This window comes from Pygocentrus nattereri, chromosome 23 (assembly GCF_015220715.1).
Source record: "Pygocentrus nattereri isolate fPygNat1 chromosome 23, fPygNat1.pri, whole genome shotgun sequence".
Taxonomy (NCBI): Eukaryota; Metazoa; Chordata; class Actinopteri; order Characiformes; family Serrasalmidae; genus Pygocentrus; species Pygocentrus nattereri.
In genome coordinates, this window is record NC_051233.1 from 16,207,982 (window position 1) to 16,317,344 (window position 109,363).

At 40.3% G+C, this 109,363-nt stretch overlaps 3 protein-coding genes and 1 long non-coding RNA gene across 8 annotated transcripts in view; 3 read left to right on the forward strand and 1 right to left on the reverse strand.

Annotated features, from left to right (window-relative positions):
• The first annotated feature begins 11,549 nt into the window (after window positions 1-11,549).
• wu:fi75a02 lies at window positions 11,550-19,751 on the forward strand. 2 transcript variants are annotated; one of them, XM_017724730.1, is made up of 9 exons: window positions 11,550-11,916; window positions 12,726-13,049; window positions 14,692-15,027; window positions 15,689-17,627; window positions 17,973-18,029; window positions 18,415-18,628; window positions 18,828-18,961; window positions 19,058-19,129; window positions 19,335-19,751. In XM_017724730.1, exons 2-9 carry the CDS (start codon window positions 12,737-12,739, stop codon window positions 19,603-19,605), a joined length of 3,336 nt encoding a protein of 1,111 aa, XP_017580219.1. In that variant the 5' UTR covers window positions 11,550-11,916; window positions 12,726-12,736; the 3' UTR covers window positions 19,606-19,751. The 2 variants fall into 2 exon arrangements, with proteins under 2 accessions (XP_017580219.1, XP_017580220.1); XM_017724731.1 differs by having other exon boundaries at window positions 12,729-13,049.
• Window positions 19,752-32,331: 12,580 nt separating this feature from the next.
• pisd (phosphatidylserine decarboxylase) lies at window positions 32,332-75,713 on the forward strand. Of its 4 annotated transcripts, none has more exons than XM_017724727.2 (8): window positions 32,332-32,419; window positions 35,121-35,191; window positions 35,970-36,124; window positions 56,117-56,353; window positions 67,091-67,229; window positions 67,421-67,570; window positions 68,885-69,045; window positions 74,210-75,713. In XM_017724727.2, the coding sequence occupies exons 1-8, from the start codon at window positions 32,343-32,345 to the stop codon at window positions 74,432-74,434; spliced, it is 1,215 nt and encodes a 404-aa protein (XP_017580216.1). In that variant the 5' UTR covers window positions 32,332-32,342; the 3' UTR covers window positions 74,435-75,713. The 4 variants fall into 4 exon arrangements, with proteins under 4 accessions (XP_017580216.1, XP_017580217.1, XP_017580215.1 ...); XM_017724728.2 differs by having other exon boundaries at window positions 32,386-32,437; XM_017724726.2 differs by lacking the exons at window positions 32,332-32,419; window positions 35,121-35,191; window positions 35,970-36,124 and adding exons at window positions 46,913-47,450; window positions 51,843-52,008.
• A 1,474-nt stretch (window positions 75,714-77,187) lies between these two features.
• LOC108443851 lies at window positions 77,188-79,674 on the reverse strand. Its single transcript, XR_001859184.2, has 2 exons — window positions 79,369-79,674; window positions 77,188-78,814 (listed from the first exon to the last, which is right to left on the reverse strand). It is a non-coding gene; the product is annotated as an uncharacterized LOC108443851 (long non-coding RNA).
• A 21,531-nt stretch (window positions 79,675-101,205) lies between these two features.
• The window catches only part of si:ch211-202f5.2 (uncharacterized protein LOC795181 homolog), a 13,364-nt gene continuing 5,206 nt past the window's right edge, over window positions 101,206-109,363 (forward strand). Inside the window, exon 1 of the mRNA XM_017682858.2 lies at window positions 101,206-101,419. The gene's annotated coding sequence lies outside the window, so the exon portion shown is untranslated. The remainder of the gene's footprint in view (window positions 101,420-109,363) is intronic.

Genomic DNA, 109,363 nt, shown 5'->3' on the forward strand with positions numbered 1-109,363 from the left:
GTTCCAAAAGAAAGCCTTTGATGTCACAGGACCATATTCTGTGGTCAGATGAGATTTAAATAGAACTTTTTGTCAACAAATATCAGACATAATTAAGGTTTGGTGTATGGACAAAGATAGCCATGTAGAAAACACCTCATCCCCACTGTGAAGTATGGTGTTGGGTCTGTGATGACCTGGGGCTGTTTTTCTTGGATACCTTGTTCACATATCATGGACTCCATCAAGTACCAGCAGATATTGCTTCAGCCAGGAAGCTTAAACTGGGTCATGGTCGGATCATCCTGCAGGGTAGTCATCCAAAACAAATCTCAAAATCAAAACAACAGTGGTTTGCTCACTATATAATCAAGGTTTTTCCTGGGCATCCCAATCCCCTGAACTAATCCCCGAAGAAAACCTGGGCATTTGAGCTGAAGAGGAGAGTCCACAAGAGTGGACCTCAGAGTTTTTGTTCATGCTCACCAGGGGTGCCAGTACTTGTAGCATTTGATGCTACATGCTTGTAGCATTCAATCACATAAAAGATGTTGAGACATGTTAGGCCATTGGTTAAAAATGGGTCATTGATGGAAGATGAAAGGAGGCTGACACATTTTTTCAGATCAACAGGTGGTCAGCAATTAGCCAAACGATAGTCCAATACTGGCACATCATCGTCACAGAAAGACTTCAAAAAAGAATGTACAGCTTTTTATCTTTTTTAAGCAGTAGTTGTTTTTTTACCTTTGTTTATTTGTAAACTTTGTAATGACTTTTGATCTTAACAATGTAATTCTGCAGAAATCTTGAAAGATTTGTGGAATTCCCAGATTATATCCTGAAAGCTATGTAATGAATTCTTTTTGTTTCCGGTTGCCTTAACATTGGTTAATCATATGCATATTTAATTTTCCTTTTCTTTATTAATTCATGCAGACTTCACATTCAAAGCTATGGCACATAATTTAATGAGTCGTTTTTTTTTTTTAATTCAGCACAATGCAGTCAGGCAAGTAACGTTTTCCTGGCATTTGCCAGACCCAGACTTGTCCATCAGTGTGCCTGTTTGAGAAGCGTGATACGTCACTTCGCAGAATATGTTCAAACTGCTCCATCGGAGGAGAGTCCAGTACACCTCTCCTGAATCTTGGCATTTCTTGGCATTGTGCATTTTGATCTTAGGCTTGTGTGTAGCTGCTCAGCCATGGAAACCCATTTCCTGAAGTTCCTGTGGGCAGTTCTTTTACTCATTCTGCTTCTGGAGGCAATTTGGAACTCTTTAGTAAGTTATACAACAGAGGACAGGCATTGTGCGCTTCAGCACTTGGCGGGCCCACTTTGTGAGTTTGCATGGTCTACTGCTTCATGGCTAAGCTGTTGTTGCTTCTAGGTGCTTCCATTTTACAATAATAACACTTACAGTTGATAGGGACAGACCTAGCAGGACAGACATTTCATAAACTGACTTTTGACATAGGTGGCATCCTATGATAGTGTCCTGTTTAAAAACACTAAGCTCATCAGTGTGACCCATTCTGTTGCCAGTGTTAGTTTATTGACACTGCAAGGCTATGTGCCTAATTTTATCTGCATGTTAGAAATGGATGTAGCTAAAACACCTGAATGTAATAATAAATAATAAAAAATAATAAAAGTATCACAATACAGTGTATGTCTCTATATTGTGTGAATACTCACTATGAGTTTTATTCATGTTATTTGTGTCAAACAACTAAATTTAACGTGAAAATGCTACATAAATTGTTGGTCTACAAAAGTGGCCACCAAGCCTGATCTTGGAGATCTGCCTTCATTATGTATTTGTGCATTAAAGAATATGCAGCATGTACACTATATTGCCAAAAGTATTCACTCACTATCCACATCATTGAATTCAGGTGTTCCAATCACTTCCATGGCCACAGGTGTATAAAACCAAGCACCTAGGCCTGCAGACTGCTTCTACAAACATTAAGTGAAAGAATGGGTCGCTCTCAGGAGCTCAGTGAATTCCAGCGTGGTACCATGATAGGATGCCACCTGTGCAGCAAGTCAAGTCATGAAATTTCCTCACTACTAAATATTCCACAGTCAACTGTCAGTGGTATTATAACAAAGTATAAGCAATTGGGAACGACAGCAACTCAGCCACCAAGTGGTAGGCCATGTAAAATGATAGCATGGGGTCAGCAGATGCTGAGGCGCATAGTGCTCAGAGGTCTCCAACTTTCTGCAGAGTCAATTGCTACAGACCAACCACTGCTACCTCCAAACTTCATATGGCCTTTGTATTAGCTCAAGAACAGTGTGTAGAGAGCTATGTGGAATGGGTTTCCATGGCTGAGCAGCTGCATCCAAGTCTTACATCACCAAGTGCAATGCAAAGCGTCGAATGCAGGGGTGTGAAGCGCCACGCAGTGAAGATGTGTTATCTGGAGTGACCAATCACGCTTCTCCATCTGGAATCTCCACAGATGACCCTGGTTTTAGCGATTGCCAGGAGAACAATAATTGTCTGACTGCATTGTGCCAAGTGTAAAGTTTGGTGGCAGGGGATTATGGTGTGGGGTTGTTTTTCAGGATTTGGGCTCGGCCCCTTAGTTCCAGTGAAAGGAATTCTTAATGCTTCAGCACCAAGAGATTTTGGATAATTTCATGCTCCCAACTTTATGGGAACAGTTTGGGCATGGCCCCTTTCTGTTCCAACATGACTTCGCACCAGTGCACAAAGCAAGGTCCATAAAGACATGGATGAGAGAGTCTGGTGTGGAAGAACTTGACTGGCTGGTACAGAGTCCTGACCTTAACCAGACAGAACACCTTTGGGATGAATTAGATCGGAGACTGCAAGCCAGGCCTTCTCGTCAGTGTCTGACTTCATAAATGTGCTTCTGGATGAATGGCCAAAAATGGCCATAAACACACTCCTAAACCTTGTGGAAAGGCTCCCCAGAAGAGTTGAAGCTGTTATAGCTGCAGAGGGTGGGCCAACATCATTTTAAACCCTGTGGATTAAGAATGGGATCTCACTCAATTTCATATGCATGTGAAGGCAGACGAGCAAATACTTTTGGCAATATAATGTATGTGTGTATCTTTGATCTATAACTTGATCTGTAGGAAACAAGCAGCATAGAGAATTTTATGGGTTAACTTTATTACTAAAAAAATAGCATTTTTTGTCTGTTTAATTTTCTCAGTAACAGCTGTTAAACAGTTACACATATTTTTACACTTCAAAGATGGACAGAAACACCTGTGGAGTTTTTCAGATCTGAGGCAAGAGTGGAGCTGTCCTTTAATAATTTTTGAACTCATGTTTTGGAAACTGTTTTTTCCCCTTGACTATTCTTTCCCACATGCAACTGGATTATTTTCAGAATTTTCTCTATCATGAAATTTTCTCTATCATGAAAAATGAATAACTTGTACTGAATGTCCTTTGAAACTGGACATATGTATAAATAAACAAAGGGTCGTCTCTGACTTTTGCACTCTTACTGGTCAGACTCTACCTTTATTAATCTTTATACCTTTATCAAACTCTAATCTTATTGATAAATGTTATAGATGTACAGTTAGAGATTTTTTTGTTTGTCGCATCCTTTCACTAATTTCCAACGTTGTTGGCTAAATATTTTTTTCAGCCAATTTCACTACATTTTGGTGCCATTGCCCTTCAAATAATATCTTATCAGTAGTGGTCCTATAAAACTCTCGTATTTATCTAACACAGAGGTATCCAAACTTTTTTCAAAGGGATCCAGATTGGACCTGAGGGCCAGCCATTCTGTGCCCAAACACTGTTAATAAAATTCTAAATATTAAGTATTTATGTTACAAAAAAAAAATCTATATACATAAGCTGTTGAATTTCCTCTGATATGTTGCTGCTGCGAGACAGGGTAACTCCCAGCTGCTTTATTTTAATTAGGGTTGAATTGCTGCATGGTCAGTGTATTGGCCATCTGTGTACTACCTATTGAATCCTCCCAACATGGGTGCATAATTACAAATTCCATCCTTTCCCATTAACCCAGAAACTACACAGAATTCAAAACTGCAACCACCATGTCTATGTCTGATGTCTGTGCAGCAGGTACTTGGTCATCTTACATATTCAACTGGTTCTGCAGAGTCAGGGTAGCCTCAGCAATATTACCTAGTCTTTCTCAGCTTTAATCTTGGCAGGTCTCATTCCTTGCAACTCATTGGTATTCATCTGTTGTGCTTCTCGCTATCTCTGGCATTAGTAGAAACCAGATAGAATGCTAGTTATAATTGTAGCAATGTTTTTGTGAGTTCTGGATGACTGCCAGAGTCACTCTAAACCTGCACAAAGATTCTTGGAGGATAACATTTATATGAGCAAGGCACAAGGCACTTGTATTTCTGGCTGGATCACACACCATGTCACAGAATGACTTTGTGCATCATTATCTGTGAAGTTTACACAGTTTTAAAAGTTTATCACCTGTTTCTCCTCCTGTTTCTCTTTGAAACCAGGTATTGGTAATGGGCTGATAACAACAGAAAACAGCAAACAGATTATTTGTGGTGTTTTGTTAGCGGCCATCTGCAACCTCACCGACAGATACCACTAAATTTTACACACTATTCTATAAAGCTAGAAGTTTTTAATAAAGAAATATCAGCTCATTCACAATATTAGTAGTATATTTGTTCTGACAAAAAAACTGCACTACAGTTAACATTTTATTGAAAGGCATTTTTCTAATTGCAACCATGCAACAGTTGCTACAAAAAAAACACATTTGCTGGCAGAGCATGGATGGGACAGTTAAACCACTTCACAACATCTTGATGAACAATGAGTACCAAACCCAAACACTGTCGTACAGTCCTATTCTGAAACTCCATCTGAACCATAACCATTGTCAGAAGGAGCTTTTTTTGTCCTTTATAAATTCCTCCAGTGCTGAGTGCTATGGTTGTCCGGGTATGTGTGGTTTGGGGGTAACAGCAGCCTTGTGACTGTGTGTGTCACTGGAACTACTGCTGCTAAGCATGATAGCCACGACAGTGATGATCACCAGTGCCAGTAATGTCACCAGAGCTATTAGTACCGCCTTGCTTTTCAGATACTCCTTCCGTTTCTTCTGTTTCACCCGCTTCGTAGACTTTTGGAATGAGTGTGCCTAAAGTTAAAAAGTAATTGCATAACCAGGTTTATTCTGTATTTTTAGCTCAAATGTTCACATTTATGTTCTTCAAATTAAACCAATAAATGGAAAAATGTATCCATACATTTTTATGAATGAGAAATTAAATGCATTTTTTATATTTTATGTAGATTTTAATATATAACTGAGATGAAGGTATAAGTTGAGATGAACATAAATAGTGTTCTAAACACATTACAGATTTCATGTGTTACTCCTGGATACATCTGTTTGTTCAGGAGAACACAATTAAAATCAGCATGCTCACTTTATTCAGTAACTGTTCAGCCCGCTGATCAAGATCCTCCAGTTTTTCTTTTCGTTCCTCTGCTTTATTCAGATTGTCCAGCATGATGTCCTTCACCTCCCCCACCTCCCTCTGAGCAGCCATCAGCTTGCTGTCCTGATAGATGACAGATTATGATAGGTGCAAGCAATGACTGGAAGGCATATGATGTAAAATATGAATTAACTGTACTGCTAATATGCTTCTATGAAGTTTCACTTTTCCGTTAAAGTTTCATACATTGAGGATAAATCTACTGTTAATAACAGCATAACAGCTTACATTTGGGCCTGTAGTCTCTGCAGTCAAAACCTGTATATTTACAGTCAACAAAGGATTTTGACCCCAGAGGGAAATCACAGGTAGTTAATTTAAGATTTCTGCACTACAAAATGTTCGATTCCTAATACAGTATATTTGGTGTTACATAAACTATTCATATTTATCCTATAATACATTTAATGGATGATCAAATACTGGCTAATAATAGGTTTCCCAAAAGTTTTTTGTATACACGACCGTCGAAAAACTCCCAACGCGACGTTAATGACCTTCAGAAGTCATTAACGTCAGATTCTAACATAAAAAACATTAGTTTATGCGTGACTCACGTGGTTTGAGAGATCTATTTACTATGTTCAACCTAATTTTTGTAAAACCTAGATCAGGTTGCAACTGTCAACGTTTAGAAGAAACCAAAGTACCGTACACAATTCAGTATAACAAAACTACTCGACGAATAGGCTGAACGCCACAAATAAACTTACCATCGCTGCTCAGTGTTGAAAATATGGGTCAGATCAAAAAGAGAAAGTTTGTAGAAATCAGCCGGACAAAGTCCGTGTCCCACGCTCAGAGCTGATCAAGATTGCGCTTCCTTGTTTGCGCTTTCGTTCCCTAGAGGGTGTTTAATGACGCACGATTAAACTACAGACAGCTGGGATTTGGAAATGAGTTCCTTTCGCTTTAAACACTGCCGTCTTATTTACCTCATGCATTTCTTTACAAGTTAAATTACAGACTACATCTGTAAAATAAGATCATGGAATAGAACTATAATGCGAGTTTAAGTCCAAGTCTCGGCGAGGCTAATGTAAATGTATTTCTCGCACGCACTTTGACTGACTTTCTTGTCTGCATGACAATGATAGGTTTACAGTTCAAATTCTGTTTAATTCACCTCTAATTCTACGTTAATTTTACGAATTTGTGGGTTTTGCTTTCCACCATCTGCTCACAGGATACAAATGTGGTCTAAAGTGAAATATAAAAGATTTAGTGAATTTAGACGACCAGATAAAAAACAATGTCAGACATGTGGTCTAAATGCACCAGATTCATATTGTATTTCATAAAATATCTATACCTTCACTGTTTAGAAATAAAAAATCTTGGTATAATATGTAAACATTGTTTGCATACATTAGATTCAAAATACCCTTCATTCCACATTTTATATGATCAATTATATATCAAGTCAAGTCAAGTCAAAGTTTATTTATATAGCACATTTTATAACAGGTGTTGCCACAAAGCAGCTTTACAGAAAAATCTGGGTCCAAGCCCCCATGAGCAACCCGGTGGCAACAGTGGCAAAGAAAAAAAACCCTAAAAGTAAGAGGAAGAAACCTTGAGAGGAACCAAGACTCAAAAGGGTAACCCATCCTCCTCTGGTCGACCCTCGATAGCAAACAGTATTAATATAATTATTAAAATACAGAAATGGGGAAATACGGGTGAAGCAATGGTTATAATTAGATAGATTGAGTCTGTGCTATAGCAGCAGTATAATCAGAAGGGTTTAGTTCATGCAGGTGAGGTTGTACAGCGAGAAGCTCCATGGTGGTCAGACTGGTCCAGAAGGCTCATGAGCAATGGGCACCTGATCAAGGCAGAAGAAGTAACAGCATCAGACCATGCAGTATGGGTAGCGGTTCAACTTGGCAAAGAAAAGAAAACAGGGTTACAGTGTTATCAGAGTGCAGCAGAGACTCCAGCAGATCAAGCTGTTACAGCCTAACTAAAAGGGAGAGCCAGAAGGTAACAGAGACATAAGGCTCCCTGAGATGTCAGCGCTTCTCCCCTTCACTGTCAGCAAACCTGAGAGAATGCGTGAGAGCAGTGGGATGACAGCACCACCACTCCAAGTTTATCATAATGCTCTATGTCCATGAACCCCCTAGATCTGCATCTTTTATCTACAATCTGTGATGTTAGTTGTGATGCTGTGCAAAACGTAAATAAAACCAAAATGCAATGATGTGCAAATCATTTAAACCCTATATTTAATTGAGAATAGCACTACAAATTAAAAGTTGAAACTGAGAAATCTTGGTTTTTGAAAAATATATGCCCATTCTGAATTTGATGCCAGCAACACATTCTAAAAAAGTTGGAACAGGGGCAAAAAAAGCCTGGCAAAGTTGTGTAATACTAAAATAATACCTGGTAGTTAATTGGCAACAGGTCGGTAACATGATTGGGTATAAAAAGAGCATCTCAGAGAGGCTGAGTCTTTCAGAAGTAAAGATGAGGAGGCATCCAAAAATGCAAGTTAAAACTCCAAAACGCAAAGAAGAAACAGTATATAAACAGCATCCAGAAATGCTGCCACCTTCTCTGGGCCCAAGCTCATTCAAAATGGACTGAGGTGCAGTGGAAATGTGTTCTGTTTTCCAACAAATCAACATTTGAAATTCTTTTTGGAAATCATGGACGCTGTGTCCTCTGCGATAAAAACCACTTGGCTTGTTATCAGTGTACAGTTTAAAAGCCAGTATTCATGATGGTATAGGGGTGAATTAGTGCACATGGCATGGATAATATGCACATTTGTAAAGGCACCATTAATGCCAAATATATATATTCTGGCAACATATGCTGCCATCCAGATGACGTCTTTTTCAGGGAAGGCGTTGATTATTGCAACAAAACAGAGTGTCAAACCACATTTTGCACATATTACAACAGCATTGCTCCATTTTCAATGAGTCTGGGTGCTAAACTGGCTTTTCTGCGGTCCAGACCTGCCATCACTGAAAACATTTGGTGCATTATGAAATGAAAAATATAACAAAGGAGACCCTGAACTGTTGAGCAGCTGAAATCATGTGTCAAACAAGAAGGACAACGATTTCACTTTCAAAACTACAGCAGCCTGTTGTTTACAGGCTGTTGACATTAAATTCAAAATGGGCATACATTTAAAAAAAAAACAACAAAAAAACATTTTTCAGTTTCAACATTTTTTTGTTGTCTTTGTAGTATTTTCCTTTAAAAATATAGTTTACATGATTTGCACATCATTGCATGCAACTTTAATTTACATTTTACACAACATCCCAACTTTTTTGGAAATAGGGTTGTAACAGGAAAAAGTGATTATCAAAAGCTCGACTAAACAAGTGGGTTTTTAGCCTAGACTTAATGACTGAGGCTGTGTCTATGTCCCAAACATCGACTGGAAGATTATTCCAAAGTTGTGGGGCTTTGTATGAGAAGGCTCTACTCCCTGATGTACCTTGTGATCTAAGTAGGCGTGATAGCCAGACAGCAGGGCATTACAATCATCCAGCTGTGAGGTAATACATGCATGAACTGGCTTTTCTGCATGCTGTAGAGACTTTTCTTTATATAGCAATGTTGCAGAGATGCAGGAAAGCTATTCTAGTAATATTTGCTATATGTGCATTGAAGGACAGATCAGGATCAGTCGTGGCACCAAGATTTTTTACAGATGTACATGATGCAACTGAGAAACTATTAAGTGTTAAATTAGATGTTTCTGGCCACTTTTGGATCAAGAAGAAGAACCTCTGTTTTATCTGAGTTGAGTAGGAGAAAGTTACTCAACATACAGTCTTTTACGTCTTTTATACAGTTCTCAATCAATCAAGTTGATGTTTATCATGTGGTTTGGCTAATATATATGTATATAACTATGTGTCATCGGTGTAGCAATGGAAACTGATGCCTTGTTTACTGATAATGGTACCCAGTGGTAGCATATAATGTGAATAATATAGGTCCTAAAGGCTTGTGGAACACTTGTGGAATACTTTACGTTTGCAAGGAACAGATTATTTACCGTTGACATTTACAAACTGACAGCAATCAGTCAGGTAAGATCTGAACCAGGAAAGAGCTTTTCCTGTTACTTCTACAAGGTTTTCTAGTCCATCTAGTAAGGTAGATTGGTCTTTTGTATCAAATGCTACATTAAAATCAAGGAGGACTAGCAAAGATATATTTCCTTGGTCAGAGAATAATAGGAGATTGTTTATCATTTTCACTGGTGCTGTCTCTGTACTATGATGTGTCATGTGTGTGATTCTTATATAAATAGGAACTTCAATATATGGAAATGAAGCTGCAAAAACTTCCCATTTTGTGATGTCATGAAAAGCAAAACAATTACATATATCCTTCTTTTCAACAGTTTAGCTCACATAAGGAGTATTGCCTATGCTGCTAATTACTATTGTTTTGGTACACAAGTTGCACAAATGTTATGAATAGAGCTTATGAGAAAAAATATATAACACAAAAATATAGTATTAACCAAACAAAACCACATTCTCTCTCTTGACATCACCCTGCAAACACAGTTGGGTCATTCTACAGAAGCATTCACTTTTCTATTTATCCATAGGTGTCATTGGTGTTACTGATCCTCATTGGTGTTACACATAAGAAAAGTAGCATCAGAGACAGTAACACCAGTGACATTTTTAATGAAAAATGCATTTTACAGAATGGCTGCTACAGAACATCAAACCACAATCATGGAATGTCCACTAAAATACATAATTTAATCCATTTGCATTCTACTTTTTCACAATTACTTAAGAATAAAGTAGGTCATACCAGTGACTTAAACTAAAAGCTTCATATGAAATCATGAGCTAAATGAGCTAAAATATTTCTGAAAAGTGAAAGATTTTTTCATAGATCTTCAAAGAATATGTAAAAAGAAGTAGAAGTGACCTCATCAATGTGATTTTTATTTCAAAATAAGAGATTTTTTATTACGCAGTAACACCAGTGACATGACTCCTGGGGACCACAACTTTCATTAAATATTTTATAATATTTATTTGACATTTGTTTTCTTTGTGTCATTTAATTCATATATTCCATAGTCATGTGTAAAGTTTGGTGGAGGGGGGATTATGGTCTGGTGTTGTTTTTCAGGAGTTGGGCTCAGCCCTTTAGTTCCAATGAAAGGAAGTCCCTTCCTGTTCCAACATGACTGCCATGTGCACAAAGCAAGGTCCATAAAGACATGGATGAGCGAGTTTGGTGTGGAAGAACTTGACTGACCTGTACAGAGTCCTGACCTCAACCCGATAGAACACCTTTGGGATGAATTAGAGTGGACACTGCAAGCCAGGCCTTCTCATCCAACATCAGTGTCTGACCTCACAAATTCCCATAAACACACTCATAAAGTGTAAAATGTTCAGAGAAGAGTTGAAGCTGCTACAGTGTGGGCCGACATCACGTTAAACACTATGGATTAAGAATGGAATCTCACTCAAGTTCATATGCCTGTGAAGGCAGACGAGCGAATACTTTTGGCAATATAGTGTGTGTGTAAATGGGACACAAAAATAGACGTGTCTGTAGAGTGAACCAGTTACATTGTGATATCGTTGACAACCTACTGTTTTGATGCCCACAACGTCGTCACAGAAAGTTGTTCCTCAGAACGTTCTACGAGAATGTTGTGACAATGTTATCTGACAACATTGTCAGTACATTGTCACAACCTCCTAGATTGCTAGTTGCGGAATTTTGCTAAGTTGCCAACATGTAGTCATGACGCTATACGGCAACATTACTGAATAATGAAGTTGTGACAACCTTGTTCAGACAACGTAAATAGCACCACCTTTGAAAACTTTTTTTTACAATATATCTGTTCCCTATCTTGTTTTGTGCACTTTCCTTTTAATAAAAAAATATCCTGCCGCGCTAGGTCTTTGTGAAAACGTGGAAATAGTAAAGCCTCTTTTACTGAAACCATAAACACTGAGCATCCAATAAACTGCGATTAACCATCCACCTCCAACCAATGGCGCGCAGCTACACGCAGACAGGACGCTGGACGGAAGTAGATGCAACATACTATCCCGCGTCACTCATATGTGCAGCGGCCTAACCTTGGATGAAAATTAAAATACATTCTAGTCACATGTGGCTAAATAATGAACGGTGTAAAGATAAGTAGTAATATCGTTACGGGACCAAGCAAGAATTTGTGATTTTCCGTGTGGTAAAAGACCCATTCATCGCTCGCGAATCCTTTAGTTCACCGGAAACTATTATTGGAAGCTTTTAGGATTCGTATCCAGCAGCCGCACACAGCGATGGAACGAGAAGTACCGAAAATAAGAAAACTCTCTGTTTGTTGTTGCTAGACTTCTCGTTAGTACGGAAACTCGTTTACGTGCTGGAACCACGGTAAGCGATTTATTACTCAATTACATTTGTTTTGCTGCCCTTCATGAGGGCAGCCATGTCTTAGCCCACTATCGTTACAATCATATCTATTTATCTCATGTTTTAGCTGTACAGGACTACTTTCAAGTACCGTTCATGTTGAAGTTCTTTTGAGAAAAAATGGCTTGATAACAGGGCACTTAGCCTATCGTCAAAAACTCTGCCCTTTTATGTTATCTCGGAATCGACTTCATTTCGATATCAATTAATTACTTTGAAAAGCGCGTTTTAAAGGTTGAGCTGACGTCCATCCTACAATGCACGTATAGACGCTCACTGACATTTGTAGTACTTGTAGCCTTTCACAGAACTCATGCAACTCATAGAAAGGCCAGAAAAGGCTATGTATAAAATATCTATTAATGCCCTGTTGCATCATGGCTCTGAAGTTTAAAGAGGCTGCCTTTCTTTGCTTTCCTCATCAGTTCCGCTTTTTGTGTGGAAAGACCAGGGTACTGTTAAAAAAACACATGGAATTGAGATGTATACAAAGGTGAGGTATGAGAATAGCACCGATATAGCAAAAAAAGGTTGAATCGTCGTTGATTCATCGTTACTTCGCTGTCTGCCCAGCTGCTTTTCTAGTCCCACTGGTTAGCATTTATTATATGTACCCAACTTAAGATGGTGTTTATCTGTTTTGATTCAGCAATGCTGCTTTACTGTATTCTAGACAGTTGTTTTATGAGTGGTGATTAACCAAAACACAAACAAACAGAAAACGAAGTTTTATTTTATTTTTTTCCTCAACCCTACTGTTCCTTATCCAGCAGTTCTTGTGATGATGCTGTCCAATCCTCTGACTGACCCAAAAGGCACACAGCAGGTGCCTACATCTGGAACTGGTCCACACCTGCAGCCCACACTCCATCAAGACCTATTACTTAGGAGTTGCAGAGAAACTAGAAGGAGAGACTGTGGATCAGATGAGAAAATGCTGTGCTCAGTTTCAGGAGACCAAAGACGAGATAAGGACCCTCTTTTCCTGGACACTGATGGAGAACTTACACAGATGTCTTCAGAGCTGAAAGGAAGTGCCTTAGGAATCAGTCCTGGACAGAGCAACACCTATTTCCAAACTGCCCCAGAGGAAGGTAAAGTATGCAGATCATTTGCTTACAGTGTAATTGCTCTGGCTTTTTATCCAATTGAAAACTGAGTCATATCCATATTAACTCACCTCACTTCACTCTCACATCATGTAATGGATTTTCTTGGAAAAAAAAAATAAAATGAAAACTTAAAAAAAATCCTATAACTCCACTCCAATTAAAGTTTGGCCCTTTTCATCATTTTTTTTGTGATTCTTTGTGTGTGTGCACTCTAAGCTTCATCAATTGCTTATTTTTTTACAGGATTGGGTTGAAACTTGTACCAAACATCCAAGAAACACTAAGAATAGTTTGCAACATGTATTCATATAAATAGTTTCTGCTGAATGTTTCACAGTAATCAGTAATAAGTTATACAAATAAACATTTGTTTTACCAGAAAGAATTATTAATTTTCAAAAATATATCCACTATTTTTCACTTTCTAGCAACCAGATGATTCAGTGTACTATTATTATAGTCCTATCAAATCTAGAAGTCATTTGGTCCTGCATAAAACAAAAATTAAATGAAAGATATTAGTAAGTATAGCATCAAGGCTGGAAACCCACACTTTTTAAGATAATTTGACTGTTTATTTTCTCAAGACAGGTTATTTGAATTTGCTTGAAACCTTTTTTTAATCAGAAAGTGTTTTATATTAATTTTGGTTATTTAAAAAATAGAAATGTTATAGGATTCCTTAACCATTTAATCATTAGTTGAAAATGGCTAATTTGTCATGCTTTCACAGCCTGTAATATTCTATTCAGTGATTTTATTTCATAGCTAGATATTGGTACCATGTTGACTTCAAAGTTTTGTATTAGAGGGTTCCTCAAAGGTGTTTCAGTAAAGAAAATGGTTCTATATAGAACCATATACACTCAAAGAACTCTTTGCATGATTAAAGGATTCTTTGCATTGTGAAAGGGTTCTTCAGATGGATGGAGAATGTTGTATATAATTTTTTAAATGGTTCTATATAGCACCAAAAAGGGTTGTGATGCTGTCCACCTTGTAACAATAGTAGAACCCTTTTTTTTGTTCCAGCTCTGTGTCCTGTAACAGACACTGTAAAACATAATATTTTAATAACATACAATTCTTGCATAATCCTTAGTTACTAAGGTAAATATAGTTAAGATCAGTAAAATCGGCTAACTGCTGAAGAGTGACTGAAGAGTTTTGTGTCCAAAAGATTTCCAGCATTCTTAGTAGTTTTGTTGATTTCTCTTCATTCTTTTTTTCTAATTTATACATATAATTCTCTTTGCAAAGTGTTATTTTTGTGTCATGGCATACCCTCCAGTTAAATGTGAAGTGATGATTGTGTTTTGTGTTCGGGTTTTTTTCAATTCAGCCTATCACCACGAACACTAACAGAATGGAAAATAAGCCATTTATTTGTTATTGTACACAATGGTCCGTTTAAGATTATGGCGTTTTAATTGTTGGCAGTACATTACACAATGAAGAATATTTGTTAACCTAATTAATTCAGTAGTAAGCAGGACTTCAAACGGTAGAGTATTGTTATGTTTTTAGTCAAAATATTCTATAGTCATAAGATTTTGGTTTTATTATGGTAAATAATCTATATCCCTTCACAATAATTATCTATTTTTAACTCTCTAAATTACAGTGGGCATTTTCAAAGCTAGAGGATGGGAACCACCTCCCACCTTCCCACCTGCTCCCCCTGCAGGCCCAACAGGAGAACAATTGGGTGCTCTGGAGAGGTTCCTTGTGGCCCATCAAACAGAGATGAAGCGCTTGTTGGCAGGTGCCATGGGTTCCCTGACCCAAAGGTTAGAAGGAGTTGAGCGGAGGATGGAGCAGCTGCATGCTCAGAGCAGTGCACATGGGAACAGCCTAGCTGTGCTTCACAGCAAAGTTAACCATCTCAGAAAAGAAATCTCTATTGGATATACAAGTACACTGTCAACACACAATGTGGTCCCTCCTGCCTATGCTTATGGTGAGTTTATTTATTTATTTAATTTTTTTTGGGGGGGGGGGTGTTGAAAAGGCTCAGAAATGTTCAGAAAGGTAATAGTCTTCACTTTAAGAAGTGTGTCTGCATAACATCTGCATCTAAATATGTAAATGTAACTGTAGATCACATGACTCAAGCTCCAGTCCTTATGGCCCAAAACACTGCAGATTTCAGCATGTTGCCTCACATCTGACTCAGCTCATCACATAATTAAGGCCTTAATGAACTGAATTTAGAGTGTTAGACAAAGGTAAACGTTAATCTCCACCGCACTTTGGCCCGGAAGGTCCCCAGGTTGACATGATTGCTGTAGATCATGGATGGGAAACCAAACAGTGTAGGACTCTTCTTTCAGGACTCAAATAGCTCCAGCAGTGCTCACAAAAGAAAAGATTTTAAAAAAGCATTATTATTTTGTAATTGCAAATTTGGAACACTGAGTTCATTTAAACAGAAACGGCTTGAGCGCTGCACCAGTTGCAAAACATTGAAATAGTGCCAGTGGGTACAGGAGATCACAGAACATATTAGAACAGTACTCAAAAAGAACAAGCAGTGAGTGTGTCTATTGACAATGTTTCAGCACATTTGTTACATCTCAGCATCAAGGATATTACTTATGATAGTGTTTATGTGCTTGCAGAAAAGGGCTCAGATAAGTCAAAGGAAGACAATGAAATGTCTACAATCTTCACACAGAGATTCAACTGTGTTACCTGTACAACTGCTCCTAAAGGAAGCAAGAACATTGTGCGTTCACGGACAGCAACGGTCTCATCTACATACAGCTCTGATCCTGATTATAACACTCAGGAGCTGAACTCCTTAGTCCTCAATGGAAGCTCCTCACAACAGCAGAAAACATCTTCAAATCAGAGTGAGCCTTTGCAGGGTAACTACTTTCCTGTTTCAGATTTTCAGGACCTGGAGATGGAATTGGAAAACAAGTGCTCAGGAGAGAGAAAGAAAGAAAGTGAAATTTCTACACTCTCCTCACAGAAGTCAAGGTCTGTTACCTGTACAGGAAATAAGGATGTTGTGTCATATAGTCCTGATCATACAACCCAGTGTTTGAGCTCCTTAGGGCTCAGTGGAACCTCACCTGGACAGATGGAAACATCTTCAGGACAGAGTGGAAGCTTCCAGGAGAACTATTCACTTACATCAGATTTTCAAGACCTGCAAGATGATAAGAGACAGGTTACTTTGACATTAAAAAATTCTGTGCCAAGTAAGTCAAACGAAAGTGTGCCAGTGTGTTCTCTAAAGCTTCACTTCCCTGAGGGCTCAGAGCCAGGGCCACCATGTCAGTGTGATGAACAGTATGTTGCTTCCAGTCGTTGTTCATGGGCAGTGGCCCAACCTGAGTTACCTTCTTTGACTGCTGTGGTTGCATGTTCAAAATGTGAGCCAGCCAGTCAGCTTGTCCTGTTGACACGTTCCATGAGAAAGCTGGATGAAAATTGGTCCCATTACATTGCCAGGCCTACTATCTCCCTGGCAGAGCAGCTAGTGGCACATCCTACTACTGATGAACCCAAGGTGTGTTCTCTTCCCCTGGTCACTTCTCTGCCTATCGGAGAAGAGGATACAAGATCAGGTCCATCCTTGTTCTTGAACAGCCTGTCAGTCTTACAAGACATGTCAATATCAGGTGAGGGATTGCTTGCTAGTGTTGAATATAAACCAACAAGAGACACTAAAAAACATAAGAGACTGGGAGAACAATCTAAGGACATGAGTTTTCAGAACTCCTCAAAGAATGGTACAGTGCCCTGTGTAAGGTTGAAATTCCCAGTCCACAGTAAATTACCAGCTCCTCTGTCAATATCTCATTGCATGGTAGTCAACTCATTGTTGCCACATGTGAACTCTTATAGGGCTTGCTATGTATTACCTGATTTAAAACTGGCTGCTCCAAAAAATGGACTGTCAAAGCTACATCAACTGGAATTATCTAAGTGCAATACGAGTGAACGTTTGAATCAACTCTCTGACACTGCCTGCCACGTGATGCCCCTTAGCCTCTCTGCCAACGTTGTCTTATCACAAAGTGATTACAGGATAACTAGTTCCAAGCTCAAGCACCACCCCTGTCAGGACAGTTCCACTTGTAGCTGGCCTTTACTGAAAGCTGGCAAAGTCCTGTCTCTTGTCTTTCCAAACCTAGAAACCGACATCTTTAACCCCTGGCAGCCGCTGGTGATGCTTGGAGATCATCATCACTCTGTTTTGTCAGAGAGTACAGCTCTGGTCCAGACTTCTCACACTCCTTCTCTCCATAAGCTGTTGAATAGAGGCACTCGTTTGACACAACTGCTTCGGACTGCTGCACGTTTCCCCATGTTCGTTTTAAGTAAAGGCAACTTCTCTGGAGCTGGCCTCGGCACAGTGTTGGCTATGTCCTCTCCTACCTCCTTCAGATACTGGTTTCGCCACAGACGCCTCAGCTGCCCCCTCCCATTCTTGTCATCAACTTCTGTCAATAAAATCATGAGACAGTTAGTAGAGCAGAGCAGATTTCATCCTTTTCGACCCTTGGTTGACTACACTGGCCCACCAGGTCTTGATAATGATCACTGGTGAGTAATGAGTTTTGATGTGTCCTCAATTCTGTGTTTTATATGAAAGATATACATTTATGATGTGAAATAAGATGCAATATTATGTTAGCTAATGCATTCTTCTTGCTATATTGTCCCGATGTTATATGAAAGAGTTCCTAGAACTGAAATCATGCTTGGCTAAATGACTTGCTGCTAAAATTAAAATGATTGACTTGAGCTTAACTGAATCTTCTAAAACGAGGGTTTATATATTTAAAACTGCGAGTTCTTTGACTCATCATAGCATAGTGCATGCATGCTGCTTGGGCTCTGAAATCAAAATATGAGCTGTTCTGATCCTCGTTTCTGTTGCATTGGTAGCTATGCTCGGCGATCCAGGCAAGAGGCTTCTCCCAGAAGGAAAAGGGCTTCAGCACGGTGGGCAAATGAATATCTGGGCTTGTTTGTACCGTGGTTTTTGAAAAGTACAAATTTTCAATATAGATGGGCTTTGCTGTGTTTCGGTCTAATAATCATTTGTGCTTTAGTGCAAGTGCAGGGAGCAGTGATTAACATATGTGCTAACCATGTTACACTTAAAATTTAAATCCTGCCTACAGTGTTAAATTAATTTTCATTTTTTTCAGGACACACAGATTTTATTAATTCAACTTAATAATTCAGCATTAACATGTATATTATGTGGAGATATTAAATAACACACAGCCATGATGAAACTGCATTCTTTAGATAAACAGTTTGTATGGTTTGTCTTTTGTCATTTTCTCAATGCTCAATTTGTTTTTTGTTTCAATCGGTACAGGAAGATGTCCTTACCTCCATTGCCACATCGGCTCACACAGATTCATCTCGCCTCAGAGAGGGAATCTGTTTACCCTGCACAGCATAGCTCCAGTCCCAAATGTGTGGGGTTGGATAGGTGCTCAGCTGAACCACTGCAGAACTTTGCCATCATTGGTGCAAATGTTAAGTATCCCTGCCTCCACAACCATGGTTCCTCCAGGGACAGCAGCCAGGTATTTTCTCTTTTAGCAATAACCTTTACTGTCCAGCAGTCATGTTTAGTATAAGTTAATTTGCCTTACAGATCAATTATAGCTCTCGGACAGTAAATAGCATAATTTACTAATCTATAAAAACCTCACAGTTATTTACTTGTCACTTTTAATTTAAGAGGTTAATTTCCAGTTAGGCACACCTGTCATGTGTCTTTAGGTGGGGCTTTATGATTCAGATTCTTCTACACAGCCAGGACAGCGGTCTAAAAGAGTTTCCCAGATTCGCATCCGCAAAACTGTGCCCAAAGCAGATAACAACCTTACACCAATGGGGCTCCCCAAACCAAAGAGGTCAGTAACTGGCAGGCCTGACTCCTGCTTCCTTTGTATGGTATCTAATTTATTTGTAAATTAGGCATTGAATAATAGTTTAATAATATTATTCAGATTAAAGAAGAAAGTGTTTAGTCTGGAGGAAATTTACACCAACAAGAACTACAAATCTCCAACACCAAACAGGTTAGAACTCTCCTTCTTGATTTAGACCTTTGCTTGTTTCTTTCAAGTGTTACTCTATATCATCTGAATATATTTTGAAAAAGAAAATTAGCTTTTTAGGGTTTTTTTTTAATAATCAAATTTTATTTATTTGCAAAGGGATTTGCATGTGGCTTTTTAAATTTATTTATTTTACTATTAATGGGTCTTGTTTACTTTCTCACAGAAGCCTGGAAACAATCTTTGAAGAACCAAAGGAGAAGAATGGGTCATTGGTGTGTATTGGCCATCAGAAAAGAAAGCGTGTTTTAGATTTCCCAGATTTCACATTGCCACGAAAACGCAAAGCAAAAACCAACCTGGGTTCTCTGCGCATGAAAGTCCCTCGGGGACGGGCTCGTAGGGGTAAAAATGAAGATGCAGACCTTGACATCATGCTAATTGAACGACTTAGCGAACTGGAGGACTTCTTCTCCCGCCAAGGACTGGAGGCCTAATGCCAGTCCTTTCAGTCTTCACAAATCAACACAAATGGCCTGGTGAATTCAGATTTTGATTTCATTTTGTTTATCACTTCATTGATTTTGTCTGACATTAAACAAGTAGTGCTTGTTAAGCACTACTAGATATAGTTGGTTAAGTACAATTTGTGCGAATCTCATTTGGGAAAAGACAGGATATTATCGTTCTGAAGAAAAGCTTCAGTGCAGCTTTTTTGGTCATGTATTCAAGATATAACAAAAAATAACACTGCATCACCAATCCCTATACATATCCATTATTATAGCTTCTTATTTGCTTTCTGTGTCCCTTATGCGTGAAATGTTAGAAATAGTCAAACCACTACTCAACAGTTTGGTCCTGTTATAAATGACGAAAAAAAAAAATAATTTACTTAATGCCAGATTGATCCTTAGAAAACACAATGACAGCTCCTTGGATTCAGAATGTTTTTTGTCTGGCGACCACAAATATTCTTCATTTCCTATTGTGAAAATATTACTTGTGGCTATTAATTACATGATATATATATATATATATATATATATATATATATATATATATATATATATATATATATATATATATATATATATATGTATGTATGTATGTATGTGTATATATATATATGTATGTATGTATAATCACACACACACACAGCGGGTGAAATAGGTATTGAACAATTTTCTAAGGACATATATTTCTAAAGGTGCTATTCACATGAAATTTTCACCAGATGTCGTAAACAACCCATCTGATCCACACATGCAAAGAAATCAAACCATAGATGTCCGTAAATTATGAATAATAATGACAACTGTCAGGGTAAAAGTATTGAACACACTTACTGAAATTTATTTAATACTTCTTACAAAAGCCTTTGTTGGTGATGACAGCTTCAAGATGCCTCCTGTATGGAGAAACATGCATTGCTCTGGTGTGATTTTGGCCCATTCTTCCACACAGACACTTTTCAAATCCTCAAGGTTCTGTCGACTCCTTCTATGAACTCTGAGCTTTAGTTCCTTCCATAGATTTCCAGTTGGATTCAGGTCAGGTGATTAGCTGGACCATTCTAGCAGCTTTCTTTTCTTTCTCTGAAACCAATTGAGAGTTTCCTTGGCTGTGTGTTTGGGATCGTTGTCTTGCTGAAATGTCCACCCTCGTTTCGTCTTCATCATGCTTGTACATGGCAGCAGATTTTTATCAAGAATGTCTCGGGACATTTGTCCATTCATCCTTCCTTCAGTTATATGAAGCGTGCCAGTGCTGTATCCTGAAAAACAGCCTCACACCATGATGTTCACACCTCCAAACTTCACTACTGGTGTGATGTTTTTGGGGTGATATACAGTGCTTTTTGACCTCCAAGCATGGTGTGTATAATGGCATCAAAACATTTAAATGTTGGTCTCATCTGACCGACTATGTTCTCCCAGTATTTTACAGGCTTGTCTAAATGTTGTTGAGCAAACCTTAAACGCACTTCAACATACTTTTTCTTTAGCAATGGAGTCTTGCATGGTGAGCGTGCATGCAGGCCTTGGCGGCTGAGAACATTACTTACTGTTTTCTTTGAAACAATAATACCTGCTGATTCCAGGTCTTGCTGTAGCTCTCCACAAGTGGTCCTTGGCTCTTGGACAACTCTTCTGATAATTCTTTTCACTCCTCCGTCTGAAATCTTGCGGGGAGGACCTGGTCGTGGCCGGTTTATGGTGAAATGTTCTTTCCACTTCCTGATTATGGCCCCAACAGTGCTAACTGGAACCTTTAGTAGTTTAGAAATTCTTTTGTAACCAAAATGGATGGGTTGTTACCAACATCTGGTGAGAATTTCATGTCAATGTTACCTTTAGAAACGTTTTACGTAGAAAATTGGTGACGTGTTCAATACTTATTTCACCCGCTGTGTATAAGCTCGCCGGACAAAAAATGTCACCTTTGACTGAGAAGTACCTAATAGATTGTATTCCCTCCATTAGCATGAATGATGGCTGCGATTCGATTTGGCATGGACTGTACAATTTCTGGATGTAGGCAACATCAGTGTTCAGCCACTCTTTCATCAAAGAATTGTGTGGATGCCTTCCCTGGTGTCTTACTTGTTGTTCTAGGGAGTCCCACAGATTTTCAAGAGGAATTCTGATGGATTTTTTTCTGGCTTTGCAAGCCAGTGCAGATGTGTGAATGCTCCTGAATGTTCATCATGCCAGTCAGTCACATTTGTAGCCTTGTGAAAGCTAGAATTGTCATCTGGCAATACAGCGATAGGAATGTTGTTTTCCTTCGTAAGATGATGAGCAAAAGGTGTAAAACCTGGTTGTCCAGCAGCTCAGTGTAGGCACCGTGGGTCAAATTTACCATCATCTCAACCAAAGGACCAATTTCAGTGTAACTAAAACACCCATGAAACATCAGAGAGCCTCCCCCACTTTGAACCACACCTTGCACGCAGTTCTCATTGAAGGCTTCCAGAGGTCTACGATGGACACAACACCTAGCATCATTTACATGCAGGTAGAAAAAGATTCATCTGGCCAGATAACATGTTTGCAGTCATAAACCTGGCCCCTCTTTCATGCTACTCTGTTCCATAATGTTCATGGTATGCATTTTAATGCCATGTTCTTTCAGAAAATGATTGTGAAGGATCTGTGTCGACTTCTAGAAGCAATTCTTGGCTGGAATCGAAGCGATTTCTATTCACAAGCCACGAAACATGAAGGCATGACTAATTGTTTGTCCAAAAAGTTTATACATATATACACACACACACACACACACACACACACACACACACACACACACACATGTAGCCGCATGTGGCAATCAAGCTAGAATTGGCACAATGAGGCATTTTGCCATTCTGTCCAGTGAGGCTTAACAAAGGCCTAATGCAATTTGGGCCTTATTTACAGAGAGAGGATTAAAAAAATGCAGTTAAGTCAGAGTTCAGCAAAAGGTCTTTATTGCCATAATTGTTGAGCAGTGGTCTTTAAACATGATACATGCTTAATTTCATATATACTGATGCATGCCATAATGAGGCTATTGCACCCATAAGGGGCCTTTTTGACATAGAGAAGCTAAGTGAAAGTAAGTCAGGATTTGTCAAACAGTCTCCATATATTATGATCATTGATCAGGGTCCTTCAACAAAGATGTTCACTGAGTTTTAACCTTTTGACCTTAGTATAATAAGCTGCAGTCTTTCAGTGAATAAGCCAGAATACCACAGAACGGGTCCATTGTCTGACATTCAATGTAATTGCAGAGTTATTCATATCAGAGCACCCAATCAAATGGCACAAATAGTTTATATGTAGAGTGTATAATTTCATTGTAATGGGGTTTTTAATGATTTGGTGTTTTTGTGCACTACAGTGCCCCCTTTAAGGCCAATCTGGAATAACTTTGCACACCTCATCAGAGTCTCAGTTGTGGTTCAATTTGGAGATGAGAAGGCCAATTGCTGATGAGTTACAGCAATTTAAGCTAACAGTGCCATGGCTGCAACGATTAATTGATAGAGGGAGATGATAAATAAAAAAGTAAAAATTATTAGCTTTTTTTTTTTTTTAAACCTAAAGAGGCCATGGAGTATTTCAAGACCAGTTTTGAAAAGTTAGGATCAAAATTCTGGGACTAGTTTGAAATGTATAATTTTTAAACAGTTGACAGTTGCAACATTATGTATTTTTTATTATACACAGGTAATTGCTAAGTTATTTGGTGCACTGATAGATAATCTCAAGTCACTTATCTGACAGTAAGTAGAAATTTGTATAAAATACACTTAAATTTTATGAAAAGCACACTCTAGTGGTCAAATCTTTGGAAAATTCTCTGGAAACAGTTATTTAGCAGTTTAACAGTACAGTCTGTCAATTGTGGTGCAGGTACATGAGCAGGGGGCCTCATGTACATGCACCACAATTGACAGACTATATCAGAATTGATGCTTGAATAAATATCTGAAGTTGCAAATGTTTCGCATAAAGCATGCTTAACTTTTTTTTTAAATTATTAATTAGCATATGGTAGCCATATTTCTTACATGTTTTTGATGATTATTGAGTTTCAGACTGTATGTGAAGAAATCTGTGAAATCTCTAAATATTTTGGGTTAAGAGGTAGATTGCATTTTGCTGTGCTATTTTAGGCACCTTTTCCGCGGTTGGTTTAGCTTTTGTTGTCTGGCTGATGCACGTAAACTTCACCTGCACTCCAAGTTTGCTGTCTGTATGACGTATGGTATATTCTGCATAACATGTTTTAGGTGAAAAAAAAAAATAATAAAAGGAAGAAGAAGAAAAATCTCAACAATACCAATAGGATTCTGTGCCCTGGGTGCTTGAAACCAAAAAAAGGAATCTGGTCAGAGAATGTCCTTTGAGAGTTTACCCAATAACAAACACAAAAGAATAACTGTTATAAACAGTACTAATGTTTACTGCAAGTAGGTACTAGAACTTGCTTTTGTTTGTATTTAGCAAGTGTTGATTTTCATCTTGTATTTTGGTTGTTTGTGGGTTTTTTACTATAAGAAATTAAGCCATTTATTTTAGCTTCTTGAACAGGGATGTCAAATTAAACAGCCATGTTTAATGTTTAGTGTTTCCCCCTCGTCTAACACAAATTAACTTATCAGATAGTTACAATTATCTTTTATAAGTTGAATCTGTTTTTTTTTTATGAAGTAAAATGCTAAGCTCAGTGCTATTCCCCGACTGGATTTTGACACCCTTGTTCTGGAACAGAAGGCTCAAACTGTATTCTTTCCAGGTAACAGTTCTGCAGTGTTTTCCATCTTCTAACGGTCTGAAGTCTGTTTAGAGTGCAGTGCTGTAGAATGTGAAATAGTTTCCCTGTTTTGATCCACTTGCAGACCAAATTTAGTTATCAGCTGTGATGTGACTGAACATTTTTGGGTGGGTACTACAGTTTTTCCTTGTTTAAGACTTTTTATGATTCTTCCTGCTATAGAGTAGGTATATGGGTAAAATATGCAGCATTTTTTCCCCCCTTTTTATTTACTGAGGGGGGGGGGCTATTGTTTCTTCTCTGGATTTGTAAGTCTGTCTGGGAGCTAAAGCTGCTAAATTCTATGATGTTTAATTATAGACATTCATTTCACAGGGTCTGAGACCTGTAAGTAGTATGCACTGCTAAGCAATGCTGTTGCCACCTGAACACTCAGCTACAGTATAAATAAGAAGTAATTGTTTGTACTTGGGAAAAGGTTTTTTTTTCTTTTTCTTTTTCTAAATTTAAGCTGTATTTTTCCCATGTCTGGTTAACCATCAGCCATTCCATCTTTCCTTCAACACTTTTATGGTACTTGCTGTGAAGTGGCAACAACACAGCATACACAGAAAATCCTTGCTAGGTATTGCAACCAAGTTCTAATTTCAATGTTGTTTTAAAATTCTATTGTGCATCATACAGCATATGCTTCCATACTGTATTTCTCTTGATAACTAGTACATACATATTAAAAAGAAACAGGCCTTGATTACAGTATTAAAATGTCTGTTTTATTACAAAAATTCACAGTATATATCAATCAAATTTTCCTTGCAATATAATATTTGTTATTTAAGGAAGAACATTGTACCTGTGCTTTATGTAGCCTTTAAGCTATTACATGTAGCTTTGGCCATTTAGCACTAGAACCCCAAAATGGTGAGCCGTTGTGAAGAGGAGATTTTGGACCGTGAAGCTATTGAGAGGGTTACTGTATCCAATCGTATGTTTGAACACTCTTGCTGATTTTATAAATCAGGTATTAAAGGTATTAAATTAGTGCATCATCTCGAGAGAACATCTTAAAAAGAGTTGTTTTTTAATGCAAATTTCAGTGCCTTGTTTGCAGAATTGGAAAAAATTAAGCATAAAATGTGTTTTTTACACAGGACACAATTTTATTTTTCCAACATGTCAAAGTCAACAAATAGTAATTGCATTGAAAGGTGCAGAAGTGCGTTCTCTGTAGATGATGTACTAATTTTCATTTTGAAAATTAACAAAATGTGATTTGACCAGGGGTGTGCAAACTTTTGCATATGATCATACAATGGTATGATAAAAGTCATATCTGGGATCCCTTATTTTATGATTGTGCACTTTTTATTTGACATTTTATCCCCCCACTTTCTTAATATACCCATTCAGTGTTAGAGATTTGAAAGTTTATTTTGGAAAGGCACAGAACCACACAAAATATATAGCCTAATTATGACTGACTATTGTAAATTTCTGTTCTGATATGTTTTATGAATAAAAATGATGACACGAGTATTTTTCAGTTCACACATTTTTGATGACAGAGAGAGCATGTTTATGCTTAAACGATTGCTACAGCAGCAAAGCTTATCCAGAATGCATAAACACAGATCACATAAATACTCCGATACAGTAGATGGCGTCACAAGCTTTAGTGAACTCTTCCTGTGTTCAAGCCAAACGAATAGGCATGTTTGAGAGCTCACAGAACTTGTAGAGAGGAGAACTACCACTCTACAATGTCTTGCGGTTTTCTCAAACGCTAGAAGGCGATGAGTGGGTCCAGAATGAAAGGGTTGATGTGCATTTGACCAAAATCATAGTTTATAAATGCTTAAACTTGTTGAACAATGAGTAACATAAAACATTTTAACACCGCTTTTATATTTTAAGAGCTTTTAAACTCAAGCTATAGGCGTTTAAAAAGACGCCTCATGTATGTCCATGACGTCAGTGAGCGCGAACAGCCAATGAGCTGCTCTACTCGCCATTCAATCATCACTGTCTAACAGTAAAGCCCGCCTCCTGCTGCCCGAAACCCGTTTGCTGTAGAAAAAAGGAAACGTATAGGTGAGTTTTCTTTGCTTTTTTAATGAAATACATCTTTATACTTTCAAGAATTAAAGAAACATTCTGGGCTAGTGAACGTGAATTAATGTGATTGAATTGAATAGTTCCACCCCCCAAGATGTACCTGGCAGTATGGCACAATGAGTAAATGCGCATAAAAGGAAATGGACAAGAAACAAGAAATTTCAGAGGGGTGTATTTGCATGGAATAAAACCAATAACAGATTCCAAACACAGAAAAAACACTCTCAGTTTTTAGCCTGGTCCAAGCTGATTTAATTTATTAAAATTACTGGCAACATGGCTCATAGAGCAGTAATGCACACAATGAAAGGAATAGGAAGCTGAAGATGCTTCCTGCTCATTTCATTGTGTGCACTACTACTCTATGAGCCATGTTGCCAGTCATTTTAATGTATTAAATCAGCTTGGTCCAGGCAAAAACCAGGTTTTCTTTACAGGGATAGACTTTATCCCTGTCTGCCATATGTAATTATTCTTCCCCCTCTTTAGGTTTGTTCCAAAAATACATAATTTTATAGTGAATGTTGTCCCTCTCTATAGTCTCTCAGAATGTAGAGGTCATTTCAGACACTGCAAAGGACACGTAGAGGCGTGTAGAATATGTGGAAGCCACATAACATCCAAACCATCCATTTTAATGTTATTATAATAACCTTTTTCTCTTGCTTTCTATTTAGGGTCTGATTAACACCCTTGGCCCTGTTTATATGAATCCACAGCAGACAAAATTGCCACTGGCCACAGTCATATAGGGAAATAGCAGACTAATTCAAAATCCAAACTGACTGTCCCAAAATCCACACTTGTCAAACATCTTCTTGAGTTTTGTAATCTAGTAAATACACACATGGCACATCACATTTCCTGACCAGCAGGACAAACCCTGCATAATTAGCTGTTAGGTTTTCAAGCTGGATTTTCAAATACTGTCAGAGCAGTAGGTGGATACCACATTTGTACTCAGAAGCCACACTGCGACAGCCCCCTGTAACTCCTCATGGAAACTTTGTTCTGTTTTTTTTTTTGTTATTGTTTTTATAATGCTTATAATCAGATACTGTACTGTACCTTGCTAAGACTCTTGGCTTACCAACAGTCAACAGTTTAGATGTGGATAGCAGCTGCTCTGAGCCTAGTCTGGCTGAAGTTGATGGCTGGAAGGTGTCTCCCAGTGAAAGACTGGGTGAAGGTTGCTGGGGTTTGACCACTGAACTGAAGGTAAAGGGGATGGAGGGGGACTGGTTGCAGGTGTAGAGCTCTGGGTGAAAATTGATTCCTGTAGTAGAGGCTATAGAGGCAGTCAACAGGGCCACCTTTATAAAAATACTACAAAAAAGCCTTTAAAAGCTTGGATGTAAATCATGTAGTATGAATACAAGTACTTTTATCTGGAAAAGTACATCAAAATGAATAAAGTATTCCCAAAACCATTGCAGTCGCATTGCTAGTTTTATTGTTCACCCACCATTCTTCCCCTTTTCTGCACCAGTTTTTGGTACATATAAGGTAATATTTCCTTGGCTGTCCTTCAAATTGATAAGGATGTTGTCCATGTGATGTTATGGCACATGTAACATGAAGCTTTATATACCAAAAGGTATCATAGTGAAATAGTACACATCTATTCCAAATGTGTAGATTGGTATTCTTAATTTGTAACAATATGCCAAACTGCCACTCTACAATACAACGAGAACAGAATATGTATTCTATTCTAGAATACAACGAGCAGTGATTGGCTTTTAGATTTAGTGAAGAGTCTACACAAATTGAACACATTTCAATTAGCAGTTACACCATTGTGTGTCCCATTTAGGTCCTACTCCTAAGTGGTGTGTATACAACTGCGGTCTGTAAATGTTCAGCATCAGTGATAACATTAATGTGATTAAATTATTGGGGGATAAAATTAACCTATTATAGCTAATGATATAACATGCAATACTGGATGTTATTTTATGGATATATTGTGTAACAGGACCTCAGTAGGAACACCAATGAAGGATGTGCCCAATATGACTCACTAATTAATAATGGGGTTAATATGTACACTGTATGATTATGTAGAATCTGTGCTTTTTCAGGCACAAAGTAATTATTCAGGAATTGAAGATGAATATTGGCTGTGGTTAATTGAAGATGAATTTCTAAACACAGTCGTCTTCTGAACACCTCATTGTCTTGTTCTAATGTTCCAAATTAGCTTTCCTTCTGGCGTTGGTTCATGTAAAGAAACATAACACCGTGCTCATACAGACAGCTTTATTTATACAGCAATTATACAGAGTCGAAAGAAAAATAAACTGCAATAGTATAGCGCCATCTAGCGTCTGAGAAAACCCGGGAAACATTGCAGAGTGGTAATTCGGTAATTCTTATCTCTCCATGTTCTTTGAGAATGTGGCGCAGAGCAATCATCCAGACTTAATGAATTGTAGGTAACAGCAGAGAACTTCTAGAGAGGAGCACTTCCAATCTGCAATGTCTTCCGAGTTTTCTCAAACACTAGAGGGCGCTCCCGAGCGAGCAAAATTAATGGGTTGATATGGAGCATTTGACCAAATCATAGTTTATAAATGCTTAAACATTTTTAATGGAGAATAATACAATGACTTCCTGAGCACCGAAGAGCAGAAAACTTTTTATCACTGCTGTTATATTTTAAAAGCTTTTAAACTCGAGGGTTTAAACTCGAACTCAAATCAAATCAAATTTATTTGTATGACGCAAATACAAAGTTTTAACATGAATTTAAAAACCCCCAGGTGAGCAAGCCAGGGGCGACAGTGGCAAGGAAAATCTCCCTCAGAGCTGAGGAAGAAACTTTGGGAGGAACCAAGGCTCACAAGGGGGGACCCATCCTCCTCTGGTCAAGCTACGTACAAAGGATTAAACTACTAATATTAATAGCAGTAGTATTAGTAGTAGTAATAGCAAGGAGTCGATGAAAACTTCATTGTAGGGTGGGCAGCTAGTCCAAAGCAGGATAAGGTAAGGAAAGTCGCTATTGGCTGTCCGAAAAGTCGCTAAATGACGCCATCACCTAATTTGCATAATATATGTTTTTGAAGCTGTAAAGGAATAACGATGTGGGAGAGAAAAAACACCCGAGATATGTTAGAACTACAAATGAACTCATAACAAATGAACAACTTCTGTTGCCTTTGAAATAGGCAGTCACTTCTCAAAACACGCTCATGACTGTAATGCTGTGTATAAATCATTTTTACGTAAATTACATAAATCAGTTTTTTGCTGTGTTGTTAAATGTTAGCATAACAGTAGCAGTTAGCAGGAACTGCTGTTCTACGTTCAACCCTCCTCCCTTATCCGGGCTTGGGATGGCAAAGTGACCTTAAAAGAGACACTTTGGCAGAGTTAGTTTTTTTTCTGTTTTTTTAATTTATTTTTAGTTTTTTTTATTTTTATCTTAGTTTTTTTAAGTTTTCTTTAGTGTTAAACCTATTATTCACAAACTGTTCTGGCTCACTGAAAGAGTAGGTCATCTTCATTTTGGTCTTCTATGGCAGGTTCAGCTGAGGGAGCCGACTTATATGAATAAGCAGCTGATGTGCCAAAAAGCTGCAAAACATCATCAGGCAGCTTGTGGTCATAGCAAGCCTCACCAGACAACCTGAGACCATATCGGATATACAGGATTGAGTTAAGGGTCTCCAAGGACATTCGATTTCTATGTACATCCCGCTCTGTAAATACGGGGCGGGGTCAGTCAGCGGGGGTCTGCTCTGACTGCTGTGGGACGAGGACAGTCACTGAAGAGCATGAGGGTTCATCTCAGAGTCTCCAAAAGTCTCCAACACCACAAAAAGTCGCTAGATTTGTCGCTAGTCGCTTTTAAAAAAATAAAGTCGCTAGAGGCTCTGAAAAGTCGCTAAATCTAGCGACAAAGTCGCTAAGTTGGCAACAGTGGTAGCAGGAGAGTTCAACAGTCAGTCGTCCTTCAGTGCCCGGCCCGACATGTGGGCGGTCGTATACTCGGAAAAAGGCAGTTTGTTTGGACGTAAAACAGGGGAATGTGGACATTATGCCCGCCTTCTGCTGTGTTTGACCGGTGTAGATCCCAATCTCACATCCCCGTCCTGATTTCACTTAGCCTCGGAGTCAGCAAGTTAGCACCTTGTCATTTTTATGAAAGCCATTAGTGTTAACTGTAAAACGTGTCACAGCTTAGTTGTGTTTGTTTACGAATATATTTAAGTTTACAAAAAGTCGTGCACATACACGACTACCTGTGCCTTTTGAGGTTCCGCCCAGAATTGTTGCTTGACGGCTAAGATTCTGAGAATACCGTGACCGGAAACCGGGGGAAGCAAGATTAGAACGGGGGTGAGAGATTTGCCACCACACCGGAAACGTGATCAGGACTACGCAACGCATCATACAAAACATAATTTTTTTCAGATCTGTACACCTATACACACACCTTGGTAAATTTTCGACGGATGAAAAATAAGATGTCATAAATCCATTGATACTTTGATACTTTGACTATATATATATATATAAAACAAAATAATAATAAACTAAAACATAATACAAAGCAAACAACTATATATATATATATATATATATATATATATATATATATATATATATATATATATATATATATATTCCTATTTTCCTATTTTCCTATGTCCTCGTTATATCAAAAACAGGACTGCTGAACAGCAGAGGGCTCCCGCAAGTTAGTCCTCAATGAATGGGAGTGAATGGAGCTCAACGGCTAAAAACGAACAGTTAAAATAGTTTCTAATCACTCGCCCAGAACGTTTCCTCAATGTTAGAAAGTAGAAATATGTATTTCACTAAAAAAGCAAAGAAAACTCACCTATAAGTTTCCTTTTTTCTATAGCAAACGAGTTTTGGGCAACAGGAGGCGGGCTTTACTGCTGGAGAGTGATGATTGATGGGCGAGCGGAGCAGCTCATTGGCTGTTCTCGCTCACTGACGTCATGGACATACATGAGACGTCGTTTTAAACGCCTGTAGCTCTCGAGTTTAAAAGCTCTTTAAAATGTAACAGCGGTGTTAAAATGTTTTATGATAATCCATGTTCAGGAAGTGGTCGCATTCTTTTACATTAAAAATCCGGAAGACATTGCAGAGCGGTAATTCTCCACTCTACAGGTTCTCTGCGCAGGATGCAATTTCTGAAATCGTTTTTTTTTTCCTCGAAATCCCTGCGCATGCGTAGTCCAAATCGAGGTGGACGACACAGAGTCGGTGTATGAGGAGTCTGGCCACTCACTATTCCCCCGTTATAACAAAACAGGACTGCTGAACAGCAGAGGGCGCCCGCGAGTGAGTCCTCAATAAATTGGAGTGAATGGAGCTCAACGGCTAAAAACGAACAGTTTAAATTGGTTTTAATCACTCGCCCAGAACGTTTCTTTAATGTTAGAAAGTAGAAGGATGTATTTCACTAAAAACAGCAGAGAAAACTCACCTATAAGTTTAATTTTTTGTACAGTAAATGGGTTTGGCGAGCGAAGCAGCTCATTGGTTGTTCGCGCTCACTGACGTCATGGACATACATGCGCCGTTTTCAACTCCTATAGCTCGAGTTTTAAAGCTCTTAAAAATATAACAACGGTGTTAGTGTGTCATAAAACTAATTATTCAGGGAATGATCACATTCTTTTCCATTAAAAATGTTTCAGCATTTATAAACTGTGATTTTGGTCAAATGCTCCATATCAACCCATTCATTCTGGACTCACTCAGGCGCGCCCTCTAGCGTTTGAGGAACCAGAAGACCTTGCAGAGTGGGAACTCTCCTCTCTTCAGGTTCTCTGGTCCTTCTCTTGTAGTGTCGCTCCCCACGTTCATGCATACAACAAAAATGGCAGCTTCCTTGCGCAAGGTGTGTTCTTCCCGATTTCCAGGGACGCCAGGAGGGTTTAGGTGAATGACTGTTTATGTGTTAGTATTATTATTGTTCTCAGTCATCTAGCAGTTTGTGGTTTCACTTTAGAAATATAGTTACAGCTCAACTGAAACTGACAGTCTGCCAACGCTAGCTGGTTAAAGTCGTTGCATGCCAAAGGAAGTGTAGAAGGAAACTAACTTTAAGGGTTCTAACTAACTAAAGAGGGTTAATAAAGTGGTTCTACAAAGAACTTTGAACACTCAAGGACCATTTGCATGATTAAAGGTTTCTTTACATCACGAAAGAGTTCTGCAGGATGTTCTGTAGCTAGATGGTTCTAACCTATATTAATTGCGTGGTGCCGCGAAAATGTAGGTGATTAGTGGTTAACATAACATTTATCCTTATTTACTTTAAAGGGTTAACATTTCTAGCCCAACAGTCCTGGACTCAATTCTACAAAATGTATGTACAACCCCAATTCCAATGAAGTTGGGACATTGTGCAAAACATAAGTAAAAACAGAATACGATGATTTGCAAATCCTTTTCAACCTATATTCAATTGAATACACTACAAAGACAAGATATTTAATGTTCAAACAGATAAACTTTTTTTTGCAAATGTTCACTCATTTTGAATTTGATGCCTGCAACATGTTCCAAAGAAGTTGGGACAGGGGCAACAAAAGACTGGGAAAGTTGAGGAATGCTCAAAAAACACCTGTTTGGAACATTGCAAAATTCTGAACAGGTTAATTGGAAATTAATTGGAGCATCCCTGAAAGGCTCCGTCGTTCACAAGCAAGGGTGGGGCGAGATTCACCACTTTGTGAACAACTGCGTGAGCAAATAGTCCAACAGTTTAAGTACAACATTTCTCAACGTGTAATTACAAGGAATTTTGGGATTTCATCATCTACAGACCATAATATCATCAAAAGATTCAGAGAATCTACAGAAATCTCTGCAAGTAAGCGCCAAGGCAAAAAACCGACATTGAATGCCCGTGACCTTTGATGGTATCAACCTTCAATATCAACAACACCCAGAAACGTTGCCGGCTTCTCTGGGCCCAAGCTCATCTGAGATGGACTGACGCAAAGTGGAAAAGTGTCCTGTGGTCTGACGAGTCCACATTTCAAATTGTTTTTGGAAATCATGGACGTCATGTCCTCCGGGCCAAAGAGGAAAAGGACTGTCCGGATTGTTATCAGTGCAAGGTTCAAAAGCCAGCATCTCTGATGGTATGGGGGTGTGTTAGTGCCCATGGCATGGGTAACTTACACATCTCTGAAGGCACCATTAATGCTGAAAGGTACATACAGGTTTTGGAGCAACATATGCTGCCATCCAAGCAACGACTTTTTCAGGGACATCCCTGCTTATTTCAGCAAGACAATGCCAAGCCACATTCTGCATGTGTTACAACAGCATGTCTTCGCAGTAAAAGGGTATGGGTACTAGACTGGCCTGTCTGCAGTCCAGACCTGTCTCCAGTTGAAAATGTGTGGTGCATTATGAAGCGCAAAATACGACAACGGAGACCCCAGACTGTTGAGCAACTGAAGTTGTACATCAAGCAAGAATGGGAAAGAATTCCACCTAAAAAGCTTCAACAGTTATTGTCCTCAGTTCCCAAACGCTTATTGAGTGTTGTTAAAAGGAAAGGTGATGTAACACAGTGGTAAACATGCCTTTGTCCCAACTTCTTTGGAACGTGTTGCAGGCATCAAATTCAAAATGAGTGAATATTTGCAAAAAACAATAAAGTTTATCCATTTAAACATTAAATGTCTTGTCTTTGTAGTGTATTTAATTTAATATAGGTTGTAAAAGGATTTGCAAATCATCGTATGGACTTTCTGAACATTGCTTTGTGGGGGGAAAAAAAAATCCAACAAAAAATGTCAGCAAGGATTTAAATTTTCGTCTCCTCTCCCAGTAAAGGTACAGTATGATACACTTGCCAGCTTTATAAGTATATTTCATTTATGTATCCCATCTTTGCTTTGATGATGTCAGAAAGTGTAATGTCTGAAAGGGTAATTTCACAACAAGCCTTTCAAATGCCAGTGTTATTTGTTTTGACCCGGCGGGGTTTGTTCAGCTCTGCTTTAGAAAACTGACTTTTTTAGGTGTGCAGTACCCCAGGTAGGAAATTTTCCAATTGGCATTTAGTAATTTTCACATGTCACAGTACCATAAATTGGCACAGTGCATAAATATTAGTTTGTGCTTGACAATAAAGGGCAGGTTACTGAGTGCAGCACTCATGCTTTAAATATTTTGCCCTGTTAAAAGATGAAATGGAGATTTTAACTTTGCTGCTAAGTTTTGAGTATCTGTCTGTTTGGGCGTACAGGTCAGTGATCTATGTGGTTTGGAAGAGTTCCCCACAAATTAGCAGCCTGAACTCAATCAAAAAAGTGTAAACGCCAGCTAGCCCCTATTGTGTTCTGTATTTATCAGACTAGATGCACCAAATTTATCTGAAGTGAAATTGCATTTTCTGAGAGATACTGAAACAATGCACCACCAACCATTATGTTTTAAGTAGTTATAGATTTTTCCAAAAGTCCATATGGAGAGATCTTAATAAAAAAAATAATGTAAAAACTGAACTTCATCTGTATTTAACTGGAGCCCCAAAACACTGAAATTAATCTTACTTAAAGAAGTTTTAAAACTTTTTTCTTTGTATGATTTCAAATGTAAATTGTTTTCTCTGGTGCAGTGGTTTCCTATTTTTCCGTTCCCATGGCCTCCGATGGAATCAGCAGATATCACTATGCTCACACGCAAAAGGTAGGTATCATTATTTTCATCTGTGTACATGTCTCCTATCTGTGTCAGGATATCTGTGGGACTCTTCCTTTTTGTGTTTGTGTGTTTTTTTTGTTTTTTTGTTGTTGTTGTTGCTTTGAATGAAAAGTATGTGTCTACGCATCGAAATACTGTTCCTTAACTGTTCCAGTGGGTGGCAGTGTCATCTCTTTATGCATATTTTCAGTCTACGTTTTTTTCTTTCTGGTGTACACCTGCCAGGCTGCCACACACCAATAAAGCAAGACTGCCAGTTCTCATATACTCTTTTTTGTTTCGCATATCATGAATGTAACATGTTCTCATTGCATATTGCGGTGGAAACGCAATATTTATACTTCTTTCTAGCCAGGTCATGCACAATGTTTTTAAGTGAATCATTTTAATGACTTTGAATGATGTGTAGAACCGACCATCAATCACTCTTTAATTAAATGGTTAAGAACTAAATAGAGTCATGGTGATAGGAACCTGACATCTAAAGCATTCAAAGAATTATTACAAAAATAATTACAAATATGTTGGCTGATTCCTGAGACGTGATTTATGATGGGTTTCAGAAGTTACTTCAGGCTAAAATGTATAGATTTATAATCTATTCATGTTGGGTGCATGCGGAGTGTCACAACCATTGTAAAGAAATCTGATACTGCTAGTTTCTCTAGAATTAATTTGTTTAAATCTCCCCAACTGAATTTAACAGGCAGTAGTTTTGTTTAGGCCTGTTTATGCTGATATCCTTGTGTTTACTGTTCTTCAGGTTCTCCATGCCTTCAAGCCCGTGTACGACCTCTTCCTCTTTTAATTGCAACCGGAAGTGGCTACTTTGGATACAACCAGTATGAACAATATAAAGCCAGAGAATTAGAAAAGCTAGGCATTGCGGTACCTCCTCGCCTCGCCAGTGAGCTACAGGTAGGGCCTGAGCTCTGCTGATCATTATGTGCTTCATTTGCAGTTGTTACTGTTTCGATTTCAGCTTTATTATAATTATAATTATAATTTTTTTAGTTGTACGCAGTCTGCCAGCTTTGGGCAGACAGTGTTGCAGCAGCCATGGCTTATTCTCAACACTCAGAAACACATTCTTAACATGTGTCCTCAGTCTGTCTGATATTTTGGCTGACCGTGTGTGCAATACTCTTGTAGCACTAAAACAGCATCATGACAGTTTGAAATGGAAATTTTATTGAGTTAGCCAATGTCTCTGGATACTGAGATGTTGTATGTGCAGTGCAGAAGTTCAGTGTGTGTGTCTGTGTGTGAGAGAGACATTCAGGGCATGTATCGTGGAAAATGTTTGGATATTCATATCTGCTTGACTAGCTCCTTCAGTGTGAGTTAAGCTAGGTTTGTACTTGAAGCACTGTAAGTATGTCAGTAGTGGCACAATGGGTCGGATTTCGATATATGAAATGTGTTCTGGGTCCATGCTAATATCCAGTATTTTTCATGTATGAATGTCAGTGCTGATGCCGGCATGCACACCTTTATACACTGTAAAATAGGCCTGTCACAGTTATGACAATCATCTAATTGCAATTATTTAAGATGATTACATTTATTTAAGTTGGTGTGAAAGTAGAGGAGGCAATGGATAGGGCAAGATGGAGGCAGATGATCCGCTGTGGCGACCCCTAAAGGGAGCAGCCGAAAGAAGAAGAAGACATTTATTTAAGTTGACTTTTTATGCAGTATTTATATTTCACAGCTATACTACAACCACAATTCCAGTGAAGTTGGGATGTTGTGTAAAACAGAAATATAAACAGAATACAATGATTTGCAAGTCCTTTTCAACCTATATTCAATTAAATACACTACAAAGACAAGATATTTAATGTTCAAATGAATAAACTTAATTTTTTTTGCAAATATTCACTCATTTTGAATTTGATACCTGCAACACGTTCCAAAGATGTTGGGACAGGGGCATGTTTACAATTGTGTTACATCACCTTTCCTTTTAACACTCAATAAGCGTTTGGGAACTGAGGACACTAAGTGTTGAATCTTTGAAGATGGAATTCTTTCCCATTCTTGCTTGATGTACAACTTCAGTTGCTCAACAGTCTGGGCTCTCCATTGTCGTATTTTGCGCATCATAATGCACCACAAATTTCCAATGGGAGACAGGTCTGGACTGCAGACAGGCCAGTGTAGTACCCGCACTCTTTTACTACGAAGGCACGCTGTTGTAACATGTGCAGAATGTGGCTTGGCATTGTCTTGCTGTAATAAGCAGGACGTCCCTGAAAAAGACGTTACTTGGATTCCAGCATATGTTGCTCCAAAACCTGTATGTACCTATCAGCATTAATGGTGCCTTCACAGATGTGCAAGTTACCCATGCCATCGGCACTAACACACCCCCATACCATCAGAGATGCTGGCTTTTGAACTTTGCGCTGATAACAATCCGGACAGTCCTTTTCCTCTTTGGTCCAGAGGACACAATGTGCATGATTTCCAAAAACAATTTGAAATGTGGAATCATCAGACCACAGGACACTTTTTCCACTTTGCATCAGTCCATCTCAGATGAGCTCGGGCCCAGAGAAGCCAGCGGTGTTTCTGGGTGTTGTTGATATATGGCTTTCGCTTTGCATGGCAGAGTTTTAACTTGCACTTGTAGATGGAGCGACGAACTGTGTTCACTGACAGTGGTTTTCTGAAGTGTTCCTCAGCCCATGTGGTAATATCCATTACAGAATCATGTTGGTTTTTAATACAGTGCCGCCTGAGGCATCGAAGGTCATGGGCACTCAATGTTGGTTTTCTGCCTTGCCACTTACTTGCAGAGATTTCTGTAGATTCTCTGAATCTTTTGATGATATTATGGACTGTAGATGATGAAACCCCTAAATTCCTTGCAATTGCACATTGTTCTCAACAATGTTGTTCAAAAAGTGGTGAACCTCGCCCCATCCTTGCTTGTGAATGACTGAGCCTTTCAGGGATGCTCCCTTAATACCCAATCATGACACTCACCTGTTTCCAATTAACCTGCTCACCTGTGGAATGTTCCAAACAGGTGTTTTTTGAGCATTCCTCAACTTTCCCAGTCTTTTGTCTTTTGTTGCCCATGTCCCAACTTCTTTGGAACTTGTTGCAGGCATCAAATTCAAAATGAGTGAATATTTGCAAAAAACAATAAAGTGTATCTGTTTGAACATTAAATATCTTGTCTTTGTAGTGTATTCAATTGAAAATAGGTTGAAAAGGATTTGCAAATCATCGTATTCTATTTTTATTTATGTTTTACACAACGTCCAAACTTCATTGGAATTGGGGTTGTAGACTGCAACAAACAAAATGTGAATTGTTGTGTAAGATTGAGGCAAATAAATGTAAATAAAAGCAGTAAATGCATTCATTTTAGGATTGTGGGGCTTATGAAAACATACAAAAAAGTTCTAAGTTGCTGCTCTTATATTTTTAGAGAGCAATAATGTTTGTGTATTTGTTAGCTGTACAGTTAATTCTTGCATTTTTAACATGTAATCTCAGAACAAGTGTTTTTATGCTTACATCTTCATTCTCATGAAGAAGGGTGTAGCTTTATTAACTTTGAAATTGAGACTAAAACCATTTGGATTAGTATTTCTATTACATAGAAATTTCTTGCATAGAAATGTAAGATTTATTTGTAAAGGATTACAAATTGTAATGTGCATTCTGGCTATTTGCGATACAATACAACACTTTGATTTTCTGCAGACACCGATATAATTACAGTATCTTTGTGCCTCCTGACTGAATATGCTGCACAGTTTTATCCATATTGATGCTTATTCCATATAAAGTGCTTTCAGACTAACGGAATACAGAGTTTGCTTTGTCATTTTACAGACGTTAGTGTTTGCTGCAACAAATTTATGCATCATACTATGACAACATATACACTGGCAGAATCAAAAATTTTTCATCATATATCCATAAATTAAATGAGACACCTAATATTAAATGGTGTCATTGATGAGAATGAGTTAATTCTGTGAAAGCAGGGGTGATGTAGCAGTTTAACTGGTACACAGAATGTAAACATTAATTTGGAGCATTTTGAGCTTGGAAGGGTCAACATGGCCTTTTTTAGAAGGTTATATCACTGACTTACACTTCAGGTCTTAGGCCTTCTGTTCCTGTCTTTCTTAGATAAGCCCTATTTATTTTTTATTATTTTGTTTCATCATGCTTCTAATCTTAAGTTATCTTTTTTTCATTTAGTTTCATTTAATTGTCTTAAAAGACAGTAAAACAGTATTTCCATTAATTGCCAATTTATGGAACTCATTTTTGACATTGAGCATAAATCTCTGCTTTGCATTACAGCGACTTCAACATCTGAGGCAAAAGCTCTCCAAAGAAGTGTATCAGTGCTCAAGATTGGGAAACAAAATCCACCAGTCTGACTGTAACATCTAAGTTAAGCAATACTGCCATGCAGACATAAGAAGTTAGGCAGTTGATTGAAATTTTAATATCTTAAATGCCAGCAGGTCTAGGCTTCACTTGAATCATACATATATCTTAAGAATAACAAAACTGTCTTGCAGTGTGTTCCATGCAGTCACTAAATAATAAGCTTTATAATTCACAACCCCAATTCCAATGAAGTTGGGACGTTGTGTAAATCATAAATAAAAACAAATACAATGATTCACTCATTTTGAATTTGATGCCTGCAACACATTCCAAAGAAGTTGGGACAGGGGCATGTTTACAATTGTGTTACATCATCTTTCCTTTTAACAACACTCAATAAGCATTTGGAAACTGAGTACACTAATTGTTGAAGCTTTGTAGGTGGAATTCTTTCCCATTTTTGCTTGATGTACAACTTCAGTTGCTCAACAGTCTGGGGTCTCCATTGTCATATTTTGCACTTCATAATGTGCAGGCAGGCCAGTGTAGTACCCGCACTCTTTTACTACGAAGCCACGCTGTTGTAACACATGCAGAATGTGGCTTGGCATTGTCTTGCTGAAATAAGCAGGCTGTCCCTGAAAAAGACGTTGCTTGGATGGCAGCATATGTTGCTCCAAAACCTGTATGTACCTTTCAGCATTAATGGTGCCTTCACAGATGTGCAAGTTACCCATGCCATGGGCACTAACACACCCCCATACCATGAGAGATGCTGGCTTTTGAACTTTGCGCTGATAACAGTCCGGACAGTCCTTTTCCTCTTTGGCCCCGAGGACACAACATCCATCTTTTCCAAAAACAATTTTAAATGTGGACTCGTCAGACCACAGGACACTTTTCCACTTTGCCGTCAGTCCATCTCAGATGAGCTCGGGCCCAGAGAAGCTGGCGGCGTTTCTGGATTTTGTTGATTTATGGCTTTCGCTTTGCATGGCAGAGTTTTAACTTGCACTTGTAGATGGAGCGACGAACTGTGTTCACTGACAATGGTTTTCTGAAGTGTTCCTCAGCCCATGTGGTAATATCCATTACAGAATGATGTCGGTTTCTAATGCAGTGCCGCCTGAGGGATCGAAGGTCACGGGCATTGAATGTTGGTTTTCTGCCTTGCTGCTTACTTGCAGAGATTTCTACAGATTTTCTGAATCTTTTGATGATATTATGGACTGTTGATGATGAAATCCCTAAATTCCTTGCAAATCGTGGGGATTTACACCTGTTACACCTGATCTTATTGCTTATTGTGACCAGAGATTCATTCTGTGTCTCTGTGCTGTGTTGCTTTGCTGTAGTATTGCCATGTGCTCACAAACAGAGATAGTGCTACAAACTCTCTGTTTGTGGATTGTTAGTATTTAATCAGATTGCAACTATGATGTTTGTATGGTTAGTATCTAAGCGTTTATTTGTTAGAGTTGTTTCAGACATTTTTGGGCAGCAGGCCAGTCATATTTGCTGTAGTAGTTTATGGAATGACCTGAGAGTGGGGTGAGCTTCTGTCATCCTGTTAATGGTGTCTGATAGGCTGGCTTTATTTGAAGAATTTCCCTGGTTCATTTTAGGTCTTATCAGCCTTTTCTGTCCTACCTTATCTGTTTTAGGGAACAGTAATTACAGCAGATAGACATCGTACCTCCAGCGTGGATTTGTTGACTGTCACTCATTGTGACCCATTGACCCATGTCACAGTGGAAGGTTGCTGGACTGAGATTTTTGGTTCTCTATATTCCTTGTTGTAGGATTGTAAGAAAAGTGATATATTGACAGATAGCACAGCATAAAATGGAGGTAAAAAAATGGTAAAAAAGCAAAAACAAAAAAATTATATATATATATATATATATATATATATATATATATATATACATATATTGGTTTTTTTTACAAGTTTTTACCTCCATATATATATATATATATATATATATATATATATATATAAATTTACACACACCTAGTTAAGGAGAATAAAAGGACAGTTGTAATTTATTTTTAGAAATTAAGATTAGTCTACAAAGAGATGGTGAGCAAAGTTCTCCATGTATAGTTTCCACTGCCAAACACAGAATAGGGAGTGCCATGCTGGTAGAGTTGCCTTGCTGGCAAGTCACGAAAGCTGTCATAACATGGGCAGAGTTATGTCATTTCATTCATCAGGATTACATCCTTCATTGAATAAGAAACCTGAACACATCTTAGTAGTGCAAGTAGTATGTTACAAAGCAAAAAAAAAATTTATGAGTCAGTTTTCTAACCAACAGAACTCCATAGAGGTCGAAGCATAACAGACCATAAACGCCATAGATGTCTGAGAATGAAGGCTTACAACGAAATTTGGTCCAGAAAAGAAACGTTAATATATGAAGTATGCTATCTTACTGATCAGTAATATATATTTTTTTGTTCTGTGTTGCCCAGTAGTGTATTATTCATGTTTTAACCTCAAAACCTCCAAATGTTTCTGGATCAATGCTCAGGGTTAGATAGGTATAAAAAAAAAATCATGTTTTAGCATGAAGAACAGAATCAATGATGGATCATAAGTATAGCCATAGTAGTGCTTCCAAGAGACCAGATCCTGTCTCTGGTCTGTAACTGGTGCTATAGTCTAAACCTAGTTTGACTTTGACTGTGATGTGAAAGCATGAAATTTTCTGTCACAGTGACACAACCAAAGTCAGACCTTCAGCAACATTTTGCAACACAGTGCCTTCTCAATAATGTGCACACACACATACCCCAACCAAAATCTGCCTCAACCCTTTGACTGTTGTATACCAGCACAGTCAAATGTAGATAGACTTCCAGCTCCCAGAAGCACACAGCACCAAGACAAACTTGAAGTCCTAAGGACAATAGTCAGATTTCTTCTGTGAGGAAAAAGTGGGTTGAGTCCAGTACAGAATTATAATGAGTTGTCAGCTCAGTCTCACACTGTTCTCTGAGACAGAGGACAGGCTGACGGAGTTAAAGCGCCGACCACTGCTGCCACAGTCAGGCCCTTACTCAGTACTTAAGCAACCAAAGGTGCTGGACTAAATGTTTGTTTATCTGCCTGGTGTTATCTCAAAAAATTGTATGTGTTTTCAGTTTTTATGTTATTTATTTATGTAGTGTACACACTATAAAAAAATACTATGAATATAATCTGAACTAAAACATTTTATGCATAGCTGAGCCTATTGTGTTTCACATGTACATTTTAGAAATTGTATATCTGTGGTTGGACTTCACTCATGGAAGGCCACAGTACTGTTCAGTTTAACATTTTGAATAAGTACATTTTAAAAGCTTCAATCAGTTATTTGTGAAGCCATTTTTGGTTATTTTATATAGGGGTGTAATACACCATCCATGATTCGATGCGTTATACCGGATCCACGATTCAGTATTTTCACAATATTTTGCACACAATTCACGTAAAGGAAAAATTATGACTATAATAATGTTATTGCACAGCTTATTAATGAAAGTAGAGCTGGAAGGTAGGAGTAGTGTTAGCGTGAGTTGGTCATTGTTTTTTATCGGTTGTAAACTTTGGTGTTTATAAAGTGCAGTTGCTTTAGGTGACATAACTAATAAAGTGTGTGTTCTCCAAGATGCACGTTGGCACAGTTTTGCATTGCAATATCATATTGATTCATTGTTGCAACCTCAAAATTTGTGTTGTACTTTCGTGGACCCTCAAGAATAACACTAGTGTTTTTTTAGTGGAATTCTGCAGACTGCTTCTACAAACATTTGTGAAAGAATGGGTCGCTCTCAGGAGGTCAGTGAATTCCACTGTGGTACCGTGATAGGATGCCACCTGTGCAACAAGTCCAGTTGTGAAATTTCCTCACTACTAAATATTCCACAGTCAACCACGTATTATACCATGTCAGTGGTATAATAACAAAGTAGAAGTGATTGGGAATCACAGCAACTCAGCCACGAAGTGGTCGGTCACGTAAAAAAAATGACAGAGTGGGGTCAGGCGCATAGTGCTTAGAGGTGGGCAACTTTCTGTAGAGTCAATTGCTACAGACCTCCAAACTTCATGTGGCCTTCAGATCATCTCAAGAACAGCTTAGAGAGCTCCATGGAATAGGTTTCCATGGCCAAGCAGCTGTATCCAAGCCTTACATCACCTAGCGCAATGCAAAGTGTGGAATGCAGTGGTGTAAAATGTCACCACTGGACTATAGAGCAGTGGAAACATCTCTGGGAAACATCTCTCATCATCTTCTCTGGAGTGACCAATCACGCTTCTCTGTCTGGCAATCCAATAAATAAGTCTGGGTTTGGTGGTTGCCGGGAGAACGGTACTTGTCTGACTGCATTGTGCCAAGTGTAAAGTTTGGTGGAGGAGGAATTATGGTGTGAGGTTGTTTTTCAGGAGTTGGGTTCAGCCCCTTAGTTCCAGTGACAGGAACTCTTAATGCTTCAGCACCAAGAGATTTCACAATTTCATGCTCCCAACTTTGTGGGAACAGTTTGGGGACGGCCCCTTCCTGTTCCAACATGACTGTGCACCAGTGCACAAAGTCCATAAAGACATAGATGAGCCAGTTTAGTGTGGAAGAACTTGACTGACCTGCATCCTGACCTCAACCCGACAGAACACCTTTGGGATGAATTAGAGCGGAGATTGAGAGCTAGGCCTTCTTGTCCAACGTCAGTGTCTGACCTCACAAATGTGCTTCTGGAAGAACTGTCAAAAATTCCCATAAACATACTCCTAAGCCTTGTGGAATGCCTTCCCAGAAAAGTTTAAGCTGTTATAGATGCAAAGGGTGGGCCGACATCATATTAAACCCCTATGGATTAAGGATGGGATGTCGCTCAATTTCATATGCATGAAGGCAGACAAGCGAATACTTTTAGCAATAGAATGTGTGTGTGTGTGTGTGTGTATATATATATATACTGTGTGTGTGTATGTATGTATGTGTATATATATATATATATATATATATATATATATATATATATATATATATATATATATATAATTTTATCAGCTCCGCTTACTGTATAGGTGAACTTTGTAGTTCTACAGTTACAGACTGTAGTCCATTTGTTTCTCTAATACTTTTTAAACTCCCTTTTACCCTATTCATCAGTGGTGAGGACCCACATGGACCTTCACAAAGCAGGTACCATTTGGGTGGTGGATCATTCTCAGCACTGCTGTAAGACTGATGTAGTGGTGTTGGTGGTGTGTTGGTGTGTGTTGTACTTTTACAAGTGGATCAGACACAGCAGTGATGCTGGAGTTTTTAAACACTGTGTCCACTCACTGTCCGCTCTATTAGACACTGCTATCTTGTCAGTCCACCTTGTAGATGTAAAGGCAGAGACAGTAGCTCATCTGCTGCCGCAGTTTGTGTTGGTCATCCTGTAGTCCTGCATCAGTGGTCACAGGATGCTGTCCACACGATGCTGTTGGCTGGATATTTTTGGTTGGTGGACTGTTCTCAGTCCAGCAGTGACACTGAGGTGACACTGAGGAGAAAATCCAGCAGCACTGCTGTGTCTGATACACTCAAACCAGCACAACACACACTAACACACCACCACCACGTCAGTGTAACTGCAGTGCAAATGGAGCTGATAAAATCGACAATGAGTATAGAAACGAGATGGTCATAATGTTATGCCTGATCGGTGCGTGTGTGTGTGTGTGTGTGTATATGTATATGTATGTGTGTGTATATAATATAGTCAGTTATTGGCTTGTGAAGAACACAGTGTTTACTGTTTAATAACTTAATTCCCCTTCTGTCTTACAGAATATATTTTAGCCATGTGGCCCCAGTGATTAATCATTCACTGCTCTTATAATCTAAGGGTAAGGTATGGGTTACTGAAAATTGACAGGGAGTCTCTTCTCCAAACTGAGGTTAAACAGGAAGTGAGACCGTTCAGTCATTGGTCAGTCTAATATATGATGATGTCACCCTTAGAGAGAGTCAAAGGGCGTTCACGTGTGTACAGAGCCACAGTGTACAAAAACTGACGCTCAAGTTGGCTCTTCAGACAGGAAGAAGGAAATGAACTTCCTGTAAATCGGTTTTCTACCTAAGTTAAAAGATTGCTCGTGGAAGTGAGTATAATTTAACTATTTAAAGAAGAACAGGCTTTTAATTCAGAGTCAGAAATACTTAGCTATTCTTAGAATTCTTGTTCTTTTACATGTTAAATATGGTGCTAAATGTATAAATATGTGTGCTGTCTTAATGTGTTATGGACATTATTCAAATAATTTAATGTAGTGTATTTGCTAATTTTATCAAAAGGCAGTTGAGTAGATATGCTAGTCAGCGTTATTTACTCCAAGCTTTGATTCAAATGATTGTTTTTTCTGGAGAGGAGCGAAACAATAAGCCACTTTCATTATCATGTAATGTTCTTGTTTAACTTATTTTGCATATATCATATAGTTAGTATTAAACCCTGTAATTTTTCACAAGACATGGTATTAGACTATTTCTCTGATTGCCTGTAAGAATGATCAGTGAATCCACCTTGTAGAGTGTATTTTTGTTAGTCCCATGATGAGAACCGTAAATGCACATTATACACTGTGCTGACGAACATAGACAGCTAAGAAGCACTTATACTCTGCTGGGAAATGCAGTGTTATGCATTTTAACTCTTGTTATGTCTGTATACGTGTATATGTTTCAAATATATCAGTAAACATTTTTAGTTTAATAAGGTGTATAGTTTAAGGTGCAACTTCATCTGAATATTTTAGGTAATTAAAAATTATTTGTTTTATGTTTTTTTTGTTTTACGTTGTTTTGTTTTATGTGTTTGTTTAACCAACTACGGTAACTTTACTGGAACCAGTTTTTACAAAGAAGCCCTATAAAAGACAATGCAATAATAACTAGTAACTAATGAAATAGGCAACAAGGAATAAATAAATGTAAATAGCACGATCATTCAAACGAAACAGGCTACTTAGCGTTGTTTGTAGCTGAGGGCATGCATGTGAATTATATGTTACTGTGTGAGTGCGCAGTTAACAGTTAAAGAAGGTGCTTCAGCTACAGAAAGGGCTGCTGAAAGAGCACGCTCTTGCAGTTTCTGAACGAAGATATTTGTAGCCAGGCATTAGGCTGTTCCACCACCATCTATTAGTGAATGCAAGAGGAAGAAAGGGATGAGGAATAGAAAGAAAAAAGAAAAGGGGTGAGGGAGTGCAGGGTCCAGTGAGCACATGCTTGATCGTATTGTCTTTTTCTAGAAAAAAAATCATCAGCCCACCCCCCCACCCCTGTGTCACGCCTCAAGACGAATTTTCAAATTGCGATCCTCTTGGCCACACTGGGAGCTCAGCCACTTGCCTCTGTTGGGAGGTTACCAGAGGAGTCAGATCTGCCAGTGAACCAGCCAATCGCAACCACGTAGCATAACCGCTGACCAACTGGGGGGCTGGGCTTGGAGCTTTGCATCGGAGAAGCACCGGCAGAATCAAGCAAGGAACACACTAGAGGTGGAGAGGCAGCGCTATAGCTGGTGCAGCACACTAATCTCTCCACAGTGATCATGTGTCAGCGGAGCCTGAAGCAGCGGCAGCAGCACTGGAGCGGGGTGGGGAAATGGTGAGATGTTGCAGGGCTTTGCACAGACCATCCTCTTGCTACAATCTCCACAGAGTCAGGGTTGATGCACGGCGCCTCCGGACGCTCGGCTCCTCCTCCTCCTCTTCCTCTTTCTCGCCGAGAACGGCAGGGGGGTCTGCAGGCGGCGTCAGCAACGCCAGCAGTGGAGGCCCTGGAGCCCTGGGGGCCGCCGTTCGGCTCAGCCACCAGAACCGCTTCAGGTACCGAGAGGGAGATGGAGAGAGTGTGATGCTAGAATAGAGCCCAGGCTTATAGTGTGTCTGATACAAGGACATGCCATGTTAGCTTGGCAGAGGGACTTTGGAATGATTATTCATATGATGGATAACAGGAGTATGCAGGCGAAAACTGAAAAGAGGGTTGGATATACGGTGGTTGTATTAACATCAGGATATTTTAATAACAGGTTATCAGATGTAATGTTTTCTTAATAAACGTGTTAAAAGGCAAAGGTATGGTTGCACCTATCCTAGTGTTACTTTATCAGAGCTTTGAATAGGGTGTGTCGGGCAGTTATGCTGACAATTATACTTAGGTAGTAGCTTGTGGAATGAAATGGATTGCTGGACAAGTACATGGAGTGTGTTTGGCGCACAGTGACATTCTGTACACAGGCCAGAGCACTGAATGTAGCACAAGCATGTGGCCTGGCTCTCTTAAAGTCCTCTCTCCCCACAAAGCTATGGCACTGCATTTGGCCTAATTGCAGCATAATGCCCCTAAGCTTCTGCCAGAAAGCTTGTGAACAATGTGGGCCAGCGGAGCCAGTGATAGCCAGCCTTAAACTGTTCTTCACACCAGCTCTTATCCTTGAACTGTGCTTCATACAAGCCTTTAGTCTTTAAAAATGCATTGCAATACCGAGCCAACAGCTCTCCTTCACTCTGAGCGAAATGCAGCAAGGGAATTAAGGGAAGCCAGGATTCAGCTAGTGATTGGCTAATGTTTCTACAACAAACAAGACAGGGTGGATGTATTGAAATGTGTGAGCGAGCATGGCTGCTTCAGCTTAGAATGTGTGTACAATTTTGTCAAAAATGGATATACAATTTTGCTTGGTTTGTCTTTCTTTTCAGTTGCCTCATTTGTTAGATTCACTGTTAATTCTGGGCTCCTAGTCTCAAGCCAACCAAAGCATTTAAATTTGTGGAGAAAATAGCAAGTGAGCTGCAGTGCTCTTCACGCCTCTTCAGCTGTGCTGGACAGGCTGGGGGGAAGGGCAGGAAAGCCTTTAACACACTAATGAACCTCAGCTCTGTGTGACTGCTCAGGGTCTGTGCCAAACAAAGTGTTTCTAGCTGTAGTCGTTTAGAGCCATTTATGATTGATACAGGGGGTTTTAAGACAGCTGAACTGCATGCAGTTAAGAGTGAGCGAGGTTGCGTAATGTAGCAAATGCGAGTGGTATGGTTTGAAAATGGCTGCAACCTCTGTGTGCTGCAGTGCAGTTTTAAAGCAACAACATGCAGTGTAAACTATCTTTGCTTAAATACTTATGACATTATATTAACTGACAAGCTAAAAAATGTAACTCTTCTTACCACATATATACTGCGTAAGTACTTTATGTTAAGTGTGCTGATCAGCATAAACTTTTACCCACATGAGGTAGTAAAGACTTTCTAGTCCAGTAGTTCCAGTAGATTTACTGCTTTCATGATGGTACTGGGCAATAATCTTTTTTTTATTTCAGATGTAGGATTGATTAGTGCTATGATGATAGTCTTATTCTAGTGCAATGTATAAAATTATTGATCAAGTAATATAAAAAATTATAAAAAAGAAAAATCATTTAATCAAATTTATATCTTATCATATACATTTTGCGGGTACTGTATTCTCAAACATAGACCACCTTTCCTCCAGTCAAAATGGCTAAACTTTTTTTATTTTCCATTTATTGAATTAATGTAGGATAAGATAGCACAAAAGTGACATAAATGTTGAAATAATTCACAGGTGACACTAAAAGGTGAAAAATCCACAGGTGTTTCTGTTCATCTGAGAGAAAAACAATGCAGTAACCTTGCAAGAATGTGTAGCTGTCAAGAAGCCAATAAAAGAACATTTGCACTAGAACACCAAAACTGGTAGGGGGTTTTAAGGACTGATGAGTATACATTTGTAATTGGGGTTACTTGGATCATGAGGGGCAGAAAGTGCAACCAGCTTCAGATTTCTTTGAAAAACTCACAGCATGTCTCCTGAAAAGAATGGAAGTCATAATCAAAGCAAAGAGTGGACATGCTAAAAACTAAAAAAAAGTTGATATTTTGTTGTTGAGGTGTCTCTGTAATTTTCTGTTAAATATGTTTTTTTTCCCTTATGCTGGAAAAGGAATAAATTAATGGCTTTTTAAATTGGAAATAACAGCTTCACTACATTAGTTTTGGGGATTTGGACACCTCTCTGTGCTGGAAATGTGTTAAAACTCCTGACAGAACACGTTGTTTGTGCTTGAGACCCTTCCCAAGTGAAATAATCTGATTGTGAGCCTGTTGAAAGAGAATTTAAGAGAACTCAGTCAAAACTTGGTGAACGACTAATGGTCATCAGAGAATGTAAGTGAATTACATACCATTGTCATATCCTCATCTATATAATGTTGATTTTGCATTTGAGACTTAAATGTCAAGATAAACTCAAAGTAGCACATGGACACCATATTTTAGCATGTTTTTTTTTCTTTCTCATTCTGTAGTGCTATTTCTTTCCATTTCAACCACAAAAATGTTTCACAGTGCAGCTTTTAATTAGTGAAAGCCTTTTGCATAATTCTGTAGATGGAAATACAAACCTCATTTCTAGAAAAGTTGGGACATTTTGTAAAATACACAATAAGAATCAGTGATTTTGTTGATTCTCTTAAACCTTTTGTTAACTGACAAAAGTACAAAGACTTTCCTCTTAATGGTTTGACTGTCCACCTTGTGGCACAGGGGCACAATAAGATAGAGACATTTAAAGAATATTCAAGTTACACTGTTTTGGAACATTCCATACTAAGCAGGTGTATTCGTATCAGTTGAGATCATGATTGGGTATAAAACGGCATCCACCAAAGGCTCAGTCTTTGCGAGCAAAAATGTGTCATTGCTAACCATTTTGTGAGAGAATTGACAAACAGTTCAAGAAGAACATTTCTCAATGCAAGATTTCAAGGCATTTAGGTGTTTCACCTTCTAGTGTGCATAATTTGTTGAAAACAAGTGTTTTAAAAAGTGTAATTAAAAAGAAAGATGATGCAACACAGCTTTTTTGAGTGTGTTGAAAGTTGATCAGTTATAAACACTGGAAATCATTTTTGTTTTTATTGCATTTTACAAAATGTTGCATGTTTTTCAGAAATGGAGTTTGTAAAATATCAACAAAGATCTTGGATAATTTAACAACATTAATTCAGGGTCCAGCTGTTTTTTTATTCATTCCTTTGTTTATTTATTCATTACTGTAGAAATGGCATCCTCTTGTACTTCATCAGAATGAACTTTGTGTATGAGAGAGAGGAAAAAAGAGAAACTGAGAAAGCGTGTCAGTGTCTAAGCCGTCACTATCCTGCTAAGTGCTAGGTCTTATCCTGATTAGAGTAGATAGTGTATTAGCACCTATAGATAGCAGTCTTGACTGCTGTCCAACACAGTCTCTATCAACCCCCCTTGTGCTGGTTCATCATTTTCAGGGCCAAATATGACCCACTTCACTGACATACTAAAGCTGATCTGGCTTTAGCCAGCTACTTTTCTCATTTCATATGTGCTTTTCTATCTGCAAAGTAAGATGCTGTTCGCTCCAGACATGACAAATCATCTTACGCTTTGCCCCAGTCTCTGGCCTACAGTTGTGATCCAGTGGCGCCTCCTTCCTGCACTGGAGCTGGAGCTAAAAATAGTGTACAGATCTACCATGCAAAGCTGAGTGCTGGTGGACTGCTGTCACAGCTCTGCTGGCTCCTTTAAGCCAGCACTAATGCCCTACTTGTTCTGAATTGTGAGGAGGTTGAAAGATTGGTGCATTTCATGTTTCAAGTGAATTTAAATTAATCCTTAGAAATTACTTTTGACATAGACATTCTATAGTACTGGTAAATTTGTCAGATTTCTGTTAAATGTTCAGGATATGGCAGGTAGCATTCCTTTTCTTCAGATTATTATAAGCAAAGACCGGTTCAGAATCATGATGAGCAGCTGTAGATTTTTTTAGGCAGTAAACACTAAGGGATTAAAGGGAGGTGAGGTGCCTGAGGTCTTGGAAAACATTTTCAGGAGGATGGTATGGGGTTATGAATGTAATAGCATTGATTTATTATAAAACTACTGTGGAGATTTGCTACTGCTTCCATTTTCTCAGTTTTTTTCTGGCTGCTAGTTTGCTATACTTCTCTCTTCGATCAGTCAGCTTGTCAGTCTTGCTGTTCTAACCCTTTTTTCGGAATTTATTTGGTTTACGGGGTGGAGGGGTGTGCGTGTGGGTCTGCTTTTCTTTTCATGTCTTGGGCCTCTTTCAAATATTTTTATCACTGTGTCATGTCAGTGTTCTGTTGTGATATTGCTTGCACTCTGGGCCTCACAGGCTATGTTGTGCATGTTGTGCAGGTTGCAGTTCCCACAGCTGGCCTTGCGGCGGCGCCTTGGCCAGCTGAACTGCATGTCCCGGCCTACTGCCCGCCTGCGCTCATGGCCGCTCTCCTTCCTCTACTACATCTTGCCATTTGGAGTGCTCAAGCCCCTCGCCAAGGTGGGCTGGCGGCCCACCAGCAGAGTAAGTCCAAAAGAATGGGACGATGCCCAGAACAGCAAAATTACGTGACGTGTTTGCATGTATGTGAGCTGACCCGTACAAAATCTCAGTATCCAGAGACCTTTTCTGTGTACAAATCTGAAAGAAATAATCTTTGTGTCATTTTTCTATGTTACTGGTTTAATGAAAGTAATTGATGTACACATGTTCCTTTCACCAAGCAATGAGCTCTAATTTATCAACCTTATTATGTTTAACAGATATTTCAAATGGACATTTTTGTTCTGGAACACTTGAGCATCACATGTCTTTGGATTTGTTTTTCTTATTCACAAAATACCGGTTATTTGCAGTTTTTATTCCTCAAATCACTTTAAAGCCCTGCATGGCTCATGACTCAGAATTGCGCAACTTTGGGATGAAACCTATGATGTTGACTTTCACCCCAAAAACAAGCCCAGAATGTATATCAGGTGCATACTCTGGAATAAATGTAAAAACATGCTTATTGCCAAAAGTGGTTTACCTGTCCTGCTGTTTTATGTAGCTTGTGATTAGAGTCAGATCAGGACTAGTTTCCCTCACCTAATTTCAGTTATTTACTATTAAAAGAAACCTTTACCAAACTGATTTCAGACGTTTGTGGAACAAAGGAGGCATTGAGGACAAGAGTGGTCAGAGCCAATGGCTGCTTGTATATGCCCTCTCCCCAGCCTGGTGTAAAAAGACCCATTGTTCTGTTCCAAGTGAGGAATGCTTTGTCTGCTTGGTCACTGCATCTTCCGAGTAGGTTCAGTGCTCTGTGCACGCTCTGATTTTTTACGGTGTGCAAAATTGCCAGACAGGCCTCAGATACTATATCTTTAGATGTGTGATCTTGATTGTTATTCCGTGGTTTTCTCAAGCACAATGTCTTATGTAATTTGAGACTTTTGCATTAAAACAGTTTTTTTCTTCTCCAGAATGGAGTAGAAAGGTGATTTAAGTGACTTTGAACGTGGCATGGTTGTTGGTGCCAGACGTGCTTGTCTGAGTATTTCAGAAACTGCTGATCTACTGAGATTTTCACGCACAACCATCTCTAGGGTTTACAGAGAATGGTCCGAAAAAGAGAAAATATCCAGTGAGCGGCAGTGTGTGGACAAAAATGCCTTGTTGATTTGAGAAGTCAGAGGAGAATGGGCAGACTGGTTTGAGATGATAGAAAGACAACAGTAACTCAAATAAATAAACAGAATCTTGAGGAATGTTTCTAACACCTTGTTGAAAGTATGCCACAAATAATTAAGGCACTTCTGAAGGCAAAAGGGGGTCCAACCTTTTACTCGCAAGCTGTACCTAATAAAGTGGTGGGTGAGTGTACAGCACAGTGTAATTCAGTTTGTTGGATTACTGTGCTAAAGAATGAAATTATGCAGTTGGTTAAATATGCTGCTGATGGCCTTTTAAACTTTAACTTTGTCTGAACGGTAACATCAGACAACTTATTGCTAGTGTGAGCAATGTGGTTAAATTAGTAACACTGCGATTTAGTTAAATAAAAAAAATGTATCACCATTTATTTTTATTTATGAATTTATTTTTAACTGAATTTGAAAATGTCATTTACACGGTGTAGGCTCCAAAACTACTTGAAAAAAATGTAATCCATTAACTCCAATTAAGTTTTTTCAAACATTTTCCCTCCCCTGTAAAGTTACCATTTTGCATGTACAAGATTTTGTTGTGGCAGAGATGATGTATACAAATGACCAGTACTATCCTAAACTATACTTAAAATTAAAACAAACTACTACACTTCACGTAGACACCTTCTAAAAATCAACTTACAAATTTTTAAATGTATACTATTGGTCTAGAAGCTGGCAGTACTTAACATTCATGCAGTTAGGCTGGACTTAGCATTTAGATGTCCTTTTTTTGTCAGCTAGAGCTGAAGCGGACTACTGTAATCCACTTATAGTGGACACTTTGCCCAGCTTCTGTCCTACATCTCAGCCTCCCTGGCCTCTAGACCTTGAACTAGTGCTTAGTGCTGATCTAGGATCAGTTCTTTCTGGTTCTACCAGATGTAATCTAGGAAATGCCAGAGAGCATTGATCCAGACATAGCTGTCTTACTATGGTATATGCTCAGGCCAGAGGTGATATGAACCTACTTGCAGATGCTGAACGTTTAAAATATGTTTTATCCACATTAACATAGAAAAGATTTCTGAAGTGGCAGAAGCAAAAATAATCCCATATATACATTGCAAATGCCCTAACCTGATTGGTAAAGATAAGAGTGCCGATGCACAGCACTTGGCAGATGATTTCTGCCCCATGGTTTTATTCTAGCATCATCACTTGGTGTTATTACTTGACAGTAAGATCTCCAGTGATCTCCTGCAAGTAGGTTCATATCACCTCTGGCCTGAGCATACACCATAGTAAGACAGCTGTGTCTGGATCAGCAATGTTCTCTGGCATTTTCTAGATTACATCTGTTAGTTGATGTGATACCTGTAAAAAAAACTCTGAAATGTATATGTAATAGCAAAAAAAAATCAAACGAAGAATGATAGAACTCATTTGCAGTAAGCTTTGCCCATCCTAATTCTATAATCAATCTCCATCAGTTTTGTATTATTGTGCTTTTCTTTAGGTTGAACTACAATGTCTTACACTAGATGCTCATAGTTCTTACTGTTCCTATATTCCCAGAGTGCCTACACATATTTAGACTGCTTATGTACTGTACCTGCCTTAAAGCTTGTCTTGGTTGTTTTTGAGTTGTTAGTTTTCTGACATGCAGTGTGTGTGCATTTCTGAATGCTAGTGTTCTGTTAAGACACCTGAGTTTTGTAGTGTGAATGTGTGTGTGTGTGTATGTATGTATGTACATTGCTCAAAAAAATAAAGGGAACACTCAAATAACACATCCTAGATCTGAATGAATGAAATATTCTCATTGAATACTTTGTTCTGTACAAAGTTGAATGTGCTGACAACAAAATCACACAAAAATCAATGGAAATCAAATTTATTGACCAATAGAGGCCTGGATTTGGAGTCTCACACAAAATTAAAGTGGAAAAACACACTACAGGCTGATCCAACTTTGATGTAATGTCCTTAAAACAAGTCAAAATGAGGCTCAGTATTGTGTGTGGCCTCCACGTGCCTGTATGACCTCCCTACAACGCCTGGGCATGCTCTTGATGAGGTGGCGGATGGTCTCCTGAGGGAGCTCCTTGTGCTCAGTGTGAACCTGCTTTCCTCTGTGAAGAGCACAGGGCGCCAGTGGCGAATTTGCCAATCCTGGTGTTCTCTGGCAAATGCCAAGCGTCTTGCACGGTGTTGGGCTGTGAGCACAACCTCCATCTGTGGACGTCGGGCCCTCATACCATCCTCATGGAGTCGGTTTCTAACCGTTTGTGCAGACACATGCACATTTGTGACCTGCTGGAGGTCATTTTGCAGGGCTCTGGCAGTGCTCCTCCTGTTCCTCCTTGCACAAAGGCGGAGGTAGCCGCCCTGCTGCTGGGTTGTTGCCCTCCTACGGCCTCCTCCATGTCTCCTGGTGTACTGGCCCGTCTCCTGTTAGCGCCTCCAGCCTCTGGACACTACGCTGACAGACACAGCAAACCTTGCCACAGCTCGCATTGATGTGCCATCCTGGATGAGCTGCACTACCTGAGCCACTTGTGTGGGTTGTAGAGTCCGTCTCATGCTACCACGAATGTGAAAGCACCATCAACATTCAAAAGTGACCAAAACATCAGCCAGAAAGCATAGGTACTGAGAAGTGGTCTGTGGTCCCCACCTGCAGAACCACTCCTTTATTGAGTGTGTCTTGCTAATTGCCAATAATTTCCATCTGTTGTCTATTCCATTTGCACAACAGCATGTGAAATTGATTGTCAATCATTGTTGCTTCCTAAGTGGACAGTTTGATTTCACAGAAGTTTGATTTACTTGGAGTTATATTGTGTTGTTTAAGTGTTCCCTTTATTTTTTTGAGCAGTGTATGTATGTATGTATATGTAGACCTTAACATTTGTTGGTTGATCATGTGGCCATGGTATATTGCAGTAATTCTATAAAATGAGTGTCTAGTATTCCTAACATGCTCTTTACTTGTCTAGGTTACCATATATAAGTCCATACCTACAAGGTTACTCTCCAGAGCTTGGGGTCGACTCAACCAAGTCGACCTTCCCACCTGGTTACGGAAGCCCATTTATAACCTATATATATGGACATTTGGGGTAAACATGAAGGAGGCAGCTGTGGAGGACCTGCAACATTACAGAAACTTGGGCGAGTTCTTCAGACGCAAACTGAAACCTCAGGCCAGGCCTGTTTGTGACTCCCACTGTGTGGTATGTGTGTGTTCAATACTTTTAATCAGTAACAAGGAAAAACCACATTCAATTGCCGTATATATGTATTAGGGGTTTGTCTTGGTGTTTGATAACAAATTTATGTATTTATAGTCATCTCCAAATGATGAGCTCCCCTCAAGAAAAATTAGCTAAATTAATCATATGACGCTAACAATACCTTTTAAGGATTCAGATATTTCTAAAAAATGGAGAAATTGCTGACCATTTGTCGAATAGAAATAATTTGTACAAGATTGTTGTGTACTGGTAAACAAAAATCACAGTGTGATTTACACCACGGTTTGGCCATCACGGTTTGGTACAACGGGGGGAAAAAGCAACAAGAGACACCCAAATGCTTAAGGCTTGGTTTCCTTTCATTTATTTTGAACATACAGTACTGCAAGTTACAGTTTGTTCCACCTAGTCATGTACAGTGGGGAAAAAAAGTATTTAGTCAGTCACCAATTGTGCAAGTTCTCCCACTTAAAAATATGAGAGAGGCCTGTAATTGACATCATAGGTAGACCTCAACTATGAGAGACAAAATGAGGAAAAAAGTTTTAGAAAATTACATTGTCTGATTTTTAAATAATTTATTTGCAAATAATGGTGGAAAATAAGTATTTGGTCAATAACAAAAGTTCATCTCAATACTTTGTTATATATTCTTTGTTGGCAATGACAGAGGTCAAATGTTTTCTGTAAGTCTTTACAAGGTTGGCACCGCTGCTGGTATGTTGGCCCATGCAGAGCAGTGATGTTTTGGGGCTGTCGGTGGGCAACACGGACTTTCAACTCCCTACAAAGGTTTTCTATGGGGTTGAGATCTGGAGACTGGCTAGGCCACTCCAGGACCTTGAAATGCTTCTTATGAAGCCACTCCTTTGTTGCTCTGGCAGTGTGCTTGGTATCATTGTCATGCTGACCCAGACCCAGCCACGTTTCATCTTCAATGCCCTTGCTGATGGAAGGAGGTTTGCACTCAAAATCTCACAATACATGGCCCCATTCATTCTTTCATGTACACGGACCAGTTGTCCTGGTCCCTTTGCGGAGAAACAGCCCCAAAGCATGATGTTGCCACCCCCCATGCTTCACAGTTGATACGGTGTTCTTTGGATGCGACTCAGCATTCACTCTCCTCCAAACACAACGTGTTGTGTTTGTACCAAACAGTTCTACTTTGGTTTCATCTGACCATATGACATTCTCCCAATACTCTTCCGGAACATCCAAATGATCTCTTGCGAACTTCAGACGCGCTCGTCTGAAGTTTGAAGTGCCCGTCTGGCACTGCAAGATCTGAGTCCCTGGCGGCGCAGTAGCCTTTGTAACGTTGGTCCCAGCTTTCTGCAGGTCATTCACTAGGTCCACCCGTGTGGTTCTGGGATTTCTGCTCACCGTTCTTGTGATCATTTTGACCCCACAGGCTGAGATCTTGCGTGGAGCCCCTTATCGAGGGAGATTAGCAGTGGACTTGTAGGTCTTCCATTTTCTGATTATTGCTCCCACAGTAGATTTCTTCACACCAAGCTGCTTGCCTATTGCAGATTCAGTCTTCCCAGCCTGGTGCAGGTCTACAATCTTGTTTCTGGTGTCCTTCAACAGCTCTTTGGTCTTCACCATAGTGGAGTTTGGAGTGTGATTGTTTGAGGTTGTGGGCAGGTGTCTTTTATACAGATAACAAGGTCAAACAGGTGCCATTAATACAGGTAATGAGTGGAGGACAAATAAGCCTCTTAAAGAAGAAGTTGCAGGTCTGTGACAGCCAGAAATCTTGCTTGTTTGTAGGTGACCAAATACTTATTTTCCACCATTATTTGCAAACTTTTTTCCCCACTGTATAGTCCCCTCCAAAGTAACATTGTTGGAACTAATTTATGTGGTGATATTTCAACTTGTGTTTTTGCAGTTAGGAACAGAGAAAACACAAAGAATTGTAAAGGAATTGTGCTGAACAGGTGCAAAAATACTGCAGGCTGTTTAGAGGGAAAATCATCTTTTGTTTTGTATTTTATTTATTTATTTATTTTTAAATCCCCTCTCTTTTTATTTACCTTGATAGCTCCCTTCCTCAACTCTCGCTGACTACTCCATCTCCTCAAGCTCTGCCTCAAAGCTGACCAGGGGTTAGGAGTTATGACATTGCTGCAGTTATAGACCCTCGATAGACCGAATTATTTAGTGCTAGCTGCAAAGAAAGGGTCCTCTTGCTAATTTGCTGACCACTTACAGCTTAAGTGTTTCCAGTTGATACTTGCGTTTGTGAATGCACAGTGATGCACGTACCAGTACACCCCTACTACAGAAGTGTTTTATTTTAAGAATATTCTGTTCTCAAAATGATTGGCACTCCTAAAGAATATTAAAAAAACAACAACAAAGAACTGTACCTTTTTGGAGAAAAAAACTTTTTAATTGCTATTAGTCTCTACATATATATATATATATATATATATATATATATATATATATATATATATATATATATATATATATATATATAGGTGTTTATTTCCATTTTTCTGTGGGGTACAAATATGAGGTTAGGCACATGTAAAATCCTTTTTTCATCCATCAGCATGAGTAAAACCAAAAAGCTGTCGGCTAAGACAGAAGATTGTGGACCCTCATAGATCAGAAACATGTAGTGTGTGTTGAAGATGGCAGTCCACAAGGGAAGACCCAAGAACATCAAGGCTCAGTGCTGTTATTCTCACCAGGAGAGGCTTCAAGAAATGTTAATAATAGAAATGCAATTTTTTTTCAAACCAATGTTTTTATAAAAAGAATTGTGCTACTATGAAAAAAAAAAAACATATTCAGCTCAGCCATTTGTTTAAGCTACAATAGCTTAACAATTCTGTAGTTGACTGCATATGTGTAGAAGCATCCAGACACCCTTTTTATTTAGTGCATTCAGTTTCTTTAAGGGGCACTCATTGCTGACAAAGGTGTTTGACACAGAGCTTGCATAATCTCCATAGGAATTAACTGCCAATAGAATGAAAAGCTCAGTAGCAGTTGCGTGTGCCTGAGGCACAAGTCTTCAACTCCAGACTTTAAATTACACCTATTTCTGTGTCCAGTTACCAGTTTCCACTTTCAGTCCTGGATTTTTTAATCACTGAAAAGTAAATCAATAGGTGGCCAATGAATCGTGATTCTAAATTTCAGGATTGGAAAACTTGTTTTTGATTGCCTTTTGTGATTCAGAACTGATCATATCAACTATATATATATATATAAATATATGTGTGTGTGTGTGTGTGTGTGTGTGTGAGAGTGAGATTGTCCAACACCTGACCTCACTAAGCCTTCTATGGCTGAATGCAATCATATCCTCACAGCAATGTTCCAGCATCTAGTGCAAAGCCATCCCGGATGAGTAGAGGTTTTACTGCAGCATCAGGGGGACATGCTTCCTATTAATACCCTTGATTTTAGAAGAAATGAATGAGCATATGTCTACAAATATTTAGGTACAATGTTGCTTGGAAGTTTGTGAACCCTTTAGAAATTTCTGTATTTCTGCACACATTTGACCTAAAACTTCACATTTTAAAAATAGATAAAGAGAACAAAATTAAACAAGACAAAAATATTAGACTTGGCCATTTATTATTTGAGGAAAATGATCCAGTATTACATATCTGTGAGTGGCAAAGGTATGTGCACCTTTAGAATTAACAGTTAATTTGAAGGAGAAAACAAAAAAAAAGTTGTTTTCACCATCTTATTTAAAGAAAAGGCATCTATCTCATTCTGATCTTCACATCACGTTTGTAGTAGTGTATCATGGCATGAACAAAGGAGATTTCTGAGGATCTCAGAAGAAGAGTTGTTGATGCTTATTAGGCTTCAAAAGGTTACAAACCCATCTCTAAAGAATTTGGACTCCACCGATATATAGTCAGACAGATTGTGTACAAATGGAGGAAAGTCAAGACCATTGTTACACTCCCCAGGAGTGGCCGACCAACAAATCACACCAAGAGCAAGGCTTGTAATAGTCTGCAAGGTCACAAAGGACCCCAGGGTAACTTCTAAGCAACGAAAGGCTTGTCCCACATTGGTTAATGTTAATGTTTATCATCTACCATTAGGAGAACACTGCCATGGTGTGCATGGCAGGGTTCCACGGAGGAAGCTGTTGCTCTCCAAACGGAACGTTGCTGCTTGTCTGCAGTTTGCTAAAGATCACATGGCCAAACCAGAAGGCTATTGGGACAATGTTTTGTTGTTTTGTGGATAGACCAACATAGATTTTGTTGGTTAAAACGAGAAGCATTATGTTTGGAGAAAGGAAGCACTGAATTCCAGTATAAAACCTTGTCCCATCTGTGATACATGGTGATTGTAGTATCATGGTGTGGCATGGGCCCGCCCCCCGGGCCCCGACGATGATGGCCGTCAGGAAGGTGGGGCCTCAACACCCAGCGGCGACGAACCTCAGCGAAGACGGCAGGGAGAGAGCCGTGAGTGTGGAGGGGGTGGATCACAAAGCTTGAGCTCCGCCGAGGGACGCAAGTCATGCAAGTGATGGCGGGAGGAGGAGGAGGACGAGGACAATGGTGCCGGCCATGAGAAGCACCAGGGTACGGAGAGAGTCACGAGCTGCAAGCTGGGGGCGGTGACGAGCAGGCGGAGCAGTGAGCTCTCGTTCCCTCTCGGCTTAGGAGCTTTTATAAAGAGCTGGGAGGGAGCAGAGATAGGGAGGGACAAGCAGCAGTAGTAGCAGACTGAAGAGCTGAAAAGTTTGAGTAAGAAAAACTGAAAGGTCATAGCATAGCATAGCGTAGGTTGTGTTTGCTTTTTGTTTATCCATTATCCATCCATCCATTAGCTTCCGCTTCTCCGGGGTTCGGGTCGTGGGGGCAGCATCCTAAGCAATGAGGCCCAGCCCCAGCCACTTCCACTAGCTCTCCAAGGGGGATTCCGAGGCGCTCCCAGGCCAGCTGGGCGATATAGTCACGCCAGCGTGTCCTGGGTCTTTCCCGGGGTCTCCTCCCAGGTGGACTTGCCTGTGACACCTCCCGAGGGAGGCGTCCAGGAGGCATCCTAACCAGATGCCCGAACCACCTCAGCTGACTCCTCTCGATGTGAAGAAGCAGCGGCTCTACTCCGAGTCCCTCCCGGATGACCAAACTTCTCACCCTATCTCTAAGGGAGAGTCCAGACACCCTGCGGAGGAAACTCATTTCAGCCGCTTGTATTCGCGATCTTATTCTTTCGGTCATTACCCAAAGCTCATGACCATAGGTGAGGGTGGGAACGTAGATCGACCGGTAAATCGAGAGCCTTGCCTTATGGCTCAGCTCTTTCTTTACCACAACAGACCGTTAAAGAGCCCGCATCACTGCTGACCCAGCACCAATCCGCCTGTCAATCTCCCGCTCCCTTGTACCATCACTCGTGAACAAGACCCCGAGATACTTGAACTCCTCCACTTGAGGCAAGAGCCTATCCCCGACCCAGAGAGGGCTCTCCACCCTTTTCCGCCTGAGAACCATGGTCTCTGATTTGGAGGTACTGATTCTCATCCCGGCCGCTTCACACTCGGCTGCAAACCGATCCAGCGAAAGCTGAAGTTCGCGGCCTGATGTCCCCAATAGGACCACATCATCTGCAAACAGCAGCGATGTGACCCTGAGGTCACCAAACCGGACACCCTCCATCCCCTGACTGCGCCTAGAAATTCTATCCATAAAAATTATGAATAGAATCGGTGACAAAGGGCAGCCCTGACGGAGTCCAACTCTCGCTGGGAACAGGTCTGACTTACTGCCGGCCATGCGAACCAAACTCCTGCTTTGTTTGTACAGGGCCTGAATGGCTCGTAGCAAAGAGCCATGTACCCCGTACTCCCGAAGCACCTCCCACAGAATACCCCGGGGAACACAGTCGAATGCCTTCTCCAGATCCACAAAGCACATGTGGACTGGTTGGGCAAACTCCCATGAACCCTGGAGAGGGTGAAGAGTTGGTCCAGTGTTCCACGACCAGGACGGAACCCACACTGCTCCTCCTGGATCCGAAGTTCAACTATAAGCCGGACTCTCTTCTCCAGTACCCCTGCATAGACCTTACCAGGGAGGCTGAGGAGTGTGATTCCCCTGTAGTTGGAACACACCCTCCGGTCCCCTTTTTTAAAAAGAGGCACCACCACCCCAGTCTGCCAATCCAGTGGCACCGCCCCCGATGTCCACGCAATGTTGAAAAGGCGTGTCAGCCAAGACAGCCCCACAACATCCAGAGCCTTGAGGAACTCAGGGCGGATCTCATCCACCCCTGGAGCCTTGCCACCAAGGAGCTTCTTAACTACCTTAGCGACTTCGGCCTCAGTAATGGACAAGCCTATTCCTATGTCCCCAGACTCTGGAGAACGTGTCGGTGGGATTGAGAAGGTCCTCAAAGTATTCCTTCCACCGCCCAATGACGTCTTCAGTCGAAGTCAGCAGCACACCATCTCCACTATATACAGTGCTAGTGGCACACTGCTTTACCCTTCTGAGTCGCCTGACGGTTTGCCAGAATCTTTTCGGAGCCGACTTAAAGTCACTTTCCAAGGCCTCACCAAGCTCCTCCCATACACGGGTTTTTGCCTTGGCGACGACTGAAGCTGCAGATCGCTTTGCCTGTCGATACCTGCCAGCTGCCTCTGGTGTCCCACAGGCCAACCATACCCGGTAGGACTCCTTCTTCAGCTTGACGGCATCTCTCACCTGGGGTGTCCACCACCGGGTTTGAGGATTACCGCCCCGACAGGCACCAACTACCTTACGGCCACAGCTACAGTCAGCCGCTTCAACAATGGAGGAACGGAACATGGCCCATTCTGAGTCTATGTCCCCCACCTCCCCCGATATCTGGTCAAAGTTCTGACGGAGGTGTGAGTTGAAGATCAATCTGACAGGTTCTTCTGCCAGACGTTCCCAGCAAACCCTCACTATACGTTTGTGCTTGCCTGGTCTGACCGGCATCTTCCCCCACCACCTGAACCAACTCACCACCAGGTGGTGATCAGTTGACAGCTCAGCTCCTCTCTTTACCCAAGTGTCCAAAACACATGACCGCAAGTGCGATGACACGACTACAAAGTCAATCATTGAACTGCGGCCTAGGGTGTCCTGGTGCCATGTGCACTTATGGACATCCTTGTGTTCAAACATGGTGTTCGTGATGGACAAACTGTGGTTTGCACAGAAGTCCAAAAACTGAACACCACTCGGGTTCAGATCAGAGAGGCCATTCCTCCCAATCACACCCCTCCAGGTCTCACTGTCATTGCCCACGTGGGCGTTAAAGTCCCCCAGTAGGACAATAGAGCCTCCAGGAGGAGCACTTTCAAGCACCCTTTCCAAGGACTCTAAGAAGGCTGGGTACTCTGAACTGCTGTTCGGTGCATAAGCACAGACAGCAGTCAGGACCCGTTCCCCAACCCGAAGGCGTAGGGAAACTACCCTCTCGTCCACCGGAGAAAACCCCAACATACAGGCACCGAGTCGAGGGGCTATGAGAAAGCCCACACCTGCCCGCCGCCTCTCACCATGGGCAACTCCAGAAAAGAATAAAGTCCAGCCCCTCTCAAGGAGATTGGACCCAGAGCCCAAGCTGTGTGTTGAGGTGAGCCCGACTATATCTAGCCGGTATCTCTCAACCTCGCGCACCAACTCAGGCTCCTTCCCCGCCAGTGAGGTAACGTTCCAAGTTCCAAAAGCCAGTTTCAGCAACCGAGGATCAGAACGCCAAGGCCCAAGCCTTCGGACACTGCCCGATCCACAAAGCACCGAACCCCTACTACTGCCCCTCCCATTGGTGGTGGGTCGATGGGAGGGGGGACTCATGTAACTCCTTTGGGCTGGGCCCGGCCGGGCACCATGAGTCAATGCCCGGCCACCAGACGCTCGCTGGCGAGCCCCTCCCCCAGGCCTGGCTCCAGGGTGGGGCCCCGGTAACCCTGATCCGGGCAGGGTACACAAATCCTGTTCTTGTCTTCTCATAGGGGTTATTATGGATCACACTTTGTCTGACCTGTCACCTAGGACCAGTTTGCCATGGGAGACCCTACCAGGAGCTTTTGCTCCAGACAACATAGCTCCTAGGATCAATCAAGCACGCAAACCCCTCCACCACGATAAGGTGGTGATCCATGGAGAGGCTTTTTGTTTATTTGGTGTGCAAATAAAATATGGCTGCTGCAACCCTAAACCCTGCCTCCAGTGTCCTCCTTGAGCCCGGGGTAGGACGTGCTACAGTGTTGCCAATACCTGGGAGGTGGACGCTAACACACTGAGAGAGTCTCCGTGGCAGAAGAAGTGGGCATCAAGACCCTGGTCCACCTGCACCTGGCCAGCTGGCGGGAGCCGCAGGCCGTCTTCCAAGATGCTGAAAAGCACTGGACGCAGCTTGAGGAGCAGCAGGTGGCAACCCATCAAATGGTCAGGAACATGCTGGTGGAGCAGCAAAGTTCAGTGTGCATGGGGGCAGGTGCCCCCCTCTCACCACTCCTCAAGCCTGCAGTCCCAGCTCCCAGGAGGACTGGAGCCCTTCTTCCCCCTCTGCTTCCTGCTCCGAGGGCACTTGGAGCTCACATTCTCTCCCCTCCCATCCCTGACATGCCGGCCTCCAAGACTCGCAACTGGCCGCTGTTGGAGTCCCTACCCACGCAACAGCTTTGGAGTCTCTACTCACATAGCAACTTTGTTCGATAGCTCAGACTGCGTTCCCGGCCTGAGTTGGGTGGTGGGGGTATGTGGCATGTGGGCGGGGCCCAAACACCCAGCACTGACGAACCTTGTCCAGGACTGCAGGGAGAGAGCCGTGAGTGGGGAGAGGGCGGAGCACAAAGCCTGAGTTCTGCAGAGTGACCCGAGTGACAGCAGGAGGAGAAGGTGGATGACGACTCTGCCAGCAACAAGAGGCACGATGACAAGGAGTGAGTCCTGAGCTCCGCCGCCCTAGCCCGCCCCGTTACACAGCGAGGCCGCTTCACTACACCTCCCGTTCGACCCGGGCAGCCAACCTGCATGCTGGGAGTGGTGACGGAGAGGCAGAGCAGCAAGCTCTCTTTCCCTCTCTGTTTGGGTGCTTTTAAAAAGAGCTGAGAGGGAAGAGAGGTAGAGAGAACGACAAGCAGCAGCAACAAATGACTGAGTGGCAGAGCTGAAAAGCTTGAGTAAAAAGACTGAAAGCTTAGCTGTCTGAAGCCACTGAAGAGTGGCCAATGTGTAGCATAGCTTTGGTTATTTTTTTTTTTTAGTTTATATTTATTTGGTGTGCAAATAAAATATGGCTGCTGCAACCCTCAGCCCTGCTTCCAGCGTCCTCCTTGAGCCCAGGGTAGCACATGGTGTGCTACACATAATTTGGACCTGTTTTGCTGCATCTGGGCCAGCACAGCTTGGAATCATTGATGGAACAATGAACTCTAAAATATAGCAGCAAATTCTAAAGGAAAATGACAGAACATCTGTCCAAGAGCAGAAACTCAAGAGAACTTGGGTCATGCAGCAATACAACAACCCTGAGCACATAAGCCTTTCTGCCAAAGAATGGTTAAAGAAGAATAATGGTAATATTTTTAAATGGCCAGGTCATAGTCCTAACCATAATCCTATAGAAATATTGTGGAAGGACCTCAAGCAAGCAGTTCAGGGGGGAAACTCACCAACATAAGAGTTGAAACTGTTTTGTATGGAGGAATTGGCTGACACGCCACCGAACTGATGTGCATGACTAATTAAGTTACCGGAAACGTTTAGTTGCAGTTATTGCTGCACAAGGGGCTCACACCAGATACTGAAAGTAAGGGTTCACAAACCTTTGCCGCTCACAGATATGTAATATTGGATAATTTTCCATAATAAATAAATGAGCAAGTCTAATTTTTATCTGTTGGGCCTGAGGTTTGAAAATCTGATGAAGTTTTGTGTCAAATTTATGCAGAAAAATTGAAAATTCAAAGGGTTCACAGACTTTCAAACATCACTGTATATAGTGTACACTACATGGCCACTACGTGGTAAACTACTTTGTTGCCCCATTCTGTGAGCTCATGTGACTGTTTTTGCTCCTAGATGTTTCCTTTTCACAATAACATCCCTTGCAATTGACTAGGCTGGCTCTAGCAAGGCAGAGGTTTCACTTTTTTGAAAAGTGGAAAGCTGGTATACTGTCACAGTGCCCCGTTAAATGTCACATCACTGAGCTCTTCAGTATGACCCACTCTGCTCTGTTTGTCTCTGGAGATTACATAGGAATATGGTTGATTTTATGTATCTGTTAGCAATGAGGGCAGTGAAATAATAATGTATGAGTATATGCACTGAGCTTTTTTTTTGGTAAATATTGAACTACAGTACTCCTATGTCCTATGTTAGACTTGCATGTGTGTATTGAAGTAAGGATAATGGATAAAAGCATCAGTTTTATGGCAATTAGATTGTGTAGTTATGTTTAATAGTAATAAGTAATACTATGTATAATAACTATTGCTAATAGTAAATATAAAGTTAGTTATTTTACAAGCTTTGAGAATCATTTTTATGAATCGGCACAAAGGTCTAATTTAGTTTTCAAAAAGGCGCGATTAAGAAATTTAGGGCCAAGACCACTGTAAACACCTGAGGAGACCGGGTGAAGATCAGTCCTCCTCTATGGTTTATTTTGAATTGAATCCAAATTTACCCTAGCAAGCTGGTTTTCTTACTTTCCTGTGCGTTTCTTCAGATTAGTCCAGCTGACGGGAAGATCCTTCACTTTGGCCGGGTAAAGAACTGCGAGGTGGAGCAGGTAAAAGGTGTCACCTACTCCCTGGAGACCTTCCTTGGGCCATTCACATGGGCTGAGAATTTAGCCATCAACAGAAGTGAGTTCCTTTAGAAAATTTCTGAAATTTTCTGTCCACACAGGCTTGGACTGAGCTTTTGAATTCAATCTGAGTTATGCTTTGTCCTTGTTATATTTCTTATAAAAAATGGCTAATGAACTTTGTTGTTTAGGACAAGTGTTTATGCTTGTGTGTGTGTGTGTGTGTGTCTGTGCGCGTGTCTGTGTTAGATGAGGATGACCCAAGCTCCTTCCAGGACCTGCTGGTCACAAAGGAGGGAAATGCGCTGTTCCACTGCGTGGTGTATCTGGCCCCTGGTGACTACCACTGCTTCCACTCTCCAGCTGATTGGAGGGTCGCACATAGACGCCACTTCCCCGGTAAGTGACCTCCCCACTTCTTCTTTCTCTGAATTCAAGTTCTGTCAAATCCACAGATTTGTAGCTCTGCAGCTTGTGGAGTTAACAGTTACATACAGAAGCGGTTGTGATGGTTTATTTGGGTCAAGTCAGCATGAGTTGGAAATCATAAAGCATTTTCCATTTCCATTTACACAGTATTAGAGAGGGTCTGCACATTCTCAGCACTGCAGTAACACTGATGTGGTGATGGTGTGTTAATGTGTCTTGCACGAGTCTGAGTGGATCAGACACAGCAGTGCTGCTGGAGTTTTTAAATATAATCGACCTACCAAAAATATATAGCCAACAGCATCCTGTGGGCAATATTCTATGACTACTAATGAAAGACTAGAGGATGACCAACAGAACTGTGCAGCAGCAGATGAGCTATCATCTCTCGACTTTACATCTACATGGTGGACTGATAAGGTAGGATTGTCTAATGGAGTGCACAGTGAGTGGACAGTGTTTAAAACTACAGTAGCACTGCTGTGTCTGATCCACTCAGACCAGCGCAACACACACTAACACACCACCACCATGTCAGTGTTACTGCAGTGCTGAGAATGCTCCACCACCCAAATAGTACCTGCTCCGTGAGGGTCCATAAGGGTCCTGAACACTGAATAACAGGGTAAAAAGGGGCTAACAAAGTATGCAGGGAAACAGATGGACTACAGTCTGTAATTGCAGAACAGCAAAGTGCACCTATATAGTTTTTATTTTAACATTAAATGATTTAATGAATATCAAATATTAAATAACATATTACTGAGTAACAAAGTATTTTGGTAACAAGCTTTTTAATCTCTCGTTTTGAAAGCTGTGGATGAAAAACCATGCATTTGTGAGGTCCAGCTGGTTTGGGTTCATGGCTGTGTTTTCTCTTTAATGTTAAAGCATACAAAAGCAACCTGCAAGCTAATAGCTCCCCAGTGTGGAGAAACTTAAGACTATTAGAATATTTTATTCAGATATTGTATCACACTCTAAAAAACTTCCAGCAGAGCCAGTGAGAAAGTTACTCTGTCATAGCCTAACAACTTTTTCGTGCTTCATAATAATTGTTTAAAATGTGAAAGGGAATAAAACATTATATGTACATATCATTCAATATTATTTAGCAAGCTGTTTAAAATAAATTACATGGCAGTATTTGCTTTTGAAGCATTGATATTTGTTTACTTGTCAATCATTGCCAATATCTGAATACATCACCCTAATGCCCAGGCTTTCATTATTCTCTCAATGGTGACTGTCTATTGTGTGTATGTGTGTGTGTGTTTTTCACAGGCTCTCTGATGTCAGTGAACCCGGGTGTAGCACGATGGATTAAAGAACTCTTTTGTCATAATGAACGAGTGGTGTTGAGTGGGGAATGGACACATGGTTTCTTTTCACTAACAGCTGTTGGAGCTACCAATGTCGGATCCATCCGCATCTACTTTGATAAGGTCAGAGCTTTAAAATGAGCTATTCATTAACAATGATAATCCAGAAGAAGGCTATCATGCTTTACACAATACTACCCCATTAGAGGAAATACTCAGATAACAATATGACCACATAACGTGAGTGTATTTTGGTATTTCAGGTTAGATTTGTTATAGAATTGGATCAGAGTCATTTTCTTCATCTCCAATCCAAGATTCTCTGCTGATATTGGCTGGATTCTTATTCCTTTTGATACCATTATGCTGTCTGTAGTTCTAAAAGTTCTTAAAATAGTTGCATCCAATGATAACTAACAGATAAAACCGTGCTATAGCTTTTCTTGCATGGAACGTTCCATGTGAAATATGAATGTGCACTTTGTGATTAGAATATGCATCGAATCCATAAAGACAGTTTCATATCGCTTAGCATGATAACCTATTAACAACAATAGGCTACAGTGTCATGAGCCTGTAGACTAACTTAACACCGTAAACTTTACATGCACTACTTTAACAATAAGCAATTTTATAGGCTGTTGAAATGGTGTATTAAACCAAGAGCAAGAACTAACAAAATATTTCAAAAGCAAAGTTACAGAGCCATACATACGTAAATCGATTAATTGACAGCATTGGTGCAGTCTCCATCCATCCATCCATCATCTTCCGCTTCTCCGGGGTTCGGTTGCGGGAGCAGCATCTTAAGCAATGAGGCTCAGACCTCCCTTTCCCAAGCCACTTCCACTAGCTCCCCGGGGGGGATTCCGAGGCGCTCCCAGGCCAGCTGGGCAATATAGTCATGCCAGCGTGTCCTGGGTCTTCCCCGGGGTCTCCTCCCTGGTGGACTTGCCTGTGACACCTCACGAGGAGGGCGTCCAGGAGGCATCTTAACCAGATGCCCGAACCACCTCAACTGGCTCCTCTCGACGTGAAGAAACAGTGGCTCTGCTCTGAGTCTCTTTACCCGAGTGTCCAAAACACATGGCCGCAAATCCGATGACACGACTACAAAGTCAATCACTGAACTGCGGCCTAGGGTGTCCTGGTGCCATGTGCACTTATGGACATCTTTGTGTTCAAACATGGTGTTCTTGATGGACAAACTGTGGTCCAAAAAGTCCAAAAACTGAACACCACTCGAGTTCAGATCAGAGAGGCCATTCCTCCCAATCACACCCTTCTAGGTCACACTGTCATTGCCCACGTGAGCGTTGAAGTCCCCCAGTAGGACAATAGAGTCCCCAGGAGGAGCACTTTCAAGCATCCTTCCCAAGGACTCTAAGAAGGCTGGGTACTCTGAACTGCTGTTCGGTGCATGAGCACAGACAGCAGTCAGGACCTGTTCCCCAACCGGAAGGCGTAGGGAAGCTACCCTCTCGTCCACCGGAGAAAACCCCAACATACAGGCACCGAATCGAGGGGCTATGAGAGAGCCCACAGCTGCCTGCCGCCTCTCACCATGGGCAACCCCAGAAAAGAATAAAGTCCAGCCCCTCTCAAGGAGATTGGACCCAGAGCCCAAGCTGTGTGTTGAGGTGAGCCCGACTATATCTAGCCGGTATCTCTCAACCTCGCGCACCAACTCAGGCTCCTTCCCCGGCAGTGAGGTAACATTCCAAGTTCCATTGGCGCAGTCTGTCATAAACAAATTGCTACAGCCCTAGACATGATCTTTTGGACTGTTTCAAAATCAGTTTAACCTGCTGTGCCATGTGAAACCCATGTAGTCAGCTAGCACTTAGCACAAGTCAAAAGTGAGATGCCTATAGCACTTGGCTTCCCGTTCTGTATCTGAATGCTTACTTTGTGTCATATAGGGATAAATACATTGAAATGTCTGTGACTGCAGGGTTTAACAACCTGCTCTCAGATTACAGAGAAGCCTGTGCTTTACTCAGCCTTTCCTTTCACAGTATCTTAGCCTTTTCCTGACATTCTTGGGGTTTTAAAAACGTAGCTGAAGCCGGTTCTTGGCTTGGAATGGAACAGTAAGGAAATGTATCACTTTCAGGTTTTAAATTAATATTGTTTTTGGTGTCATCTTACTGTTCCTACAATATACTGAAAATGTTAAAAATAAAAAGTACTAATAGACCCTAAAATCATCATTTCACCACAAATCACAAGTAATTTTAACACTAAGTTTGTAGACACTTGTTCAAAAGAAGTGTTTCTTCTGTATATTGGAACTGTATGTTGGAACACTGCTGTGAGGATCTGTATGCAAACTATTAGTGCATTAGTGAGGTCGGATGCTGATGATCATAAACACCACTCCAGCTCCTCCCAAAGGTATTGGATGGTGCTCCATTGCTTAGTGAATTGCTGAGTATGGTATGGGGAGTTCTGTACCCTTCTAGTCGACTCTTGGCATTAGGCACGATGACCTTAGGTTTAGGTGCAGCTGCTCACAAACAATCCATCATTCTATTGGCAGTGCTTTTCTGTGGAGACTATACAAGCTGTGTGCGTTACAGCAATAACACTAATCAGAGGAGATGGTTTGATACCTAAGGACATAGTGTATTATTGTAATAGACAACAAACAAACCAGCAGTGCTTTCAATGCTGTAGACTGGGGTTCGATCCCCTGCCTGGGCAAGCACTCTACACTTTTCAATAAGAGTCCTTGGGCAAGACTTATAATACTACTTTTGCCTTTCACTGTTTACAAATAAATAAACAAATAAACAAATAAACATAAATCATGCTGTAAGTCACTTAAATGCTGTAAATATAAATATAGATCAGTGAGAAGGGTATCTGGGGACCAATTCCTAAATCTTCTCCTTCTTGATTAGCTCAGCTAACTGAAGGCTGATCCTAAAACGTATCCGCAACCCTCTCAACAGCTCATTATATCTCATGGCATTACTTCCGCCTACGGTAGGGTTTAATAGGATACTGCGCCATTGGGCCAGCTACGCTAAGGTGATTGTGGATAATTGTCAGTTCACAGACCATACAGAGAGGCAGCTTGTGTCCATCATTGGTATGTGTACTGTTAATTCCATTGAAGTATTTTTATCATCAGTATTATATTAGGTCAAGCACTAGAAACAGAGTTGACCTCATTTCTAGTGGGAGACAGGGTAATCTGTTGACTCATCAATGGTCTGCACCAGGGTTGCATAACACTGTGGGTCAATGAGTGAAGTGACAGTGCAGGAGAGTTAAATGTTAGGAGTTGTCCTGTAAATACAGATGCAAGGGGGAACTTCATAAAGCGGGATTTATTAGTTTGCCAGATAATTTAAAATGAAGAACCTGTACAACTGTATGCCAACGTTTTGGGCCCCTTGGCCAAATGATACATATTTTTGAAGTGAAATTTTATGAATGTTAATGCACAGTTCTGTTAAAATTGATGAATTAATAAATATTTAATAAAATAGTAATTTTAGCATGTGCAAAAGTTTGGGTACTTTACTAAGTCAATAACAATAACCCCTTTGGCAGTTTCACAGTTTGTCGATGCTTTTTGTAGAAAGTTTGGAGTCTTTCTTTTCTTTTGCTTAGGATTTTTACCTACTCTTTCTTGCAAAGTGCCTCTAGTAATATTCTTGGGTCGTCTTGCATGAACAGCATGGAGAGATTTTCAACAATGTTCAAGTCAGGGCCATTCCGAAAGCTTCAGCTTGTGTTGTTTTTTGTAATTGATTCATAGTAGATTTGGAATTGTTTTGGATCATTCCTGTTGTTGAAGCCAGTCTCTTTTTTTTAGCTTCAGTTTCTTTACTGACTGTCACATTTGCTTCCAGAATTTGACAGTATTAGTGGAATCCATTCCTTTACCTACGTGTACAAATTTGTCTGAGCCACTGGGTGCCACACAACCCAAAGCGTAATAAATCCACTTCCATGCTTAAAAGTTGGACAGGTGTTTTTTTTTTTTTTTTTTTTTTTTTTTTTTGCTCTTAATTTTCCTGCAGACATACCTTTGGTGATTGTGGCCAAATAGTTCCACTTTTTTTCCACTTCATCAGTGCACATGTGAAATGCCTCATTCTGAAATGTCTCTTGCTCATCAATGATAGGGTTCAAAAGTCTGAGACCACTAGTAAAAATGCTTCTAATATGCATTCCTCTCTTAGTCAATCCAAAGCATTTCATTTCAGATGATATCAGCATAGCAGTTGGAGTAAAAAGTGTCTTCTTTTTCTTTAATGACATGCTCAAGCTGGAATGTACTGCATAAGATACAAATTGGGCAGAATGTCATTGTTATGAATTTCATCATTTTATCTTATTTTGTTTATCATATTTTGTCATTATTTTGTTTACATTTTTCAAGATTCTAAAACATTCTATTGTTTATTTTTGGGTTTAAATTAAACAAATACCAGACTTTCAATGTAATCTCAGACTTTTAGACCCCACTGGTTAAACTGTTTTGCATACTTCAGACAGGTCGTGGGTCAGGTTTCCTTCTGCTAATGCTTTCATGCAGATCATTTTTGTCTAATAATGCTACTTAGTAAAATGGTGCATCTTTACTTTCTGCAGGTCCTTTGCTGTCATATCTGGTTTTCTTTTGCCTTTCTCCTTTCTCGGAATTTTCTTGGTCATCCAGATCTTGTGTCGACTTCCATAGTTCGTCTTAACTGATATTTCTTAAATTTCTTCTGGAAGTACTATGATTATATATATTTTTATAGCCCTCCCCCCATTACAGCCCTCTTCGTAGGCATCAGTTGACAATGCCTAATGACGATTCTTGACCTTCCTGATGGCCCTATTGAGTCAATTAAAGCCTAATAAGTCATAAAGGTTTTGTGATTTCACAAATAGAAGGGTGTCCAAAGTAGTTTTCTGCTAGTGTTGTACATTTCCTTTCACTTCAAAAATCAACAAAAGCTGTAAATTCAGCTTAAAGAGAAATACCCTGATAAAGCTTGATAAAGCTGGAGGATTTGTCCCATGATGAAGAAGCATTAGAAGTTTTGTGCTCTCCTAGTCTAATGAACTAAACTTCATTAGACTAGGAGAGCACAAAACTTCTAATCTAAAGCTTCTAGTCTAGTCTAGTTCTTTCAGTCTGGAATGGGTAATAACAAAAACAAACCAAACCAGACAAGAGACCCATTACTTTTCTTCTGTTCTTGATTAGATAGGTTGTAATGATTTAAAACACAAAATTAAAATCTCTGTTAGCATTAACAAATGCATCTTTCCTCTTTAGGAGCTGCATACAAACAGCCCTCGCTACAATAAAGGTTCGTATAACGACTTGAGCTATGTCTCCAACAACAACCGAGAGGGTGTATGCATGCGCAAGGGCGAGCACCTGGGTGAGTTCAACTTGGGTTCCACTATTGTGCTCCTGTTTGAAGCTCCACAGGACTTCACTTTCAGCCTGACAGCAGGTCAGAAGATCCGCTTTGGAGAACCTCTCGGGACTATGTAACGTGAGAAGAGTGGATCTTGTCCATGGACACACACATGTGTGCAAACTTAAGCAGGGTCTCAACCACTAACACGCACACCAAGGAACACACTCGCATACATTGAGAGTGGTTTCATTTGTACTGACACAAACCACCGCTGTTGCATTATTATAATTGGAATCATCTTATTTACTTTGGAGCATTTTATAACAGGTTTGCTTTTATTGTAAGTCCTCTGTTAAAGACTAAGCTAAGACCATCAATATGTTGTAACAAAATGTAAAAATGTTTACCACAAATTGCCATGTTTTTGCTCTAAATTATTTTTCTATTTTTCTTTTTTTGTAGTTCACCCCCCCCCCCCCCCCCACCCCCCCACATTGCCTTTTTACCAGGATGTGATTTTTGGTATAAACCGAGTAAACATTGACACTGACCAACACCTTTGCACACTGAGTTGCGTGCGGGCTTGAATCACACCTGAATACAAACACAGGTATAATGAAGGAATGTATAAAATACTATACTGTTCTTCTCTTTTGCCACACTTTCTCTTCTCTTGCTGACTCTTTCATATGGGACCTCTGTCTAGCTTTTGATATTAAACTGTTTTGATATTGAACTATGATGGAGCTAGCTTGGACAGTGGAATTACTGTTCTGGAAAGATTTGAAAGAATCGCTGCCATACTTTGCTTTGCAAATTAGATATGCTGCCTTCAGGTTCTGGTTATACTTCTAATTGTGTCAATCTTTGACTACACTGCCAGAATGGCACTATAATATATGTTAATAATTGGACTGTAGTACATTTCTCCACATTCTAAACACAACACATTTTCATTCAGGATAATGGTTTCATTGATGGTGAATTCATAAAGCTGGAGAAGATTTGCTTACAGCATGCAGAAAGTAACCCACATGTTATCTTTTCTGCTGAGTGCCAAGACTTGTGTTTTTATTTACAGTGTAGAGAAACGGTTATGCACAGTACAACACTACTGTACTCTGGTAGCTAGCTAAAGATGGAAGGAGTTCTCATACCTGCACAAAAGGCACATATTTCAGACTTATCCAAGCACAAAGGAGTTACTAGTTTTGGAGGTCACCTGCACCTGAGACATTTTTGTTAGTCTCAGGTGCTCTATTTCTTTAATGTTCTCAACATTCATCAGCATCATATAAATGATGATGGTTACTAAAAACTAAAGACAGCTTTGCTGTCCTGAAACCATCTTGCCCCATATTCTTCTCTCAAGTCTCCAGCAGTGCCAATAAATGCTACATTTTTGTTGTTTTATGCTTTGGTATAAATCTGAAACTTTGATTCTTATGACTTCACTATTGTTTTGGTGAGCTTGGGGTTGTGTTTTAGTGATAATCCAATGGGAAGGAGTATAGCAATCTTCTGCTCTGATCTAAAGGAATTCCTCACTCCCTGCTTACAGGACCATACAAAACAGAAAAGAAAAGGGTATAACAGGTGGGGCCTTCACCAAAACATCAAAACAGTGGATATTGCAAAACCAGGGCTTCAGATCTTCAGTTTTTTTTATGTAATAAGTCAATTGTAAGGGTGAATCATTTAACATGGCATAGATTTTAACTACTAGTATAGTTGCAAATGCAAGCTACATCATTAATAAATTTTGGAACATTCTTTAAAAGAAGGTGTGGTGTCAACATTTCTCCCTTGGAGTAGTGATTAAAAAAAATCAAGAAGCTTTTCCCTTTACTACACAAAATACTATTAATTCCTTCAACCTTTAAAACAATAGCTTAAACTGGAATGGATTTTCATTAGTAAAAACTTAGATTTAAATAACTTAATTAGGGTAGTATAAGGTTGCTAGCTAACAAGATTAAACCTACAGCATGCCTTACAGAGTAGTTTTGTATTTAGTGAGGGAATAAATTAAACAGTCATTCATGATTGCAAGAAAGCACAACTTGAGTTCATTGTAAAAGCAAAGGATAGAATCTACATAAATACAGTTGAACTTAGGTTGTTGTGAGTTTGGCTTATTATAAGAGGTAATTCACTCAAGCATTATTCCTTAGCAGACTTGTAAAAATTAGGGGCATGTCAGATTCATACTGGATTCAAATGACGGAGCGTGTTGGTAATTACTCAAATTAGATCAGGTCCCTAGGTAAAACTAATCCCTCTCGAATATGGCTTTAGTCTCTAAGGATCTGAGGTCCAGAGTAAAATGTCTCATCTCCTTCTAGTCTAAACCAGCCAGTCTAGCATTTATACACACCACTCATCATTTTTCCAGGAAATGCAGAAAACGCCGCACCCTTTTTCTTTAACTTCAAGGTCCTCTGTCCCAAACCGGTTCAGCTGCTGATGTCATTCTTTCTGCCAACCTGCCGTCTTTTAGGTCAAAAGCCACATAGGTTCTGCTTATTAGAGAAACTTTTATCTGACATAACTAGACCCATATGATCCCAGCACTAGTACTACTAAGCATGGTCAGGGTATGAATGGTAAAAAATGGTCAGCATTCTTATTCTGAGACACACACACCTATCATACATCCATCCATCCATCCATCTTCCAAGCCGCTTCTCCGTCAGGGTCGCGGGGGGGTGCTGGAGCCTATCCCAGCAGTCTTCGGGCGAAAGGCACGATACACCCTGGACAGGTCGCCAGTCCATCACAGGGCACCTATCATACATACATACACAAATATATATGTGTGTGTGTGTTGGAAAGGCTCTTTAAAAATAAAGCTGCTGGTGCAAAAAATATGTACTGCCTTTCATACTCAAGATATTCAAACATTTTAATTGGTTTTGTGTATCTAGACTGATAATGTAGTCTAGTTTTTTTTCCTCTGTAGCAGTGTCCTTCAGGTTGGTGAAAGATTTTCTTAAAAATATTTTCACTACTACTTTACTACTAGCATATTTCTAATGTATCTATTTCCAATAAGTAAGATGCCACCACATATGACAGTGGATGTCCAGGTGCAATTCAAAATATTTGCCTTTGGTCTTCCTTGTTACCAGATGCTGCAGTTGCTTTATAGTACTAGACAGCATAGTAGGGCTAACGTCCATTTCCTGTGGTGATGTGTGCAAAATACAAGAGTGTATTGAAAGGTATTGCAGATTTGTCTGTCCATAGACTGAGCCATTCTTATGCATAACTGACAAAGCTTTGTCGAGGAGAGTGAGCCTGTGAGCTCCGTTGAAACGAATTAAAGTGAAGTGCCTTTCAGAAAGAAAGAATGTGCTCTTGTTCTGGCTCCCCAGCCTGCTCTGTGTAAGGCAGATTTGTAGGGTGTGGTCGACCTGAAACTTACAACCTCACCCTGTACAAAAGACTACAACGATCCAGAGACCTAAAAGTTGAACAGTGGCCTCAACCAAATGCCATCTCACATACCTAACAAACCTGAACTAGGAAGGTGTTTGAATGGAAATACTGCCTTGAGTCAAGCATGTTGAAACTGTGCAAGAAAGCAGGATGACTGCATGGCACCAAAACAAACGAAAACAATCATAGTTTCTAGACATCACAGATGCCAAACTTTGTCATCACTTACACAATACCAGAGTACACTGTACCAGGCACAAAGCAGTTGGACAAGAGCGATCAAGTACTTCAGTGCAAAGGCCATCTCTCTCAAATATGTAGTACAGTAGAAACACTGTTTGCAAAGCTAATCCATTTGTAATTATGCAATGACTTCAATAAGGGCAAAGGAGCAGGCAGTGTGTTGAATTTAGTTTGTGGTGGACAAGTGTCCACAGGTTACCACTGAGAAGGTGTCCAGTCTGTTTAATAAATGGGATTTCTGGAAAATCTTCTTGGCTGTCAAATGTTCAGATATTAGAACCACTGCATGGAGTTGCTCTAGAAAACTTAGCCCATTCAGTTCCTTTCTCTCCGAAATTGTAAATCCAGGGTCTTTCGCTCCACGGGGGAGGCTGGCTCTCACATCTTCCTCCGGCAGCGACAGCAGCAGGAATAGCAGCGGCCCACTTGCTCTTCATCCTCCTTCACCGTGTAGGTGCCCTGGCTGTTATATGGAGGTGGACGCTGATTGTTATCTCTCACCTCTCCGTAGACAGGCACACCAGCTGAACTCTCCTCTCCTTGGGGTTTGAAGCTCCCATAAGGGTTTTGAGCAGAGCTACCATTGTAAGAGCTTTCCAGGGTCATTGGGTTGATGATGACCATGCTGGAGTCTCCATATTCACGTAGCTTAGCACGGGGAATGGTGACATTGCCATAAGGGTTGTCCAAAGAAAGATTCATGGTGTCAAACTTTGTCAGTCCAAGGCTAACTAAGGGTAACCTTCTATGGCTTAGCACAGAAGAAGATTAGGCATGAAGCTGTACCATCAACAGTAAGGTTGACACGATGTTCCTGATTGGCTTGACACCTATGGAAATACAGAAGAGCTTACCAAAGATGATTTTTCTTATAATTCTTTTTTTAATTAAAGCACAAGGAAATTGTTTATGTAGGAGGATCATGTGCACTATATGACTGCAACAAGCTCACCTACACTCTCAAAAATAAATGGTGCCAAAATAATTTGCCATAAAACATAGACTTTTGGTTGCTTAAAGAATTTTTTAACTGATGGTCCTTTGAAGAACAATTTTTGTAAATAAGGAGAGTGAGTGTAAAACTACCAAATAAAGTTCCCGCCCCCCGTACCATATTTTCATGCCAATAACCAATTCAGAACCTTTATGTTTAAGAAAATAGTTGTAATTTATTACCTTCCTTCAAAAGTTTTCTGTGTGATATTGCAGGGCACAACCTAATAGGGCTTACTTGATAAGACTAGATTAGTGCTCAACAATCATTTCAATCAAATAATATATAGTTTCACCCCTTTTTTATACTTAAAATGACCCTCATACAGACAAACTGAATCAACGGATCTGTAAGCAATAGCAGTACACAAATTAGAAGAGAAGTTCCTACCGATGAACGTATGTTCTGTGGAGAGAAATGGTGGTTGTGTATCATCAGGCCCCAGAGCAGGTGTGTTGGGTCTCCAGTGAGCTGTACAAGAGCTGTTCTTCCTTTTTTGGAAGCGTAATGTCGCACACCTGAGCAGATGAAGTGGCTGTCGAGGTGAAACTCGCGTTTGGTTTGAGCCCTGACTGGCAGTGTTTGTGTAACCCCGCCCTTGAGTGTCCCAGCACAATCACTACATTAAGGAGTTAGTCTGCAGGTGGGGGATGGGTTGTCAACTCAGGAATGTCCCTCCTGCGTTTCACAGCCACAGGTGTGTTTTCCATGTTTAAATGGATTGCAGTGTCCCTGGCTGCAGTAAACGACACTGTTGAGAGGGATTTCTAGAAAGAAAAGAAATGGGGGAAAGTATGTAAACTAATCATATGCATATTGTGTTGCTCACACAACAAAATGTAGGGCAGATATTGGCCCCGAGTTCTGGATATTCCGTTTAGATGAGCTTTTCAGCGGAATGGTCAGCATGTATGTTTAACCGCATTCCTCACAACTGGATGGAAAACAGAAATTCCACATGAAATGCTATTGTATGGCTTTTGTTGTCCCTGCAACTACCCCATTAATGAAACTACTCTTGTTAGATTTTTGTCACAGCTTTGGAATACTAATTTAGATCTTTGAAATTAATAAAAAATTACGTCTACTTTACAATAGCATACCCAGACATGGCTAAGCTATGCAGTGAAATCCTTAAACTGTGGGTAATTTCATTCATATGTACTAAAATCATTTAGGTAAAATGTGTTTATTGTTTTTTCTGCTTTTTTTGTAGCTTTTATTTTGTTTGTTCTTGTTGTCCAAAATGCTATTATGGCTAAATTTAGTTTAAACAATAACACTATAAATGCCCCCAGTAGTCCTCATTCCTTACCAACATTAGCACATTTAGATGAATTATTCCTTTTAAGCTATAATAAACAGAATGATCTTGTCTGACTTGGGATATACTTCAAGTGATTAACTATGTTGATGGAATGCCATTATATTTCAGAAAGCTGAATGACGCAGCACCATCTCAATGCACACATACTGGTTCTAATACATTCTTGTTAGTCCTCTAGATGTCATAGTGCTAAGTGTGAATGCAGCTATATTTAACAGAATGGAGTGCTAGGAGAAGGCGGTGCTAGACAGGTTGATCTGAAATACTTCCTTAAGGAGGGCAGGTAGAACTGGTGTAATGTCACCTTTCCACTATGCAGTCACTAACACACAGAGAAATGTCTACGCACAGTCACACAGTTGTTGCACTCTATTATAATACATAAAGTTAGCACTATTTTAGTGGGTCATATGCTGCATTCTCTGTGCCTGCTGTGTGTCCACACTATTTTCTGGTAGAAAAGTGACAAAAACACATGACAGGGCTTGAGAGGCTCTTTAAAGCACATGTTGTTATGGCAACAGCAACTCTGGTAAAGCTAAAGGCAAAGGAAAATGGGAGGTTAAGTGTTACAGCTGAACTCTCCCTGTGTGACTGTATGTGTTTTTAACCTTGTGAGTTCATGTCCCTGGTTATATTAAGCATGAATGCTCATATCTTATCTTTAAAAGACAATAGCGCTGCCTTTTCACTGAAAGAGATCTTTCTTCGTGGCTCTCCACCTTCTTTAAAACAAAATGTCATCAAATGCCAACTGAATTTGTAAAACTCACAGCATTAAGAACACATTTACATTTACAGCATTTGGCTGACGCTCTTGTCCAGAGCGACTTACAATTTGATCATTTTTACACAGCAAGGCGAAGGCAGTGTTAGGAGTCTTGCCCAAGGACTCTTATTGGTATAGTGTAGGGTGTTTACCCAGGTGGGGATTGAACCCCAGTCTACAGTGAAGTACAGAGGTGAGAATATCATGAAAAGGGGCTGCTTCTCTGAACACATCACACAGTATACATTAAATAGCAACAGATATCTTACCCAAAAAATAATAATTCTAACCTCAGAAACCATATTTGATTTTTTTGTCAGCTAACACTGATATTGCCATTACTGTGACAAAGTGAAAAGTGATGAGCTAGACAGAAAATTACATGACTTTTACATGACAAATAAATAAAAACATTTCTTCTCCAAAGGCTTAATTTTTGCCTGATGTCATTTAATTTGGCAGTACATTATTTTATGGTAAATAAAGCATGGAAGAGTGAGGTATATATGCAGATATTATATTTTTCTCAAATTTAGTTTTTATATTAAATAGATAAGTTAATGTTAATATGCAACCAAATAGACATTTAAGCTTGGCAACAGGTTTTATGTTAATAGTATTATTTAGTAATATTGGTTCTCATTGGACTTCCATTGGCGTTTTATGTGAACATCTAAAAATGTATCTATTTCTAAAAAAAAAAGTATATTTCTTGTTATAATATTCAATGCCATAAAAACATTGCAATCTTCTTGATTTTGACTGTATATGTGCATATTTGTCACAGTGAATGCTTTTAGATGTTTAAACAAAATGTGTTAAGGAAAGACAACCTTTTCAAATACAAAACACACATGTAAACAAAAAATAAACAAAACAAATATGTAAATCAGCTGTGTGAAAAAGTAAGTGCCCCTTTAAAATAATATTTCATGAACTTCAGCAATAACTGCAACCAGCATTTCCCACAATTTGATATCAGCCTTTCATTTTCCCATGAATTCCACTTCTGCCCAGTCCCTTTCTTACTGCAAATTCATTAACACTGACCTAAACTGCAGTTTTTTAAATGTTCCACTGGACTTTTGCCCCTGTACCCTTGAGAAATTTCTGGTAGGCCACCACTCTTGGAAAAATTCACGTTCATGTTACAAGGGTTCTCAATGGTAGATAGTGGCTCCCACTCTGGTTTGATGATGTCCTAGAAACTTACAGCTGGTTCTGTAACCTTTTTCAGACTGATACACTGTATTTCAGCAGCTTTGTCTGGCACTTGAAATTTCCTTTTTATCATGGCATAGTGTCATGCCACTTTGTGGTAACAACATCACCCTGATGATATATCTTAATATGAGTGAGGTTTACGTTCCGTAGGTTTGTCTGCATTCAAGCCTGACTTTGTTCACTGTGTGAACTGATAATAAAGGGTTTGGAAACTCAAACTCTCTCTGTAAATCACACAAAAGCACACATGCATTACAGAATTACAGATTTGTGCCAAATAGGAAACTAGCCTGAGCCCTTAGAGAAAACTTTCTGCAGAAGAATTCAAGAAAGAGGCCTGTGATAAACAAACAATTAAAAAAAAAAAAAAAAAACAACAATAGCGCATGAATTTAAATTTTTATCTGCACCTGCAGGAAAATGTCAAAGTCTTATACTTTAGAAAGGTTCCATGTAGAAAACATGGAATATTATATTTGGATCTTTTTCTTGGCACAGCTGTAGAGAAAATGATGTTGAAGAAACATTCTAGGCTGTTCCTGGAGAAGATCATTAAAAGCCACAAATTCTGGAGGTATTTTGTCAAGAGATGCTGTGCAGTATATATCAGGAATCTATGGTAGTTGTGGAATATTTCCATCTTACACAGAACTACTAGGACTGTGAAGGAGAAGCCTTCACCTGAACTGGGTATGAAACGTGTGAATAGTATTGTGTAGTGGTAAACACCTCTGTCTTCTGCTCTGTAGATCAGGGCTCAGTACCCGTCTGGGTAAGCACCCTACACAGTACCAATAAGATTCCTTGGACAAAACCTTACAAAAGCTTGTAGACTGATCATCTAAAGTTTCTTCCGAAATCAAGGGCATTGTCGGAGGCCTAGATGAAGCATTTTCGCTGATAATTATGTTGAAATGCCCGTACGCAAGGAATGTAGCTAGTCACCAGTAGGTGGCAGTAAAGCAACATAAATTGGCCTGCCAACCACAAAGGACGGTTAAGAAGATAAAAAAGTAACTAACGTCAGCTTGCACGTAGTGCTACGGGGCAGGACATATCCTCCTTCCTAAAATATGCTCATCAAGTACCTGTAGCAATAAAAATAATGAACTCCGAACTCTGTTTAAGCATTAATACATGTGAGATTCTTGCAATTAAAGACTGTATCACAACTCATTCACATAGCATACCTATAAAAGATGTGCTTTACATTTATCATATATAAAACTATGAAAAAAAATGAAATCATTGATTGCAGAGGGATTTATCTAGAAAAAAAGTTTCTTAACAGAAGTGGAAGGTATTTCCACTCTAACTTACTGCTGCACTACATTCTAACCAGGTATCCAATATAACTGATCACATGCTTTTGTCTGGAAAAATAAAACAAAATTCATTACATTAAACAGTCTGTTATTATGAATTCATTTTTAGAGTCTGGACATTTTCTTGACTTTACAAACTTTAAAGTCAATTGGATTGAAGAGTTCTTAAATAATTCTACCTCTGGAATACCATATACCTCAGAATATTTTTTCCAAACTTTGTAGCTTTGAACTTTGAAGTTCATTTACTTTGTTATTATAAGATACAAACTTAACTCTTCAACACATACTTACTTTATTTGGAATAATAAATGCATTTTGTATTAAAAAATCATTACAAAAGTCGTTGTTCCTTACAAGTCGGTTTTAACATGGTTTTATGTCAGTTAGATAATTATTTAATGACAGCAGATTTTTGCTTAGCTAAACAGACTTTTTGTCCAAGAATAAGACACCCGTAACTTCTTAAGTAAATGCACTGGTTCTGGAATTAGAGAGAGAGCGAGAAAGAGAGAGAGGGAGAGAGAGACAGAAAGAGAGAACGAAAGAGAGAAAGAGAAAGAAAGAGAAATAGAGAGAGGGAGAGAAAGAGAAAGAAAGAAAGAGAGAGAGAGAGAAAGAAAGAGAAATAGAGAGAGAGAGAGAGAAAGAGAAATAGAGAGAGAGAGAGAGAGAGAGAGAGAGAGAGAGAGAGAGAAAGAGAGAGAGACAGAAAGAGAAAGACAGAAAGGGAGAGAGAGAGAGAGAGGGAGAGATAGAAAGCGAGAGGGAGAGAGAGAAAGTTAGAGAGAGAGTAACAGCAGCAAAGAATGTGAGCTCCTAAAACTTTGAATGTTTTTGTTGGTTGTTTGGATGTGTACAGCAGCAAACAATAGTCTAAACTCAACCTAAACATACCAGGAATATTTAGACTAATTTTGAGGATCCACAGACCAGCAGAAAAGGAAGAAACTGATCTAACAAGATCCAGCTATCAACCTGGGCCTGCATCTCACAGCACATTTAAATAAAAACAACAGAAAACTGCTCAACAGGGGAAGAATAGGAAAAGGCCTGGACCAAATCTAGGAGACAGAACACAAACAGAGGAAAACAACAGACCAGACTGACTGATAAAGGGGTAAGCTTCCTTTTTTACTCCTTTACAGAAACTTTTAAACAGTTTTAAACATTTTCAGCACTGCTGGTCCTCTCTCAGCTCAGATAGAACCTTTGTGTGCCACGTAGAATGCCAGTTAGAAATGCTGCTGGGGCAGCTCAGTGGGCAGAGCCTCGGCTCCTTAGCCATCAGATAACCGGAAGATGCCAATAGTGAGAGCAATAAGAAGAAATACAAGGCAGAAATATTAAGAGACCACCCAGAGACACTGAAAGCAGATTTCACCATAATAAATGGGAGAGAAACTAAAGTTGACCTACTGTTTTACACAGAAACACCCAGATGTTTGGCATTCAACTCTCCATGCTGACAATAAGCACTTTAAAATGTGTGGCAGTAAAACGATGAGGCAGCTCTACGTTGACAGCTCACCTAAATTCAACATTAATATTTACAAAACTGGAACATGATTCAAGGGTCTGAAACAAATCTTGAAAAATTTGAACAGGACTTGTGGAAAAGAATAAACCTACTCTACCCCCTACAGCAGAATGTAGTGATGTGATGTCTACCCCACACACAGGCCCCAGGACCGTTCTAACAGACCCAACTGGTACCAATACAGTCTCACCCAAAACACCTACAACAGTCAGACGTATTCAGGACTGCCTCTCCCTCCTAGAGGTCAAGATAATGGAAATGAAAGAAAACAAACTTGCTGAAAACGACATTATTCAAGAACTAAAAACTGAACTAACTCAGCACAAGAAAGAGACTCAGGATAAAGTTAAACAAATTGAAAGAGATATGAATTTGCTTCAAAGAGAAAACAAGGCTCTAAAAGACGATTTGATGAGATTAAAAGAAGAGCTGGTCCAGAAAGACACACAGATCATCAGCCTCACAGAGCAGCTCCTACAAAAGACGACAAGACACTGCACAGACGCTCGCTATACAAAATACTTCGCACTGCATCCTGAGAACAGTGGAAGACAGCCAGAGCTCCGCCCCTCCAGGACTCAAAGTAAGCCGAGCTCAGCCCCTCTAGCACTCAGAGGGAGCCAGAGCTCCGCCCCTCCAGCACTCAGAGGACGCCAGAGCTCCACCCCTCCAGTGCTCCACATAATGAGCCCTATACATACAAGAACCTACAGGATCATTCCCCTCCAGCCCCTCTGTGCCCTCCTGTTGTGCACCGTTCATGTCACATGCCAGGTCGACCTGTACAGCCTCCCAAAACAGCTTTACTCATTGACTCCAACGGGAAATTTTTAAAACATCGACAGATGTTTCCAACACACAGAGTAGGGTGCCCCACAACCCAAGCAGCAGATGAACTGCTTCATCCTGCACAGTTGGGTACACCAGATAACATCATTATACACACAGGAACAAATGAGCTGCATTCATGTGGGAAAAGTCTCGCAACAGCAGTAATACAGACAGCTCTGAAAGCTCAACAGGAGTTTCCAAACACTAACATTACCATCTCCACCTTATTGCCACGAAGAGACATTCCCTATGAAACAATCAAGGAAATTAATGATATTATCAGTACAGAATGTACCAAGATGACTGGTATTAAAATTGCCCATCATCCAACACTAACAACTGAGCACCTATATGACCACGTTCATGTACATTAAAACAATGTTTGGATGCTAGCATATGACCTGGAAGCAGCTATGCCCAACCCTTGGTTCCCAGCACCTTATCCAGTCAGGTGACAACCAGAATACCAGCAGCTCTCGCATGTAATCAGTCACACAGACTACCGTCCAGAGAACAGAGTGCAACTTAAGAAAGACAGACGGAGGAGAGCCCCACCAAACACTGCAACACCCAGCAGAACCTCATAGAACAACTCTACAAAGAGTAGAGCCCAGCACAGCAACACTGCACCCAGCAGAAACATGCCCAGCAACACTGCATCCAGCAGAACCACACCCAGCAACACTGCACCCAGCAGAAACATGCCCAGCAACACTGCATCCAGCAGAACCACACCCAGCAATACTGCATCCAGCAGAACCACGCCCAGCAACATTGCACCCAGTAGAACCATGATCAACCCTTACAGCAGACCCCTGCCAAGTGATGCTACACACTGCGCAACACAGGCATCCCCACAACCCTGCCAACAGCCCTCCTATGCTCAGATGGTATACACTGGGAAACAAACAGACGATACCAGCCTTTGAAGAGGTGAGACAACTACTCCAACATATCTGTAGAATCGTTGGATAAACTAAACAGAACTCTAAATGTTATTACTTTTCTAATTATTATTATTATTGTTATTATTATCTTTTTATACTATTCATACTGTAACTGTTGCTTTCTGATGTACATATCTACTAATGGTCAGTGAATACCAGTTTAATTTTAGAGGAGATCCCTTACCATTAGCTCTTGGAAAATCCAAGTACTCTACTCCTCAACATTTGGTTTTAAAAACACAAACGTCGACTTCTTAGTGAATATCTCTGATGTAGACATTATTATATTATTAGAAACATGGTGTAAAGATGACACTGGCACTCACTGTCCCACACATTATAAAGATATTTTACTGCCCTCTCTTAAACAGGGAAACATTAAACATGGTAGAGACCTGGGGGGGTTATTATTTGGTATTAGGATGATTTGTCTGCCTATCTAACAGAAATGAAAAGAGCATCCACACACATTTGGCTAAAATTAAATAAACACATTACTGACTGTGAATACATTCCAACTAAAAAACATCAGATGGAATCATGACAGTGAACCTTTTTTTTGAAATTTAAAACCTCTATGATCTCCCCAGAAATCACCAACCTTATTAATACATTTTAGTCAGAGATATTTGAATTAAACCAATCAGGTGTAAATATTAATTAATGATTATTATAAATTAATAACATATATTGTAAATCAGCTAAGAAAGCAGGCAATTTCACAAATACCACACACAACCAAAAAAACTAAAGAAGGAATACTGGTTTGATTCTTTTGGTTTTGGTTCCAATTCTGGGAACAGTGGAACAACCTGAGTAGCACAACTCCACAAAACCTGGCCATAGACAATCCAAATATCTGGAAAAATCACTTCAAGAAATTATACAACCAATTACCACAAGACAGCCTCAACCTAGAGCAACAGAACATTAAAGACAAATTAAAAACACTAGAATTAAGTATCAAAAGCTATCAAGACCCACGATCACCAAATCTCACTAGAAGAATTAAATCACCAAATCAAAAAGCTTAAACCTAGTGAAGCCTGCGGCCCCGACAGCATCAGGACAGAGATGCTGATGAGCAGCAGCCCCAAGCTGCTGCAGGCTCTGCTCAGGTTGTTCAACATCGTTCTCCAGTCCGGCTGCTTTCCTGAGATCTGGTGCTGGGAGCTTATTTCCCCAATCTACAAGAGTGAATACAAACTGGACCCTAATAACTACCGAGCCATCTGTGTGAGCAGTAACCTGGGGAAGGCTTTCTGCTGTATTATTAACACCCGAATACAGGCCTTCCTTACCGAACACAATGTCCTGAGTAAAGGACAAATTGGCTTTTTACCAAATCATCGCACTACTGACCACATTTACACCCTACACACCCTAATCCACTAGCCACTTTGATTCTATTTGGCAAGAAGGTTTATATTACAAAATTCTCCAAAATGGTGTAGGAGGTAAAGTCTATGACATTAAATCAATGTATGTCAATAATAATAAATGTGGAATAAAAATTGTCAATAAAATGACAGATCTCTTCACTCAATGGCATGGTGTCAGGTAGGGCTTCAGCTCTAACTCAACTCAGCTTCAACTCTATTTAACATATACATTAACGATTTAGCGGTGTTACTGGAGCAATCTGCAACACCTGGCCTGACACTAAACCACACAGAAGTTAAATTTCTCCTCTACGCAGATGACCTTGTGCTGCTGTCGCCCACTGAAAAGGGGCTACAGCAGCACCTGGATCTGCTAGAGTAGTACTGTCAGAACTGGGCCCTGACAGTAAACCCAAACAAATCTAAAGTCATGATCTTCCAAAAGAAAGCCAGATCTCAGGAAAGCAGATGTATGTTCAATCTAGGAGACACCGCACTGGATCAAACATTTTCCTATGATTACCTGGGACTAAAGATCAGTGCCTCAGGAGGCTTCAGTCTGGCAGTGAATGCACTGAAAGAAAAGGCCTGCAGGGCCCTCTATTCAATCAGGAAACAATTCCACAAGATTACTATCCCAATTATACTTCAGACCAGCTACCCATGCCCCAGCTGCCACCACCTGCTTTGGACTAGCTGCCCACCCTACACTGATGTTCTCATAGACTCCTAGTTATTCCTAATACCAATATTGTTGCTATTAATATTAGTAGTATAATCACTTGTAGGTAGTTTGACCAGAGGAGGATGGGTCCCCCCTGGTGAGCCTGGTTCCTCCCAAGGTTTCTTCCTCAGTTCTGAGGGAGTTTTTCCTTGCCACTGTTGCCCCTGGCTTGCCCACCGGGGGGTTTTTTGTACATTCTTACAATCCTGTTAAAACTTTGTCTTTTCCGAAATTCTGTACAACAACTGTTGTAAAAAGCGCTATACAAATAAATTTGATTTGATTTGATTAGAATCTGGACAAAGATCTTTGACAGTATAGTCCTGCCCATTGCACTGTATGGTAGTGAAGTCTGGGGTCCACTCAGTCATCGTGACTACAATAGATGGGACAAGCATCCCACTGAAGTCCTGCATGCAGAATTTTGCAGAATGATTTTAAATGTCCAGAGAAAAACACAATGAACGCATGCAGGGCTGACTTAAGCCAGTTCCCTCTAATCATGAACATTGAAAAAAGAACACTAACATTTTGGATGCACCGAGGGGGCGCTAGTGAGCACGCAATGGAGTAGGTTGCAACTTTAGTGAGCTCTGCACAAAAGTTATAATTTTCCCTTTTTAAATGGCGCTTTGGTCGACTGTACAATATTGAAAGACTACCCAAGACTGCGTTACGTTTTTTTTTTGAGACGATATATTTCCTGACAAATGTAAATGGTGAACAACCTGTGCAAATACAAATATACGGACAAGCCCTGTTGAGGGGGCGAGACTCAGGAAGAAGGATTGCTGGTTGAGGCGGCAGATCATGGACTATGATCCCCGTTAAAGAATCAAGGCACTTGGATAGAGAGATGCTTTCTTCTTTATTAAAGGGTTTTATCTTGACATCCCTTTGCACGTGTGAATGTGTGTGTATGTGTGTGTGTGTGCGTGTGTGTGTGTGTGTGTGTGTGTGTATGTGTGTGTGTGTATGTGTGTGGTCTGAAAATATACAGAAAGGTAATACAATGTGTTAGAAATGATGAGAACCTTCCTCAAATTACATTTAAACATTAACAAATAACCTGCCATACAGTTAGAAGTTGACTAGTAAGATTCCTTACTTCGATACAAATTGCCACTTACGCATAATAGCGTAACAGCCATGTAATAGCAATGGCGGAGAAAAGTATAGAATTGCCAACGTAATATTCGCAGAGGTAAACATGCGTAACAGCATAACTTTATATGGTATAAATGACAACGAATAAGTCAATGTTTCAAACTCTCAAATAAAGCTTAGTCACAAACACTACAATAAACCAAGTCGGATAAACCGTGTCGTAAAATATACATTGCAAATGAAATATTTGTCATTATTAAGCCATTACAGGCATTCAAAGTTAGCTGCAGTGCTAGCTAACAACATTGAGCTGCAGGCTACTTGGCTAACTCAAGCTAACCAAACTCCCACAATATATTTCCGTTTAACACAAACAGCTTCAGTCTGACCCAGCAGCTTCAGTCTGACCCAGCAGCTTCAGGTTTCAGTGTGACTGGGCATGTCCTGACATGTTCAGACTGCGTTAATGCCGTTTTACCAGCAGATGACGTTTCACCTGCTGGGCTTTCTAACACAGCCGCCCCCAAATGTCCGTCCTGAGGACATTTGAACTCCCAGAGAAAGCCCATCAGTTAGTGCCATCCTCAGAGTCACTGATTTTAGGCAGCTGGATGAGCCGGGCGACAGGTCGAACGTAGGTCCTTTCCTTAACCTTTACAGTTGCTGTTCTGACGTTCCCATCTGCTCCAGGATGTAATTTGACCACTTTTCCCACTGGCCAGAGCGCTCGTGGGAGCTGTGGATCAACTATTAGAACGACCTGGTCCATGGCCAGCTGGCCTCCATCAGTCTGCCACTTAGATCTTCCCTGTAGGCTTGGCAGGTACCGTCGGATGAAGGTTGACCAGAAGTTGTCTGCTAACACCTGACTATGCCTCCATCGTTGTGTCCCCAGAATACTGCTTGAGTCATACAGGGCCTGCGGCAATGAGGAATCACGACACCCCATAAGTAGAACGTGTGGCGTAACTGGGTCAGGGTCAGCAGCATCAACTGAAACGTATCCAAGTGGTTTAGAATTTAGAATCCCTTCCACTTCAACGAGAACGGTGTGCAGGACCGGTTCTGGTACTGACTGATCACGGAGGATGACTCTGAGCGCATTTTTCACGGATCGGACTTCTCGCTCCCAGGCCCCGCCAAAATGTGGGGCACTTGGTGGATTGAACCGGAAGGAGATCTTCTGTTTTGCTAGCTGATCTTGCAGCTCGGGTGCCATGGCATCAAAGGCCTCCTGTAATTCCCGAAGTTGGTACCATTATCACACAGGAATTCAAACGGAGTGCCGCGCCTGGCTATGAATCTGCGCACGGACAGCAGGAAGGAATCCGTATCAAGACTCTCTAACAAGTCGAGGTGGACGCACCTGGTGGTCAGGCATTTATACACAATCCCCCATCGCTTCTCAGTCCTGCGGCCGATTTTCACAGTTAATGGGCCAAAACAGTCCACTCCCGTGGAGTAGAATGGTGGTTTGTAGATACGCAGCCTGCAGTGTGGAAGATCCGCCATCTTGGGAACGTCTGGCTTGGCGCGCCAGAGCTGGCACCCCCTGCAGCTGTGCTGATGCTTCCGTATCGCCTCCCGGGCACGCAGGACCCAGTACTGCCGTCGCATCTCGGCCAACACCCGTTCGGCCCCCGGATGGAGAAGCTTGTCGTCGAAGTCCTGAATCAGCAACTTAGTGATCTGGTGTGCTGGATCCAGAATGATCAGATGGATAGCATCTGCTTCCAGATCCTCTGCCTGCCGGAGTCTACCCCCAACGCGAAGTAGTCCTGTGGCCTTGTCATATTCAGGTGAGAGTGTGATCAAGCGACTATTAGCTGAAACAGGTCGACTAGCTTTAAGGGCCTTTAAATCCTCAGGGAAAGAGTCCTGCTGAGCCTGGGCCAGGAGTAGCTTCTCTGCGAAGAGGTAGGTTGCAACATCTGCAGCCTGACAGTCACTAGAGGCAGCCGCCCCATGAAGGGATGTGACGGTAGTCTGGACTAGCTCCTTCCAGGTGTGGAACTGCACCGGATCAGGTAGGCCTGGGTTCCGAGTCTCAGATGTTATACCGACAAAGGTGGACTTCCGGAGTTCGACAGAGTCAAATTCATCGTCTGCTGCTGTGGGCATAGCCGGCCACTGGTCCAGAGGCTGACGGAGGAAATCTGGACCATTGATCCATCTGTGTGAATGCGCCATATCTGAGAGCCTCAAGCCTCATGTTATGTCATCCGCTGGATTCCTCGCCGAGTCCACATACCTCTAGCTGGCTACCTCAGTTAGAGTTTGAATCTCTGCAATACGCGTGCCGACAAAGACCTTGTAACGACACGACTCTGATCTTAGCCATTGGAGCACCGTAGTGGAGTCTGACCAGAGGAACGTCTGTTGAATGGGTATGGTCAGCTCTGTCTGGATAAGCTTGGCGAGCTGAGCACCAGTGAGTGCTGCGCTAAGTTCCAGACGTGGCATGCTAAGGCGTTTCTTCGGTGCCACTCTCGATCTAGCTAGCACAAAGGAGGTGTAGATATGACCTTGGTCATCGACGGTGTGTAGGTAGGCTACTGAACCATACGCTCTCTCTGACGCATCGCAGAAGACGTGAAGCTCCCTAGATGCAGTGGGCCCGTCGGCACATGGAGGCGCATAGGTTCGTGGAAATTGGAGGTGGATGAGATCAGGAAGCTCCATCACCCAATCGATCCACTGTTCTCTCAGAGACTGAGGCTCAATTGGATCATCCCATCCGATGTCTTGCTTCCAGATATCCTGGATGATGACCTTCGCCCTGGTGATGAAAGGATTGATAAAGCCGAGTGGATCATACTGACTAGCCAGAGCTCTATAAATATTCCTCAGGGTTGGCTCGAGGTGGTCCACTGGGCGGTGCTTGAAGCCTAGTGAGTCGGTGAGACAGTTCCACTGGAGGCCCAAGGTCGACTCCTGCAGGTTGTTGCTACCCTTAGACAGCCAAAGCTCACAGCTGTCTGATTTGGCTTCTGGGGGAAGATGCTCGATTACTGCTGGCACATTACTCGCCAACTGCAGGAGATCAAATCCTCCTTCCAGGAGTAGCTTGCGTAGGTTGTCAATGAGAGCTTTGGCTTCCGCTGCAGTTTGGGTACTCTGGAGACATAGTCCACATAGAAGGAGTGCTCCACAACTTCGACTAAGTTGGAATTGTCGCCACAGTTATCTTGAACATGACGTTGGAGAGCATATACAGCACAACAAGGGCTGCATGTGGTCCCAAACGGCAGCACCTGCCATTCATAGATAGTTGGCTCTTCCTCCCTCTGCATGTCTCTCCAGATGAACCTCAGCACTTGTCTGTCAGTGGGCTGCAAACGGATCTGATGGAACATTGCCTTTATGTCCCCACTCACAGCAACTGAGTGCTGACGGAATCTCAGTAAGACACCTAGCAGTGAAGGTCCCAAGGTCGGTCCAGGCAACAGGAGTTCATTCAGTGACTGCCCTCGGTACTGGAAAGAACAGTCGAAGACGACTCTATCCTTTCCGTTGTGGTGGACCATATGGTGTGGTATAAACCACGACTCTGGTGACTGGTTGGCTTCTTCTGATGAGATCTTTGAAACGTAGCCTGATTCCTCCAGCCTCCGGATCTCAGCACAGTAAGATTTAGCTTGTGTAGGGTTCTTAGCAAGCTTCCGCTCTGTGCTGCGAAGCCTGGGGAGTACTGCTTCCGCAGGAGCCAGGAGAGCTATGTCGGTCATACGGCGAAGAAGAGGAGTGGCGTAGCGTGGCATGCCATCTACGGTCACTCTAGTGGTGGTTGTCTGGAGCAGAGCGAGAGCGTGTTGGTCTTCCTTCGAGCGAGTGATAACTTTCTCACTGTAGGACAAGGTGTCCATTTGCCAAAGGCGTTCCACATTCCTAAGGAGCTCGCTGGGAGCTGAGGCCGTGGTGATGTGTAGGCATTGTTGGACTCCAGGTAAGAAATGGACAGTATCAACTGGCCCTTGAAGAGACCAGCCCAGCTTAGTGCAGATGGCAACAGGTCCGCCTGATGGTCCTGCGTGCACTGGTTGGACTGGAGTGATCAGGTGGGGCATATCAGACCCGATTAGGAGCACAGGTTGAACCCGGTTCACAGGAAGTAAGGGAAGTTCTCGGAGGTGTTTGTATTTCTGCTGCAGCACACCAACTGGATAAGTGTATTCAGCGAGAGCTAATCCCTCGGCGGTGAAGGCGTGGGGTATCAGGTGCTTCTCGTATGGCCGCAGCGGTGATGATATCTCCAAGGAGACTGATGCGCCATTAAGTTGCTTAACGCTTTGGTGCACAGTCTGCAAGTGAAGAGTCTCTGGATGGCTGACTACTTCAATTAATAATAATAAATACAACCCAGACATTATTAGGTACACTTACCTTGTTTCTATATATGTTGTCCATTGTATCAGCTCCACATACCATATAGGTGCACTGTGTACTTCCAATAGACTGTAGTGCATCTGTTACTCTGCATAAAACAGAGCTGGCATCATGTGGGTGATGGATCATTCTCAGCACTGCAGTGACACTGACCTGGTGGTGGCCCCATCCCAGTTTTACATAATGCTGAAATCAACAGCAGGTTATGGTTGCTGAAAATGCTGGTTGTCCAAGTGGTGCTCAGAAAAGAATGTGGGCTTTTTAGAGAATTGGTCTACTTTTGAGGGCAAGCCTGGTCTCTTGGACAGCCATCAGTATAGGACAGTCAGACACAGACAAGCCAGAGCCAAGGCCAGGTAGAAGACAGACAGGCTGAAACAACTGTCTGGTAGTTGCCTTGAGATGCCACAAAGGTTCCACCCAATTGAGACTTTGATTCCCTGAATCAAAGACAATTTCAGACAACCTCAAAAATATGTTCTACTAAGGTTCTTAGGTGTAAACCAGAAACCAGGCTACAAATTCCCTTCTTTTGAAATGTATATAATTACAATCTATAGACCACCAGGGCCATATTCTGAGTTCTTACAGGAATTTGCTCACTTTTTATAAGGTTTGATACTCTCCAATAAAGTAAAATTATCAGAGATATTAATATTCACATTGACAAACCACAGGATCCACTGAGTACGGCATTTGTATCTTACACTCTGTTGATTTCACTCAGAAATATAAAGGGGCCCACTCGTTATTGCAACAGCACTCAAGATAATTTTAATCTTTGGCGTATTCATAGATCATTCAGCCATTCTCCACCAGTCTGAGTCTCAGTGTCAGATAATTATCTAATCTCATATTTGTAATATTTGTTCATTGCATGCACTTGTAGCAGACTGTAACATCCTCCAAACCTAGTAGCTTTATCAGAGACCTCCCAGATCCATCAGCTTCTGTCAGCTGTCTGTCTGACCTACCGAAAAAATAATGAATTATTATTAAAAAGTAAAAAATAACAAGGCAGAAAAAGCTTGCCCCATGTACAACGATGATACAAGTTTGAAAACAGACTATCAGAGAATTATTGCATAATGAAGTAAGCTTCTGTTGGTGTTTTGGGGATATTTCCCACTGATGGTAAAATAAAGCTCTGGGAGTCATCTGCCCTGATGTTTGTTTGTATAATGTCAGGACTTAAGCAGCTTGCAAATGAGAAGAGGCTTTATTTGGGGCAGTCTATATAACAGACGTGGTCAAAACACAAGCAGGCAATAGTAAATGCAGATCCATATATAACAAAACCAGGATATAAAATGAAGGTCAAAACGGAGACAATACAAAAGAAAAAGCCTCAGGCTCAGGTTAGGTTAGGAAACCCAGAGACTTTGCCAACACAGCTCAAACAAGGGGTATAATTAAGGCGCTTATATATAAGCCAGCCATCTGGGGAGCAGGAACAAGAGCAGCCTGGGGAGCAGGAACTGGAGTGGCCCTGGGAACTGGAACAGGGGAGTTTGCTCCAGTAGTAGTTGCTAACCCAGGGGGGGTGGCTAGAGGATCCATCACAGGAGAGGAGGTTCTGGGAGCTTTCACAGGCATCATATCTTAGAGTGGCATGATGAGGGCACGACAGGCCAGAGCTTTCCATAGCACAGGGTGGAGCCTTGAAGGTTGGCACTGATGGGCCAGTGGTCTCATAGCACTGGCATGGAGTCTTGAGGGCACAGCATCAATGGGCTGTGCTCTCCTTAACACTAGCCACAATTACATGCAGCCTAAGAATCTGTTAATAATCCGACTAATAGCTCAATTGGAATAGAATATGTAAACACCTCAATCGGAATGCTCTAGTCCGATTCAGGCCATTCGGAATACAATTTCTAGCCGATTGAACAAGGTGGGTAATCCTGTAAATAATACATTAAACAGAAGAATAATAGCCACGTAAACGCCTGTGTCCGATTACACCTCCAAACAACATGCAATTACATTCTCCACATGTGCATTCACATCATAGCGAAAGTTTATAACATTCAACACGGTGGAGCAGAAACTGGTCTGCAGAGGAAACAAAGTTTATGCTTTGAACTTTAAAGAGGCCGATGGGACGGACATCCATCTTATGTGTCTCAGAGCATGATGTCTCCCTCTCAACACTTCCTTTAATTTCCTTTTTGTGAAGCAGTTAAAAACACAAGCGCGCCAACGGAAAAGTCATCTCACTCTGACTGGACCTCACATGAGGATCGCTGTCATGGTAGCGTTTACTCTAAGTGATACTCCACCCCTGCACTGTCCTACTGGCATTCTCTGGAGCTCTGGGCAATGCAGTGGAATTCTGTGCAGGACTGCTGGTATTCTCTAGACCTCTGGGTGGTGCTGTGAGACCCTCTTCGACCATAGGGGACTCCAGTGCATCCAGTGTGTCCCCGTCGCCCCACAGATCCCACTGTGGATCAGCAGTGCTGCTGGAGTTTTTAAACACCTCAGTGTCACTGCTGGACTGAGAATAGTCCACCAACCAAAAATATCCAGCCAACAGCGTCCTGTGGGCAGCGTCCTCTGACCACTGTTGAAGGACTAGATGATGATTAGCTCACACTGTACAGCAAGATATGTCAACGCAGGTGCGTCTAATAGAGTGGACAATGTGTAGTGTTTAAACACTCCAGCAGCACTGCTGTGTCTGATCTACTTGTACCAGCATAACACACCACCACCACCACGTCAGTGTTACTGCAGTGCTGAGATTGATCCACCACCCAAATAGTACCTGCTCTGTGAGGGTTCAGGGGGTCCTGACTACGGAAGAACAGGGTAAAAGGGGGCTAACAAAGTATCTGAGAAACAGATGGACTGCAGTCTGTAACTGTAGAACTACAAAGTGTACCTATACCAATCACTGCAATGGCACTTCATGTCCACTTATTTATTGCTGCTTTACTGAATCAGTGCCTCCACTATATCATCCACACATGTCACTTTATACATTACCAGCATTTAGATGTACACCTCCTACCTCGTACTCATACTGCTGCCGTCCATGCTGCTGTTATTTGTCCACCCCTTTATTTGCACCTTCTATTTATTGTTTGTTACTTGGGAGTTGACTGGACCGTGAGTACAATGTTTCGTTCCACCTCATGTACCACATGTGATGTGAATGACAATAAAGCCTTATCTTATCTCTTATCTTATATAGTAATCAGAGCTGATAAAATGGACAATGAGCACAGAAACAAGGACGTGGTCATAATGTTATGCCTGATCTGTGTATGTACAGACATTCACATTCACATTCAGTCTTTATTAAACTTCAACAACACTTTAGCCTCAAAATCCTCATCTTTGACTCTGTTTGGGGTGAGAATCAGGCCTGAATAATCTCTCCACTGCTGCAGAGCTGCTGCGGCTCCACAGCAGAACTAGATTTATAGGTTAAATAACATAATAATCCTCCTTTGCTGTAAAATCATTATAACACACAGTTCAAACACAGTTTTCACAATAAATGGACTTAAACACTGGAGTTAACACATAACTGCTAATTCACCCTTTAATGCTGAAGACTGATGCACAGACTGCTGAACACACAGCAACGCAGAGAACGAAACAGTAGAGAGAGAGAAGATGAACATCGGTAATTTGGAAATGAATGGATTTATTTGCATTTATAAATCACTACTTTGTTGATACATTTAATCTGCAGCAACTCACGAAACTTAAGTTACCTTTTCTTTCTCTTGCTTCTTGTTCGAATTCTCCCTCGAATTCACGCCTCAGACACCATTTAAGGTGGAGTAGGACAATTTGAATGAAAAGCTGGAGGATGAGAAGCGACTTCAATCTCATAAAAAGTCAAACATTGAGAGACATTTTACAAGAAACTCTTTTGCATTTATATTTCAAGCCTGTGGCAAAATTGTAGGGAAAATTTTCTCTATAGCTACATGAAGAGGCGCTACAGCTACTAGCTACATTTCATAAAATGTAGTGTAACACAGCTATTAGCTACCAAAATGTGTAGCTAACTACAAAAAGTAACGCCCTACTTAGCTTCACCCCCATCCCTGTCCTAAACTATTATAGCTCATGCTATTTCGTCATCTGTGCTGTGAATATGTATCTCTGTCTCTGCTGTGTCATCTGTTTGGATGTTTCTTGTGCCACTAACTGTAGTCTGTAAGTGTCTTTGGGTCCTTGAAAAGCGCTATACAAATGTCATGTATTATTATCAATATGACTGGAAATTAGTAAAATAAGATTACTGAGGCCATGTAGGTGAGAACACACCATAAGAATCCAATGTACTCACATTATTGACATGGTACAGCCAAGTGTCATCAATTTCAGCTTCTTATTCATTTACCTGTGTGCATTACTTCTAAATGTGCCATGTTATCAGTTATTTTATAAGTATTTAGTGAGCTTAGGCCAGACAAAACAAAAGTTTTCCTTAAAGGAACAGAGTTATTCTCTGTTTGGAATATGTTATTGGTTTTACCCCATGTAAATAAATCCCTCTGAAATTTCAGCTTCTTATACTCTTATTCTCTACTTTTACACACAATAACTTATTGTGCCATATTGCCAGATATTTCTTAGATTAGAAAACACTATTGAATCTAATCACATTAAATGTGTTAAATTTGCTTGAAGTCTAACAAGCTTTAAACTACTTGCAATTAAATTATACAGTAGATATGAATTAAAATCAGAATATCTGCAGAATTAAATATTTTATTACCTTATAGTCATACTCTTTATAATGGTATGGTGTCTCAGAGGTGAGAACTTTGCAAATCACCATGGTTTGTGTCACGTAAGTCTGGTAAAATCCAAACCAGTTCCATATCACTGATGTTGACTTTTTTAGGGACTCTTCGCTGGTGTTTTCATGGGAGGGCAAAGTTGGTATAGGTAAAAGGTTGGTGGTTGGTATTGTGTAGTGGGTAACACCTCTGCCTTCTACACTGTAGACTGGGGTTCAATCTGCCTGCCTGGGTAAGCACCCTATGCTATACCCATAATCCTTGGGCAAGATTCCTAACACCACCTTCACCTACCTGTGTAAAATCATCAAATTGTAAGTTGCTCTGGATAAGAGCATCTGCTAAATGCCATAAATTTAAATGTAAAAGCGACGCATGATGGTACGCTGTCTGGTTTATCTGCGTGTCTCTAGGGTGGGCATGAAAGGGACTAGCAAACAGTGGGCTTTGACTGAGGGAAAATAAAAACCCACATTGCTTGTATGCACATAGAACTGCAGCAGATATAACGTGCATTGATCCAGCAAACTCCCTGGGACACCCCTAGCATATATTATTAATGACTTAGCCTAATAAAGAACATTAAGCTAGAGCAGAATGTCATTAAGTAGTATTAATAATATTTGATTTTTAACCTTGTTTGTTCAAAATAATATCATAACCATAAGCACCTTAGTGCTATGGCTGGACATAGCTAACGAAGAGGGTTTCAGGTTCTGTCTGACACTTGCCACATTTATTACATTATCACAATTATTTGAGATGATAGCAATTATTAAAGCTGACTGCAATCACTTTCCACAATTATATTATGCCAAAATTAATTTCACTATCATACCAAAAAGCAGAAAGTTAAGGGTGTGTTTAGGCAAATAAAGCTAAATAAAAGAATGAATAAATGCTTAATTTTACATGATATAGATCATGGGTCCTATGATCTGATTAAATATTGTTGAAGGTATAGACAGGTTCAGACAGAACATAACCACACTAATGACTCTAATCCCACATGGTTTATTTAGACAGCAAACATGAGCTGCATCATTTCCATTTTACGTAATGAGCCATCATTCACAAATCCCTTCTCCTACTAGGCATCTGTGTGCTGATTTATAATAGTTATAAAGTTGTGAGGGACATACCATATCTTCATTGCGGGGGTGATTAAGGCCTCTAGCTCTACTTGGCAGGTCTATGCTGATGACAAGCTGTCTGTAGGTGACTAAGCTCAGGTTTCAGGGCCCTTTTTATATCAGATGTAAGTTGATAAACCCACCATTATCCACTGTCCTACTTAAGCAAACTGGTCTGCAGTCAGATATACTAGGCTCAAGTAAAATGAGCCAACTCACAAAAGCTGACCCCAGAATAGTGACTGGCAGAGGTAACAGCATCTGCAGTACAACTCCCCAACCCCCACCTTCCTACACACACACTGTTGTAACATGAACTGGTCTTGTTTTTCACTTGCTTAGACAGGCAATATATAAGACAACAGACACCCTTGGCAGCTGAGTATTAGTCCAGTTTTGATGTTTTTCTTTCTGTAAAAGTACAAATTAAGAGAGCACTAGTAGACAAGTTTTAGTGCTAGAATGAGCAGTTTCTACAAACACATAATTAACACTATAGTGCCGCTCTGAGAAAAAATGTCCTTTTGAAAAGAGGCAGTGAAAAAAATCACTGTACCACTGACTTAAAAACAAAATAATTCTCTGATTCCCAACTGACTTTAAGCACAAACCTTTGTGTGTCTGTGTGTGTGTGTGAGGCATTGGTGGTCAGCGACAGATGGGCCTTAAATATTAAAGACCATGGAAGCACACACTGTCTTCTATTCAAGAGAGTCTGTTTGGAAGGAGACAGAGGCAGCAAATGCAGACTGAATATGTCTTAGGAAAATATGTTTGTGAGCATTCATACGTGTATGTAAACAGGTGCTAAACCAGCTGGTAAAGACATGATTGGAACACTTGAAGAAAACAAGAATAACTGGTCTATAGTGGACAGTGAATTTAGCCAGCTGTCTGTGTTGATATGGATGGCTCCATGAGAGCAGTATCACTCCTGGAACTACAAAGGACTACCAGAAACCTGTATATACTGAGAGGTAAGGCAAAAACCAAATTACAAAAATTAGTAAAGGGTTTCTTCAGCTGAAACACCACTCCAGTTTTGTTTACTTCAGTTAAATAGTAAAAATTCACCAAAATATAGGTGTGAAAAAATTATTGAAAATGAATGAAGAAAAGCTAAAAAATGAACCTTGGCGTTTGAAATAATCTTAGATCTTGTAAAATATCTAATATATATATATATATATATATATATATATATATATATATATATATATATATATATATATATACATATATAAAATATCTCATTTATTTTGAAATTGCTGTATAAATATCACAAGATTATTTAACGTATTTCTAGACATTTTTTTTTACTTGTTTTAAGTCATTTTCTCATCTGATTTTCTCTTTTCTCTTGGCAGACAATTGTGCTTTTCAAGCATTATTTCTTGAAAAGTACAAAAATCTCAAAATTAGACATATAACAATACATGTCTATTGATAAGAAACAAATAACTGTCAATAATTGTCAATTTGATCAATGAACTTCAAATAAATGCTTATGAGTGGCAAGGGAAATTATCTCATAATCATAATCTCCTAATAAGTTAAAGAATAGTGATTCATTATTGTGTATACATCCAGTCTTCTTAAGAAAAAAGAAAAAAAAAACAGCACAGGGTTTGATGTTGATTTAAAATTAATTGATCTCTTTATAGTGCTCAGAGTGGACATAAATGGAATATGACTGCAACATGTAACAAGTCTTTTTTTCCATTACATCTGATTTGGTCATCTCTTATGGTTAAGCGGAGCACATGATGAATATTTTTAATTATTTAAGTTTTATAAGGACGAACAAGTTAGAGTTTTTGGTCATTTAATAAGCTTGTATTTTATAATACATCACAAGATAGTTATCATTATGGTCTAATAAACTACGTTATTAACATCTTAAGTCATAGATGTTCTCTTTAGACCTTCAATAGACTACTAGTAAACAGACACCAAGGATTCAGCTTTCAGGCTCACTAACTAATTAAGCAAACATGTAACTGGCACCTGACAAAATAGAGCAGAAGCACACAATAAAGCATCATGGACATATTAGGGCATATATTTGCAAATATGCATATATTTGTAAACCGATCATTTTAGACCAGGTTTACTAATAATATTGCTCCCAAATAATCCTTTAAAGGAATCATGTATGTAGTCTCACTACACAGTGTTTTAACTGCTTCTTTGCAAAATCATTTTCCAAATTTAGGCTGCCTTTTATCTTGCATCCCATGCACCACTGAATATGAATGCCTCAGTTGATGTTTGCTGATGTCTTTGCACTATGTATTTGTGTACATATTAATATTATATTCTGTTATACAGTATCCGGAAAGTATTCACAGTGCTTCACTTTTTGTAAATTTTTTTATGTCACAGCCTTATTCCAAAATGGATTAGATTCATTTATCCCCTCAAAATTCTATGAATGTTTGAATGTTTTGCAAATTTATTAAAAATAAAAAAACAAAAAATCACATGTACATAAGTATTCACAGCCTTTGCTCAATACTTTGTTGAAGCACCTTTGTCAGCAATTACAGCCTCAAGTCTTTTTGAGTATGATGCTACAAGCGTGGCGCAGCTATTTTTGGGCAGTTTCTCTCATTCTTCTTTGCAGAACCTCTCAAGCTCCATCAGGTTGGATGGGGAGCGTCAGTGCACAGCCATTTTCAGATCTCGCCAGAGATGTTCAATTGGTTGTCCTTCTGGAAGGTTCTCCTCTCTCCACAAAGCAATGCTGAAGCTCTGCCAGAGTGACCCTTGGGTCTTCTACCCCGATCACTCACATTGGCTGGGTGGCCAGCTCTAGGAGGTGCTCTGGTGGTTCCAAATTTCTTCCATTTACGGATGACGGAGGCCACTGTGCTCATTGTAACCTTCAACGCTGCAGAAATTTTTCTGTACCCTTCCCCAGATCTGTGCCTCAATAGAATCCTGTCTCAGAAGTCTACAGACAATTCCTTGGACTTCATGGCTTGGTTTGTGCCCTGACATGTACTGTCAATTATGGGACCATATATAAACGGGTGTGTGCCATACCAAATCATGTCCTATCAACCACAGGTGGACTCCAATCAATTTGTCAAAACAACTGAAGGATGATCAGTGGAAACAGGATGCACCTGAGCTCAATTTTGAGCGTCATGGCAAAGGCTGTGAATACTTATGTACATGTGATTTTTTTTGTTTTTTACTTGTAATAAATTTGCGAAACATTATGGGGTATTGTGTGTACAATTTTGACAGAAAAAAATGAATGTAATCCATTTTGTTATAAGGCTGTAACATAACAAAATGTAGAAAAAGTAAAGCACTGTGAATACTTTCTGGGTGCACTGTATAATGTCCTGTTTTCTTTGTCTCACTGTTACACTACCTATCTACACCAAAAGTATTGACACCCCTTCTAATAAGTAAATTCATCTACTGTAGGATGCACCAATTGCTGACAAAGACATTAATCGGGCAAGCTAATCTTCATTAAAAAGCATTACAAATAGAATTGAAAGCTCTGAAGCTGCCACTCATAGAACACCTTTGGGATAAATTAGAGCAGAGACTGTGAGCTAGGCCAACATCAGTGTCTGACCTCACAAAAAATTCTGGAAGAATGGTCAAAAATTCCCATAAACACACTCCTAACCCTTGTGGAAAACCTTCCCAGAAGGGTTGAAGCTGTTATAGCTGCAAAGGGTGGGCCGACATCATATTAAACCCTAAGGATTAAGAATGGGATCTCACTCAAGGTAATATGCGTGTGAAGGCAGACGAGCAAATACTTTTGGAAATAATGTATATGAGGATGGAAAACATAAATTGGATTAAAAAAATGGTAAATAAATATTATGAAATATACAATGAAAGTTATGGTCCCCAGGAAGTCATTGGTGTTCCCATATAACAAAAAAATCACACTGATGACATCATATGGCTATTTTCTCAGGATCTATGAAAAAAAGTACATGGTAAATCTACTGCATTTTTCTCATTTTGCTCATGATTTCATATGAAGATTTTAGTTGAAGTCACTGGTATGACCCACTTTATTCTTAAATAATTGTGATTTTAATTACATATTTTAAGTGGATATTTCATGACTTATAACATGTGGTTTGATGCTCTGTAGCAGCCATTTTGTAAAATGCATTTAAATGTTAATGGTGTTACCTTTCTTATGTTTAACACCAATGAGGATTGGTAACACCAGTGACTCCTAGATAGAAAAGTGGACGTTTCTGTAAAATGACCTGTGTGTGTGTGTGTGTGTGTGTGTGACCTAAAATGTTTGTTTCTATCATTTAACAAAATTAAGTAAATGTAATGAAAAGCAATAACAAGTAATTAAGATAAGATCAGATGACATAAGATAAGGCTTTATTGTCATTCATATCACATGTGGTACATGGGGTGGAACGAAACATTGTACTCACGGTCCATTCAACTCCCAAGTAACATAAACAATAAATGAGCTATTCTGCCGAATCGGTGCCATTTCCATCCCCAGGAAATTACATGTATAAATGTGCGCAAAAAATAACTGTAAAATACATTTTATTATTAAACATAGTGTCTTGTACTTTGACTTAATTGCAAATTTAAGATATATAATTAAAAATTAAAAAGAACACTGAAAAAATAGCATTTGTTACCTGTCCCCGCTCTCTAACTATACCCTTTACCATGAAATATAATTATTAAAATCCTTCAGAGATGTAATTTGTTTTGCATTGTTGTGTGACTCCAAATCCCATCTATGCTTCAAAAATACTTTTTTCACAAGAAATCCATAATATCTAAGTTAAAATACACATTTTAGTTGTGTCCCTAGGTTTTCACTCAGTCCTGTTACCGTAACACATTAACCCATCTAAAAAATCTGGAACATTCCACAAGTCACATGTTCAACAGGAAGTTGCATCAGTTGGATCTTCTGAAGGCCATGGGAAGACCAAAAGTAAGTTCCCTCCTTTATTTTTCTGTATATTTGATCATATTGTAACTATGACTGAGGAGGTCAATCTCAACGTTCTGTCCTGTTACCTAAATTAATTCTTAGATGTTATTTGTTTATTTTTAAAGTACATATTTTGGGAAAATCACTAGAATGTGCTCAGTGTCTTCGTATTATTAGCATAGCCGCCATGTAGCTATATTTTATGTTTTTGCTAATTCTATGCTAAAAACTCAGCACTGTTACTTTCAATCCTCTTACTCATATAAAGAGCAACAGGACTGAGTTCCAGTAACAATAAACCTCTGTTTTTTTAATTTATTAGTGTGAATATTAGTCAATGTATTACTATTAACCTTTTTTAAATTTTACAGTTGAAATTACTGAAGTTGTTGAGATTTAAATCAGTTTCACAATGTGGATACCATACTTACAGGGTGCCAATCCACCACGAAGTGCTGCAGAAAAGCAGCGACGCTATCGTGCTCAACGTGATGCTGACCCAGAGAGGAGAGAAAGATATTTAGAGAAGGAACGAGAAAAATACAGGGAGGACCTAGAATCAGGCAGGAAGAAAAGGATCAATGACCTAAGTGAGAGAGGAAAGCGCAGACGATGCAAAAAGTGGAGAGAAACATACCATAGAATCAAGGACAGGAAAGAAGCTCTACAACACCTCATCACCCCTCCACACAGTCCCCAGCTATCACCAGTGCATCAACCTTTTTGGGTTGTTCATCCAAGTCTGAGTGACCGGGACACATGCATGTGCAAGATGCATGAGAATCTGGGTTTTATTGTGCAGAAGCTGCACCACTTGAAAGTGATCAGCACAGTCAATCTGCATGACCTTGTAAAAGTCATCACATGCGACACAGAAAACATTAAGTGCATGTACGGAGAATGTTCTGAATGCAAGGACCTTTCTTGCCCAGTCTCTAGCCAGTACAATGCAGAGAGTCAAGTGACTTATCTCCAGTGTGCAATAGTGGATAAGGAACACAAGAATGACCCCAATGGCAAAACATCTAAAATCACAATAAAAAAAGAGTTCCAGATCACACAAGAAGAACTGCTAGAACTGCTGAACCTGCAACTGCATAGGTTTAAGAGACACTTATAACATCAATAATCAGTTTAGCCACTACAGGGCACTGAGACATGGCTTGAAAGCACATAAATTTCTAATTCATGTTGACTTTTCCAAAAATTACCTCTGCAAGTATAGTACAGAAATACAGGCAGTCCACTTTGGAGCATCACACCAACAGGCAACACTGCATACAGGTGTGCTTTATGTGCATACATCCCCCCGCCCGATGTCCTTCTGTACAGTGTCCCCCTCAAGACAAAAGGGCCCACCAGCAATTTAGCAGCACTTGTCACCAGTGCTTAATTATGTGCAGAGTGCACATCCAGAGGTCTCCACAATCCATTTTTACAGCGAAGGCCCTAGCACTCGTGGGAAATTTTTTCATGTTTTGTACTGAGCTGTTCAGATGAGGATTCACTGCTGGGACATGGAACTTCTTTGAGGCGAGCCATGGGAAGGGTGCCCCAGATGGTGTGGGAGGAGCCCTGAAGAGGAGAGCTGACAGTCTGGTCAGCAAAGGGACAGACATTCCTAATGCTTCAGAGCTGTATGCTGTGTTGCAAAAGGCAGAAACAACAATCAAGTTCTTTTTTGTCACCGAGAAAGGAGTTGAGAAAGCAGTTTTGGAGATGCCCAATAATGTGCCACCAATTCAGGCAGGCAGTGACCCTAGCCCAAGGAGAACTGACATACAGGGACATCAGCTGCTTGTGCACAACAAAGCAAAACCTGACCTGTGACTGCTTTAATGCAAAGCATTTCACGTTCAGTCATCGACAGACGGCTCCCACAGCCATGGAAATTCAGTGGCAAAGTCCTGAAGTTGTTGGCAAATGGTGTGTGGTGAAGTATGAGGGTGACCTATACCCTGGCATCATCATAGATACAAGTGAAACACATGTTGAGGTCCGTTGCATGCACAAAATGGGGGTCAACAGATTTTTCTGGCCAACACGTGAAGACTTGCTTTGGTACCTTTTTGAGGATGTTTTGTGTATCATCCCACCCCTGAGGCCAGTCACAGGACTCTATATGGAAATCGAAAAAGAGCTCTGGGCCACACTAGAGAAGATCTCTTAGAAAAGGCCTGACAAATTTGTTTTCTCACACACACACACGCACACACACATATGACACATGTCTCTGTTACCCAGTGTTCATTCCTGTTACCCAGTGTTCATTCCTGTTACATGATTATTTTTTCTAAAAAAAAATAAACATAAACCCCTTTTTTTTACCAATTATGTTTGGTCCATCATTTATCCATTTGTTTAATAAATTACATGACAAACAATTTGATCAATTTTAGGTTTGGATCTTCTTAAAAAGATAAAAATGGCTTTGTATGTTTTAGAAAAATACAACATGCATGCATATATAGTGATTTTTAGTCATAAATATCAATTATTTGAACATGTAGTCAATCATTTCTTTAAAATAAACTTCCCTTTTTTGAGGGGAAATCAAAGGAATTAGTTGCCATTCTATTAAATATGCTTTTTAAATGTCACATGAGTTTTGGTAACAGGACTGAGATTGTAAAAAATTAAATAAAGCAGCCTGAGATTGACCAATACATGTTTTGAATAGTTAAATATATGTATTATTAGATTCAGAGTTGAAAAAAGATACAAAATTCAGTTTAATTTGTAAGAGTTACAGCAGGCAAATGGCACCCATTCGGTGGAATGGCCCAAATAGAAGGTGCAAATAAAGGAGTGGACAAATAACAGCAGCATGGACCACAGCAGTATGAGTACAAGGTAGGAGGTGTACATCTAAATGCTGGTAATGTATAAAGTGACACGTGTGGATGCACTGATAGTGGAGGCACTGATTCAGTAAAGCAGCAATAAATAAGTGGACATGAAGTGCCATTGCAGTGATTGTCTAATTGGAATTTAAGAGTCTTACAGCTTCAGGGAAGAAGCTGTTCCTCAGTCTGGTTGTTTTGCACTTAATGCTTCGCAACCTCCTACCTGAGGGGAGCGGAACAAAAAGTGTGTGTGCTGGATGGGTGGTGTCCTTCATGATGCCAGTGGCCATTTTCCTGCATCTGGAGGTGTAAATGTCCATGGTGGTGGGAAGGCTGACTCCAACAGTCCTCTGTGCAGCCTTCACCACCCTCTGCAGAGCTTTCCTTTCTGCCACAGAGCAGCTTCTGTGCCACACGGTGATGCTGGAGCACAGAACGCTCTCCACCACACATCTGTAGAATGAGATGAGGACTGAGCTCCCAAGTCCAGCACGCCTTAGCCTTCTGAGGAAGTAGAGGCGCTGATATGCCTTCCTGATCAGGCTGGAAGTGTTATTACTCCAGGTAAGATTGTTACTTAGGTGTACCAAGTACCTATAGCTGGAGACCACTTCCACTGCAGATCCACCGAAATGTAGGGGGAGGGGAGGGATGGTGTTGCCCCTTCTGAAATCCATAATCATCTCCTTTGTCTTCTTCACATTGATGCAGAGATTGTTCTCACTGCACCAACTCTCCAGGTGTTCCACCTCCTGCCTATAGCCAGACTCATCACTATTTGTGATGCATCCAACCACTGCCTCACAAATGCATGACTGAACATTTTTGAGCCAACAAATCATAAATGCTATATACAGCTGCTTACTCATAACATTTAGGGTAGGCGTGCTTCTGTTTATTAATTACCTATTATTAGGCTTTAAAACAATCAGAATCATTTGATTGAAAGCATTTCTTTGGATTTGTGCTCTCATGCCAGTTTAATCAGAAGGTCTTAGAGGCCACATGCTGACCTAATTAACAAACACAAAACACCATCATGGTTAAGATAATATATAAAAACCTATAAAATACATTCATACATGAACATGAAGATAACGCTATATCCCAAA

Coding starts and splice junctions, on each gene's coding strand:
- wu:fi75a02 (XM_017724730.1), top strand. CDS start 12,737: ATGATGCTGTCCAATCCTCTGACTGACCCAAAAGGCACACAGCAGGTG. Junction 13,050..14,691: donor CCAAACTGCCCCAGAGGAAG/GTAAAGTATGCA, acceptor TCTAAATTACAG/TGGGCATTTTCAAAGCTAGA. Junction 19,130..19,334: donor AAATCTCCAACACCAAACAG/GTTAGAACTCTC, acceptor ACTTTCTCACAG/AAGCCTGGAAACAATCTTTG.
- pisd (XM_017724726.2), top strand. CDS start 47,227: ATGGTGAGATGTTGCAGGGCTTTGCACAGACCATCCTCTTGCTACAAT. Junction 52,009..56,116: donor GCTGGCGGCCCACCAGCAGA/GTAAGTCCAAAA, acceptor TTACTTGTCTAG/GTTACCATATATAAGTCCAT. Junction 67,571..68,884: donor ACATAGACGCCACTTCCCCG/GTAAGTGACCTC, acceptor TGTTTTTCACAG/GCTCTCTGATGTCAGTGAAC.